The sequence below is a fragment of the Prionailurus bengalensis genome, chromosome E2 (genome assembly GCF_016509475.1).
Source record: "Prionailurus bengalensis isolate Pbe53 chromosome E2, Fcat_Pben_1.1_paternal_pri, whole genome shotgun sequence".
Lineage (NCBI taxonomy): Eukaryota > Metazoa > Chordata > Mammalia > Carnivora > Felidae > Prionailurus > Prionailurus bengalensis.
In genome coordinates, this window is record NC_057352.1 from 15,418,483 (window position 1) to 15,554,105 (window position 135,623).

Here is a 135,623-nt window from a genome sequence, read left to right on the forward strand (position 1 = left end):
CGATCTCGCGGTCCGTGAGTTTGAGCCCCGCATCAGGCTCTGGGCTGCTGGCTCAGAGCCTGGAGCCTGCTTCCGATTCTGTGTCTCCCTCTCCCTCTGCCCCTCCCCCGTTCATGCTCTTTCTCTGTCTCAAAAATAAACGTTAAAAAAAAAAAAATTAAAAAAAAAAAGAACAAAAACAAAAAATGGCTGCTCACATGCATTACTGGTCGGGAATGGGTAATTTTGCAGCAGCTAACAATATTTTATGCACATACTGTAAGTATCACTTTTTTTATTGAGATATAATTCACATAGCAAAAAAAATGTCATCATCTAAAAGTGTATGACTCAGGGCACTTGGGTGGCTCAGTCAGTTGAGCATCGGACTCTTGATCTCAGCTTGGGTCACAATCCCAGGGTTGTGGGATCCAGCCCCGCGTCAGGCTCTGTGCTGAGTATGGAGCCTGCTTAAAATTCTCTCTCTCTCCCTCTGTCCCTCTACCCTGCTCTCTCTCTCTCTCTCTCAATAAAAAAAGGAAGAAAGAAAGAAAAAGAATAAAAGGGGATGACCTACTGGTTTCTAGTACCCTGACCACGTTGGGTAATTACCACCACCAGTTCCAGAACATTCTATCACCTCATGCTCGCCAATCCCCCAGCCCCTGGCAACCACTAATCTACTTTCTGTGTCCATGAATTTGCCTCTTCTGGTCATTCCACATAAAAAGAATCGATACAACACGTGGTCTTTTGCGTCTGGCCCCTTTCACTTGCCATGTGCTTTCAAGGTTCATCCATGTTGTAGCATGGATCGGTACTGCCTTCCCTGTTACGGGCGAATAATCCACTCTGGTGACTCCACCGTGTGGCTCCCCCACATTATACTTCTTCATTCTGCCAGGACGTTGTGGCAACGTTATGGGCGTGGCGGTTGTTTCCACCTTGGGCCATTATGAACGGAGGTTTTCCACTCTCTTCAGTATATACCTAGGAGGAGAATTGCAGGTCACATGGCAATTCTGCGTTCAACTTTTTGAGGGACTACCAGACTGTTCTTCAAAGCATCCCTACCATTTTACATTCCCACCAGCCTGATTAGCGTATGAGGGTTTCCGTTTCTCCACAACCTCAGCAACTCTGCTATTGGGCCTTTAAAAACGTTTTTTAATGTTTATTTATTTTTGAGAGAGAGAGAGAGAGAGAGTGAGTAGGGGAGGGGCAGAGAGAGGGAGACACAGAATCCAGAGCAGGTCCCAGGCTCCGAGCTATTAGCACAGAGCCCGATGCGGGGATCGAAGTCTCGAACTGGGAGATGATGACCTGAGCCGAAGTCAGACACTTAACTGGCTGAACCACCCAGGCGCCCCTGGAAATGTTCTATTTCTTGACTTGGGTGGTTGGTTACACGGGGCTCGAACTCACGAATCATGAGTCATGACCTGAGCTGAAGTCAGATGCTTAACTGACTGAGCCACCCAGGCCCCCCTATTTGTGCCTTTTAAAAATTATAGCCTTGGGGCACTGAGTGGCTCAGTTGGTTGAGGGTCTGACTTCGGCTCAGGTCATGATCTCACAGCTCATGTGAGTTCCAGCCCCACATGGGGCTCTCTGCTGTCAGCCCAGAGCCTGCTTCAGATTCTCTGTCTCCCTCTCCCTCTCTCTCTCTGCCCCTCCCCTGCTCTCGAACACACACACACACTCTCTCTTTCAAAAATCAACAAAAAATAAATAAAATAAAATGAATAAGGCCACCCGTGTGGCTTAGTCTGTGAAGCATCCGACCTCGGCTCACATAATGATCTTGCGGTTGGTGAGTTCGAGCCCTGCGTCAGGCTCTGTGCTGACGGCTCAGAGCCTGGAGCCTGTTTGGGATTCTGTGTCTCCCTCTCTCTGTCCCTCCCCCGCTCACGCTCTGTCCCTGTCTCTCTCTCTCTCTCAAAATTAAATAAAACATTAAAAAACATTAATAAACAAATAAAATACAAATTATAACCATGCACATACCTCCTGATCTGGCGGTTCTATTTCTAGAAATGTATACTGTTTGATATAGTAGAATTGATCATAAAGATATTGGATGGCACACACTGGGTTTGGTAGCACTGTTTGTAATAATGAAATATTGGAAACGCCCTATATTTCTGTCAATAAGGGACAAGAGAAAAATATCAGGTACATCCATACAATGGAGATCTATGTGGCTGTTACCAAAAACAAAAAAAGGATGCTCTCTACACAGTGATATTGAAAGACCACAAAACTGTTCAATGATAAATGCAAAGTGTCGGAGTATACGGTATGTTGTTGTTTGTTTACAGGGTGTGTATATGAAATTCCTTGCATATGTATAGAAAAAAATCTCTGCATGAGAATCTCAGAATCCAGGGGAAAACTGGGGGTAGCTGAGGGCAGTGGCAGAAGAGAAATTAGCACTGGAAACCTCTTTAATACATTTAAAATTTTATACAACGCAAATATATCATCCTGATCAAAACGAATACAACGAGAAGCTTAAAAACACTGGAGCTGAACGAAACCTACTCGCAGGCCTGATGCCCCCAGAGCTGCCCGTCTGTGACTCCCGCCTTGTCCATTTCGACCCTCACCCACAAGGGAACTGACCATACGGTGAGACCACGAAGTGACGCCCTCGGATCACTCAGTAATCAGATGCTTAACACACCCTCATTTGTATAAAGTAAGTGCATAAAAAGGGAAATCAACCGACAATGGCGATGGGCTTGGGCTTGAAAGCTGTATTCATTTCCCGCAGCCTCTGCAAGAAATCGCCAATAGCTTTAGTGGCTTAAAACTAGGAAATTTCTTCTTGTACATTTCCGGGGGTTGGAAGTCCGACACCACTTTCACCGGGCTAAAGTCAAGGCGTTGGCAGGGCTGGTCCCTTCCGGAGGCACTGGGTCTGGAGAGCCGCGTCCTTGCCTTTTCCAGCTTCTAGAGGCCACCTTCACTCCTGGGCTTTACTCCCAGCCAGGTAACCCAGGGCCACCTCCCCATCTCAGGATCCTCAGCTCAATCACATCTGCAAAATCCCTTGTGCCTGGAAGGTGACGTTCACAAGTCCCAAGGACTAGGGCATGATTAGGTCTTTAGGGGGTCATTATTCGGCCCCACAGACACCATCCACACACGACAGATCCTAACACATTCCTGGTAGGCAGATCAGGTAGAGGCTTGGGGACATGAATGGCGTGAGGAGGTCACTGCATTCAGGAAAGGGCTGCAGGGGAGAGGGAGCCCGGCGCCACCAGGGTAATAGGGAGCAGACGAGAGTGAGAAAACGTAGCTAAGACAGGCTCAGATGACAGTCTGTCCATGCGTTCTGTACCCCGTCTTGCCCCCTTCTACCCGACTACTGACATTCACATGCAGGGAAATCAGAACCAGAGGGCGGTTCCCCAAAGAGGTCCAGCTCTCTGACAGCCCGAGATGCTAACTAGGGGGGGTGCTGGCTTCTGAAAAAAGCCGGTCCTATTCTGGTGCTCGTGGAGGGTGGGAGGGGCAACCAGAAGTGGGGCTCCTGGCCTCTCGCCCCCACACGTGGGGCCAGCCCGAACGCAAGGCCCACACGCAGACACAAAGCTTCCATTCATGTTCCAACTCAGGGCAGAGGCCTGGAGGGAAACGGGCCAGCATTTATAGCAGGAACCCCCCCCCCCCCCCATCACCTACAGACACGGGCCTTGTCCCTCTTCTGAGATTGACAAGGAACAAGCAAGCCTCACCAGACAGGATCCAGTCAGGGGGCACACACCGTGTTCGGGTGATGTCTCTCTGGTGTCTTTTTTGGTTTGTCATGTTGACTTTTTTGAAACGTACGCACCAGTTACCTGGTATATATTCCCCGTTTTCCATGTCTGGTTGTTTCCTTGTTATTAAACGCAGGGTTAACTTATTATTTTTTTTTCCACAAGAATTCTGCATGGATAATTTTGTGTGCTTTCTTTTTTTTTTTCTTTTAAGTTTATTTGTTTATTTTTGAGGGGGGGGCGCTCAAACAGGGGAGGGGCAGAGAGAGAGAGAGAGGGAGAGAAAGAATCCCAAGCAGTCTCTGAGCTGTCAGTGCAGTGCCTGACAAAGGCCTGGAACCCATAAACCGTGAGATCATGACCTGAGCCAAAATCAAGAGTGGAAAGCTTAAGTGACTGAGCCCCCCAGGAGCCCCAATTTTGTGTATTTCCTATAGCGCCACATCAAGAGATACTTGATGTCGGGGCGCCTGGGGGGTCAGCCGGTTAAGCGTCTGACTTCGGCTCAGGTCATGATCTCGACTTTGGCTCAGGTCATGATCTAGAGGTTCATGAGTTCGAGCTCCTCGTTGGGCTCTGTGCTGACAGCTCAGAGCCTGGAGCCTGCTTTGGAATCTATGTCTCCCTCTCTCCCTGCCCCTCCCTGCTCATGCTCTGTCTCTCTCTCTTTCTCAAAAATAAATAAGCATTTAAAAAATGAAAAACCAAAAAGAGATACTTGATGTCTTACTGTCCCACTGCTGCAGATTTGTTTGATCATTTGGTTGAGGGTGGGTAGGTACGTTTTCCCCCTTTGTAGTGCATAAGTCATCTGTTGGGTAATAATTCTGGACTGTTCTGCAACATTTTACCAATGATTTTTAGCATCCTTTGATGATCCAATTATTTTACTGGGGACCCTCTGTGTTTTTTCTAATTTATCTGTAATAAACCGCATTCTTTGTTGAAATAAACTGTCCAGTGCCTGTGAACTTGCATAATCTATGTAGTCTGTACCTGGTTCACAGTAGGTGCTTAATAATGGTATCCATGTAAAAACTCACCACCACAATCTCTTATGCACAAACGAACCTTCTTCAGGAATTGGGCCCCCAAACTCTTCAAGCAGGAAGACGTGACTAAACTGACATCAGGTTATTTACAACTTCTATTCCACTTAGTGTGTCTTCCCCTCTCTATACGCTTTGAAACAGAAGTATCACGTGATGTGGAGCACCCACCAGCCCCTGCGGGGAATACCGCAGAACACCGGATAAGGTATAATCATTAAAAAAAAAAAGTCCGGACTCCAACCATAGCCTAAGCCCTTTAAGTAAGGGACTGTGTGTGGATCGATACTAAAAATGTTTGAGTACAGTAGAAATGCTTGGTGAGGCGGTTGGTACAATAAGAGGTCACATTTATTGAGCGCTACACGCGCAGGATCCGCGCCATCCTCACGATGGCGCTGTGGTGCCTCGCTGAGGCTTCTAGCAGAGGGGGCCTGGGAAACCCAAGCTCCAACCCTTGCCTGTTATGTGACCCCCAAACAAGGGACTTGCAACGCGTGCATAGACCACCTAACTCTGGGCCTCAGTTTCTCACGAGGGGAGTCTTTGGGGTCATGCATATAAAGCTTTTAGCACAGTGCTTGCTGTGAGCGAGCTCTGGGGGAACTGGGACCAGCAATGGTTTGCTAGCGGGAGGAAGGCCTGGCGTTCCGAAGTCTGGCTCTAGGATGTCTCAGGTCAGTCATTTGAGGTCCCTTGGGCGATCTAGGGCGATCGGAAGGAAAGTGACCGCCCAGGAGGTCAAGAGAGAAATGGGTCGTGGTCCCATCCTTGCTGCTACTGAACCTCGGATATTTCAGTGGTTTTCAGGGAAGGGGGCAGGTTTCCAAAGTGGGGGCACGCGGGCTGTCGTTGCCGCAGAGAAGTACGCGTGGCAGAGAGGTCCTCCTCAAGCACAAGCCGGGCTTCTGAGACTCTACGCTGGGGACGCAGTGTAAATGCGAGAGAATCCCTGGGGATAGGAACTTGATCCAATGTTTCAAAACCAGGCCCAGGGTCGGAGTCACAGCTAAGCCATTTACAGCACTGGCCAGATGGCGGGAGAGACGTTTTGAATGGCGGAGGCGGCTGTAGGCAAGGAGGCCGGAACGAGGAGGCAACAAGATTTGGGGGGGAGGAAGCAGCTGGAACCATTCCCGCGGCGGAGGCTCTTGGGGAGGTGGACCTCGCTGGGAGGAGGTGGCTGGGGGGGGGGGGGGACCGGGACCCGGTATCAGATCGCCGGGCGCTTGGCAGCAGGGACGCGCGTGGTGTGGGGAGGGGGGGGGGACGGGGAGTGTAAGCTCTCCAAGGGGCGGGCCCCCGGGTCCCCGAGCGCGGGGGCTGCGCGTCCTCCCCGCCCCGCCAGGCGGCAGCTGGGCCCTCCCCCGGCGCCTGCAGCCTCCCGGATCCCGCCCCTGCCTCGCTCCCGCCCGCCGCAGCCGCCCGCCCGCGGATCCCGGAGCCGCCGGCCCCCGCAGAGGACCGACTGCCCAGACTGCGGGTCCCGGGGCTCCCTGGGCGGGGCCGATCCCAGGGAGCCCCCCTGACTGCCTCCCAGAGCAGGGTGGGGAAAGGGATCTTAGCCCGCCGCCGCCTCCGAGCGGGCCGCCAGGTGAGCGTCGGGACAGGTAGGGACGCAGGTCGGGACGGGTGTCCCGTCCCCACTCGCCCCCGGGGCGCCCGGGGAAGGACTAACGCCCCCAGGCCCTCGCGGGAGGGGCGGGTCCCCCCGGAGTCCTTGTTCCCCAGCGCCCCTTCTCCTGCCCTGCCTGGGTCCTAGGCTGTCCCAGCCAGCTTCCGCCCCTTTAAGTCCAGAGTCGCACGGACGCACGTTTGAAAGCCCCAGGTCGTGCGGAAAGGGCTTAAAGCGGGTCCTCTGACGCCCACGCCTTCCACCCGGCCGCTCCCGGGCAGAGGCCACGGTGGAAGAAACTCCCCCTCCCCCCAAAACGTACCCGACCAACACGTGTACTCCGCAGCCGGCGAGAGGCCAGACCCCTTTTACCAGCTCTGGTTTCTTCTGTTTCTTCTGGCTGGCAGCCCCTTCGCCAAATCGGTGAATCAGAAGGCTCAGAGCCCCGTTTCTCGATTTAGCAACTTGGGCACAGTTTGTTTTTAGCTGCGGCCGCTCCTCCCGATTTAAATTTTGTTCTTCTAAGTTAACTTTTGCAGCGTTCAGTAATATTTCTTAACGCTCCATATCTTGTTCTTTCAGTCTGGATCCTTCAAGTTTAGAGAGCATCTGTTAACTAGCAATTTTGAAAGGCTGCAATATTAGGCACCTACTTTTAAAGTAAATACTTTTTTAAAGTGCCCCAGTACCACCCAAGAACAAAAGACAAATGAGGCAGACGAAGCTTTGCAGCAAAAACAGCCCCTTAAGCAACAGACCCCGGCCCCACGGCCAGTTAAAATTATTTGTAATTAATCGCTCATTGCTCGCAGTTTCCCTATTGGCTGCTTTCATAACGTCAAAAAAAGTGTTTTAAACGTCTTTCTTGTTCTATCAAATATTGATAGGATCTGTTTGACTCCCCATTTTGTGAGGCCTGGCTGATGAATCTATTTTAATAATTTTTTTTTCTTTTAATTTTAGAGAGAGCGCGAGCAGGGGAGAGGGTCAGAGGGAGAGAGACAGAATCTTAAGCAGGCTCCGGGCTTACATAGGGCCCTGGGATCCTGACCTGAGCCGAAATCAAGAGTCCAGGGTTCAACCACCCAGGCGCTCCTTCTTTAATAATATTTTGTAAGTTTATTTATTTATTTGAGAGAGAGAGAGAGAGAGCGCGCGCGTGCGCACACACACACACAAACGCACGCGCGCAAGTGGGGGAGGGGCAGAGAGAGGGAGAGAGAACCCCAAACAGGCTCTGCACTGTCAGCGCAGAGCCCCACGCAGGGCTCAATTTCACCATCAGTGAAATCATGACCTGAGCCAATACCAAGAGTCCAGTGCTCAACCCACTGAGCCACCCAGGCGCCCCAATATTTTTTAATAAAGTTTTTGTATTTATTTAAATACGAATTTTTTTCATCCAATCAAGTTATAGATGTGATTCACAAATCAAATAGAAATGAGTCTGCCTTTTTATTTCCTATATATATAAAAGCAATATCTTTAAGAGCACGGAAAGGGGGAAGCAGTGTTTGATCTTTTTTATTTTATTTGGGGGGGGCATTTTATCTTTTACTTTTTAAAATATTTTTTAAGTTTATTAATTTATTTTGAGAGAGAGAGCGAGCAGGGGAGGGGCAGAGAGAGAGGGATAGAGAGAATCCCAAGCAGGCTCTGCACCATTAGCATGGAGCCCAATGTGGGGCTCAAACCCACAAACCACGAGATCGTGACCTGAGCTGAGACCAAGAGTCAGGTTCAAAGCCCGGCTCTGCGGCTTTTGTGTCAGGTGACCTTGGGTCCATGGCTCCCCTTCTCCAAGGCTCAGTTTTCCCGGCTGAAAAATCGGCACCTCCCTCCTGGAGCTGTTCGTGAGGCTTCTGTGAGATTCGATAAAGCCCTTGCCATGTGCCGAGAGCAGTTACTGTGCGGTTAACCGTAGCTGGTAGTTTATGAAGGCCTTTTCTTTCTTTTTTTATTTTCTTGTTTCTTTTTTTAAATGTTTATTTTTGAGAGAGTGTGAGCAGGGGAGGGGCAGAGAGAGAGAGCTGGGGACAGAGGATACGAAGCAGGCTCAGCTCTATTAGAGCAGAGCCCGATGCGGGGCTGGAACTCACCACCCGTGAGATCGTGACCAATGTGTGACATACTCACCGGGATAGTCAAATCTCACACCAGTGTGACTCAGCCCTGCCACCAAATGGGTCTGGGAAAGACTTCCGGTTTTCCAGGCTTTTGGATTTGGGGACTGGGGAGAGGAGATGGGGACCTGCACGTTTCTCATTTTACGGAGAGGAAAATCCACTCAGAGAGGGAAGCCCGTTCCCCCAAGGTCATGAACAAGAGTTTGGGGTGGGGCTGGCCCAGGAGTGACTGACCATATAGAACCCGCGACACTCACCTTCCCCACAATGCCACTTTCTCTGCGGGCTGTCACCAGCAATTTCCGAAAGCAATGTCCCTTACTAGCCTGGTGATGCCTCCTCGCCCAGAAATATCACTGCTGCCTCCTGGGAATGAGATGATGCACAGAAAGAATTTTCCAGAGTGCCTTACCCAAAGAAAGCACTTGGCAAGTGTGAATTATAATTTGCGCAAAGATGCAGTGAGACAGTTTCCTTCCTGGGTTCAATAACATCAGTGGTGTTTATTGATAGCATTCATATTTTTTAAATGGTGAATTATAACATCCATACAGAGAAGTATATAAAACAGATGAACAGTTTAACAAATAATTGTAAAATACGGAACCAGGGCCCAGGTCAGCAGCAAGAACATCGTCAGCCCCCAGAAGCTTCCCTGTGGGCACCTGGTTAATAGCCCTCTCCCTCCCCACAGGGGAAACCAGCGCCCTGACTTTTACGATACTCACGTTCCTATTTTGCTCTTTTTATTTTTTTTTGGTTTTTTTATGTTTATTTTTTTTATTTTTGAGAGAGAGAGAGACACACAGAATCCGAAGCAGGCTCCAGGCTCTGAGCTGTCAGCACACAGCCCGACGCGGGGCTTGAACTCGCGAACCGTGCGATCGTGACCTGAGCCGAAGCCGGACGCTCAACCGGCGGAGCCACCCAGGCGCCCCTATTTTGTTCTTCTTTATATGGTTTTAGTACCCACGTGTGGGTATTAACGACACTTTATTAGTTTAGCCTGTTTGCGAACTTTCTAAGAGTAGCACCACGGGTGGGAGTATATAGTTTATCATCCAAGCAGGAAACTTTAGAAGTAGTGGAGGTCTGGAATTACCCCGGGGACCATATGTGTCGTAGACCAGGGCTGCCCCGCGCAATTCAAGCTGCCCGGGTGTCCCAGGACTCAACGTTCTAGGTGCCTTGCCGCCGTTCTGTGACCACCTTAATTTATTCCTACATCCTCCAGTGGATGGATGGGTCATTTCCAGACCGGAGCTGTTAGAGACAATTGTGTCATGAACATTCTAGTGTGTGTTTCCCGGCTCTGGGGTCAAATGGCTGGGTCCTGGGGCAGGCACACATTTTCAACTTCAGTAAAAAATGCCCATCTAGGGCGCCTAGGTGGCTCAGCCGGTTGAGCGTCCTACTCTTGATTTCGGCTCGGGTCATGATCTCGAGGTTTGTGAGTTCGAACTCCACCATCGGGCTCTGCGCTGACAGTGTGGAGTCTGCTTTAGGGGCACCTGCGCGGTTCAGTTGGTTTTGGCTCAGGTGGGGTTGAGCCCTGTGGCAGGCGGAGCCTGCTTGGGATTCTCTCTTCCTCTCTCTCTGCCCCTCCCCTGCTCTCCCTTGCGCGCTCTCTCTCAAAATAAATAAATATTGAAAAAAACCTCATAAAAAAATAATTGTACTTTTTAAAGATTATTCGCTATTGACCTTTGTAACTTCAAATGTTATGCTTCACTTCTTTTTCTGATTCTGGCAACTTTTGAGTCCCGTGACGTGAAGCAGGTGAGCCAAGCATCTTGGTTTCCCCTCCTCCCGCCTTGGTTTCCCATCTTTTGTTACTTGTACATTTATTTTCACAGTGTCAAGGTTGATAACATCTACAGTCTGTTCTGTTACCATATTTAAGTCTTAGATGCTTTCACTGTAGAGTTTCCAGGGTTTTCCTGACAGCTTCAGTGAGGTGTAATTTACATACCATAAAAGTCAGCCCTCTAAAGTGTGCAGTTCAGTGATTGTGTAGTGAATTTACAGAGTCGTGCAGCTATCACCAGTTTTAGAGCATTTCTGTCACCTCCAAAATATCCCCCGTGCCTATTTGTGGTCACTTCCCCGTTCCCCAGCCCCGCCCCAGGCAACGACTAATCTTTCTGTAACTTTAGATATGTCCTTTGGGGACATTTCATGTAAATATATCATACAGTATGTGGGGTTTGTGTGTGTGTGTGTGTGTGTGTGTGTCTGGCTTTTTTCACTTAGCATGCTGTTTGGGGGTTCATTCATATCGTAGTGTGTACCCATTCTTGGTTCTTCGTGCTGCCGATCAGCGTGCCGTTGTGCGGATAGACCACGTTTTGTTTATCCATTCACCAGCGGACGGACGTTCGGATCGTTTCCAAATAGATAATGTTGCTGTGAACGTTTGCAATCAAGCCTGTGCGTGGACACGTGTTTTTATGTCTCGTGGGCAGGTAGCCTCGTGATAGAATTGCTGTGTTTCGTGGAAAGTTTATGCTGAGCTGTTTTTGTTAATGTTCACCTTTCAAAGAAACTGCCTGTTTTCCCAAGTGGCTGTCCCATTTCACGTTCCCATCAGCAACATGCGGGGGTTCCAGTTTCTCCGGGTACTGGCCAGTCTTTTGAACAGTAGCCATTCCGGTGGGCCTGACATGGTGTCTCATCGTGATTTTAATTTGGAGTTCCTTAATGACTAATGATGTTGAGCATCTTTTCATGTGCTCGTTAGTCATACACATATCGTCTTTGGTGAAATGTCTCCTCAAATTTTGTGTCTATTTTTAAAGTGGTTTGTTTGTCATACTGTTGAATTTTAAGTGTTCTTTATATATTCTGGATACGAGTCCTTTATCAGATACATGATTTGCAGACATATTCTGCCAATCTATAGCTGGTCTTTTTCATTTTCTCACTGGTGTCTTTTAAGTGCAAAAGTTTTAAATTTTGAAGATGTTTAATTCATCCATTTTTTCCTTATACGAATCACACGTTTGGTGTCTTATCTACGAAGTCTTTGCTTGACCCAAGATCATTAGAGTTTTCTCCTATTTTCTTCTAAAAATTTTTGTGGTTGTAACTCTTACATTCAGGTGTATGGTTTATTTTGAGTTGATACTTGTGTGTGGTATGAGGTAAAGGCCTAAACTCATCTTTTTGCATGTAGATTTCCCATCACCGTTTGTTGAGAAGACAGTCTTTATGCTAAGAGACCAGATCTTAAATGTTCTCACCACAAAAAAGAAACGATAATTAAGTGACATGATTGGAGGTGCTAGCTAATGCTAAAGTGGTAATCATCTTGCAATACATAAATGTATCAAATCAACACATACACCTTAAATTTACACAATGTTATATGTGAGGTGTATATATATATTTATATGTATATACTCAGATATATATATACATATACATACATGTGTGTACATATATATATATATATATATTTTTTTTTTTTAAGAAGAATGTCCCTATTTTAGTGAGAATGTCTCTAGCCTCCAGGTCAAATTGATTCTTTTTTCTTGCATATTGTCAAATTGACATAACATGGATACAGTTAGTGTATATATTTGGACCACGATTTTCTTAAGCAGTTTTTTGTTTTTCCTGCAGTTTGTCAGAGCTTTAATTTTTCCCTTTTTTTCTGAGTTTTTTTTTTTTTAAGTGTATTTACTTATTCTGAGAGAGACAGAGGTAGTGCAAACAAGGGAGGGGCAGACAGAGAGGGAGACAGAAAATCCCAAGCCGACTCTGCACTGCCCGTGCAGGGCCCAATGCAGGGCTCGAACCCATGAAACCACGAGATCGTAACCTGAGCCAAAACCAAGAGTCGGATGCTCAACAGACTGAGCCACCCAGGAGTCTCTAGGATTTTATATTTTTTCCCAACGTTTATTTATTTTTGGGACAGAGAGAGACAGAGCATGAACGGGGGAGGGGCAGAGAGAGAGGGAGACACAGAATCGGAAACAGGCTCCAGGCTCCGAGCCATCAGCCCAGAGCCTGACGCGAGGCTCGAACTCACAGACCGCGAGATCGTGACCTGGCTGAAGTCGGACGCTTAACCGACTGCGCCACCCAGGCGCCCCAGGATTTTATATTTTTAAGTTTTTCTAAGCTATCTCTGCAAAAGAACGTGGAGCTCAAACTCAAAACCATGAGATCAAGTCACATGCTCCACTGACTGAGCCAGCCGGGTGCCCCTTTAATTTTTCCCTTTTGAGAGAGGTATTTTCTGGGTTCTAACTCATCCAATCTACTTTTGGGGAATTTTTTTTCTTCTAGAAAACATTCTTCCTTTTATAATATCCTGTTCTTACTGTGTTTTGAGTATCTTCTCTAATCTAAACGTACCCAGGGCAAATGTACCAATTTGCAGGGCCCAATGCAAAATGCGTGTATGGGCCCCTTGTTTAGAAAGGATTGAGAATTTCTGGGGCGCCTGGGTGGCTCAGTTGGTTAAGCGTCTGACTCCTGGTTTCGGCTCAGGTCATGATCTCGCAGTTCGAGGGTTCGAGTCCCGCACTGGGCTCTGTGCTGACGGCATGGAGTCTGCTTGGGATTCTGTCTCCCTGTCTCTCTGCCCCTCCCCCACTTGCGCTCTGTCTCTCAAAAATAAATAAACATTAAAAAAAATTTTTTTTTAATCAAAGTAACTGGTATGATGGGGCCGGCTCAGTCGGTAGAGCACATGCCTCTTGATCTCGGGGTCATGAATTCGAGCCCCACGTTGGGTGTAGAGATTACTTAAAAATAAAATCTTAAAAAATAAGTAACTGTTTTGAAATTTGGGGCTGTTATAAATATAGTCCTGCTTTCCCACTGGCTTCTTAGTCTAGTTGAAGGGATGACTGAGAACTGTGTTTGGGGACAGCACTTGGTGTTAGGAGGGAGAAGCCAGTCTTTGCTGGGAGTGAGCTCCCAGAGGCTTCATGCAGTTTCTTTATTTCTTTTTTTAACGTTTATTTATTTTCGAGGGAGAGGGAGAGACAGAGCGTGAGCAGGGGAGGGACACGCAGAGAGAAAGAGAGGGAGACAATCTGAAACAGGCTCCAGGCTCCAAGCTGTCAGCACAGCACCCGATGCGGGGCTCGAACTCACGAGCTGTGAGATCATGACCTGAGCCGAAGTCGGAGGCTTAACCACTCAACCGACTGAGCCACTCAGGCGCCCGGAGAGATCTGTTAAAGTAGAAATGAGCAGTCACCACTGAGGTCTCTCCAGCACATCCAGTCTGCCAATCGTCACGTATCTGAATAAGGCCTTTCCAGACCATTCCGTCCAACCGAGCTGGCTGAGAGCAGAAGAACCACCTTGCTGACATTAGAATGGTGAAAAATAGGAGCGCCTGGGTGGCTCAGTCAGTTAAGCGTCCGACTCTTGGTTTTAGCTCAGGTTGTGATTGATGGGGTTTTGGGGGTATGGATGGTGGTCGTGGGCTCCGGCCAAGAAAGAATTCTTGAAGACGTCTTTGGTGCAAAAAGGTGATTTTATTTATTTATTTATTTTTAAATTTTTTTTTCAACGTTTATTTTATTATTTTTGGGACAGAGAGAGACAGAGCATGAACCAGGGAGGGGCAGAGAGAGAGGGAGACACAGAATCGGAAACAGGCTCCAGGCTCCGAGCCGTCAGCCCAGAGCCCGACGCGGGGCTCGAACTCGCGGACCGCGAGATCGTGACCTGGCTGAAGTCGGACGCTTAACCGACTGCGCCACCCAGGCGCCCCCAAAAAGGCGATTTTATGAAAGCCCGGGGACAAGATCCGTGGGCGGGAAGAGCTGCCTTCATGCAGTTTCTTTAGAGAACAGTCCTCCAGTATGGTTTTGTTTTTCCCGTGGATGAATGTTGGGCAGCCGGAGGCCTGTGTGGCGAAGCACGTGGGGAGCAGGAGAGCGAGTGGGGAGCCCATAGGCGCAGTCATTGCGAAGACGGGCGACCTCTGTCCTCCCTGTGCTCTCTCACTCTCCACCTGCACACCTACCCCAGCCTGGCCCCCCTCGACCCCTGGCTCTGGGTCCAAAGCCTCTTGAGGTTAGGGTTAGCCTCCTTGAGGCTCCATTGTGCCCACTTTGAGTTTGACCCTGGCCCCTACACTTGGGTCTGCTTTCTGTCTTTCTGGAAAATAGTGGCATTCCTTTTTTGTGGACGGGCTTCCTCCTGTTTGCTTTGCATTTGCATTTCTTTGCCGTCAGCAGAGAGAGGACGCCCTTTGAGAGGGAGATCAGGCTGCCCAGATTCCAACCCCCGGTCCACGTCTGACTGCTGTGTGACCTTTGGGGAGTCATTTTGCCTCTCCGGGCCTCAGTTTCCTCCTGGTGTGATCAACTGGGATAATACAGAAGTCACAAATGGCCACACCCATTCAGTTCCTGGGTCTGCAGATCTGTCTGTTATCTGGCCCATACGGTGCCTTAATTTTTTTCTAATGCATTGCTAACCTTTAAAAATTGGGTGACTTCACATGGAAACTGGGGTTTCCAGTTTCTTTTGAACAAACTGGAAGATGTGGCCAAAGCAGACCAACCTTCCTACTTGGCGGTGAAGGAGCCAGAGTACAGATTGGCACAGACTTCAGGCTGGCTGTACCTTCTGGTTTGCCAATCCCCACCACTCCCTGTTTCCTCCTACCCAGAGGCCTCGTTTAAGATACTGCCCATCTCAGGGGCGCCTGGGTGGCTCCGTCGGTTGAGCGTCCGGCTTTGGCTCAGGTCATGATCTCACGGTTTGTGAGTTCGAGCCCCGCGTCGGGCTGTGTGCTCACAGCTCGGAGCCTGGAGCCTGTTTCAGATTCTGTGTCTCCCTCTCTCTCTGCTCCTCCCCTGCTCATGCGCTCTCTCTCTCTCTCTCAAAAATAAGTAAACATTAAAGAAAAATTTTTTAAAAAGGATACTGCCCGTCTGGGAGTGAAGCATCCTATTCTTGGTTTCAGCTCAGGAAGAGATCTCCCAGTTTGTGAGTTCGAGCCCCACTTTGGCTTTGTGCTCATGGGGCAGAACCTGTTTGGGATTCTCTCTCTCTCCCTCTCCCTTTCTCTCTGCCCCTCCCTCGCTCCCTGTCCCTCAAAATAAATAAACTTTAAAAAAAAGAAAAGGATACTGCCTGTCTGTTGGAGGCATTTGAACTTGGTTTTCCTGGGATACCGTTTCCAGGGCATCCAGCACAGGATCAGGCACATAGGACTGTTACTGTTAAGAGGCCAGCCAGGGGCAGCAGTGTGAGTGGGGGCCCAAACCCAGCCCTTGCTCTCATTGCCAGGCCAGGCTACCCCAGGGTTGGATTCACCCAGAAGGCATGGCTTTTTTTTAAAGCTTTATTTAGTATTATTTTTTTTAGTATTTTTAAAGTTTATTTATTTATTTTGAGAGAGAGAGAGAGCACATGTTGGGAAGGGGCAGAGAGAGAGGAAGAGAGAGAGAATCCCAAGCAGACTCTGCAATATCAGTGCAGAACCCAATGGGGGACTTGAACCCATGAACCTCGATCTCATGACCTGAGCCAAAGTCGGCCGCTTAACCGACTGAGCCAAGATTTTCTTTTTCTTTTCTTTTCTTTTTTTTTTTTAAGGCATCCCTTCCAGGGGTGCCTGGGTGGCTTGGTCAGTTGAGCATCTGACTTTGGCTCAGATCATGGTCTTGAGGTTTGTGAGTTCAAGCCCCACATCAGGCTCTGTGCTCACAGCTCAGAGCCTGGAGCCCGCTTCGGATTCTGTGTCTTCCTCTCTCTCTGCTCCTCCCCTGCTCACAATCTGTCTGTCTGTCTGTCTCTCTCTCTCTCAAAAATAAACAAACATAAAAACATTTTTTTAAAATAAATAAATAAAAATAAAAGGCATTCCTTCGGGGTGCCTGGGTGGCTCAATCAGTTGGGTGTCCAATCGGCTCAGGTCATGATCTCACGGTTTGTGGCTTTGAGCCCCATGTCTGGCTCTGTGCTGACAGCTCGGAGCCTGGAGCCTGCTTCGGATTCTGTGTCTCCTTCTCTCTCTGCCCCTCCCCTGCTCACACTCTATTTCTCTCAAAAATAAATAAGCATTAAAAAAAATGTTTTTTTTTAAATAAAAAGGCATCCTTTCTGGACGGCTCAGTTGGTTAAGCATCTGACTTTGGTTCAGGTCATGATCTCACAGTTCGTGGGTTTGAGCCCCACTTCCGGCTCTGTGCTGACAGCTTGGAGCCTGGAGCCTGCTTCAGATTCCGTGTCTCCTTCTCTCTCTGTCCCTCCCCCACTTGCTCTCTCTCTCTCAAAAATAAACACTAAAACAATCTTTTTTTGAAATCAACCCAAAGACTGCTAAAAGCCAGCATAGGCCCTGATTATCAGCAGCTCGTCTGACTTCTTGAAAGGGAAGCCACATCAAATCTTTGAACCTGCATGTAATTCTTAAGAGCAAAGAATTCTGATCTCGGCTTATTGAGAAACAACATCAGCGCTATGGTTCAAGAGCAAAGACTTAAAATTAATAAGGGAAGATGTCAGGTAGAGGAAACTCCCCCGAGGGCACGACAAACAAGCCATTCTGTCAAAGATTAAAAAGACAATTGACAACACCTGGTCCTGGCAATTGGAACTGGCCTGAGAACACATCGTTGAAGGGACTGAGAACGGCCCGTTGTTGCCAAGAAAACCTATTGGGTGTTTTCTTGTCAAGTGAAATATACACTTACTGTATGATCCCAGAATGTCCTTCCTAGGTATTTACTCATGAAAAATGAACATGTATGTCCATACAAACACTCGTACCTGAATGTTCATTGCAGCTTTATTCATAACAGCCCCAAACGGGAAAGAGCCCGATGTCCCATCATGGTGAGTGGATAAACAGATTGTGGTTTATCTGCTCCATGGAATACTCCTCAGCGATAAAAAGGATCCAAGTACCGATTGACGCATGCAACCACGTGGGCGGATCACAGAGAAGTTACCCTGAAGGAAAGCAGACACAGGGGAACATACTGTATGTATCAGCCAGAGTCCAATCGGGAGACAGAAACCAGGCAGTAAATTGAAGGGAGAACGTTTAATAGACAGAATTATTAATTATAGCAGGGAAAATAGCTACTAAGAAATGAAGAGAATGCTAAAGAATATAGAAATAGCAGAGATCAGGAGCAGTACCACCTCTGTGATCCAAGACTGAAAGCTTGAGGGCGCCTGGGTGGCGCAGTGGGTTAAGCGTCTGGCTTCTGCTCCGGTCGTGGTCTGGCGGTCCACAAGTTGGAGCCCCGCATCAGGCTCTCTGCTGTCAGCACGGAGCCGGCCTCAGATCTTCTCGCTCAGTCCTCCCCCACTTGCACGCTCTCTCTCAAAAATAAACATTAAAAAAAAAAAAAGACTGAGAGCTTGAGAAAGATGACAGTCCCAGACCCTAATCTCATTCGAGAACTCTTGGAGGAGGCTCACAAAGGGCATAGGGGCCGCCCCCCCCGCCCCGGCCCCGGTTGTGCTGCACCTTGAACTTGATGGAAAGGCCCCGCTCTGGAACTTGCCAGAAGTCTGTCCAGCGGGATGCTGGGGAATGCAGTTCGCAAGGAAGTGGGGCGCTCGAGGCAATTGGAAACCGCCTGAGGGGGGGGCGCCAGGGGACGGCGCTGGCCGCGGGGTGCTGGCAGGCACGGGAGAAGCTTGCACGCTGCAGGTGCCTGAGAAGCTGCCCTGGGGCGACGAAGCTGGAAGAGAAAAAAAAAAAAAAAAAAAAAAAAAAGCCTTCTTCCTGTCGTGTTCCTCTGGCGCCCTCTACTGGGGAAATTCAACCTGTCAGCCGGCACAGAAAAGTTTAAATGGCCAAACTCGAGTTTGGCCAAGGGGAACTATGAGGCAGTATATGCCTCTGTGGATTCGCCTTGGGGAGAGGGTACACAGGGGAGGGGAGTGGGCACATGTGAAGCTCCCTGCCCCCTCTGAGCTCTGCCAACTCCCCACAGCACCCGCGCTGAACGGGTATGTTATATGATTCCATTTGTATGGGATTCTAGGAAAGAATGTTAAGCATCTGATCATAAGGTCATGATCTCATGGTTCGTGGGCTCGAGCCCTGCTTGGGGTGAGCCCCGCTTCTCTCTCTCTCTCTCCTCTCTCTCTCTCTCTCTGCCCCTCAGTCACTAGTGCCCTCTCTCTCCCTCTCACAATAATGCTAAAATGCTAAAATTTTAGCCTGGGTGGCTCATCGGTTGAGCGCCTGACTCTTGACTTCAGCTCTGGTCATGATCTCGCAGTTTGTGGGTTCGAGCCCCAGGTCAGGCTCCAAGCTGGTGATGTGGAACCTGCTTGGGATTCTGTCTCCCTCTCTTTCTGCTCCTCCCCTACTTGCTCTCCATCTCTCTCAAAATAAATAAAAATTGAAAAAATTAAATAATCTTTAAAAATGATGCTAAAATTAATAAAGGTAAAATCAATACAAATTCAGTAATAAAATTAATGAAGGACGAACATCCTATAAAATGAAGACCACTTAATGAATCATGAGCCTTGAAAATGAAATTCTAGGAGCTCCCGGGTGGCTTAGTCAGTTAAGCGTCCAACTTCGGCTCAGGTCATGATCTCACAGTTCTTGAGTTCGAGCCCCACATCGGGCTCTGTGTTATCAGCACAGAGCCCCGTTCGGATCCTCTGTCCACCTCCCTCTCTCTGCACCCCCGCCCCCCACCGGTGCGCGCGCATTCTCTTTCTCTCTCTCTCTCTCAAAAATAAACATTTAGGAAAAAGAAAGAAAGAAAATGAAATTATATTATTTGGCCTTTGGCAAAAGTAGGCTCTAGCTGGAGAGACCGTATGGAGATAGACAAGAGCCTGCCAAGCCCCAGCTGTTCGAGTCTCCCCATCCCAGGCGCCAGGCAGGGGACTGAATAAGCCCTCAGATGACCCAGCCGCACCCCTGCCGGATGACAACTGCACTCCAGCCCCCGAGAACTGCCGACCTGCGCCCAGGCAACTCCCAGAGCCAGAAAAAAAAAATCATAAAATAATGGTTATTGTGAGTGGATTCCAGCAAACAAACCATGTCAATGGTGTCATCACTGAGTCATGGAGGAATTTTGGGGCAATATTTTCCAGTCACTATAAAAAGGCCACTGGCCCCACACAATTTGAGGAACTGCTGAGGAGAGAGATAAGCGAGCTTACTCGTTTCCAGGGACGCCTTCGCTTTAAATAGTCCCATATTTTGTTTGGCAAGTCCGGGGAGAGCTTCTCTGACATCTTTTTGTCCCTTTCCGTGGACTACCATCTCGGCTTATTGTTAGTGTTTCTCCTAAACCTTTTACAGAAAGGACTCAAGCCGTACAGCCTGATGAATATTTAACACACACATATAGCCAGGCCTCGGGTCAGGAAACGGAAACAAAATCCTTTCTAAATCCTTTCTAAATGAGTACATCTCTGCCTGGTTAGAATTTCTTTTTAATATATATGTATTTTGGGGGCGCCTGAGTGGCTCAGTCAGTTGAGCGTCTGACTTCGGCTCAGGTCATGATCTCACGGTTCGTGAGTTCGAGCCCCGCGTCGGGCTCTGTGCTGACAGCTCGGAGCCTGAAGTCTGCTTCGGATTCTGTGTCTCATTCTCTCTCTGCCCTTACCCCACTTGTGCTCTCTCTCTGCGTCTCAAAAAGTAAAAAATGTAAAAAAAAAAAAAAGAAAAAAGCATATATGTATTTTTAAGTTTATTTATTTATTTTGAGAAAGAACGCACAAGCAGGTGAGGGGCAGAGAGAAGGAGACACAGAATTCTGCGCCATCGGCACAGAGCCCGATGCGGGGCTCGAACTCACGAGCCCTGAGATCAGGACCTGTGCTGAGATCAAGAGTCGGATGCTCAACCGACTGAGCCACCCAGGTGCCCCTGCCCAGTTAGAATTTTTAATGCTGCCTGAAATTCTCTTAGCAGAGATTTTTTTTTCTTAAGATTTTATTTTCAGGTAATCTCTACACCCAACGCGGGGCTCAAACTCACAACCTCGGGATCAGGAGTCGCAGGCTCCACCGAAGGAGCCAGCCAGGCGCCCCAATGGCAGAGAATTTGTTGTTGCCGTTCAGCACATGTGGTCACCATGAAGTGGGCCATCGTGTCATCGACCGCAATCTCAAGGTGCAAACGACTCCGGATGGTTAAATAAAATGAAATAAAGGTATCACACCAACAAAAATACCTATCGTCAGAATAGCTAAAACGTGGAAGCGGCCCATGTCCAACAGCCGATGAATGGATCAGCAAAATGGAATATTAAGCAGCTTAAAAAGGAAGGGAATTCTGGGACGCCTGGGTGGCTCAGTCGGTTAAGCATCCAACTCTTGATTTTGGCTCAGGTCATGATCTCAGGGTCGTGGGATCAAGCCTCGAGTCGGGCTCCACGCGAGGCATGGAGCCTGCGGGAGACTCTCTCTGCCCCTGCCCCACTCTCTCATCAATTTTTTTTTTAAAAAGGAAAGGAATTCTGATTTATGCTACAACACGAGTGAACCTTGAGGATATTACGCTAAGTGAACAGGCCAATCACAAACCGGTGCTGTATGATTATTCCTCTTACGTGAGTTACTTAGAGTGGTCGAAATCATACAGACGAAAAGGACAGTGGTTAGCGGGGGCAAGAGGGAAGGGGGTGGTGGGGAATTACTGTTTTACAAGGTGAAAAGACTTTTCGAGATGGATGGCAGGGATGGTGACACGTTAATATATTTAATATCACTGAATTGTACACTTAAAAAGGGTTATGAACTCTGGGCTCTGCGCTGTCTGCAGGCTGACAGCCTGCTTGGCATTCTCCCTCTCTCTCTGCCCCTTCCCTGCTTGTCCTGCCTCTGTGTCTCCCAGCATAAATCAGTAAACTTAAAACAAAAAATCAAAGAGACCAAAAACACATGCTATTCCCGAATTACGTTTCCTAGGCTCAAAGGAGATAAATACGTTTCATAGGCAAGGAAGTGGGTAGTCGGGATTGGAACCCAGATTGGTCTGTGTCTGCACTCAGGGTGCCCCGCTGTTTCTTACCGGGCGGGGGCTCTTTTGGCTTTTGGGGCAGGACAGTTCTTTGTGGAAGGTACCCATCCCACACAGTGCAGGTCACTGAGCCTTGTCCTATTTAGTTAGTGCTGCATAACAGACTACTCAAAACATAGTGACCTAAAACGATAACCTTTATTTCACGGCTCTGGGGGTTGGCTGGGCTCAGCTAAGCTGTTCTTAGAGCCTCACACGCAGTGCCGTCTGACAGTGACTGGGGTTGGGTCACCTGAAGGCTTATTCGCCCCTGTGTCTAGCCCCCGGGACGTGACTCAAACAGCTGGGGCTCCCCAGACTTTTCTCCGCCTGAACTCACGGGGTCTCTCCAGTGCGATGACTTCAGGGCAGCCAGACTTAAGCAATGACTCGGGCAGGGGTGTCCTGGAGCCGGCTTGTGAGAGCAAGACTGTGGGCAGCTCTCCAGCCCCACAGTTCGGGGACTTCATGTTGGTAGCTTGCGATGAGCGGCGGCAGGTGCATTTACCCAGACGTCAGTAAATGCTATGGACCCAGACTCTTTTTCTCCTCCTTGTTAACCACTTAGCCCGCGCACCCACTGGAGTCAGGGCTCCCAAGGCACCTGTCCCAAGAGAGCCAGGCAGTGACCTGTATCTTTTACGACCCCGCCTTGGAAATCCCTTAGCGATGTCACATCTGTGGTGCTCTGAAAGTTGAAGCAGTCACAGAGGTCTGCCCGTGTCAAGGGGAGGGGTGTGGACTCTCAATGGAGGGCAGTCGAGTCCCAGAAAAGCATGTGATGTAGTATATGTTACTATAGCCATCGTGGTCTGCAGAGCGTCTCGGGTTCTGGAAACTGCCTTCCAGTAGCATCCCCTGGTCGCTGTGCCGGCCAGTAAAATAACCACACCCCTCCCCCCCCCAACATACGCAGCCCCAAAGACTCTGACAGCAGGGCATTGTTGTGCCTTACGTGTCCCATACTGGCTCAGCCAGTAGTTGGCATTCAGCCGTGTGGACATCATGGCCATAAGGCTCCTTATGGCCCTTTAAGCAATTTGTTTTGTTTTTAAATGTTTATTTATTTAGTTTTGAGAGAGAGAGTGCGCGCACGCGCGCGCGCGCACACACACGGGGGAGGCACATGGGGGAGGGGCAGAGAGCGAGGGAGTCACAGAATCCAAAGCAGGTTCCAGGCTCTGAGCTGTCAGCACAGAGTTGGGCACAGGGCTCGAACCCACAAACTGTGAGATCATGACCTGAGCCAAAGTCGGACGCTTAACCGACTGAGCCATCCAGGCGCCCCCCACTCCCCCCCCCCCCCCCAGACAAGCATTTTGTATACTCAGGGCTCGTAAGGTACATCACTTGAAGGTCCTTGCTCCTTGGCAAAGTCTGCCTGCACTCATCTTGTGAGGAGGCCACCCCAGCTCCAGAGATCCCTTGTTCGCCAATGTCCAGCACATTCTTTTTTTTTTTTTTTTTTTTTTTGATCAGCACATTCTTAAGGAGAACCAAGCCAGGAAACCACACTCTGATGAGTTTCACGTCCATGACAGGCAAATTGGTAAGCTTGGTATTAAATTGTTGCTAATTATTAATGCAACTAAGAACCACTTGGGGAAAAGCACACCCTGTCTCTTGAAGCCTGTCTTATAACCCATCACCGAATCAGGGTGAAGGGGGGGGTATCAGGACCCATGTGGGTGGATCACTAGCCCGACGCAGGCTTCTTAACAAAACCTTAATCAACTTATTTAAAAATAATAACAGCTGTCACGAGTTGAGCACCTCCCGACGTTAGACAACATAACAACATAACAAGCATTAGATCGTTGGAGCCTGTTAACCCGGGGCAACCTCCTGTGATCGGTTTGCCCATTACACAAGATGATGGGATTCGGTGAGATGACCCAGCTTAAATGCGCGGCACAGTCGCTTAATAAAGGCCCAATAAATGTCACCAGATGAAAAAAATCATAGCTAAATGGCTATTCGTCATTCTTTTATGATGGGTAATAATAATAGCAACTAACATAATTTGGCGTTCAATATTAATTTAATGTCACTCATTTCTGAGACACCAGCGGTTTTTAAGTGCTTTACAAACATGAACCCGTTTCGTCTTTACAACAATCCCGTGCAGTAGGTACTGTTACCATCCTCGTTCTCAGAGAAGGAAACGGCACTAAGAGGTTGAGTGATGTGACCTCGGTCACATAACCACCTAGCGGCAGAGCCAGAACTTGAACCCAGGCTGGCCAGGATCCAGCCACAAGGTGTTCATCGCTAGGCAGTTCTGCCCCGATGGAGAAAATGCAATGAGTTTCTCAGTAGGTCTTGAGCCCCATCACTGAGTTCTTGCTAAATAAAGGTGTTTCACCTGGCCATGCCTCAGTTTCCTCATCTGTGGAGTGGGTTTCTGATGTGACGATTCATTTGTTCATTCCATGAACATCTGTTCATTGAACACTTACTATGTGTCAGGCACTGGTGTGGATGGGGTGGTGTGTAATATACAAAAGAAACAATAACTCTTCCCCATGGTGATTATAATGCAGTTAGGGAGACAGGCAATAAACAAAGTAAAGTAGATTATATATGCTTGTGTGTGTGGTGTGTTAGGTGATAGGAGCTTTAGGACAAAGGAAGGGGGAGTAGGTGGTGGTCAGGAGGCCCTGAAATTGTAAACAAGGCGGCCAAGGATGGTCTCGTGGAGAAGTTGACATTTGAGCAAAGACTTGAAGTCTGGAGGTGAGCCTAGAAATCCTCTGGATCCGGGTGGCAGGAACAGCCCATGCGAAGGGCCTGGGGTGTGGGGGCTGGTGTCGCTGGGCAGAGGGGGTAAGGGGGAGATGAGGGCAAGGAGGTGATGGGGGCAGACTGTGTGGGAGCTTGTGGGCCACAGTGAGGACTCTGCCTTTATTCTGAGCGAGGTGGAGGCCGAGGCGGGGGGGGGGGGGGGGCGGGCCCTGAGCAGGACAGGGACAGGACCTGACTCAGGTGCTCACCCCGACCCGGCTACTAGTGAGGAACAGACACCTGGGGAAAGAAGCAGGGAGACAGTGATGAGCCAGGTGGGAGGTGTACGAATGGGCAAGATCCCCAAGGGAGTGAGTGGTGATGGAGGATACAGGAGGTTCAAATACCAGTCCCTGACGTTGCCAGATCAGAGGGAGGATGGACAGTCAAGGAGACTCAGCAGGAGCCACCAGGCAAACTCGGAGGGGTCCAGAGGTTGTGGGGCTTGGAGCCAAGTGAAGAGGGAATAACCCTCGGTGGCAAGTGCTGCTCAACAGGTCCAGCAAGGTGAGGACTGAACTCTGACTTTGATTTAGCACCGAGGGGGTCAATGGTGACCTTGGCATGTCAGGGGGGGCGAAGCCTGATGAGACAAGATTTAAGAGAGAACAGAAGTAGAAAATACGGAGGCAGAGACTGGAGACAGCTTTTTTTTGAGAAGTTTTACCATAAAGAGGGGTGCCTGGGTGATTCAGTCGGTTAAGCATCCTACTTCAGCTCAGGTCATGATCTCACGGTCCGTGGGTTCGAGGCCCACGTCGGGCTCTGGGCTGATGGCTCTGAGCCCGGAGCCTGCTTCGGATTCTGTGTCTCCTTCTCTCTCTCTGCCCCTCCCCTGCTCATGCTCTGTCTCTCTCTCTGTCTCTCAAAAGTAAATAAGTGTTAAAAAAAATTTTTTTAAAGAAAAACATTTAAAAATTAAATTTAAAAGAGAGAGAGAGAGAGAGAGAGAGGAGCAAAGAAATGGGGCCAGAGCTGACAGGGGAGGTGAAGTGAAGAGAGGGTTTGTTTTCAGACGAGAGGGATGACTGTGTGGACTGCCGAGAATGATCCAGCGCGAAGGGGGAATCCAAGGCGCGGCAGAGAGTGAGGAGAACTTGAGACTGAGGCCTGGAGTGAGCGGGGAGGGGTGGGAGCAGGCCGAGCCGGGGGCTGGGGGCGGGGGCTGACGTTTGCAGGGCAATCAGAGGGGAAAGCACAGAGGCCACGGGGCAGGGAGCTGGTAGATTGGGTGATGGGTACCTGTGAAAGTTCACTTCTCATTGCTTGTATTTTTTCTGCAAAATAAGAAAGCAAGGGGAAAGTGAAGAGGTGGAAGGCAGGGTGTGATAAGCTAGGCTAGCGCTGGGGGAGAAGGTGCGAAATAGTTATGTATAGAGAGGAGGAGCCTGTGGATAAGAGAAATGGCCTCTGCTTGCCGGGCTGGGCTGGGCTGGCCCGTGTGGGTCAAGTTCACAACCTTGAAGTGAGACCAGCCAGTGGAGTTGTGTGTTCTTTGGCGACCTTAAAGTGGGTAGGCAGGGGGCTGATCGAACCAAGGTCACGTGTCGGAGGAAGCCGGAGGCCAGGATGTATGCAAAGAATGTTTTTAAAGAGTATCTGAGCAGTTTAAACTGGATAAGGAAGACACGAGGACTTGAGGGGGTGAGGGGCAGTGAAAAGGAGGTAGACACAAAGGATGAGGGAATCACAGTGGGCTGGAAGGATTGTGGGGGTCTGGGGCCCTGGAAGGAAAGAGCTGGAGAGAGAAAGGGTGATGGTTGGCAAGGAGATTGAGGTCTTGAAGAATCTGTAGTTATTGAGACAAGGTCTAGGTGTGACCATAGAAGGGAGGGGCTGAGAAGAGAGCGGGTCAGAGAACAGAGAGGCCGGTGGCCCAGGATCCAGGATCATGTACCTGGATGTGGAAATGACCAGGGATGTTGAGAAGAGCAGCGTGAGTGGCAGTGAGCCTGAAGCTAAAGTCATGAAGTGAGGAGTGATCTGGGTCAGCAGATGGTGCACAAGGCGGCCTAATGAACCGCCTATTCTGATGACACAGGAATCATAGCTGGGGAGTTTGAGGGGGGGATAGGAGAATGGTCTGGAAGTAGCACCAAGGAGCAAGATTCACCCATTTGGAAGGGCCACAGGAGAGCTGAGTTTTGGTGAGAGCAAGATGACAAGAATGTTCAGCGAAGAGAGCGGGGAAATGGGTTTTGCTGACGACAGTTCAGAAGTGTCAAAGGCCCAAGGAGTTGGGAGCCGGCTGGGCGATGGGGGTGGAGATGGTTTCCTCCTCGGTGGGTTTTTGTGTGTGTTCGTGGTCATACACGTAAACTGACTAGCCTGACTCGAGTGCACCGGCCAGACATGGAAGCCGTGGTGAGCGGTAGTGGGGGTCATGGTCAGACCAGGGGTATTTTGCTTGAGGGGGAAAGGTGGGAAACCGATCGCCCCAGAGCCAATGAACGGTCAGGAAATAGGTACCCGGTTTTCACGGCCCTAGCAGCCCCTGGTCCTCCACCGGAGCTGGTGGGGTCATGGTCAAGCTGCAGGGACCTTGCGTCCTGGGAGAGATGAAGGGAGGCCAAATTGCCCTGACCTGCTGACCCCTCTCAACCCGCAGGATTCCGGCGGCCTGAGATGGGCGCCCGGCCTTCGCGGCGGCGGCTGCCCGCGGACCAGCCCGTAGCCTTGGACGCGCTGCCCCCGGAGCTGCTCGTGCAGGTGCTGAGCCACGTGCCGCCGCGCGCATTAGTGACGCGCTGCCGCGCAGTGTGCCGCGCCTGGCGCGACGTGGTGGACGGGCCCACCGTGTGGCTGCTGCAGCTAGCCCGCGACCGCAGCGCCGAGGGCCGCGCACTCTACGCTGTGGCCCAGCGTTGCCCGCCCAACAACGAGGACGAGGAGTTCCCGCTCTGCGCCCTGGCGCGTTACTGCCTGCGCGCACCCCTCGGCCGCAACCTCATCTTCAACTCCTGCGGAGAGCGTGCGTGCCGGGGGCGGGGCCAGGGGCGGGGCCGGGGAGACAGGAGTGTTGTGTGGGGTGGAGGAGCCGGGCGAGGATTAGTGTAGTGGAAGCGGTCAGGATAATGAGGCAGGGCGGGGCCGGGCAGGCAGCCAGGGGGCGTGGCCGAGGGAAGAGGAGACTGGGAAACTGGCCGGGGGCGGGGGAAAGAGATGGACTGGGGCGGGGGGGAGGGGGCAGGTGCTGTGGGCAGTGAAGGGAGACGAACTGGATGGGCGAGAAAGCTGGAGGAGCCAAGAGTCGGGCCCCGGCAGGAATGACACGTGCTCGGACTGTAGATACAGTGGGCGGGGTTAAGGGGGGAGGAGCCGGGGAGGACTCGGGGAAAGCCAATTGGGTGGCTGGCGGGGGCGGAGCTTGCATGGAAATATGAAGCCGCATTGAGAGCCTGTGGGGAGGGGGAACTGAGCGAGTGGGCGGGCCCAAGGCAGGGGGAGCCAGGAGGCTGCTGTAAGAGGGGATGGGACCTTGCTGGCAAGAGCCCGCAGTTAGGGAGAAGCCCAAGTGGGTAAATGAAGTAGATGAAGGGAGACAGAACTGGAGGCGGGGCCGAGTGGGGCTGAGGACTAGTTGAGTGGAAGGGCAGGGCTGAATGACGCGGTGGTAGGGTGGGAACAGGAATGCCCGCGTCTGGGAGGCGGGGCCAGAGTGGAAGAAACCGGGGGCGGAGCGCAGGAGGGAGGAGTCGATGGGCGGGGCAAGCTGAGCTGTGGCGGGCGGTCGGCTGGGCGAGCGGCAGGTGAATTCCTCGACTTCAAGGTTGTTGTATCCCACAGAGGGCTTCAGAGGCTGGGAGGTGGAGCACGGCGGGAATGGCTGGGCCGTGGAAAAGAACCTAATACTGGTGCCGGGGGCTCCTTCCCAGACCTGCTTCGTGACTTCTTTCCAGTGAGTGGCCCCTGATCCCTGGGGCAAGGGCCTTGAGTTGGGAAGGGGACCCTACCTACATCCTCTCTTTCCCTCATTGATTTACTCAGTCAAATATTTGTTGAGGGCCTGCCAGTACCAGGCCCTGTTTTATATGCCAGAGAGATACCAGGAAAATTCAGAAATGCAGCGGGGGAGACATTAAATACATAAAACAGTGAAATAATAATGACAACAAAACGACAAACATTTACATATAACTCTTTGAATCCTGGCAACAGCCCTGTGACACAGATAGTATGATTATGTCCACTTTATAACAGGCACAAAACGTAGCCAACATCTAGTAAATGGCGGAGCTGAGATCTGGGCCCAGGTGGTCTGGCGCCAGAGCTTCTGATGGTGATAAGTTCTATGAAGACATCAGAACAGTTGACTGGTTGATTCTCTCTATTCTCCTACCTCTTACCCATTTTCCTTGTTCCCTCCCCCCATATTCAACCATTCTCATGTGGCATCATCCAGCTCGCTAGTAGTTGCCAGTATATTGGGCATGAAGTGATGTCTCATTGACGTTTTAATTTGCATGTTTTGATTGACTAATAATTAAGCATCTCTCCAAGTGCTTGTTAGCCTTTTGGAATCCCTCTTTTGGAAATTGCCCATTCATCTTTTCTATTAGGGTTGATGTCTTATTCTTTTTTTTTTTAATTTTTTTTTTCAACGTTTATTTATTTTTGGGACAGAGAGAGACAGAGCATGAATGGGGGAGGGGCAGAGAGAGAAGGAGACACAGAATTGGAAACAGGCTCCAGGCTCCGAGCCATCAGCCCAGAGCCCGACGCGGGGCTCGAACTCACGGGCCGCGAGATCGTGACCTGGCTGAAGTCGGACGCTTAACCGACTGCGCCACCCAGGCGCCCCGATGTCTTATTCTTGTTATACGAGAATTCCTCGTATATTTTAGCCCCTTGTCCGTCCTGGCCATCTACTATCTGTATCAACTGTGTCCCTGGTGTTCTTGGTTGTTATTTTCACATATCAAATGCATCGCTTGTTTGCTTTAGAATGTGTTTTTGAAATTTGGGGTAAAAAAAACCAGTCCCTACCCAACAGTATTCTCTCATAGTCTCTTCTAGTAGCCTCATAGCTTTATCTTTCACATTTAGATCTTTAATCCACCTTTGAATACGGCGTGCCGCTTCTATCGCTAACGAAGTTGCCAAATATACCTAGGTCTGTCCCCGAGCACTCTGTTCTCTTCCACTACGCTATTTCTATTATGACGGCATGTTCAAATTAGGGGGGGGACTGTTTACAGAGGGGTAGGCAGACCACAGGGGAGACTGCGTGAACCTTAGGCTAGTAACAGTGAGGGAAGGGGCATTACCAGCCCTGGGCCTGACAAAGGTAAGGGGAGGACGCAGCTCCTAAAGAGAAGGCTGTGAGGAGAGGGTCCCGTGGAGCTGTATCCTTTCATGAAGAGACGTAGCAGTCCCACGGTGATCCATTGGGAGGGAGCCAGGAGGCCACATAACCTGATTTTACTCTCCTCTCTCCCTTCCCTCCTGCTAGACCTTCCCATCTGGGAGGTGGGACCCATCTGGGACCCAACGGGAAGGGGAGAGTAAGGGAGACCAGTCCACACAGGCAGTACACCCTCAGACTTGGGCCTCTGCACTTTAGGAGACTCCAGGATTGCCTGCTCAATGTTGAGCATCCATTTGTACTGCTGTCGCAGTCCCCACAAATGTTAGGGACATACAGGTCAGCCTGTATCCGGAGCCTAGAGCCTGGTGGAGAATGGTGGAGGGGATGTGAGAGGCCAACGGGATTGCCCAGCCCATCATATATCTTGTCTAGTAGAGCAAACCCCAAGGGAGGCTTCTTGGAGGAGGTGATTTCTGGGCTGTGACTTTCTGCCTCATCCCTTCACCATCTCCTCTTTCCAGATGGTGCTTCAAGAGGCAGCTTGTGGACTTGGTGATGGAGGGGGTGTGGCAGGAGCTGCTGGACAGCGCCCAGATCGAGATCTGTGTGGCCGACTGGTGAGGAAAGAATGGCAACCTGCCCCAAGCGTCACCCGTGGTGGCAGCAGTCGCGCAGAAGGGGTTCACCTGGGCCCCCATCAACCCCCCGGGCTGGCCACTGCTACTGTGCTCCAGGAGTGAGGCTGAGGGGGGGGGAAGTGATGCTCTCACAGTTGCAGAGGCAGGGAGGGGCAGGGTTTTGATGAGCCCAGAACCCCACTTTGCACTCTTCCCTGTCCCCCGTCAGCAGGCCCCAGGGTTGTTGACATGGGGGCCATTGGCTGGTGCCCCATCTCACCCACTCCTCCCTCATCGCCCACACTCAGTACGGACCCGAAGGGTTTGTGGACACCCAAGGCCCCAGGAAGGTTTGGAGCACTGTGCCCTGAGAACTGAGACTCAGGGGGGCAGAGTTGGGATGGAGGCAGTGGTTCCAGAGCCCTCGGGCTCTTTCTTCAAGCTCTCACTCCTCCATCAAAGTCTGGTTTCTTCCCTGGGGCTCTGGCTCCTCCCCAGAAATACCCAGGCTTCTCCTCCCCTGGGGGCGGTGGTTCCTCCCAGACACACACACACACACACACACACACACACACACCACAAAGCCTCTAGAATCCACCCCAGGGGCACCCAGGCTCTTCCCCGCAAATTCCCAGGACTTGATCTCTCCATGTGCAGGGTGGGTGTGTGCGACCCTCACCCAAGTGCAGGGAGGCTTAGCCCTCAGCCTCCCTCTCCCCGCCCCAGAGACCGGGTGGGTGGCAGGGACATCAAGGCTCACCACGACCTGGCAGGTGGGGTGCCCGCGAGAACTGTGGCTGCATCTACCGGCTCCGGGTTCGCCTCCTGGACGTGTACGAACACGAAGTGGTCAAGTTCTCGGCCTCCCCCAACCCGGTCCTTCAGTGGACTGAGAGAGGCTGCCGACAGGTGGGTCCAGACTGCCTTGTGCCAGGCACAAGAGGCCACATCTTGTAGGAGTGCAGTTATATGAAATGTCCAGAATAAGCAAATCCCTACAGAGAGAAAGCAGACAGACTAGCGATCGCCAAGGCTAGGGGAAGGGAGGGATTGGAAGTGACAGCTAACGGATATGAGGCTTCTTTCTGGGCTGATGGAAATGTTCCAGAATTAGAGAGTGGTGATAGTTACATAACATTGTGAATATAGGTAAAAGCCACTAAATTGTGCAGTTTAAATGGTGCATTTTGTTAGGTGAATATTATCTCCGTAAAAAAGTTTTGCAAAGGATAAGAAGCGCCAGAAGCTAAAGTTCTTCCGTGGCCCACAAGGCCCCACGTGATCTGCCCCTTACCTCGCTGACCCATCTCCTGTTCTCTCATTTGCTCCAGATACACTTCTACCCCAGGGCCTTTGCACTGAACGTTCCTCTGTTCCAAACACTCTTTGTCTCTGTCCTAATCCCCGCATGGCTCTCTCCCCTCCTTCGGGTTTCTGCCCTAGTGTTGCCTTAGTGATGCCTTTGCTCACTCACTTTACAACCCCACCCTCCTGCCTACCTTACCCTCTGCCTCTTACCCCCAGCTGTCTTCAGGGTCTGAGTCCCCGACTAGACTGTCAGGTTCACCAGGTTGTTCTTCGCTGCTGTAGCCCCAGCACCTAGAGCAGGGCCTGGTACCTACTTGATCCTTGGGGAGTGCCTGTTGAGGTGGAGGAAGACAGGGCCCCACAGCTCCTCAACCTCCCGCTCTCCTTCCCCATACAGGTGTCTCATGTCTTCACCAACTTTGGCAAGGGCATCCGATACGTGTCTTTCGAGCAGTATGGGAGGGACACGCGTTCCTGGGTAGGGCACTACGGCGCCCTCGTGACCCACTCCAGTGTGAGGGTCAGGGTCCGCCTGTCCTAGCCGACCAGCCTGAGCCAGCCTTCCAGAGTGTACTGCCGTCTGCCAGACGTCATCAGTCAAAGACAGCTTTGCAGTCGGGAGCCGGATGCCTGTGGACAGTGAGGGTCCCGTGTGGCCCATTCCTGGCACACCTCCAGTGAACCCCACTTGCTGCTGCTTCAGCACGGTATCACACATGCTGTGCAAGAAACCAGGGATCTAGGGCGTCTGGGTGGCTCAGTAGGTTGAGTGTCTGCCTCTCGATCTCAGCTCAAGACGTGACCTCGTGGTTTGTGAGATCGAACCCTGTGTCGGGTTCCGCGCGGACAGTGCAGAGCCTGCTTGGGATTCTCTCTCCCTCTCTCTGCCCTCCCCTCGCTCATGCTCTCTCTCTCAAAATAAATAAAGAAACCAGAGATCCAACAAGACTGTTCACAGCTTTCTGGGATAGAGGGTGGGGAGTCAGGGGGTAATCAGAGAGGTTTCCTTTGCAAATTATTTGCGTAGATACGTGGACATCAGTTGGTAGCCGGGGTCAAAAAACAGGCCAAACCAGGATTTCTAATCGTAGGGAAAGCTGCTGACCGTCTGGGGTAAGCCAATCGCTGGCAGGGAGTTGGGAGTCAGGGTGGTCTGTCCTTGAGGTGACCAACAGGGACATCAAAAGGAACCCTTTCTGTAGTTTTGGGAGCCTCTGGGGTTCAGCTGTGGGGCCCTGGGCAACCTCTGTGGGCACCACCCATCGGCACCTGCCCTTTGGACCAGGCTGGTGCCACTCCTTTCAGAATTCCTGTGTCCCCGCGGGTCCCCAAACCACGTGCCCCACCCCGCCTCCTACCTCAGGCGCAGCTCCCCTCCTGCGGGGCAACATACCGCTGGAGCCAGCGTGCCACAAGGGAAAGCGCTCCTGCCAGCCTCCCCTCGTGTCTCCTGCCACCTCCCCGGCTGGGCACAGCCAACACACTGGCTCCATAAAATTGGTGCGAAACGTGAAGTGATGGGGGACCGTTGTCTGTAGTCAATGCCCCGTCTGCCCCCAGCCCTGATCCTAAGAGGCCTTGTGGGATATTGCCAGCCGTGAGAACTTCAGGAGGTATGCTAAGCTCCATGCAGGCTCTGTTCTTTTAGTCCAGGAGGAAACAGGCTCAGAGCTTATATGACCTGCCCAAGGTCACCTGGGCAGTAAGCAGGGAAGGCAGGACTTGCGCAGAGCCGTGAGAAGGACGACTCCCAAATCTTAAAGTCGAACACGGTCAAGCGCGTGATCAGGTGAGGTCAGTATCACTCCCCGTGCCATTTGCTGAGGGAGGAAACTGAGGCCCAGCGCGGGAACAGCGCGAAGTCACAGAACAAGGAGGGAGAGGCAGGATTCGGATCCAGGTGGGTGTGGAGTCTGAAAATAACCTAGGAGAGCAGCTCCCGTGTGGGCAGCAGCGCATCCCGACCGATCCTTTCAATGCCCCTTCCACAGATGGGGAAGCTCGAGGGCCGGGCTCTCTTTGCACAGATCCTGGGCCTGCGGGGAAGGGAACAGGGTGGACCCAGCGCTGCCTACCAGCAGCTTAAAGTAGGGGGGCATGTGTTATGCACTTAGAGCATTGAATTTATACCAAGAAGGGGGATATGTGAGTGGAGCTATTTTCTGGAGGAAATCGAGGCCCACGGGGGATGTCACAGGCTAATACCACGCAGAGGGTAAATACCGTGCAGGAGGGTTCACATCACAACCATGGGGGTAGGGGCGTTTATTGCCATTCCTCCCCAGCAGATGGCAGCACAGAGCCAGGGCCTTATCCCAACAGAAGAGGCCCCCCGGAGCCACCGCTCTACAGGGAAGGCAAGGGTGTGGCCAGGGGGTGCCTCTTCCCAATTCACACCCAGAACCCCCACAGGCAAGCAGCGCTCCAGATGGAAGAGGCGAGGCCAGGATTTGAATCAAGGACCAGGTACTTCCAGGGCTGGGATAGCTTCCCAAGGACTCCACAGGCACCGGGAGCGGAAGGTTCTCGTTCTGGGGGAAGCCCCGGCCGCCGGCGGCCCTGGCGGTCACTTCTTCTTCTGCACGTGGCCACAGTCGTACTTGCCGCGCACGATGGTGAGCTTCACGCCGGGCAGGTCCTGGGTGCGGCCGCCCTTCACGAGCACGACGTGGTGCTCCTGCAGGCTGTGGCCCTCTCCGGGGATGAAGCACACGGCCTCTCGGCCGGTGCTGAGCCGCACGCGGCAGCATTTGCGATTGGCCGAGTTGGGTTTCTTGGGCTTCCGGATGAACGTGCGCAGAACCACGCCCTTCAGCTGCGGCCGGCCCTCCGTGGGGCCCGGAGGGGCAGGCGGCCGCTTCGGAAGCCCCCGGCGGTGCATCTGGTTCAGGGTGGCCATGGGGCGGGCGGCCCCGAGCTGCGGGACCAGGGCTAGGCCTGGAGACACACAACCGGGAGGGCGGAGGGGGGTTATCATCCCAATGAAGGCAACGCATAAGACTTCTAGGCCCTGTTGCGAGCACTTTACAAGGACGGATTTGTTTACGTCCAGAGGTGGTTGCTAATATTAGCAATAACGTCTACTGAGCAACCGCCACAGGTCAGGTTCTATCTTAAACGTTTAACGTGAATTAACTCATTTTATTCGCAAGGAAGATACTGACCTTAATGCTGCTTAAAAACAGTAACAAACACAAACAGACTCAGGGGCGCCTGGGTGGCTCAGTCGGTGGGGTGTCCGACTTCAGCTCAGGTCATGATCTCGTGGGTTGATGGGCTGGAGCCCTGAGTCGGGCTCTGGAGCCTGGAGCCTGCTTCGGATTCGGTGTCTCCCTCTCTCTCTCTCTCTGCCCTTCCCCTGCTCATGCTCTGTCTCTCTCTCAAAAATAAATGAAGATTTAAAAAAAAAAAAAAAAAAAAAAGCAAACAGATTCACACCATGTCATGTACTGTTCTATGCATCGTACCTATATTAACTTGTGCCCGCCCCACAGCAACCCAGTGGGGTGTTTCCGGGAGGTGTCCCTCCTCCTCCCTGGCACACTCATTTCACACACAAACTTTATGCTCCCTCCACATCCAGGGAAGGCCCTGGCTCATGTTCTGTGTCTCACATTACAGCAGAATCCTCAGAGGGGCTGAGACGTTCCTAGGAGTCTCTTCCTAGTGGCGTGCCCTTGAGTAAGACTGCCGCTCAGTGGCCTCACTGTATCACAAACACCATGATCGAATCTCCCTCCTGAGTATGGTGTGTAAAGGCTGCCACGAGGGACGCATATCGAGTCAGCTTGGGAGAACGAATATTGCTAAAATGTCAATACTACCCAAAGCAATCTACATATTCGATGCAATCCCTATCGAAATAACACCAGCATTCTTCACAGAGCTAGAACAATCTTAAAATTTTCTTTGTATTATTATTATTTTTTTAATGTTTATTTATTTTTGAGAGAGACACAGTGAGAGCAGGGGAGGGGCAGAGCGAGAGGGAGACACAGAATCCGAAGCAGGCTCCAGGCTCTGAGCTGTCAGCACAGAGCCCCACACGGGACTCGAACTCAGAAGGGGGAGATCATGACCTGAGCCGGTTGGACGCTTAACAGACTGAGCCATCCAGGCACCCCAAACGATCTTAAAATTTGTATGGACCCACAAAAGACCCCGAATAGCCAAGGTGATGTTGAAAAAGAAAACCAAAGCAGGAGGCATCACAGTCCCGGACTTCAAGCTGTATTGCAAAGCTGTAATCATCAAGACAGTATGGTACTGGCACAAAAACAGACACTCAGATCAATGGAACAGACTAGAGAACCCAGAAATGGACCCACAAACGGATGGCCAACTAGTCTTTGACAAAGCAGGAAAGAATATCCAATGGAAAAAAGACAGTCTCTTCAGGAAATGGTGCTGGGAAAACTGGACAGCGACATACAGAAGAATGAACCTGGACCACTTTCTTAGACCATACACGAAAATAAATTCAAAATGGGTGAAAGACCTAAACGTATGAAAGGAACCATCGAAATCCTAGAGGAGAAAACAGGCAACAACCTCTTTGACCTTGGTCACAGCAACTTCTTACTTGACATGTCTCCAGTGGTAAGGGACACAAAAGCAAAAATGAACTATTGGGCCTTCATCAAGATAAGAAGCTTCTGCACAGCGAAGGAAACAATCAGCAAAACTAAAAGGCAACCGACAGAATGGGAGAAGATATTTGCAAATGACACATCAGATGAAGGGTTAGTATCCAAAATCTATAAAGAACTTATCAAACTCAACACCCAAAAGACAATACAGTGAAGAAATGGGCAAAAATCATGAATAGACACTTCTCCAAAGAAGACATCCGGATGGCCAACAGATACAATGAGAGGATAGATGCTCATCATCAGGGAATGCAAATTGGTGCAGCCACTCTGGAAAACAGTATGGAGGTTCCTCAAAAAATTAAAAATAGAACTACCCTATGACCCAATAATTGCACTACTAGGTGTTTATGCAAAGGATACATAAACGCTGATTCGAAGGGGCATATGCCCCCCAATGTTTATAGCAGCGCTATCGACAACAGCCAAAGTATGGAAAGAGCCCAAATGTCCATCGACGGATGAATGGATAAAGAAGGGGCACCTGAGTGGCTCTGTCGGTTAAGTGTCCAACTTCAGCTCAGGTCATGATCCCTTGGTTTTTGAGTTAGAGCCCCATGTCGGGCTCTGTGCTGACTGACCGCTCAGAATCTGGAGCCTGCTTCAGATTCGGTGTCTCCCCGCCACCGCCCCCCCCCCCGCCCCCCCGGTCATGCTCTCTCAAAAATAAACATTAAAGAAAAATTTTTTAAAAAGATGTGGTATATACACATACACACAACGGAATATTACTCAGCGATCAAAAAGAACGGAATCTTGCCATGTGCAACAACATAGATGGAACTAGAGTGTATTATGCTAAGCAAAATAAGTCAGCCACAAAAAGACAAACATCATACGATGTCACTCATACGTGGAATTTAAGAAACAAAACATACGAAGATAGAGGAAGGGAAGCAAAACTAAGATAAAAACAGAAAGCGAGACAAACTATTAGAGACCCTTAAATACAGAGAACTCAGGGCTGCTGGAGGGGGTGTAGGGTGGGGAGGATGGGCTAAATGGGGGCGAGGGGCATTAAGGAGGGCACTTGTTGGGATGAGTACTGGGTGTTATATGTAAGTAATAAAGCACTAAATTCCACTTCTGACATCATTATTACATTATATGTTAACTAACTTGGATTTAAACTTTAAAAAAATTAAAAATCAAGAATTAAAAAAAATACATATCAGCTGAATGAATGAGCCAAGCGCTTTGCTTGGCTGTCCCACCCACGGAATTTAATAAGTACCTGCTGAAGAAATCAGCAACTGACCCAAACTCCTGATGCCCCCTGACGACGCATAGTAGCCCCCAAGGCAACCACTTCCCACCTCTTGCCCCCGCAGCCCGAGCTCTGCTAAAACCCACCGTGTATTCATCCATCCCTAATTTAACCCCTGATTCCCCCGGGGCTGCGGCAGAGGCACACAAGTCCCGGCGGGGATAGCCCTTATCCTGCTGCGTCTCTACAGCTCAAGCCCCTAACTTACCATAATTTAGGGACGTGTTGAGGCCACGGAGAAGACCGGACCAGGACATCCCACCGCCTGCAGGGTCCCTGTGTGAGGGGATACGAGCATCAGGAAGGAAAAAGTGGCCGTAGCCGGACAAGGGCCCAAATTCTCCCCACCACGCCCTCAGAGCCTTCTGATTAAATCCAAGGAATTTCCTCGACGGTCTAACTGCAACCCCACACGTTGCTGACAGAAATTCCCTCGGTAAATTTAGTTTCGCTCTGAGTGGGCACCCAACAACCTCTCCCGCTCCCCGCACACAGAAGCAGAAGGGAAACTGAGGAGAGGGCCGGGGAAACTGGTAGAATCCAATGATTTCCATCAACTTCACCGACCCTTGCAGGGTCCGCAGGCACGCTGAATCTGCCTCTTGCCCCTTCCGGAGGTCACCCCGGCAGGGATTGGCTGGTTCTGCCTCCCGTGTACGCTGAAGGGGCGGGGCACAGATGACGATTGGTCAACGACAGAGTCAATCACAGTCGATATTTCTCATCGAACTGTATTTGAGGCTCGAGAGGCGCTCACCCCATCCAGGGTCTGATTGGCAGGACGGCTGCTTTGCAATTGGTCTAAACGCGGAGGGGGCGGGACGAAGGGTGCGTGACTCCTTGTCCCCTGTCCAAGATGGCGGCGTCCATGGCGCGGCGCTTGTGGCCTTTGGTGGCTGGTCGGGGTCTTCGTTCCCGGAGAGGCTGCATCGGCAGCCATAGCCCAAAAAGAACTTTTGCCACGGAGAGACGAGACCGGAACCTCCTGTACGAGCACGCGCGCGAGGGCTACAGCGCGCTCCCTCATCTGGACATGGAACCTCTGTGCGCATGCCCGGAAGAGGCCGCGCGCGCCCTGCAGCTCCGCAAGGGGGAGCTGCGGCCCGAAGACCTGCCCGCGATCGTGAGTGCGCTTGCGCCGGCCGTCAGCTGCGGGGCGGAACGGGGCTTGCGAGATGCTGTCCAGCAGGAGGCGAAACTACTGCAGGAATTTCCGTTTCTTCCCAAGTTTAGCCAGTATGTTGTGCTTGGCACCCATAGATGTGCCAGTTATCCACGGAGTGCTAGGGCCCTACTGTGTACCCACCCACCATGCGCCTGTTCCGTAAAGCGTACTGAGTACCTACTTTGCGCTTAGGAACTTAACTACGTGCCGATGTTCTCTGTGCTCCAGCCTCCTGCCAGGCTTCCTGAAGACCACAAAAGAAAATAGGGGAGGGGGAAGAAATTGAGGGACAGGGATGTGAATTAGACGAGGGTGGAGAGGGGGTTGCCTCTGGAGAGTAAGAACCCTGCACCTGCCCCACAGGTAGCAAGCATTTAAATAATTATTTAATTAATGGTTCTGCCGAACAGCTGCTTAGGGAGCATCTAATATGTCCCAGGCTTTGATAATGAGGTGGTGAATAATATAATACTACGTGCCAGGGAACAAGAAGCAGAGTCACCATTATTACTAGACCTTGGGAGCAACCCAAGTGCCCACCGACGGACGAATAGATAAAATGGCCTACGGTACACACAGTGGGATATGATTCAGCCTTCCAAAGGGAAGGAAATCCTGACACATGCTAGAACATGAATGAACCTTGAGGACATGACGCTAAGTGAACTAAGGCTGTCACAAAAAGACAAAAGCTGGATAATTCCATTCACGCAAGGTACCTAGAGTGGTCAAATGCACAGAGACAGGAAATAGAATGACGGTTGCCAGGGGCTGGGGAGAGGGGAGCAGGGAGATAGTGTTTAATGGGTATAGCATTTCAGTTTGTGAAGATAAAGTTCTGGAGATGGATGGTGGGGATGGCTGCACAACAGTGTGAATATACTTAGTGCCATTGAACTGTACTCTTAAAAATGGTTGAAATGCTACACTTTATATATTTTTAAAAAATTTTTTATGTTTAGTTTTGGGAGAGAGACAGAGCATGAGCAGGGGAGGGGCAGAGAGAGCGGGAGGCACAGAATCGGAAGCAGGCTCCAGGCTCTGAGTTGTCAGCACAGAGTTCGTGGGGCTTGAACTCACTAACTGCAAAATCATGTCCTGAGCTGAAGTGGGACGCTCAACCGACTGAGCCACCCCGGCGCCCAACTTTATGTATTTTTTTTTTAATGTTTATGTATTTATTTTGAGAGAGAGAGAGAGAGAGTGAGCAGGAGAGAGGCAGAATCCCAAGCTGCCTCCGCCCTGTTAGCACAGAGCCCAATGTAGAGCTTGAACCCACAAACTATAAGATCATGACCTGAGCTGAAACCAAGAGTCGGGCACTTAACCGACTGATTCACCCAGGCGCCCCATAAAATGCTAAACTTTATATTTTACCACAATTTCTTAAAGTGCTGGTTTAGCAGTCTTGAATTATTTATAACCCGCTAATGGATCACATCCCAAAGCTCGAAAAACACTTCTTTAGGGCATGAAACGTGAAGAGGAAAATGGCATGTGGCTTTATGGGCAATGACAAGGCATGTGAATTGTTCCTAGGGGCACTGGGGGGCTATGGGTGCCTCCAGGCAGGAGAGGGATTGTGTAAGAGCTCTGGCTGGATTGGAGGAGGTGAGCCTGAAGGCTGGGAGGATAGCACAGCGGTCCTCGTGGCAGATGACAGGATCTGGAGCAGAGAGGGGCAGGAGTCAGGGGATGGGAGCAGGACAGACGCGATGGACATTCAGGAGGCAGAAACGTCGGGACATGGAACCTGGCCACAGGGCTGGGGTGGCATCCGGCAGGAGGCTCAGGGTCCTGCGGCCGGGGATGGGAGTTTGTGGGGCTGTCCCTGGAGGAGGAGCACATTCGGGAGGAGGGTGTTTTTCCTAGAGTTACTCTTGCGCGTAGTGAGTGTCCAGGGGACATCCGGGGGAGCCACCCAGTGGGCAGCAAACCACCTTATGGCCTGCTCCCCCTCCCAGTTGCCAGCCCCGGGGAGGTAGGACAGTGCTGTTTGCACCATTTTATCACAGGGAAAACTGCAGGCAGAGAGGACAGAGGGGTTTGCCCAGGGCTGCGGGCTCACAGAGGCACCTCACGGCAGTAGGTGTGCCCGTGAACCAGAGCTGAGCCTGCTTTGTTGGAGGGGACGGGTTGAGCACGGCAGCCCCATAGGACAGAGGCTGCCTCTTTCTTCTCTGAGACTCAGAGGTGAGTGCTGGCGGGGCCTCAGCTCTGTGCCCCTCAGCGCCTGGGTCCTTTCACCCTCCTGCTCCGCATCCCTTAGGATGCTGTCCGGTTTGGCTGTGCTTCAGAGCCTGTCATCCAGTCCAAGGGGAGTGAGAGAAAGCCCAGCATGGGGGCTTGTCTTCAAGGAGGTGACCCAAGAGTCACACTCTCCCCTTCCACTCACGTCCATCGGTTGATCTTGGACACGTGAGCACAAGTAGCTGCAAAGGAGGCTGGGAAATGTGTCTTACGTTCTGGGCAGCCGTGTGCTTTACATCAGGAAGCCTAGTACAGAAGGGAACGAGGAGAGCCTGGCTGCTGGGCTCCAGGTGGCCAGCAGGGGGAGGCTCCAGCGAGAAGGGGCAGGAGACAGTGGCCCCTTCACCCCTTTCCCTCCTGTGTCCTCCCCCAGATCTCAGCATGGCAGGAGCTGAGGCAGCTGCGGGAGCAGATCCGGAGTCTGGAGGAAGAGAAGGGGGCCGTGGCTGAGGCAGTACGGGCCCTGATGGTGAGCGGCAGGGGAAGGGAGGGGGTCCTAGGTGGGTGAGGCTTCGCTATGTTGATTTGACCTCAGTTTCCCCGCTCACAGCCCAAGATGGCCGCGTAGTACCATGTCTCTTCACATGACTGCCAGAGGCAGAAAACAGGACTTCTGTGGCTTGAGTAGTCTTGGGCTAGACAGCCAAGAGCATCTGCCTCAGGGGGCCTAAAAGAGTAGTCATAAAAATAATAGCAGCTGTTTATATAGCAATCACTGTGTGCCAGGCCCTGTTCTAGATGCTTTCCTCCTCTGAACCCTCCCAACTCTGTGAGACAGGAACAATACAAACCCAATTTACAACCAGGCTCCCAAGAGGTTAGCATGTGCCTGAGCGTCGCAGCCGGAAAGTGGGCGAGGCAGGATTCGCACCCAGGCACCCGGGCTGCTTTTCGCCAGTCCGCTCAAAGGCCAACTGCAAAACTAGTTACACCTCCCAGTGACCCTCCTACGTAAGTGCCAGGCCCCAGACTACGTGCATCACGGGCAGGCAGCCAGTGACCACAACAAAATTGGTCACAGTTCACGTTCCATGAGTGCCAACTCATCTGCTCGGGGAAGCATTTCAACAGCCCTGCTGGGGAGGTCCTGTTATCCCATTTCACAGGTGGGAATACCGAGGCTCGGAGCAGGAGAGAGATTTGCCCGAGGGACACGGAGCGGGTAGGCACCCGACATTCAGACCCCGGTCTGCCTGATTCCGCCTGCCGCTCTGGCTCGAGGAAGGTTCAGGTTCACCAGCTTTACCGCTCCTAGCCTCGATTTTCTTATCTACGAAACGGGAAGCACGCCGATGCCAACTTCACGGAGCAGGTTGTGAAGAGATAGGACCGCGTGAGAGCCGTGTGAGAGCAGGGACGGGCTCAATGAACAGAGCTGCGGGTGTGGCTACTCTTCCATGATCTTGCCTCCTCCCGGCTTTACTGAGAAACTGAGGCACGGAGGGGAGGAAGGTCTGTCCAGCCAGGCACCCACAGAGCAAGGAATTCACCCCACCCCACCCGGCCCTGTTTGACCTTTCACCCCTCCTTTCTTCCCTCCTCCCCGGCCCCAGCTTTACGAACCTGATCACCCCCTCCGTCTCTCTTCTACCAGGTCAACCGGGACAACACTCAAGTGCAGCAGGTACTCCCGAGGGCCGGGGTCCTGCCCCTGGGGGGAGTGGGCAGGTGCCACGGGGGTCGTGATTCCTACCTTGTGACCGAAGACAACAAACAGGATTATTGATCCAAGTGAATCTATTGGTTCCTGAAACCTAAGAGGCTGGCTTATATCTGGTTCTAGTTCCCCCTTGGTCCCAGACCGGCTTTCTGCCCTTAGAGAAAGGGGAGGCGGGGTGGGGCCCGAAGGGGACCGCTTCCCTGATTGCTGCACCCCTGGTCCTGGGGCTCGGATCACGTGCCTGTCTTCGAGCCAATCGCTGTGGCCCAGGCGATAGAATGTTCTGGTAGGCCAGGCCTGAGTCACGGCCCCCTGGACTTGCCATGTGGTGGTGAGATGAGGTGAGGGAATTTCCCAAACAGAAATTCAGGATGTTGGGCCAAAGAGAGAGTGGGTGCCGACCACAGGGGCTGTGCCGGCAAGGCCCAAGGTCAGACTGGTTGAGGGACCCCCCCCGCCCTCTCCTGGACTGACCCGGCTTGTCCCCCTGCCCAGGACCCCCAGTATCAGAGTCTGCGGGCCCACGGCCGAGAGATCCGCGAGCAGCTCATGGTCCTGTACCCCAAGGAGACTCAGCTTGAAGAGGAGTTCTACCTGCGGGCGCTGAGGCTGCCCAACCAGACCCACCCGGATGTGGTGAGCGCGGTGCTGGGTGGCGGGGGAGCCCAGGGGCCCGCCTGGGACCACCCTCCCCGTGACTCCCGCTGTGTCCCTGCAGCCCGTCGGGGACGAGAGCCAGGCCCGGGTGCTCCACGTGGTCGGAGACAAGCCAGGTGGGCCAGCCCCCAGGCCCGGAGCCGAGGCTGGGTGGTGTCCCTGGGGTGTGGGACGTGGCCGGTGCTCCCCTCCTCCTGCCTTCTGCCCTGTGTGTGTATGGCAGTCCGTCCCTGGCTCGCTTTGGCTGTTTCCCTTGGGTTTTCCTCCCTGACTCCGGTGTCTCTCTCTCTCTGGCTCTGACTCTCTGTACCCACCCACCTCTTTCTCACCTCCTCCTAACGTTCTCTTCCCTTTCCCTTTTCTCTCCTTTCCCGCCTCGGCTCCGCGTCTCTCGCCATCTCTCCCTTTGCCAGTCCCGCCTCTGCCGCCCTCTCCTCTCTCTCTCTCCCTCTCTCTCTTCTCTCTCCCCTCTCCCTTTCCCTCTGTCTCCCTCGCTCCCTCTTACTGCCTCTCCCTCCCGCTGGCTCTCTCATCCTGTCTGTGTCCCTGTTCTGTGTCTCTCTCCCGACTCCTTATTCCACCGCTTCTCATCCGGATCCAGCATTCTCCTTCCAACCCCGGGGCCACCTGGAAATCGCGGAGAAACTTGACATCATCCGGCAGAAGTGAGCTCCGCCCGCTCGCGCCCCCTCCGCCCTCCCCGCCCCAGCAGCTGGCTCAGCACCAGGTGTGGAGCCGCCCGGGCCTCACCCCGCATGAATGTTTGATGCCCGGTCCCCCGCCTGGCACCTGGCTTCTGCCTCAGGGTGCTCGGGTCCCCCTCCTCCCCCACCAGCCCCGGCCCACACACACCCGCCTGTCTGCCCGTCTGTCTCCCAGGCGCCTGTCCCACGTGTCCGGCCACCGCTCCTATTATCTCCGTGGGGCTGGGGCCCTCCTGCAGCACGGCCTGGTCAACTTCACCCTCAACAAGCTCATCCAGCGGGTATGGGTCGGGATGGGAGGGCTGCCTGGAGGGGGTGACGTCGACAGTGACTCAGAGGGCCCAAGACAGGGAGGAGGGCGTTCCCTGTGCTCCAGCCATGATTTCAGAGCTTTGCGTGTATTACCGACGCATTTAATTCTTATAGCAACGTTATGAGGTAGATGCTCTTATCCCCACTTCAGGGATGGAGAAATTAAGGCCCGGAGAGGGCGTAACTAGCCCAAGATCTCACGGCTGCTGCTTGGAGCCGGCCCTAGGGCCTGTGCCTGGGACCTCACCACCTGCCGTAGTGTAAAGGAGGTGTTGCTGGAATGGGAGCGGTTGGCGGGGGCTGAAGGCATGGGCTGTTGACCGTGGCCTCAGGCCATTTCCTGAGGGCACTGGGGAGCCACAGAAAGCTCTAACTACACCACCCGCTACCCTGTGTGAGATGCAGTGAGAGGAAACCGCAAAGCACCGGCAGAGAGGGCCCCGGCGGCAGGGACACCAGGGTCCCGAAGCCAGCTCCAAGCCTACTGGCTCCAAGCCAGTTGAAGCCTCCCTCAATCTCCTCTGAGGCGGAATGGGTTTTGAAGGACAAGCGGGAGTCACTGGCCCACTCTGCAGTGTCCCTGGTCTGGTGGGGGTCCTGGCCGTGCCCTCACCCCGCCCCCTTCCCGTTCACAGGGCTTCACTCCCATGACAGTGCCAGACCTTCTCCGGGGAGCTGTGTTTGTGAGTGCCCCCTGCACCCAGCTGCGTGCCAGGCCCTGTTCCGGGGACCCCAGGGGTGAAGAACAGCCTGTCTCCCCTGCAGAGACGGCCCTGGGACTGGGTTGAGGGTGGGCAACTCCAGGTGCTTCCTGGGGAGGAGCGGGGCTTGTTCCTGCAAAAGGAGGCTGAGGTTATCTGTCCCCTGACCTCTGTGGCTTGGCCTCCTCCCCAGGAAGGCTGTGGGATGACACCAAATGCCAACCCGTCCCAAATTTACAATATCGACCCATCCCGCTTCGAAGACCTCAACCTGGCTGGGACAGCAGAGGTGGGGCTCGCTGGTAAGCACCTGCTTGGGGGCAGCAGCAGGGGTGAGGTTACCTCCAGTGTCCTCAGAGCAGGAGGGATTGTAGGGGGATAACCAGGAGCATCCTGGGGGTGACAGCTGCCTGCCTAGGATGTCTCAGTGACCCCCAGGGCCAGCCTGTACAGTTGTGTAGGTTGTTTACTGCACAACAGTACAGTGAGGATCCAGCCCCATGCCCTGACGGGAGGTCATGTCTACCAGAGAGGACACCTTTTCTAATTGTCACAGAGATTTCCTGTGGATGGTGGTGACCCATCCTGGCTGACACATTCTGTTCCTCTCTCCTCCCAGGCTACTTCATGGACCACTCTGTGGCCTTCAGGGACCTGCCAATCAGGTGACGTCCAGTTCCTTTATTTATTTATTATTATTATTTTTTAATTTTTTTTAATGTTTATTTATTTTTGAGACAGAGAGAGACAGGGCATGAACGGGGGAGGGTCAGAGAGAGAGAGGGAGACACAGAATCCGAAACAGGCTCCAGGCTCTGAGCGGTCAGCCCAGAGCCCGATGCGGGGCTCGAACTCACGGACCGCGAGATCATGACCTGAGCTGAAGTCGGCCGCTCAACCGACTGAGCCACCCGGGCACCCCGATGTCCGGTTCCTTTAGATCTTGTCCCCCACTGTGACATTCCCTCTCCCCTCCCTGACTCTACCTCCCCTGCCCCCTCCCCCCGGCCCAGGATGGTTTGTTCCAGTACCTGCTACCGGGCTGAGACAGACACAGGGAAGGAACCATGGGGACTGTATCGAGTGCATCATTTCACCAAGGTTGGTGTAGCCACGACCTGGGGAGGAGGGCTCACTCCAGTGGCCGGGGGCCTTCTGACTCCTGTGCCCGCTGCACTGCCCCAGGTGGAGATGTTTGGGGTGACAGGCCCTGGGCTGGAGCAGAGCTCACAGCTGCTGGAGGAGTTCCTGTCCCTGCAGATGGAGATCTTGACGGAGCTGGGCCTGCACTTCCGGTGCGGAGAAGGGTGGGGGTGAGGGAGGAGGGACGGGCTGGCTAGGTGCTCCCCACCTTACACGCCCTCATCACCTCCTCTCCCTCCGCCCCCTTGCCCCTTGTCAGGAATACATGCGGGATACGTATCTGTCAGTCTGTAACCTCCCGTGTGGGACCATAGGACGGTGACGGCAGCCTGAGTGGCACAGGGCGTCCCGGGGATGGGGACCCGGGCCCCTTCCCTCTCGTGGCTCCCATCCCTCGGTGTTGCCTCATCGGCACTTCACCCCAAGGGGCTCCTCACTGCCTGGGCTCGGCGGGGAGGGCGGGGCGCCCCCTTCCCTTTCAGGCAGGACCTGGTGGGTGGCCCCATGCCCTCCCGTCCTATCCGTCACACCTGGCTTCCAGAGAGGCCGGGCGATGTGGGCTTTTCCTCTCGGTGACCCGTTACAGACCCAGGGTGCCGAGAGTGGCCACGTGCCCACTCTCCTCCCCGTCCTCCCCCACCATCCGCTCCCCTTCCGCCTTCTCCACTGCCCCGTGCCTCGCCTCTGTGCCCTCGTCGCCACCAGCTCAGCCTCCTTTTTCACTTCCGTTTTCCTCTTTTTTGGCTATCTTCTCTTCCATCACCCCCCCCCCCCGTGCCTTCTCCCTCCTCCCCCTCCTCCTCCACCACTGCCGCCACCTCCTCTTGCCTCGCACTGACCTTCGCCACGACTTTCTCTTCCGCCGCAGCGTCCTGGACATGCCCACCCAGGAACTGGGCCTCCCCGCCTACCGCAAGTTCGATATCGAGGCCTGGATGCCGGGCCGCGGCCGCTTTGGCGAGGTGAGCCCCCGCCACGGTGGGGACGCAGTGGGGGACCGGGACCGGACCCCCCACAGGTGATCCTCTCAGCCCACCCCTCCCCGCACCCAGGTCACCAGTGCTTCCAACTGCACGGACTTCCAGAGCCGCCGGCTGCACATCATGTTCCAGAAGGAGGCCGGGGAGCTGCAGTTTGCCCACACAGTAAGCGCCCGCCCCCCCTCGCCTAGCCTCCCGAGAGCCTCCGCTCCCTGAGGCCCACACCCCCTCGGCCTCTCCGGGGCAGGAGAGGTCGTCGCGGACGCGAGCACGCCTCTCCCCCAGGTGAACGCCACAGCCTGTGCCGTCCCTCGCCTGCTCATCGCCCTCCTGGAGAGCAACCAGCGGGAGGTGAGCGGTGGAAGGATCCCACCCAGGGAGGCCGAGGGTGGAGGCCCGGGTCAGTGGCAGCATCCTGAGGCCTGCTCTGTCCCCAGGACGGCTCGGTCCTCGTGCCCCCTGCCCTCCAGCCCTACCTTGGCACCGATCGGATCACGGCCCCCACCCACGTGCCTCTCCAGTACATCGGCCCCAACCAGCCCCAGAAGCCCAGGCTCCCGGGCCGGCCCGCTTCGAGCTGAGAGCTCACCGCCATCGGTCAGCAGGGCTGTTGCCGCTTCCTGGAGCTCAGGGGACCCTGGAGACCTGGGACCCGTTTTCCTAAGCCCGTCCTGACATCTGCATTCCTCACACCGGCTCCGTGCCCGGGCGCCTTTCCTACTTCCGTACTTCCTCAGAATCAGCCGGTGACCCTGTTGTCACTGGTGGTCCCAGCCTGCACCGGAAAGCAGGACGCCTGGGGATTTAAAGGTTGTAGGGATGGGGGAAGGAGAGGAAGAGGCCTCCAAGCGTCCTTCCTTCTTCCCTCCCCCAGTACTTAGCAGAAGAGTCCCCAATAAATGGTCAGAACCAAGGCCTTTGTGGATCTGTGAGCAAGGGAGATGACCCTGGCTGACCTGCGGGGGGGCTGGGCAGTTGGTCAGAGGTACTAAACCATCACAGGGTCTGTGGCCACAGGGACCATGGCCAAGAGTGTCCAGCAGCCCCCAGAGCACGCGGAGGGCAACTTGGGGGCCACCTCAGGAACTGAGAGGGTGCGAGGCCTCTCCCTTGCTCTAGGACGAGGGGCACCTTGCACTGACCCCAGTTTCAACCTCACTCCCCCATCTCCACTGCAGGGGGTTGGGGGGGGTGGGGTCCAGTAGGCAGCACAAACTCCACGAATTAGAACTCGTTCCTCCCCTCGCTGTGCCTGTCTCGGTACATGGAACTGCCTTCCCAGTTCTTCGGGCCACAGCCCTTCGGTCACTCTCTGCTCCCCTCGTGCCCACGTAGGTCAGTCCCTGGCGGCTCCTTCTCCAAACCATTACCAGAATCCGCCCTTACTCTCTTCCTCCCCGGTCCCTCCCTGGTCCCTCCCCGGTCCTGTCCACTGTTTTCTCCCCATCTGGAGAGTCACGACAGCCCCTCCACCATCTCCTCGCTCCCCCGCCCCCACGCAGCCAGAGCGACCCTGCGGACACCTGTGTCTGGTCACATCCCTCCCCCGCTTGGAGCCCTCGTGTAGCTCCATCTCAGGGGAAAGGACAGAGCTGTCCCCGTGATCCACAGAGCCCCGCGTGGTCTGCCCCCTGCCTTCCGTTTCAACCTACCTCCTCTCTCTCGTGCTCTGATCTTGCACGAGATCCTAACTCTGCAGACTCATTTTTTTTTAAATTAATCTTTATTTATTTTTGAGAGAGAGAGAGAGAATGTGAGCGTGGGGGAACAGGGAGAGAGAGGGAGACACAGAATCTGAAGCAGGCTCCAGGCTCTGAGCTGTCAGCACAGAGCCCGACGTGAGGCTCAAACTCACAAACGAGATCATGACCTGAGCTGAAGTCAGACACTTAACTGACTGAGCCGCCCAGGCGCCCCAGTCTGCAGACTCATTCTTGACTCCGACCTTTGGGCTGGCTAGTCCCTTCTGTGGCCTACTCTTCCCCTCAATCTTGTGTGATTGCCTCCATTTTATGACTCAGGCCTTAGCCCACATATCACCTCCTCAGAGAGGACTTCCCTGGCCGGCCAAAGGAAAAGCCGCTCGCACTGTGTGATGCAGGAGTCTGCGGTCATTTCCTCCTTCCTTATAGGCGCGGAGTTGAGCGTTGTGTCTTCCCCTTCTCAAATGTCGGCCCCAAGAGGACGGGGAAGTTTGCCTGCTTGTTCACTGCTGTCACCCGGGCTTTCTGAGAGGGCTGGGCATATAGTAGGTGCTCAACAAAAGCTACTGGACTGAGGGTGCTGGGACGGGTGTAGTTCCCAGGGCCAGACACTGTCTAAATGACCTTACGCCCCCGTTATGCATTTACCCCTCACCTGTGGGGCAGGTGGCCACCCGCGCTATCTCACAAAGCATAAAACCAATCCTAGAGAGGTCTGGCAGTTTTCCCAGGCTGCACAGCCGGCCGTGGTGGAGCTGGGATTCAGGCGGAACCCAGCCACCACCTCTGCGGAAGTAGGTTTAGGACCCCCAAATCTCCAGATGAGGAAAAGGCCAAAGAAGGGAAGGAGTTGCCTGAGGTCTATCTGTGAATGGCTGCCGCTGGATTCGAACTCGGGTCGCCCTCCCCGTGCAGCCTTAAGCTCAACAGACCGTGTCTCTCGTGTCTCTCTGGGGGAAGCACCCTCCCTCCATGCTGACGCTCCGGGACCTTTAGCTGGAAGAGGAGCGGGTGCGGGACGTGGGTCTCCATGAATAATTGAGGGTCTCCGGCGGGTGGCCGCCCGGCAGCTGTCACCCCAGCGCGGGCGGGGAAGGGGCGGTGATGACGTCACTTCCTCCCCCGCGGGGCCACTGGCGCGGGTTATAAGGAGCTGCCGCGCCGTCCCGCGCGGCGCCGAGCACCCTGGTCCCGACGCCCCACCATGCAGAGCCGCGGGCCCGCCTCCGCGCTGCTGTTGCTGCCGCTGCCCCTGCTTCTGGCGCTGCTGCCGGGGGCCGGTGAGTGCCAGGAACTGGAGAGGACACCTCTGCGGCCAGCTCAGGGACCAGGGACTGGGGGTGCGGGGGGCGGGAACGGTGCACCCACTGGGGTTGGACTAGAGACTTCACGGGCTGAGCTTCCAGGTAGGGACGGTGCACCTGGCAGGTAGGCTGGGGAGAGGATCAGCACCGAGGGAGAGGATCAGCTCGGTGGATCAGCACCGAGGACAGTGCCCGCGGGGTACCGAGGGTACCAGCACCCACCTCCTTCTTCCACAGCCACCGCTGCTCCCTTGGCGCCAAGACCTTCCAAGGAAGAGGTGAGAAGTGCAGACCCCTTGCCCTGCCTCATCTTCCCCAGACCCTGGCCCTCCCTGACCGGCCTCCATGATCATCTCCCTCCCAAACTTCCCACTGCTCTCATTCCTCCCGTCTGCCCTACCCTCAACCTCCCCTCTGACCCTTCACGCCCAGCTGACCCGCTGTCTGGCAGAAGTGGTCACAGAAGTGCTGACGCTGGGCCAGGCCCAGAGAAGCCCCTGCACAGCTCTCCTCCACAAAGGTAAGGAGGGCCCAGGCCCCAGAGCCTCTCGGGGGCCCCCACCCCACCCGCGGTTCCGGCCGGGGCTGCCTGGAGGAAAGGTGGTCTCATCCCAGGGCCCCCTTGCCTGGGCTGGCACGGCACGCCCAGTGTCCCGTCCGGCCTCCAGCCCCACCCTGGGGGGTCCCTACAGAGGTACGGGATGGGAGCAGAGAACATCCCCCAGACCTGACCCTCCTCTCCCGGTTTTGGGCAGCCCCCCTGTGGGGCCTCGGGCAGGCCCCAGAACTCCTCCAGGTCCGGTTCCCGATTCTGCTGCACAGAGAGCATCCTCTCTCTTTCCACCAGAGATGTGTGAGACAGAGCCCTACGGCTGTGTGTCCACCAAAGAGAAAGGCCTACTGGTTGGGGATTTCAAGAAGCAAGAGGCTGGGAAGATGAGGTCCAGCCAGGAAGCGAGGGATGAGGAAGAGGCAGCCGAGAGGGCCCACAAGTCTGAGGTGCGGGAACAGACCATCCGCGAGCAGCTCCATAGCCGGCTCCACCAGGAGGAGGAGGAGGAGCAGGAGCGGGAGGAGGAGGAGGAGGAGAGGAAGAAGAGGGGGCCCGTGGAACCCTTCGAAGGCCCGTGGAAGCGGCGCCCAGAGGGTGGAGGGGGGCCCCACAAGCGAGTGGCAGAGCAGGCCAGTGACGAGGAGACAGCCCAGTTTGAGGCCGAGGAGAAGGGTGTGCAGGTGCTGGGCACGGGCCACGGCCTGTGGCAGGGGGCCGAGGCGGGTGGAGGAGAAAGGCACGAGGACTCGCCGCATCACCACCGCCTCCGCCAGCCAGAAGCCGGGCCCAAGCAGGAGGAGAAGGAAGAGGCTTCCGAGAGGGAGGTGAGTGGAGGCCACGGGCAAGCGGGGTAGGCCAAACGGCCAGTGGAGTCAACTACCAAATGGGTACCAGTTGGGCCGTAAACGGCCACTGTCCACCACAAATGGACCATGGTGACCGGAACGGACACCAGGACTAGGCAGCGACATCCGAGCAAGGCCCCTGCTTGGCCAAGATGGCTTCCACACCAAGAGTACAGTAACCAAGATGGCCACCAGAATCGCGCGGAAGCTTCCGAGTTAGCCGCCACCGTAGTCAGTAACGTGCCGTCTGGCCACGTGAAAAGTGGCTGCCGTGCTCGGTTCGCTGGACCACAGGTGGACACCACTGCTGGGCCGTGGAAAGAAAGACGTCCCCATGACTGGCGGCAGCAGCCTAACCGGCCAGCACCTCACAAATGGGTCAGGGCCCCTTTACTAGCCCCACCTGCTGTCGTTGGCCGTGGCGGTCCACACAGACTGCACCGCTGGCCACGTCGGCCAGTCTACCTCTTCCACTGCGGTCACCACCGTGGTCCGTCTGGGGACCAGAGAGAGGACCGCTGCCGGCTGCCGGCATGCAAACTGACATGGCCCACATTCATGGGTGACTCCTGAGGGGGCCTGCCCTTGAAGGTGGGTGGGCTGATCAACCCGTTTCTGATGCCCCCAGGAGCATGACACGGTGCGGCTGGAGCACGTGCGAGATGAGCTGAAGAAGGCAACGGAGCTTCTCGGGGAGGAGATCAGGAGGGAGGGATGACCCCCGACCTCGCGTCCTCCTTCCTGACACACCCTATGGCTTATGACTGTTGCCCCCCAAAGCTCGCCTAACACCCCACTCCGTTCCCCAGCCTGAAGGAATGGGGGGACAGGTGTGCCACGCGACCAGGCCCGAGGGGCCGAGTCTGAGCTGGGTAGAGGGGCTGGGCTCCAACCGACTCGGGAAACACCCGGCCACCCATGTAACCCACTCCAACCCTGCCGAGTGAATAAAGCACAAAGAAAAGGCTCGTGTGGCACTTGATGTTAGACAGACAGGGACCCGGGAACGGTCTCTGGTTGTCAGAACTGGGATTTTATTAAATTGGAAATCCTATTAACAATGAGGTCAGACGGGGTCATCAGGGAGAGGTTTCGAGGCTGGGGTGGGAGGTAGCCGGTTTTGGCCGCGGCCACTGTGGACCACGATGTCGTCGTATTCATCCTGGGGACAAAGGGGGCAGGCACAGGGGCTCAGGCGGCTGTCACCCCGCCTGCTGTCCAGCTGCTTCCACCCACCCCGACAGCTGGGTCTTGTCTCGAAGCCCCAGCTCGCCCAGTCATCCTTCAACTTCCCTGCTCTTAGTTTTCCACACACCACGTTCAAGGTCACCTGTGTTCTCCCACCACCACTGCCCGGGCTCCGGCCCCACTGCTTTGCCAGTACTTAGGCAGCCACAGCCACTGGGGTCTCCCTCCTCCGCCCCCTCCCTCTGCCTCTACCCAGATTCCTCGCCGTCCCCCCAACATCGTCCCTGCCCAGAGTGGGGTCTCTGCCACCTGGGTTCTCCAATGCAACCTCCTCACCGGCGGTCTCTCCCCACTGCCGCCAGGGTTGGAATCAGTGCTTCCCGGAGCCTGAGTTCTCCGACTCCTGCCCTGTGAGATCACTCCCTACGCTGTCAGCCACCATTGCCAACCAGTACCATTATCAGTCACCACGATCGAGGTCTTTTCTGTAACTCTGCCCGAGTTCCACCTCTGCCCTTGCCTTCGGTTCCCCACCACCACTACCCGTGTGCTCCCCACCACCCCTGCCCAGGTCTCCCCGCACAGCTGCCCGAGTTCTCGAATCACAGCAGCCCGAGGTCAGTCTCAACGTGCTGCCTAATGTCTCTTCTCCCCCTTCCCGTCTGCCCGTTTACCCTGACCCCCCCGGCTGGGCCGCCCGGTCCCGCCTCCCCACTCACGCCCTCGTCCCCGCTGTCACTGTCGCTACTGCTGCTGCAGGGGCCGGGTCTGTCGTCCTCGTCCTCGGGCTCAGCGGCTCCATGTGCACGGAGAAGGCGGGCGAGGACGGGGTTGGGCCGGAGCGTGGCACTACCCAGTGGGGTGCGGCCACCGTACATGCGGGCGGCGGGGTCGGCCCCTGCCCTCAGGAGAAGCTCCAGCACGTCGGCTGCTTGGGCCTCCACTGCCAAGTGCAGGGGGCTCCGGCCGCACGTGGGCTCCTGCGAGGCGCAACAGAGGGGTCAGGGAGGCCCTGCCCCACTCTGGGGGCCAAGCCTTCCTGCCACATCCTCTCCCCAGGGCAGCTCACCGGTTTGTTGAGGTCAGCTCCAGCCTCCCGGAGCAGCCGGACCATCTCTGCGTCTTTGTGGATGACGGCCACGTGAAGCGGGGTATGGCCTGTGGATAGGGCGACAGGTGTCGGACGATGGGACTGAGGGGCCTGGGCCTCAAATGCCAAGGTCCCAGGGGACGGCTTTGTGGCCTGAGGACACTGAGTTTGGGGTACAGCTCCTGATTTCCTGGGTATGTCAAACAGGCTTCTGCAGCCCAAATGCTTACGTCTCGGTGGTCTGGAACTTACTGGGGGTGCCAATGCCCGGCTTGTGGCATGTCTGGGGCTTATGGATGAAGAGCCTGGGGGCTTTGGACAGGAGGCCTGGATCTTGGGACCAGGAGACCGAGTCTCTGGTCTTTACTTCACAAAGGGCCTGGATCCCAAATTCCTGGGTCCCGAGTAGTTGAAGGGCCTGCGACCTTGGAAGGTGGAGTGGGCCCTAGACACGGGGTCCTGGGTGATCTCAGTCCCTTTGTGGAAGGGGCTTAGGTCCAGGCAGTCGGGCTTAGAGGTGGGGGAGCCGAGACTCAGATGCCTTTTTTCTCATGAGGCCTGGCTGAGGGCTGTCCTTGAACCCAGTGTCAATCTCTGGGAACCTGGGCCTTGAGTTCCCTTGTCCCGGGCGGGCTGAAACCTGTGGCTGGTGAGAGGGTGGGAGCTGTGCCTTCAGGCTGGGCAAGCTGGACCCAACAACTGGATCTTAGTGGCTCCAGGCCTGTGGGTGACAGGTCTGGGTCCCAAGTGGTCCGGGTTCCGAGTTCGACATGACCAAGTCTCAGTAATCTGGGGCTCGAGCGGGGACCCTTCCCAATGCCTGGGCTCCTGAAGCCTCGGGATTATTCCCCAAGGGGCTGGGTCTTGAGTCAGGAGAACCGAGCCCAGAGCCAGGAATTCTCGCTCCGCCTGGGAGCCCAAGCCCTGCCCGGTGCCTGAGAACCCCTCACCCTCATAGTTTTCAGCCTCCAGCTGCAGCTTCCAATCCTCCTCGCTCTCGTCATCTTCCTTCTCCGAGTCGGGGTCGGGGTACGAGGTGACAGGCAGGCGGTCGGCGTCAGAGGTGCGGTCGGGGCCCTGAGCGAGGTAGGTGTTGGGGGCTCCCCTGGCGCACCGGGGACGGGGCTGGAGTAGCACACGGGCGCAGGCGTGTGCCCTCATGCGACAGGCCAGGTGCAGTGCCGTGTGGCCCCCGCGCTCCGCCACACGCAACCCGGCACCCGCCGCGTACAACTTCTCCACTGTGGAGGCCTCCCCCAGGATGGCTGCCAGGTGAAGGGCTGTCTGCGGGAGCAGAGGGCAGGGATCAGGGGGTGCACGGAGAACCCAGTCCCAAGCCCTAAACTGTCCCCCGGGGGGGCTCACCTGGCCCAGGTCATTCTGCAAGTCCAGGTACTCGGTGCCAGCCGCGAAGCCTAGGAGGAAATCCAGGAAGGGCTCATGCTGATGAATCACTGCCAAGTGCAATGCCCTGAAGACAAAAACAGGGAGCAGAGCATAGAAGTCTGGAACCAACTGTCAGGAATCTAGGAGGGTCAGGTCAGTTAAGTCAGCATATTTGTTTAGTCAGTGCTTTGGTTTTTAAAAATTTTTTTAAGTTTATTTATTTACTTAGAGAGAGAGAGAGAAAAAGTGAGAGTGGGGGAAGGGCAGAGAGAGGGAGAGAGAGAGAGAATCCCAAGCAAGCTTCCGCACTGTGGGCGTGGAGCCCGATGCGGGGCTCGAACCCACGAACTGCGAGATCATGACCTGAGCTAAAGTCGGATGCTTAACCAACTGAGCCATCCAGGAGCCCCTCATCGGTGTGTATCAAGTAGGACTTCTACTGCCTCCCAAGACGAAATAACAGGGACCAGATTTCCCTCCCATCTGAATCAACCAAAAAAATCTGACAAACTATGGTATAGGAAGCAACAGTTTTCCAGATACTAGTCCTCATGCAATGAATGACCATGATCCCTAAAGAGGAAACAAAATGAGGTGAGCCCTTCAACTGATTGCCAAGTTTACCGTCTTGAGAGTAGACACCGCACAGAGAGGGGCCTCGCAGATTGCATACGAGGCAAGAAGGAGGGGAGGCTGGGGAAGGCAGGCAGCTAAAGTCAGAGGACAGAGAACCCAAGAGGAGAGGGCTGAACAGGGAGAGACCCTGGGGGGTCTACAGAGGGGCCTCTCGAGTATTTGGGAGAGGGCTGATTAATGGACGGGTGTGAAGAAACCATCCAAAAAGATTAGGGAAACATGCCCATCGCTCACAGGAGACCAGGAATAATGCCTGTTCCCACCAATCAGACTAGGAAAAACCCAAGGACCTTGGGTAGAATACTCTGGAAGGCTCTTACCTCAGTTGTGGGGAATAATAAGTCCTAGATGAGGGCTGCTCAGGACCCACCCAACAAATCATGAAAGCAAAACCCCAAAGGATCAATCCGCTTACAAGTAGTTGGTTTTTTTTTTTTAATGTTTATCTACTTTTGAGAGAGAGAGAGAAAGAGAGAGACAGACAGACAGACAGAAGGCAAGTGAGGAAGGGGGGCAGAGAGAGAGAGGGAGACACAGAATCCCAAGCAGGCTCCAGGTTCTAAGCTATCAGTACCGAGCCCGATGTGGGGCTCAAACTCACTAACCGTGAGATCGTGACCTGAGCAGAAGTCAGACACTCAACCAACTAAGCCACCCAGATAGCCCAAACTGCTTACAAGTAGTTTAACTGCATCCCCAAACAACACTCAACAATATTTATAGGAATCCACAACTTGCTGGCCTAACAAGGTAAAATTCACAATATTTGGCATCTAATCAAAGATTACCAGGGAGGCAAATAAGCAGGAAAGCATGATCCACAATGAGAATGATCAATCCGTTGAAATTGACCCAGAAATGACCCAGATGTTGGAATTAACGAACAAAAACATTAAAAGAGTTCATTATAAGTGAATCTCAAACATTCAAAAAGTTAAGTAGAGACATGGATGATAAAAAAAAAAAAAAAAAAAAGACTCAAACCAAACTCCTAGGGATAAAAACTATAGCATCTGAAATGAAAAATACACTGGATGGGATTAGTAGCAGATTAAACACGGCAGGAAAAAAAGACTAGCAAACTTGAAGACTTCACCATAAGAGCTATTCTTAATGAAACACAAGAGAACATTTTTTTTAACGTTTATTTATTTTTGAAAGAGAGAGAAAGAGACAGACTGCAAGCAGGTAGGGGCGGAGAGAGACGGAGACACAGAATCCAAAGCCGGCTCCAGGCTCTGAGCTGTTGGCACCGAGCTAGTTGCGGGGCTTGAACTCAGAAACTGCGAGATCGTGACCTGAGCCGAAGTCAGACACTGAATTTAATTTTCCAAATCCACAGATCCAAGAAGCTCAATGACTCCCAAGAACAAGAAATACGGAAAAAAAACAAAAAGACAAAAAAACTATGCAAAGGCCCAACATAAAAGTCCTGTTCAAAACCAATGATGAAAACAAAAATTTCACCCGAGCCAGAGGCAAAACTACTTTAAGTACAGAAAAATAAAAATAAGGCAAGGGAACACAATGGAGCACCACTTTCAAGTATTCAAAGACAGTCAACCCAGAATTCTTTAACCCAGCGAAAACGCCTTTCAAACATGAAGACAAAATAATGACGCCGAGAAAACTCATCAGCAGCAGACCCATATCGCCAAAGCAACATTAAAGGAAATCTGCGAGCAAAAGGAAAATGACATCAGACCACAATACGAACTGACTGAGAAGAATAACGAAAACTGAAAATAGTAACTATGTGGGTAAATATGGAAGATTTTTTTTCTCTTGTTACTGTAAGGCTCTTCGGAAGGTAATTTGGAAAAATAGCTGACTGTTTAAACAAAAATACTAACAAAGTATGGGGGAGTTTAGGACACACGTGTAAGTGGAATGTATGGCAACAATAACGTTGAGGCCAGGAGGGGACAGATGGAAATATATTCTCTTCTGAAGTTCTTTCATCTTTTACCCTAGGTGAAATGACATATCAGCCAAAAAAAGCAGAAGTCAGCAAACTTTCTCTATAAAGGCCAGTTAAAGATTTTAGGCTTTGTGGATCCAACCGTGTCTCTTTTCACCTACTCAGCTCTGCACTTGTGATACAAAAGCAGCCACTGGCAATAGATAAATGACCCCGCATGGCTGTATTCCAACATAACTTTCTTTGTGCAGTCTGAAATGTGAATTTCACGTAACTTTCACTTGCGGCAAACTATTCTTCTTCTCTTCTGATTTTTTTCAACCATTGAAAATGTAAAAAGCATTCTTAGCTCACAGCCTTATGAAAGCAGATGGCTGGCCAGATTTTGCCTGGAGGCCACAGTTGGCCAACCATTTAAATAACAGAACAAAGGGGCGCCTGGGTGGCGCAGTCGGTTAAGCGTCCGACTTCAGCCAGGTCACGATCTCGCGGTCTGCGAGTTCGAGCCCCGCGTCAGGCTCTGGGCTGATGGCTCGGAGCCTGGAGCCTGTTTCCGATTCTGTGTCTCCCTCTCTCTCTGCCCCTCCCCCGTTCATGCTCTGTCTCTCTCTGTCCCAAAAATAAATAAACTTTGAAAAAAAAAATTGAAAAAAAAAAAATAACAGAACAAAGAGAAAGTTAGTAAAGCCAGAGGGCCTGGCTGGCTCAGTCAGTAAAGCACGGTTTTGAGTTCTAGGTTGTCAGTTTGAGCCGCACGTTGGGAGTAGAGATTACTTAAAAATTTTAGTCGGTTAAGCATCTGACTTCAGCTCAGGTCATGATCTCATGGCTCTTGAGTTCGAGCCCCGCGTCGGGCACTGTGCTGACAGCTCGGAGCCTGGAGCCTGCTTTGGATTCTGTATCTCCCCCTCTCTCTGCTTCTCCCCTGCTGGCACTCTCTCTGTCTCTGTCTCTCTCTCAAAAATAAATAAACATTAAAAAGTTTTTTTAAAAAAATAGAGAACACTGTACCCAACAACAGAATATCCATTCAAGTGCACACATAATGTTCTCCACCATAAAACAATTCTCAATAAGTTTAAGAGGATTCAAGTCACATAAAGTATGTTCTCAATCTACAATGGAATTAAATTGAAAAGCAATTAAAAAAAAAAAAAGAGGGAGGGGCGCCTGGGTGGCTCAGTCGGTTAAACGTCCAACTTCAGCTCAGGTCATGATCTCGCGGTCCATGAGTTCGAGCCCCGCGTCGAGCTCTGTGCTGACAGCTCAGAGCCTGGAGCCTGTTTCGGATTCTGGGTCTCTCTCTCTCTCTCTGACCCTCCCCCATTCATACTCTGTCTCTCTCTGTCTCAAAAATAAACATTAAAAAAAATTATTTTAAAAAAAAAAAAAAAAAAAAGAGGGCACCTGGCTGGCTCAGTCAGAAGATCATGTGACTCCTGATCCTGGGGTCATGAGTTCAAGCCCCGCATGGGGTGTAGAGATTACTTAAATAAATAAAACTTTTTAAAAAATCAATTTAAAAAGGGACATTTGGAAGACCTTCCAAATACCTTGAAACTAAATAACATACTTCTAAATATTCCACTGGCCAAAGAAGGAATCAAAAGAGAAATTAGAAAGTATATTGAATTAAATGAAAATGAAAACACAGTATATCAGAATTTGTGAGACTGCTAAAGCAGTCCTACGGGAAATTTATAGCATGAAACACCTATATTAGAAAAGAAAGGTCTCAAATGGATAAGCTCAGCTGCCGCCTTAAGAACCAAAAAGAAAGAAAGAAAGAAAAAGAACAAATTAAACCCAAAGTAAGCAAAAGAAGGGCAAGAATGAAAGTCAGAACAGAGATCAATGAAATAGAAAGCAAAAATCCAATAAAGAAAATTAATGAAACCTAAGCTGGCTCTTCAAAAAGATCACTATTTCCTGAGTGCGTATTATGGGTCAAGCACTGTTCGGTCACTGAGGACAGAAGAGTGAACACAATGAACAAAAAACCCAGTACAATCCGTCACAGGGGCCTTTACAACCATTGTCCCTTCTACATGGAGTGCTCCCCCCCGCCCCCAAATAATTCACTGGTCTCATTTTCCTGCTTTATTTTTTCCCAAAGACCTTACTACCTTCAGACATACCGTTTCCCTGCCTTTCTTTTATATTGTTTTTCATTTTTCTGTCTTTCTTCCTTTCCTCTCTCTTTCGCTCATTCTCACTTTGTGTCTTTCTTTCCTTCTCTGACTCTTTCTTTCCTTCTTTCTCCTTTTTTCCCTCGGCGTTTCCTTCCTGTCTTCCTGTCAGTCCATCTGTCCTATCGATATACCCACCCTTGGAACGCAAACTCCCACAAGGGTTTAAGCTTTTGTCTGTTTTCTTCACGGCTTTATCACAGCACCTAAAACAGGCCCTGGAACCTGGTAGTGTTCAATAAATATTTCACACGTGAACCCTGCTATAATGGAGCTTACGTTTTCTCTTTGAATGTAAGATTTTAAGATCAGTGCTCAGAAGGCAGAATCTTGGAGTCAAGGCCAAGTATTAATTTTGGAAATCTAAGTCCCAGGCTCATAAAGCAGGAGCTAAGGATCAAAGATCATGTTTGGAGGTAGGAGGTCAGGAGGGGGCTGTCTGAACTACAGCTCTAACAAAGGTCTCAGGAATAAGGTCAGGAAGATCAATAGAGTTTTGGGATCAATGGATAGGGATGTGGAGCTCTCTATGAACCAGAGTTCAAGAAAGGAAGATCAGAAATTAAGGCGCTAAGATCAAAGTTGGACAGTAAATTGCTTTTACTGAGGTTAGGGCTTGGCGGTTAGGGATCAGAAAGTCAAGCATCACAAGTTAGATTCAGGAGTGAAAGGTTAGGAAGCCGGGTTCAGAGACTAATAAGGAATCAGACGTCGGATCCTTGGGCCCGGTTTGGCAGCCTAAGGTTCACTCACGTGTCCCCATCCTCAGTGACGTAGCCGAAGACGAGGGGCGCCCACGACAGACCCGGGCCCAGCTCGGCGCCCAGCCCCGGTCCTCCGGGGGCTGCTGCGTCCGGACCCAGAGAGCCCAGTCCACTGTCGCACCATTCGTCGGCCTCCGCAACTTTCCCCAAGCACGCGACCCCCGCCATAGCCCCCGACGCCTCAGGGGTCCCAGCGGCCGCCCGCCTATAACTAAGCTCTGCCTGAGGTCCTGGCGCTTCCGCCCTGCGGGGAATTCCCCAACACTCCCCCTGATTTATCCAATCAGAGTGAGGTAAAGAGTACGCGCCCCGCCCCCTTACCACACCATGACCAATCAGAGTATTCAGATGGACCGCGACTCTCTACCCATTCCCACATTTTCCGGGCGCCCTTTACCAACATGGCTGCCGGCGCGGAGCCCTCTGGGACTCGTAGTCCTCCTGTCCGCAAGTCTTTTTAACCTAAGAGCCGCTCCCCGGACGTTGTGTGAAAGCCTGTATGCATCCGCGATGGTTGCCGGGAGTTGTAGTTCTCTGCCTGGTCTCTGCCCCTCCTGTTTCCGGTGCCGTCACGGGACAGAGCAGTCGGTGACAGCACCGAGGGCCCCCGCCCCGCGCCCATGGCCGAGCCGGACCGTGAGTCGGGGGCCCCGGTGGGAGGGTCGGGCCGCGCCGGGGCCTGGCTGAGGGCTGCAGGCCCCGGGGCCCGAGAATGGGCATGGTGGGGCTGGAGGTTGGGACTGCATGGCGGAGAGTGGGATTGGGGGTACGGGAGGTCGTTGCCAAGTGATCCATCCTGCTAGACTGTTGGGTTTCTGGGTCGCGAGATTTTGAGGGTCCGTTTGCCACGTCCCCCAAGTTACTAACGATCGCTGTTTCTCGCACCTTGGTTGCTGGGGACCCTCGTTGCTAAGGATTTAGATTGCCGCAGACCCGGTTGCTAAGGGTACCTACCTGGTTGTTAGGGGGAACTGTAGGATGCTAGGGGACCCCTGGCGTCCCTCCCTATCTCTTCCCTCTAGTTCCTGCGTTCCCCCTAAACATACCATCCCCACTGAACCTCCCTTTCTAAATTCGTCTCTAGTCAGAGTATCTCTTCTTATCTCTTGTCTTCCTTTTCAAACTTCCCTCTGTTTGTAAACCTAACCCTCCCTGGATTCGCGCGCGCTCACACACACACACACACACACACACTCACTCACTCACTGTTTCCTAACTCACTTCTCCTAAGTCCTCATCCCTGCCCTGTATGCCTTACTTTCTCCTCCCTCTCCTAAACCTTCCTGCCCCAGGCTCTTTGTCCCTCACTAACCACCTCTCCTGCCAGTACTGTCCACTGTAATATCTGCTTCCCCCCCTCCGTCCCTTCCCTCCCTCTGCTCCATTTTTGCCACCACCTCCCACCCCAGTATAATTAGGTTGGTGGGTCTTCTTGCCCCCTGCCCTTCTGCTTTGAAGCCCTTCATTCCCCCTTAACTGTGCCCCGCACTGTAACCACGTCTGCTCCCCCTCCTCCCCCAGCCTCTGACCCTCTGGAGACCCAGGCAGGGAAGGTGCAGGAGGCTCAGGTGAGATTTGGGGAAGGGTGGAGGGAAGGAGAGAGATGGACTTGTTCCCGCACCCCACACTGGGGGGGAGGTGGCAGAGGGGAGACAGTTACCCCAGGGCCCTCAGCTCACTGCCCCAGTCCCTTGCCCCAACTCCCGGTTCAGCCTCCTGGGGAATGGTGGATTCTGGGAATTGTCAGAGAGGGGTGTGCCCCCTTAACTCCAGGCCTGCCCTCCCAAACTTTTCTCTTTCCTTGCCCCCTACCCCTGTCCTTTCTGAACTTCATTTATGCTGGGCATGGAAGAGACAGGTATCCAGTTTGATCACAGAACTCACAGATCTCATGGACAAGTGACTAGAAAATGGCCCTACAGGGTGATTCTGAAAGTAGCTCAAGGAAGAGTAAACTTTGTGGGGCCACAGGGATTCCAGCCAGTCCCTTCCCAGGAGGAATCCACAGGCTGGGCTAGGAGTCAGACTGAGATACAGACACATCACAGTGAGCGAAGCGTGACTTAGAATTTTCTTAGGCAGAGTGACAAATGGCACTCCACGCAGAGGATACAGCTTGTGCAAAGCCTGGGGGACACGAAGGGTGTAATGTGGTCAGCAGTCAGGTGGCTGGGAGTGGTTAGCTTGTTATATTCGAGGTTAGCATTTATTGAGTCCTTATGCCAGCCAGGTCCTCTGCTCAGTGCTCTGTGTACATCATCTCATTTCATCTTCCCAGAATCCCCGGGGGGAACAAGGCCTATTGTGGCCATTTTACAGATGAGGAGTCCGAGGCAGAGCTGTTAAGCGACTTGTCCTCTGTCCCCCAGCTAGAAGAGCAGGGACTGGTTTGCAACCTACAGCACCCGGCACGTTGCCTTCCGGACACCTCAGGGAGAGGTAGACAGGACCCCTCACAGAGGCTTGAAGGCCCCACCAGCACCTCCGGCTCCCCCTTAGGCCAAGTGGCTCCCACACGCGGGGCAGGGCCCTCGAGTCCTTCCACAGAGCCTCACTGTCCGCTGCTGAAAGAATACCCGGCCACCCACAGACGCGAGATCACTGTTCAGATGTAGGGCAGCGCCGAAGCTGGAATGCTTAAAGCCCCTGACAGATGCGGGGCAGGGCCACGCTGAGGGGGTAAAAGCCTCCTGCCAGGCCAGGGCTTCTCCCTCGCCTGGCTCCTAGGGCTCAACCACTGTCACAGCAAAAGCTTTAATGCTCAAAAGGGATCCTCAGTCCCAGAAAGAGAGATCCGAGGATGTAAATTGCAGCATTGTCTGTGACAGGCCAAAACTGGAAACAGCCCAAATGGCTGTCAGCAGACGGGTTAAATGAAGTATAGTGCGTCCTTACAATGCAACACTATGTAGCTTTTTTAAAGGAGGAGCTGGATCTATAGTGTATTGTTCTGCGGAAACCGCGAGGTGCAGCATCGTACTATGGTAGGACCCATTTCTGGAAAAATAGTGAGTTTTATAGGCAGAGAAAAAAATCTAGAGCGATTGCCATTCTGCTGTTAATAGTGGTTATATTGACCCGGGGTGGGTGAGGGAACTCGAGGCAAGCGCCTCAAGTCGTACATTGTCTAATGGCCAGAGTTTTTGCAAAGCTTATGTAATCTTAGAAAGCAATAATAATAAAACAAAAAATGTAAATACGTTTGGAAGGGCAGTTCCTATTCAAAAAGGCTTGGAACCAGAGCAGAGAATGATGGGGGAGGGGCTGGTCGGAGGGGTTTTAAGCAGGAGAATGAGTTGGTCAGAACTGTGGTTTTTGCGAGGTCCATTGCAGGACCCAGCCCTGCGCACAGCAGGTATCCGTTCGTTCAGTGGTGGATGGTTCTGGAGCAACTGCCAGGGGCCAGACCCTGTTGTTGGTTGGTGCTGGGCATCCGGCGGTGAACACGAAAAGTCCCTGCCATCTTGGAGCTAACATCATGGCAGACTCCATACGCGGGGGTGATTGGACGGTTAGACTGGAGAAGCCAGCAAGAGGGGCCCTTGGAGCCGAGGGGGGGGTGGCCTGACACAGCCAGGCCGTCACCCCGAGGGCCGTCGAGTAGATCGGAGGTGAAGGCTGAGGCTGGGAGCTCAGGGAGGAGGCCAGGACAGGGACCCCGGAGGGGGAACAGGCTGGACCCAGGTGGAGCCCTGGGCAGGGGGACACATCATGGCAGGAGGGCAGGAGAAGGAAACAAAGACTCGGGGACAGAAGCCACACTGAGCTAGGACCTAGGAGGAAGAGCAGGTTTAGGAGAGATGCTAAGGCCAGTTTGGAACACAGTGGGAAAGAGAGGGCAGGGGTCACTTCGGGGGAGGCATCCAGGAGGCTGCGGGAACCCCATATCTGGGGACAAAGAGGTAGCATCGTCAATGCCCGGGCCGAGGCCATGAGGCAGCTAGCCCAGGAAAGGTGGAGAGAGGAAGTAGGGAAGGCCCAGGACAGAGTCTCAGACCCTCCATCTGGGGGTCTGATCGAGGGGAGGAGTATACAATGAGATGGATGTGTCGGAAAGGTGGTGTCCGGGGCTTGGAGCAGAAGAGCCCAGGGCCCCAGGGTGAGGACCGAGGCGTTTCCACTGGCATCATTCACAGGAGAAGACTGGAGTGAGGAGGGCTGCAGGGGTGCCGGAACCCCGCCGGCTGCTGCTTGGAGCACCTCTCGTAGGTTAACCACTTCATCTCAGGTGGCCCTCCGAGGCAGTGCCCTCCGAGCTCCATTCCCGAGATACAGAGCGTCAGGCTCAGAACAGCCGAGAACGCACAGGCCGCTGCGCGCTCCTCGGGAGTAGCAGGACCAGGTTTCCAGCCCAGGCAGCCCACCCCAGAGCCCGCACGCCGGCCCCCCACCGCACCTCACTTCCTTGGGCCCACCCCCAGCCGGAGGCTTTTCCCCCAGACCCGGGTGCCACCCTCCCCTCTCCTCCCTCCCTCACCCCACTTCTGGGGCCTGCTCACCCCACCCCCACCCCTTCCAGGACTCAGATTCAGACACTGAGGGAGGAGCGGCTGGCGGAGAGGCCGAGAGTGAGTATCTTCCCGGGAACGGGGTCCCGGGGGAGCCGCCTCGGGCAGGGATCCCATTTCTGCCCCTCGCCGCCACCGAAGGTGACGTTCAAAGTATGTCATAATGGGTGCGGAGCCAGCGCCCAAGGTTCCTGGTTGCGGGAGGGTGGGTGGGGGATCCCGGGGCGGGGCCCCTGAGCACCCGGACCGAACGCCCACCCTGCTGTTCTCTCTCTGCTTTTTGGCCAGTGGACTTCCTGCGGCATTTCTTCTCCCAGACGCTGGGCCTGGGCACCCAGAAGGAGCGGCTGCTGGACGAGCTGACCCTGGAAGGGGTGACCCGCTACATGCAGAGCGAGCGCTGTAAGACCCGGGCCTGCTTTGCCCCTGACTTGCTTTTGCCCCGGCCACTTGAGCCATTCGCCATTCACACCTTTTGTTGGCAAGTAACACAAGGAGCCCAACGCACATGGCTTATTACACCGGAAAGAGGGTGCCGCCCCTCTAACTAAAACCCAGCACTGAGGACTGCTGGATTCAGAGGCTTCCATGATGTCAGAAACCTTAATAACCCCGTCCGGGGTTCATGTTGAGGTAGAGGTGGCACCTGGCAGTCCCGAAGGCCAGGACTAGCCCCTCCCACCGAAGAGGGCATCTTTCTTCCAGTGGTTCGAGCAAAATGGTTCAGGCCAAAGAGCAGAGAGTGGCTCCAGTTGGGGCCACGTTGGGTCAGACTCTTATCCCAAAACCCATCTCCGTGTCTCTGATTGGCCAGACCCGGGTCACACATCCATTGCTGATCGGCCGGGCCTGTTTGATAGAATGAAGGCGATGCCAATAAGAATACCTCGTAGGGTCCTTAGGATGCCATAAATTAACAGAGATGGAAATGCCTGGAAGAGGGCCCAGAACAGAGCAAGATCCGCGGACCCTATGACAAGTATTATAGGAAGCGTGTTTCAGGGCTGGTACGTGGGTCCCTCTCTACTAGGTCACCGTGTCAGTGTCATTTATATTTCTCGCAAGTTGAGGTCACCAGAGTCTGGGAAACCGGGCCCTCGGCAGTCCTCAACTAGAACAATCGACCCTTTGAGGGTCCTGAACAGCCTTTTGTTGAGGACGTCTTCTCCCGTTTCCCTGTCCTCGGGCTGCTGCCTGCTCCCTGCTCAGGCGTCCAGGCTTCGTGCCCTGAGCCTCCCTCTCCCGGGGCAGGCCGGCCAGCCGTCTGCAGGGCTCCTCCTGGCCAGGGTGTGCCCCATAGAGAACACAGGCAATGGCCACAAAGCTTTTGTTCCTTCCGTCCTCCTGCACCTGGGTTTTAGGACAGTTGTCTATAAGGCCGCCTATGAGGGGCAACAGTAAAGGACAGCAGTTAACCGAGCCCTCACCATATGCCAGCAACCGAGCGAAGCACTTGATAGGCGCCCTGTCATTTGGTCTTCACATTGTACCTGTGAGGTCATCACAAGGGTGATCTGGACAGAGCAGGAAGCAGGGGCCCAGAGAGGCCGTGACTGGCTGCAGGGTCACACAGCTGGCAAGAGGCAGTCGGACTCGACCCCAGGCCCCCTGAATCCAGGCCACGTGCTCCCTCCCGTGTGGCCCCAGCTGGCCCCAGCTGTGCCTGGCCCGAGGGCATCCCGGAGCAGAGGGCCTCGTCACCCTTGCCGTCCTCTTTTGCACAGGACACGCCGGAGGTAGCCGGTTCAGGGGCCTCACACTTGTGTCTGTCCATCAGCGATGGGCAGGTGCCAGGGTACCGCGTGGCAGGGCTGTCCGCCGGCCAGCAGCTGACGAGGCGATAGGACTATTTCTGCACAGCCCCAAGTATTTTTGAAATGATTTAACTCCTACCGTGTCTTCCCGTTTTCTTTTCTTTTCTTTTTATAATTTTTTTTTTAGTTTATTTATTTATCTTGAGAGGGGGAGGAGCAGAGAGAGAGAGAGAGAGAGAATCCCAAGCAGGCTCCATGCTGTCAGCACAGAGCCCAATGCGGGGCTCGATCTCACGAACAGTGGAGATCATGACCTGAACCGAGATCAAGAGTCAGGCAGTCGAGAGTCAGGCGCTCAACTGACTGAGCCGCCCAGGCCCCCCTTCCTATCTTCTTTTCTGGAAGCTGGGTAAAATGGCAGAACAAAGTGCCTACATGTGTACAAATCCTGGGTCTCAGGAAGTACAATTGACTCAAAAGAATAACAGAAACACGTATCTGGTGTTTGCTCAGTGCCGGGCACTGATCTAAGCTTTACATGAATGAATTCATTCTCTCGACGGCCCCGTGAAGTCAGTACTGTAAGGATGCCCATTTTATAGAGCAGGAAGCTGAAGCCCAGAGGGGAGATCTGAACTAAGACACCTCCCTCCTCACCGGTGAGCAGGAAAGAATGTGTATGATATGCTAGAAATAGATGGTCATCCAAGACTGTGTCCAAACGGTGAGGCGTGGGGGCGCCGGGGTGGCTCAGTTGGTTAAGTGTCCAACTTCGGCTCAGGTCACGATCTCACGGTTCGCGGGCTGGAGCCCCCCATCGGGCTCTGTGCAGACAGCTCAGAGCCTGGAGCCTGCTTCGGATTCTGTGTCTCCCCTGCTCTCTGCCCCTCCCCCGCTTGTGTTTTGTCTTTCTCAAAAACAAACAAACAGTTAAGGGGGAAAGAAGGTGAGGTGTGGCCAGAGGTTTTTTTTACAACAAGCCGTAGCTCTTCGCCAGGACACCTGTGCCCCCAGCCTTCTCACTAAGATCTCGTGCGCTTTCTCTAGAACTAGTCAGAAGGAGAGACTTCCCTCCGAGTGGCCTTTTCTCGAATCTAAGTTGGCATCATTTCAACCCGTAGATTCCTTGTCCCCACGCTGGCTCTTCCTTCAGTTGACTGTGTGACCCTTGCTCTCCCCGAGCCCTGGTTTCCTCATCTGTATAATGGACACGTTAACTCCCCCTGCCTCGAGGTGATTGGGAAGGCCATCCATGCATCTGAAATGTTGGCCCCAAGGCCTGGCACTGAGTAAACAGTCTCGGGGGCTAGGACGTTGTCATTGGGGGGCTGAGCACACTGTCACATGATGCATAAACTCCTTTCCTCCAGGTCGCAGGGTCATCTGTTTGGTGGGAGCTGGGATCTCCACGTGTAAGTGCCTCCCTTCCCCCAGTAGCCATTCCCACGCTGGGGGCCCCCCTTTCAGAGGCTGGGGGAGCCACGTCTGGGCCCTTGACAGAGGAGGATGTGGTATAGATGGGGCCGAGGTCCCTGACCCATTGCTCCCTGGCCCTCCTCCCCCAGCCGCGGGCATCCCTGACTTCCGCTCCCCATCCACGGGCCTCTACGCCAACCTGGAGAAATACCGTCTTCCCTACCCAGAGGCCATCTTTGAGATTGGCTACTTCAAGGTGTGTGTTGCCCGGGGAGGAACGTCTGTAATGGTGGGGGGAAGGGATCCCCTGACCGCAGGGCTCAGCTCACCATCAGGATTCCGGTTCTCTCTCCCACAGAAACATCCAGAGCCCTTCTTTGCTCTTGCCAAGGAACTCTACCCTGGACAGTTCAAGGTGAGCTCTCTTTTCCCTGGTGGACAGGAAAGCTTGGGGGAACAGCAAGGCATGGGAAGGCTTCCCCTGGGGCCTCTCAGACAAATGTCGCATGGGCTCTAGGCTGCCTGGGTCCAACTCCTGGTCGCTCACTTCCTGCCCTTGTGACCTTGAGCCTCAGTTTTCTCATCTGTAAAATGAAGCTGATGATAGCCTATGAAACCTCTTGGAAGGCTTACCTGAATTAACAGTACACGTAAGACCCCAGACGGGAGCCAGGCCGATTGTGTACGGATCCCAACTCTGCACCTGTGCGATCTGGCAAACTGTGCCTCAGTTTCCTCGTCTGTGAAATGGGGCTGGTGTCGGTCCGTGCCCCCCCGCCCAACCCCCGCCCCCCCCCCCAGACCGACGTGTGATGGTTCCAGGAGGTAAAACAGCCAGAGCGCCTAGAACAGTTCCTGGCTCATGCCGAACGTGCTGTGTCATTATCACGATGTTCCCGTTGCTCCCCCGCAGCCGACCGTCTGTCACTACTTCATCCGCCTGCTGAAGGAGAAAGGGCTGCTTCTGCGCTGCTACACGCAGGTAGGCGGTCGTGGGCGACCTGGGAGGAGGGCTGGCCGGGTGGTCCTGGAGCCTCAGTGCCCCGCCCCCTGGCCCGCAGTGCGCCCCTTACCCCCTCTCAGCCTCGGTTTCCCCTTCTGCGAAGCAGAGGCCAGGACAGCTTCACCCTTCGGGTCCGTGGTGGCGCGACAGCGAGCTCCTCTGGGAGCCATCCCGTGCGTAGTGAGACAGGACCTCACGTCTGGGGGCTGCCACGGGCACTGTAGATCTCGTGTTTGGTCAGGGGTTTCCGCACCCGGCCACGGAGTGACTCGGTCTAACCGGATCTGTGCATTATGACCGTTTTCCAACTGCTGGACACGGAGCCGTTAGGAAGGGGCACCTTTGAATAATGTGCCCTAAGGCGTTGTACGTGCCACGGGCCATGGCTCACGCGTGTCAGGTGCTTAGCCGAGGCCTCGCCCTGGGGTTCTCTGGCAAGGAAGCCTCACCTTGTTTGGGGGTCTCGCACCCCTAACGGTAAAAACTGCGCCTCTACCTTCGTTTTATGAATACGTGTTTTATGAGTGCCTGTGGATACGCATTGAAGTTACTCGATGTGGGGCGCCTGGGTGGCTCAGGCGGGTAAGCATCCGACTTTGGCTTAGGTCATGATCTCCCGGCTCGTGGGGTTGAGCCCTGCGTCCAGCCCTGCGTCGGGCTCGGTGCTGAGGCCTACTTTAGATTCCGTGTCTCCCTCTCTCTCTGTCCCTCCCCGGTCTGCTTTCCCTCCGTCTCTCTCTTTCAAATATAAAGACATTAAGACAATTATTTTTAATCCATTACGTAATGTAGCAGTGATATCACGCTCTACGTGAGACCTCAGAACCCAAAATCATAAAAGAGAGAGAGAATACGTGAGCGTGAACGGGAGTCCTAATACTTCTCCCCGCACCTGGCTGCGTGGAGCCTGCAGCCCGCGAGGCTGCCACCAGGGGGAGGATGAATTTTGAAGTCCAGATTTCTCAGATGGGGTCAGGCGCTCCTGCCTAGCTGCCCAGGGCTGGTGGTGGCAGCCAGGGAAGGGACAGCCGCCTCCTTCCAGGAGGACACCACCCCCCCCCTCCCCCAGCTCAGCAAAAACCCGACCTCTCTTCCCAGAGTCAGTTTTATCCACGGGACGTGGCTCAGACGTAATACAAAACGCTCACTCGAAGCCCAGTGCCTTCCGGGCACGATTGCCTGAAATCTGCAGCACGGCCCTCATAGTCCTCTTCCGCCACGAGTGTTTACAGAGCGCAGGCCCCGTGCCAGGCCCTGCTGGCAGCGACATCCCCGCCCCCCCCGCCCCCCCCAGAGCTGCTCATCTCATGTGGGGAGAGAGACACTGGGCAAGATGGATAAGGAGGACATCTTGTCAACAGGGTGTCAGGGAAGGCCTCACTGAGAAGGGGCCATTTAGACAAAGACCTGGAGGGGAGAGTGTGTTCCAGCTGAAGGGAACAGCCAGGGCAAAGGTCCCGAGGTGAGACCGTATTCGGCGTGTTCGAGACGCTGGATCTGAATGAGCAGAGAGGACGGCAGTAGAGAATGGAGGAGGCGAGCTCAGTGAGGTGACAGGGACAGACCGCGGGGGATCTGGGGGCCGCAGGGAGGACTTTGTCCTTTACGCCGCTGAGTAGGACGGTGCCGCAGGACAGGGGACGTGACCTGGGCCAGGTGTCCCTCCGGCTGCATATAGGGGACAGACCAGGGAGGAAGCTGCTGCGACGGTCCAAGCAGGAGAATATGGAGGCTGGCCCAGGGTGGGGGCCAAGGAGGGGAGAAGTGTGCGGGTTACCAGTCTGTTTTGAAGGTGGAGCCGGCAGGCCGCCCTGAGCGCTCACTGCCCGGCTGTGCCTGAGGCAGAACCCCGTGAGCCCTCCCTGGGAAGCAAGCGGACTGCAGGCTGTGTGCGCGCGGAAACCGGCATAAATCCGTGCCGGGGTCCGGGGGAGGGCGCGGGCGGTTCTCCCCTACTCGCGGTATTTCGTGCACGGATTTAACTGCACCTGCCGCTCCAGAAGGGCCTGTTACAGAAAACAGATAAACGTGGAGAACCATGTCCCCTCTCGTGTGTCACGAAACCGTTCTTTGCCTTTCTTTCACACTTGTCACCCTCTGCGTCAACCTCGGCCGCTTTTTGAGTCACTGACCCAGTTTTCTGGAACACATTGTCTTCACTTCTTTCTGAATTGCGATGACACAGCGCTTTTGGAGCTCCGCATGACGCTATTTTTATCTCAAGATACAAGGATCCGTTCAAACATGAGAACGCTCGCCCTGTTGGCTCAAGCCACTGTGAGCGCCACAGCAAGGCAGCTTCTGGTCCTTTAAATATATACGTGGCACCTACACTCCACACAGGGCTTGTACTTGGCTTTCTTTAGCTTCTTGCGTGGAAGACCCTTCCATAGCCACTTCTTTCTTTCTCTTTTTCTTTCTCTCTTTCTTTCTCTTTTTCTTTCTTTCTTTCTTTCTTTCTTTCTTTCTTTCTTTCTTTCTTTCTTTCTATTTTATTTTTAAGTAATCTCTACACCCAGCGTGAGAACTCGAACTCACAACCCCGAGCTCAAGACTTGCACGCTCCACCAGCCGAGCCAGCCAGGCGCCCCAGCTTTTTCAAAGCTGCCATTGCCTTCGTGTCCATCAGGGGGGGACACGGTGTTTTGAAACAAAAAGTGAGCCAAGGTTTAAAAAGCAAGAGATTCCAGATGAAAATCCAGACTTCAGAGGCGCCTGCGTGGCTCAGTCGGTTAAGCGTCCGACTTCGGCTCGGGTCACGATCTCACGGTTCGTGGGTTCGAGCCCCGTGTCGGGCTCTACGCTGGCAGTGCGGAGCCTGCTTGGGATTCTCTCTCTCCCTCTCTCTGCCCCTCCCCTGCTCCCTCTCTCTCTCTCTCTCTCAAAAAAAAAAAAAAAAATTCCATACGTAGGCAAACAAATAGACACATTCATATATAGTTTTCCCGTAGCCTTTGTTCTTCTGTGCCTTTTAACATCTTGGAGAGATCATTTGAATATCGGAACACACAGGTCAGCCTTGTCGTTTTCTTGTTTGTGGTGTCTCTATCAAAAGTGGCCTGAGAGAATAACAGAGGCATTTAAGTAGTTCTTTTACAGGCCCTTTATTTATTTGCGCGCACACTGCTGGCTCACGAGCGAGCGAGGCAGTAGACTGAGTCAAGTAACAAAGGGAAAACGAATGTAGGGGGAGGGGACAGGCTGCAGAGAGTCTGGGAACAGTGGCTCTTGTCTGTGCATTTAGGGAACAGGCTGATCGCTGGCAGGGAGCAGAGAGAGCGGCTGGGGCCGTCTGCCCTTGAAAGAGAATCCTTTTGGCTGCTCGCGGAGTCTCAGCTGCGGGCCGCACGTGACCGGCCGTCTCTGTGTGGCGTCTGCGGGTGTGCTGTGTCACCACCTGCCTCTACAGCATTCCTCGCGGGCAAACAAAAGCTGCTCCCAAGGGGCTGCGTGCTCGAGGCAAAATGAGAGCACATATGTCTCTGTGGAAGAGAAGAATAGCCTTGCTGGATCTGACACGGAGAATACCTGTGTCTTAAAAGAACGCAAGTTAATATGACATCTCCGAAACAGCCCCCGGCGAGAAAGCCGACTGCTAAGTAGGAAGACGGTGATGGCAAAGAACCAAATAAACCGTCCTGATTCCTTTATGTTGCTGCTTGGCCAGGCCTGCCACATACAGCTGTGCAGGTTGCGCACTGCACAAGGATGCCACATCTGAGGGGGCTCTATTTACAACGGAGGCATTGTAGGTTTGTACGTTACTTTCGACAAATTTCTGGCAGGTGGCACTAACGCTGTGCGGCCCTGACGAAACAAATTTCCGGAAAGAGGTTAGGAGAGGTGTCTGAGTGTGCAGAAGAACCCCACGCGGGCTGACGGTGGCCGTGGGCCTGGGCTCACAGACAGAGGAGTTTGGGCCCCACCTTGAGTCATCTGCGACTTCCACACTTTCAGTGGCACTGTCGGGGCGGCCGGAGGAGTTTACGGGCACACCCCGCCCCTTGCGGGCTTCTCCTGGCAACGCCCCGCTCCGCCTGCTGCCCCGGAGGGATGTGTCTCCTTGCTGAGCCTCTTCCCGCTGCCTCCTCTCCCCTGCAGAACATAGACACCCTGGAGCGGGTGGCGGGGCTGGAGCCCGAGGACCTGGTGGAGGCCCACGGCACCTTCTACACGTCACACTGCACCAGCGCCCTCTGCCGACGGGAGTACACGCTAAGCTGGATGAAAGGTGAGGCGCCCCGGGCGCTCCTCGAGGGCAGGCCCCCTGCCCAGCAGCCACCCACCGACCGAGCCTCCACGCCCCACCCCCACCCCCGGGCACCCGTTCTGTCCTGCTCTGTGGCTCTTCTTAGCAGACAGTGGCCGCCCCCCAAGATGGGAGGGGGCAGCGGGGTTTCATCGCTCCCAGCGCCAGCTCACAACCAGGCTATAAGGGAAGCGAGCTCCGGACCGAATTCAGCCACCCGCACAGATGCGCGTTGGCACAGAGGCCCCCAGTTGGTCTGTTCTCTGCGGTCATGACACCCTCGCTCTTTGCCCTTTGAGGGGCTCTGATCTGACCGTACACGAGGGGCTCCTGGAGGCAAACGCAGCTACATTCTGCAAAGAGCAGAACCGTCTGATAGAACTTTCTGAGAGTGAGAGGAGGGAAATATTCCCCCGATCTGCGCTCTCCGGTATGGCAGCCAAGGTGACCACGGAACTGAATTTTTCATCTTTCTTGTCGTCTTTATGAGTTGAGACGTTGAAAGCCAGGGCCGCGACCACCACGTTGGACAGCCCTGTGCTAGAGGCACAGGACCCGATAGCCCGTGAGTCGGATTCGGGCAAACAGATTCCATGGAGTGTGAGGCTCGGTCAGGGATGAAGGCGGAGGGCTGGCCCTAGAGGCACAGGCTACGGGGCTTGCTAAAGTCCGAGTCCCTGTTCGTGGAAGGGCAGCGTGTCAAAAAAAAAAGGGGGGGGGGGAGGAGGCGGCAAAAAATTCGGCCAGTCCACATTTCTCGAATGCCAGTGAGAGCCTTTGCCTGACGTCCATTGTGCGGCTGAGAAGTCACGCATTTCACCCAGGGAAAGCCCTTTATGCTGGTTTCACAAAGCCCCTGGTGTCCGTGTGAGACGGGACAGCTGCAGCATTTGTAGCGGGGCCTCCGGAGTGTGGCCTTTCTGCTAAAACGCCAGCTGACCACCCCTGGGGCGACGATTCTTGAATAGCTCCGGCGCGCGCGCGGGGGGCGGGGGGGCGACGCACGCGACCCCGTCCCGTGTCGCTGGCGGCAGCGGCCCACGCGCCGCCCGCACAATCTCCTGCTGTCAGTGCCGACATCCCTCAGAAAATGACAGGCAGTAAAACCGTGCTCTGTCAATACGTGTCGAAGGAAGGAACCAATAGTGGGACAAATCAGCTAGGGCTCTGTGGATTGCCTGTGACAGCGTGTCCCAGCTCGTCCCAGCGTCCTTAATCAATAAGCAGTAAGGAGCGTGGTTGTCATAAGGCTGGTGTGTGTGTGTGTGTGTGTGTGTGTGTGGAGGTGTCTGTCACAGAGCCAGGGGACAGGAAGCAGCTGGGCCTAAGGAAGTGTCCCCACCCCAGGGTCATCTGCATATTCCTGCCTCTCTGGCACCAGGCCTGGGACGCACTAGGCCTCTCACCCAGGAGAAAATAGGGCTCCCCTCCCAGACCCACCGGGACAGCTTTTTCGCCCAGGTGGGGATGGGCGGGCTCCTTTGCCCCTTCTGAGGACAAGTTTCTGCTCGTTCATCTGTTCTTGTGTTTATTCTTAGTTCAATAGCTGTAGCCTGGTGCCCGGAGACACCCCGGGAATCCTGGGGTTGAGGGAGGTGGGGGCGGCTCTCTAAGAGGGGAGCAGGGCAGACACCCTGGAGGCCCCCCAGGGCCTGGGGCGTGTTTGCTGACCACGAAGGAGGCGGGCAGGCTGCAGCCCCACACCCCGGGGCCCGGAGTGGCTCACGTCGTCCTCTCCCTTCCCCTTCCCCACGCCCAGAGAAGATCTTCTCCGAGGTGACTCCCAAGTGTGAGAAATGTCAGAGCGTGGTGAAGCCTGGTGAGACCGGCCCCCCCCCCGCCCCCGCCACGAGCCCCGTCCGCCCCACCCCTGGCCACCCTCTGTCCCTGACCAGTGCCCTGAATCTGCCCCCACGGAGAAGGGGTTCCGTAGCCCCTGCCCCCGCTGCCCTCGGGTCTGCCTCCTGCTCCTGCCTGTTTTCTCTCTCTCTCTGTCTCTCTGTCTCGATGTGCCTGTCTCTGCCTCCCGTTTCACCTTCTCCTTCTGTGTCTGTGTCCGTGTGTCCATCCAACTCTGCCTCAGACATCGTGTTCTTCGGTGAGAACCTCCCGGCGAGGTTCTTCTCCTGCATGCAGTCAGTAAGTGCCCCACTCCCGGCCCGCCCCACGCTCCCCGCTCCCCCGAAGCAGGGGCAGCCGGGGCCGTGCCGGGGGCAGGTGGCTTCCCCAACTAGCTGCGGGTGGGCAAGCAGGGGGAGGCGGCGCAGCCTCAGTCGGTTGAGCCTCGGGAACCCTCACCGGCCCCCCCCTTCGTAGGACTTCCTGAAGGTGGACCTTCTCCTCATCATGGGCACCTCGCTGCAGGTGCAGCCCTTTGCATCCCTCATCGGCAAGTAGGTTGGGAGTGGGGACCGCGGGGGGGCCTGGGGGGGGGGGAGCCGGGACAGGTCCTTACCACTCGGCTCGCCACCCCCCAGGGCACCCCTGTCTACCCCGCGCCTGCTCATCAACAAGGAGAAGACCGGGCAGGTGAGTTGGCTCTTGTTGGAGCCCCCCCCCTCCCCTCCCCCTCCCCACCCGGGTCCCACTTTCTCTTTCGCTGCCTTCCTGGAGACCTGGGACCCCTCAGCTCAGGCCAGGGGTTCCAGAACCCGGAGGGTCAGAGGCCAGGCCACCTCGACTCGGAGATTCTACAGGCCTCGGGTCACTTGGGACTCTTCTGAACCAAGCGACAGACCCCAACTCAGAGTAACCCGAGCCAGAACAGGAGCTCTGTGCCTCCTGCAGGGAAGAGTCAGGGCGAGTTGGTCGGGAGGCGCCCCCTCCCTCTTTTGGCTCTTTTCCTGAGGTGGCCTCCCTCCCTCATCCCTGGGGAGGGCTGCTTCCTCCAACAGGCCAAACATGCCGTGTGCCAGATGCTGTCCTAAGCACTTTCCTTTTTGTATTTATTTTTTATCTTTAAAAATTTTATCTTGGGGCGCCTGGGTGGCCCAGTCGGTTATGCGTCCGACTCTGGCTCAGGTCCATGATCTCACGGTTTGTGAGTTCGAGCCCTGCGTCGGGCTCTGTGCTGACAGCTCGGAGCCCGGAGTCTGCTTCGGATTCTGTGTCTCCCTCTCTCTGCCCCTCCCCTACTCACACTCTGTCTTTCTCTGTCTCTCAAAAGTAAACAAATGTAAAAACAACATTTTTTAAACATTTTTATCTTAAGCCGGCTCCACACCCAACATGGGGCTTGAACTCACGACCCTGAGATTAAGAGTTGTGTGCTCTAGGGGCGCCTGGGTGGCTCAGTCGGTTAAGCGTCCGACTTCAGCTCAGGCCATGATCTCACGGTTCCTGGGCTTGAGCCCCACGTCCGGCTCTATGCTGACAGCTCAGAGCCCGGAGCCTGTGTCGGATTCTGTGTCTCCCTCTCTCCCTGCCGCTCCCCTGCTTGTGCTCTATCTCTCCTTCAAAAATAAATAAACATCAAAAAATAAAAAAATAAAAGACAGTTGTGTGCTCTACCGACTGAGCCAGCCAGACGCCCCCTAAGTACTTTCTAAGTATTAACCCGCCGATGGTCCGGGGCTAGGAGTGGTTTGGTAGTTGTCCTACTCTACAGATAAGGAAACTGAGGTTCAGAGAGGCCAAGTCACTTGAACAAAGTCACAGAGCAGGGAACAAACTCAGGCCACCTGGATCCAGGGTCTGTGCTCTGAGCTCCGCCCCCCTCCCCCCCCCCCCCAGACTGACCCTTTCCTGGGGATGATGATGGCCTGGGAGGAGGCATGGACTTCGACTCCAAGAAGGCCTACCGGTGAGTCCTGGGCCTGTGAGGGTCAGGGCCAAGGTGAGAGGGAGGGTGTGAAGATACACGGACCGGGAAGAGCGGGCAGGGGCCTGGGACAAGCCTGGGAGCTCTGACTGTCCCACCCACAGGGACGTGGCCTGGCTGGGTGACTGTGACCAGGGCTGCCTGGCCCTTGCTGACCTCCTTGGATGGAAGGTAAGGAGTTGGGCCACCTCGGCCCACCCTGAGCCCAGTCCCTAGTCCCCTGCCCCGCAGGTTCTCTGACCCCAGGATGCACAGTGACCTCTGACCTCGGTGAACTTTGCCCCCCGCAGAAGGAGCTGGAGGACCTCGTCCGGAAGGAGCATGCCAGCATAGATGCCCAGCAGGCGGGGTCGGGGAGCCCTAACCCCAACCCTTCAACTTCGCCCAGGAAGTCCCCACCTCCTGCCAAGGAGGAGGCCAGAACCTCGGAGGGAGAGAAACCCCAGTGACAGCCACGTCCCCCGGGGAAGGATGCCCAGCAAATCTGGGACAGCAGAGCCCCAGCCAGCCCTGGCCCCCTCTAACTTGCGGCTCTCATCTGGGGAGCTCAGAACCTCGTCCCAGTCTCTTAACCACTTCCTCTCAAAACTGGGTTCCCAGCCCCCTGACCCTGGCAGATCTCTAACACCTCCCAGGGGCCGAGGCCTGGGCAGCCCGGCTGTAACAGCCCATGGTCTCTAACCACCCGCAGGGCCGAGGGTCAACCTCCCCTCATCTCTAACTGCTCCCCGGGCCAGGGCCGCCTCTAAACTCCTAACTATTCCGCCCCGGGCCCCAGGGCTCCCAGGGCTCCCAGGGCTCCCCATGCCCTCCACTGCTCCTCGGGGCCTGTGGCCAAGTAGGGCCAGTCCAACCTACCCTGGGAGGGCCCCTCAAACATCACTCCCACTCAGTGGGGGGAGCTGAGCCTGAAGGCCTCCCTGGTCTGTGCCTCCGACGCCCGAAGCGGGTGCCGGTCCCCTTCCCTTGGGACCCACTTCCCATGCGGGGAGGGGCAGATAATGTTGCTTATTGGAGACAAATTAAAAACGGAAACAACTAACGATCAGCTCTCCAGCCTCCCAGTTCCTTTCTGCGGGCACACGGGGAAGCAGCCGGAGGGCGGGCGGCAGAGAGACTAGAACACCTGCAGGCTCTTACGAGAAACAGCAGAGGGTGTTGACGGGACTCCGGGGCCTGCGACAGCCCCGTGGCTCTTCCCTGTGGGCCCCCAGACGGCCAGAGCCCCTTCCTCCAAAGCCTAGTCACCTAAGGTCTGAGCCCCCAAAAGAGGGCAAGGTTGGTTTCAGATACCCCCCCCCCAGCCCCGCCTCTTCCCCCACCCGCTCAGCTTCCTCTCTCTGTGAGGAACGCTTTCACTTCCTGCTACTCCAGGCCTCCCCTCGAAGAACAGGTAGGGGTCCCCAGGGACCGAGCAGCTGGCGATGTCACCCCCCACTGCCTCCCTTCGGTATCAGGTTGCTGCCCCCATGCTGCCCTGGCCAGCGCCACCGGCCTCCTCCCCGTCCTCCCCCTCCCCCTCCCCGTCCTCCTCCTCCTCCTCCACGTCTTCTCCTCTGTGGGACCCAGGCGAGCATCTGCCGCCCTGCCCCTACCCCTCCTGCCTGCTCTCCCCTGGACTGAGCACCTGCTCACTGTCCCCACCCTTCCCCAAACCCTGGGTTTCTGGTCAGCAAGCTATTTATTAACCTCCTCCTATACCACCCCAAGCAAGAATGGAAGCCCCTGAGAGCAGGGGCCCGTCCTGGCTATCACCTTCCCCCCGGGGCTGGCACCTCAGTCTGGGCCTGTACTTCTTAAGTGTTTGTTGGGTGCACAGATGAATGGCCGCAGATGTCTCACTCCTGGGACTGCCGCAGGGAAAATAGTCAAAAATGTCCATCTTGAGTCATAACCCACTGTAGCTAGGATTGTGTATTGGCTTTAAGACTTGAGGCCCAGGGGCTCCTGGGTGGCTGTCGGTGGAGCGTCCGACTTCGGCTCAGGTCGTGACCTCACGGTCCATGAGTTTGAGCCCCGCGTCGGGCTCTGTGTTGACAGCTCAGATCCTGGAGTCTGCTTTGGATTCTACGTTTCCCTCTCTTTCTGCCCATTCCCCGTTCATGCTCTGTCTCTGTCTCAAAAATAAAATAAAACATTAAAAAAAAAAAAAAAAAAGAGTTGAGGCCTGATAGGGGCACCTGGCTGGCCCAGCCATAGAGCATACGACTCTTGATCTCAGGGCTGTGAGTTCAAACCCCATGTTGGGCATGGAGCCCACTTAAAAAAATCTTAAAAAAAAATTTTTTTTTAACATTTATTCATTTTTCAGAGATGGAGAGAGACAGAGCATGAGTGGGGGAGGGGCAGAGATACAGAGAGACACAGAATCCGAAGCAGGCTCCGGGCTCTGAGTTGTCAGCACAGAGCCCCATGCGGGGCTCGAACCCATGGACCATGAGATCATGACCCCAGCCGAAGTTGGACGCTTAACCGACTGAGCCACCCAGGCGCCCAGAAAAAACCTTTTTTAAAAATTAAGAGTTGAGGTCCAGTGGATAGAGGGGACAGATGTGTCACAAAGCAAAAAGCAAACAGCAAAGTGGTTACAATAAAATCTAGGTAGTGAGTATATGGATGTTCCCTGTAAAATTCTCTCCTTTTTTCTGAACGTTTGAAAACTTTCACAGTAGAATGTTGGTGGGGGCGGGAATATCCGAGAGCCCTTCTGTGGTCTGGGAAGGGAGGAAGAGAGGACGTCTGTAACACGATGGCACGTTTACAGAGTGCCTACCAGGGGCGGAGCACTTGTCCAGACACGGGGTTGTTACTCAACTGGTCCGCGTCTGTATTATGGCAGCACCGGTTGTCAAAATCTGAAGTGTTTCTGTACCACTTGGTAAATAGCTGTCGGTTTGGGTCCTCCCCTTGTCCCCTCCCCACCAGGACACACGGGCCTTCCTTCTGGGATCCCCACATCTCCCCACCAGCCAGCTGCTAAAGAACTGACACCTGGCACAGCGAGGGGCCTTGGGCCCATTCTGATCGGTCAGGGTCTCTGCTATATCGTGAATATTACCCCTGGATTGGAGCAGCCTTGAACTTTACCTTCCTCCCTGCCAGAGGCCAGACCATGGCTTGCTGGCCTCCCGCATCCTGAGGATGGCCCAGCCGGAGGACAAGGCCTCTGCAGGCCTCATCGACGGGGAGAGGTGAGAGCTGCGGGGGCTGGGGTCTCCAACTCCTGCCCCCGGATTCAGAAGGCCCTTCCAGCCATCCAATGCCCACACCCCCCATAGGACCCTGAATCTCATCTCGCCCCTGGGCTGCCCCTTGCCCCCTGCACCTTGGACCCCACCTTAGTGTCCAACTGCCCACCTCTAACCTCTGGTCTCCTGGGCCCTGCATGTCCCAGGATGGTTCCACCACAGGTGAATGGAGCAGGTGAGACCCCCTTAGGGGTCCTCGGGACCCCAGAGCCACTCCTTCGCCTGCAGAGGACACGGGGGGTGTGGCAGATCCCAGAGCTGGCTACTCAGGATGCGGGAACCCTTCTTGAGCTGTGGCCACCTGGGGTGAGTACTCACAGCCGGGGACCCTCTCTAACCCTCCCCATGACACCGTGGGTCAGTCAGGACTCCGCTGCTTGCTGGTGACAAACAGCACAAACCGGGAAAACCAAAAAAGGCCACTTACTGAAAAGTAAGTGGGCTGAAAACCCCAGAAGAAAGGGAATTTCAGCAATGTCTGGATCCTGAGCATCAGACGACTTATAAAGTTCTCTTCATCCCATGTCTTGGCTTGGCTTAAAAAAAATTTTTTTTAATGTTTACTTATTTCTGAGACAGAGAGACAGCATGAGTGGAGGAGGGGCAGAGAGAGCCGTCAGCCCAGAGGCTGACGCGGGGCTCGAACTCACAAACCGTGAGATCGTGACCCAAGCCGAAGTCGGTCGCTCAACCAACTGAGCCACCCAGGCGCCCCTTGGCTTTGCTTTAAACTGTGGGGAAAGCGGGCCGTTTGGGGTTTCGAGGAACAAACACTAGATCCACACAGTAGCTTAGGCAAATAGGCACTGCTCTTTGTCTCAGAAAGGCAGCTGCAGGCTCTAGTTTAGCAGCTCGGGGACATCAAGGCCAGCTTTTGCAATTCTCTTGGACTTCCTCTGTGGTTGCCCAGTGGCTGCCCCGGGTCCAAGCACGTGTGTGAGCTCCAGGCAGGAGGAAGACGAGAAAGGAAGCGCCGGTTAAAAGAAACAGGAAAACCAAAAGCCTTCACAATTGATTCAGAACATATGGAAGGGGGCCCGGGTAGCAATACATTGTTTAAAGCTCCCCTGGGAGTTATAAAACCCGAGGTGAGAAACACCACCTACGTCATTATCCATCTTCTATGGCTGGGCAGATGAGGCCCTCACAACCCTGCGGTTCTGCAAGGGACAGGGAACGGATTAGGATAAGGCAACTAGGGTCTACACAGCTTCCTTCTCGAGGGGGCTCCCTCCTTGTGGTGGCAGAGATGGCTGTCCCCAGCTCAGGGCCACATCTCACAAGCTTAGCAATCCCGGTGTGAAAAAGAGTCCTTGTGTCGAAGAGCTCCAGCAAAAACCTCGTGGAAGATTTCCATTGGCTGGGCCTGATTCACATGCCCATCTCTGAACCAATCACAGTGGTTAGAAAGCACTGTCATCCTATTGGCTAGATCAGGTCACAGACCACCCCTAGGGCTTGGACAGAGTTAGTCCCACCCACGGGCATTAAGGGAGGAAGTGGGTTTCTCTAAAGGAAATTTGGCCAGTGGAACCCAACATAAGGGAAACGGGATGCTGGGCAGGCAAAAGTAACAGACATCTGCACAAATCCTCTCCAAGATGACCTTTGCCTCCACCCCCACCCCCGAACCAGAGTTTCCTGGTCACAGGACACAACTCCAGCCAGGTCCTGGTGTTGAGGACGGGAGCTTCACCAGGAGAAGTCTGCACCTACCAGATCCAGAAGCTTCCTGGAGGTAAGGAGCCTACTCCTGAGTTTCCAGTCCACAGCAAATTTGGTGAGCTTTGCTTCCAAAATAATCTCCCAAATCCTATTTGGTGGCATAAGTGGGATGCAAGCCTAAAGACACAGGAAAAGATGGGGACTTCAAGGGGTAGAAATTTCCCTGTTTTGAAGGGCTGTTGGGGGACTGCAGAACTGAGGAAGAGAGAGTCCCAGGGAAGATGAGGCTGCCACCCTTCAACTTTTCTTCCTTGCCCTTTGTTGCCCCCAACTCTCAGGTGTTTCTCTGGAATACTCTAACCTCTGTATGCCGGACCTGCCCCATCTCCTGGCTTTCCTATCAGCCAGCAGGTACAGGTTACCCGTCAAAAGGGCTAAGGGGGATCCAACTCTAAGGCATCCCACCCACTGCAGCTCCCCATTATCTTTTCTCAGGGATGTTTTGCCCAGGACACTGCTCTTGCCCCCTCCCACTCTAAGGCCAGGAGACCAACAAACAGGTGAGAGGCCACCTTCCAGCCTCCTTGGTCCAGAAGGATGGCACTCCAGGAACCAGACTTCTGTGTTTGAGGGAGGATAGGATGGGGGTCTGAGAGAGCTGTGGGAGGCTCGACTCCTGGGCCTGAATGACAAGGGACCAGGGACGAAGCCTCAGCTCCTTCAGTAATGAGGCTGGGAATTAATTCTCCTGGTACCCTGAAGGAACCAGGGCTGGCGCCTGGGACATCTGGGACACCTCGGTTGTGCTGGCTCCCAGGTCTTGCACAGACTGGCGGCGTCCAACTCAACATCTCGGAGAAGGTGCTCCCCGTGGTGAACAAGCTGTACCTGGAGACCCACGGAGGGTGGGGTTTGGAGCAGATCACCGCAGAGACATCTCCAGGGACTGCAGAAAGACACAGTTCAGGTTAGCTGGGTGGGGCAGGGCCCTGGGCCCTTGAAGGATGAGGGAGCTATTACCGGTGTTCTGCGGGACCCGACCCTCTCCTCACATCCAGCCCCCAGGAACCCTGCCCCTCACCGGGTCTCCTGGGTCGAAGGCCCGCTCAGCCCAGAAGGATACCATCCGGGGCCAGCCCTAGCCAGCCTGGTGGAGGAGAAAGAGAAGGAGGACGAGGACGAGGACGAGGACAGCTACAAAGATGAAGAGAAAGGACCTGACGATGTTCTCACCCATCACATCCAGGCTCTGGCCAGGGCCCGGAGCAACTACGTGGGCAGGCAGTTCCAGGGCCTTCGAGCCCGCCTCACCTCAAATGCTGGAGGGCCCCACAGACCCGGGGACCCAGCCACAGAGCTGCTTCAGGATGTGCGGCACCTCCTTACCGACCTCCAGGATCACTTGTCAAAGGACCCCGACGTCAGGGCTGTCTTTGGGAGCCGGGGGCCTGGGGTCCCCCAGAAGGAGGAGGATCTTGGTAATAAGGAGGACTGGGAGGGAATTTATGGCCAACGCCCCGACCCACTCGGGTTCTCGTTTGCCATCTCCGGGCCTTACGTGTGTGTTTCACACCCAACGGCTTTCTCTCCATCCGTGTGCACCTGTTTGCTTTTCCACTCACGTGCTTTTCCCTCCCTACGGGAACATCTCTCACATGGGCGACAGCCATACTCCACACCCAGGCTCCCTCTTGCACACGTGTTCCCACCCATGTCTACACTTGTGGGCGGCCAGAAGCCAGGGAGGGCTGGGGGGGGGGGGGGGGAGGCGGAGGGTACGGTCAAGTGGAGCGAGAGGGTGGACGTGGGTCAGCCTGGCGGCCCTTCGCTCACCGACCTCAACCCCTCACAGGCGCCGCGTTGGAGGCCGCCCTGTGCCGGGCGGTGCTGGAGCCCCTGAAGCCCGCCCTGTGGACGCGACTCCGGACGCTGCGAGCCCGGGAGCTGCGGCGACTGCGGCAGCGACAAACAGCCCTGCGGGCGGGGGCGGGGCCTGAGGGGCAGGGCCCCGCCCCCGCCCTGCGGAGCCGCATCCACGCGCGCCTGGAGCACCTCCACGCCGCCTGCGCCCCACGCCGCAAGGTGGCGCTGCTGCTGGAGGTGTGCAGTGAGGTTTACGCGGGCCTGGCTCAGGGCGAGGACCAAGGTAAAGAAGGTTTACCCGCGTCTACCCGGATGTGCGGTGGCTGGAGGATTGGGGAAGCGCGGTGGGAGGCGCCAGTGTGCACGTCGAGGGGAGAGGGTGACCCGCTCTAGCAGGGGGCGCCTACGCGGGCCTGGGGATCCGCCGAGAGGCGTTTGCCGGCCCAGCGAGGTGGAAGGGCAGCCCGCACTCGTGTTCTGGGGATCGGACGGAGGGGTCTGCACGCCCGCCGTCCACCTCGGAGCCCGTCCTGCTCCGCCAGAGCCCCTGGGGGCCGACGCCTTCCTGCCCGCGCTGACGGAAGAACTGATCTGGAGTCCGCACATTGGGGAGACGCAGCTGGACGTGGAGTTTCTTATGGAGCTCTTGGATCCGGACGAGCTGCGGGGAGAAGGTGAGCCCCCACCCCGGAACGCCGGGACCCCACAGGGGGCGCCCTGGGGCCAAACAGCCTGGCCCTGCAGCAAGGGTTAAACTGCAGGGGGACCTCGGGCCACCAGCGTAGCCCCAGAGCTGCGCTGACCACCCCTTCCTGCCCCTAGCCGGGTACTACCTGACCACGTGGTTTGGGGCGCTGCATCACATTGCTCACTACCAGCCCGATGTGGGCCGCGCACCCCAGGGGCTCAGCTCTGAGGCCCGAGCCTCCCTGCGCCAGTGGCACAGCCGGCGAACGCTGCACAGACAGGACAGACAGGACCGCGGAGCCCAGGTGATCGCCCCTCCGGACTGCGGGTGGAGGGGACCGCTGGACCCACTGCCCTTCTGACCCAGGCTCCTGCCTCTCCCCACAGGTCCAACTGCCCTTTGAGGAGCCATGGGCAAGAGACACTGTGCCCAGAGACGGACTATGATGAGGGGTCCCACATCCTCCTGTTCCTCAGGCAAGATTCGGGAGGCGCCAGGACAGACCGATTTCTGACCCCTGTTGGTTTAGGTGCCAGGAGGCGGCGAGGTTCCCCGGAACAGACCCACCTCTGGGCCTTTGCATTGGCTACTCTATTCTCTAGTATTTATATCGCTCCGTTCCTTCAGGTCTTTAGGTGGCTGTCACCTTCTCGGGGAGGCTCTCCCAGACACCCTGTGTAAAATTGCACCTCCTCTGGCTTGACCCTTCCTGCGGCAGGCAGAATAATTCCCCCCCCCAAGACATCCACCTCCTGATCCCCCAAATCTGTGAATATGTTACCTTACATGGTCAAAGGGACCTGGCATATGTGACCAAATGAATGATCTTGACATGGGGAGATTATTCTGGATCATCCTGGTGGACCGGTAACATCACAGGAGTCCTCTTAGGAGGGAGGCGGGAGGGTCAGAGTCAGAGAAGGAGATGTGATTTTGTAAGCAGAGGTCAGAGTGATGTGGCCAGGAGCCAAAGACTTGTCTAGAAGCTGAAAAAGACGGGGAATGGATTCCCCCCTGGAACCTCCAGAAAGAATTCGGCCTTTGATTTAGGCCCTATGACCCGTTTTGGACTTCTGACCTTTAGAACTGCAAGATAATACATTTGTGGTTTTTTGAGCCACTACATTTGTGGTAATTTGTTACAGCAGCAACAGGAAGCTGATATACTCTCTTACCCCAATCTTTATTTTTCTTCCATAGAAATGATCACTTCCTAACATACCATAAAATGTACATATTTATTGTGTTAATTGTCCATAGGCTCCCGTCCCTTAGAACAGCACAGCACCATCCAAGAGAAATACAATGCAAGCTAGGTATGCAATTCTAAATATTCTAGTAGCTACATTACAGAAAAGTAAAAACTCAAGTGAAATTAACTTTAATAACCTATTGGATTTAACTCAGTGTATCCCAAAGGTTATCACTCGTAACATGTGATCAATATCCAAAAATTAGGGGCTCCTGGCTGGCTCAGTCAGAGGAGCGTGTGACTCTTGATCTCAGGGTCGTGGGCTCAAGCCCCACGTTAGGTGTAGAGATTACTTAAAAATTAAAATAATATATCGGGATGCCTGGGAGCCTCAGTCGGTTAAACGTCCAGCTTTGGCTCAGGTCATGATCTCACCGTCCATGAGTTTGAGCCCCGAGTCAGGCTCTGTGCTGACAGCTCAGAGCCTGGAGCCTGCTTCAGATTCCGTGTCTCCCTCTCTCTCTGCCCTTCCCCTGCTCACGCTCTGTCTCTCTCTAAAAAATAAACATTAAAAAAATTTTTTTGAATAAAAAAAATCTTTAAAAAAATATATCCAAAAATTATCGTGCTATTTCACATTCTTTTTGTGTGCGTGCTAAATATTCAAACTTCAGTGTGTACTTTTTTCATGTTTTTCTTTTTTTTCTCTCTTTGGTTTTTGGAGGAGAGAGAGTGTGCAAGCAGAGGGGCAGAGGGAGAGGGAAAGAGTCTCAAGCAGGTTCCACGCCCTCCCACCATAGAGTCTGAGGTGGGGTTCGATCTCACGACCATGAGGTCGTGACCTGAGCCAAAATCAAGAGTCAGATGCTTAAGTGAACCACCCAAGTGCCCCTCCAGTGTGTATTTTACATTTCAGCACATCTCCGTTGGGACCAGTCACATTTTTTTATTTTTTTATTTAAAAAAAAAAATTTTTTTTTCAACGTTTTTATTTATTTTTGGGACAGAGAGAGACAGAGCATGAACGGGGGAGGGGCAGAGAGAGAGGGAGACACAGAATCGGAAACAGGCTCCAGGCTCTGAGCCATCAGCCCAGAGCCTGACGCGGGGCTCGAACTCACGGACCGCGAGATCGTGACCTGGCTGAAGTCGGACGCTCAACCGACTGCGCCACCCAGGCGCCCCAAGGGACCAGTCACATTTCAAGTGCTCAATAGCCACACGGGGCTGAGAGCTACCATTTTGGACAGTGTGGCCTTAGACTGGCTTAGGGAGGCTAGGGATCTCTGTCTTGTTCACAGCTGTATTCTCCGTGCCTAGACAAATGCCTGGCACACAGTAGGTGTGCAGTAAATACAGAGTTTCTGTGGTACACTGAAAATGACTCCCCAAAAGACACCCATGTCCTAACCTCTGGAATCCATGAGTGTTACCTATTTGGAACAGGGTCTTTGCAGATTTTTTAAAAATTATTTTTAATGCTTATTGTCGAGCGAGAAAGAGAGACAGAGCATGAGTGGGAGAGGGGCAGAGAGAGGGAGACACAGAATCCGAAGCAGGCTCCAGGCTCTGAGCTGTCAGCACGGAGCGGAACGCAGGGGCTCGAACTCACAGACGGTGAGATCGTGACCTGAGCCGAAGTCAGACGCTTAACTGAGCCACCCGGGTGCCCCCATGCAGATGTTTTAAGTCAAGGATCTTAAAATGGGAAGGCTATTCTGGATTGTCTGGGGGAGGGCTCCAAATGCAATCCCACGTGTCCCTGTGAGAGGCAGAGGGAGATTTGAAGACGTGGCCTTGAAGGGTGGAGGGTGGGCGGTCACAAGCCCAGGAAAGGCGTCAGCCACAGATGCCGGGAGATGCGCCCACCTGATTCTCTCTTAGCGCCTCCAGAAGGAGTGAGGCCCTGTCAACACCTTGATTTCAATCTGGGGGTACTGATTGCAGACTCCTGGGCTCCGGAATTGTAGGAAAAGAAATTTCTGTTGTCGTCAGCCACCGAGGTTGTAGTCATTTCTTACAGCAGCTGCGGGAAACTTACCAGTGACTCAGCACTTCATATAAAAGAGACAAATTGGGATGCCTGAGTGGCTCAGTCCATTAAGCCTCCGACTTCAGCTCAAGTCATGATCTCATGGTTTGTGGGTTCGAGCCCCAACGGTGTAGAGCCTGCTTGGGATTCTCTCTCTCTCCCTCTCTCTCTGCTCCTCCCCGACTCGTGCTTTTTCTCTCTCAAAATAAATAAATAATTTTTTTTTAAAGAGAGAAAAAAAGGGAGTAGAATGAATATCCAGCCCAGTCCTGTTCTAGCGACAAAGGACATGCGTCTACCGATAACAGGAATTAACTAGAAAAATAGGAAAATCCCTCTCAGTCCATTCCATGAAGAGATGTATTGCCATTAAAATTTTACGTGTCACATTTTGCATTTCATAATCAAACTTCTGTCATTTTAGACATCAAGTAAAAAAAAAAAAAAAAAAAAAAAACGTGCCAGGGAGGAGTTCTTTGCAATTGTTTTTAAAAGCCAGAAAGCTTAAAATGGCTACACTGGGGAGTGGGGCAGGAAGCAGTGATGGGGGGGGGGGGGGGGTGATGAGCTACAGGATGTGGCCTCTGATCTTACGATTCAGACACAACTCAGTGGGGTAGCTGCATCCCAAGAGACCCAAGAGATGTGAGGGGACCATCTCCTTTTTCCAGAACCTCCAGGGCAAGCAGGACACTGAGAATTGTATTGTGTTTATTTATTATGCGCTTATGTACATGTGTATATATTTCTTATCACTGTAGTAAAAATCATACAAGATTTACCCTCTAAAGTGTTTTTAGGTGTGCAGTTCCGTAGCGTTAACTGTATTCACATTGTTGTGTGACCGATTTTTATTTTATTTTATTTTATTTTTTTAATTTTTTTTCAACATTTATTTATTTTTGGGACAGAGAGAAACAGAGCATGAACAGGGGAGGGGCAGAGAGAGAGGGAGACACAGATTCGGAAACAGGCTCTAGACTCCGAGCCATCAGCCCAGAGCCTGACGCAGGGCTCGAACTCACGGACCGCGAGATCGTGACCTGGCTGAAGTCGGACACCCAACCGACTGCGCCACCCAGGCGCCCCACGATTTTTATTTTTGAGAGAGCGAGGGAGCAGGGGAGGGGCAGAGAGAGAGAGAGGGGGGTACAAAGGATCTGAAACAGCCTCTGCACTGACAGCAGACAGCCCGATGTGGGGCTCGAACTCATGAACCGTGAGATCATGACCCGAGCGGAAGGCAGACACTTAACCAACTGAACCATCCAGGAGCCCCAGGATTTCTTTCTAAACACCAAATAATAGCGGTCTTTAAACTGGCTGGCTCAGTCGGTAGGGCACGCATGCAACTCTTGATCTCAGGGTCGAGAGTTCAAGCCCCATGTTGGGCATGGAACCAACTTAAAGAAAAAAATAAAAATAGGAGCACCTGGGTGGCCCAGTCGGTTGAGCTTCTGACTTTTTGGCTCAAGTCATGATCTCGCTGTCGGTGAGTTCGAGCCCCGCGTCGGGCTCTGTGCTGACAGCTCAGAGCCTGGAGCCTGCTTCCGATTCTGTGTCTCCCTCTCTCCCCCGCTGCTCTGTCTCAATAATAAATAAGCATTAAACTAATAATAATAATAACTAATAATAATAATACTGGCACCTGGGTTGCTCAGTTAATCGTCCTACTTTGGCTCAGGTCATGATGTCACAGTTTGTGAGTTCGAGCCCCACGTGGGGCTCTGTGCTGACAGCTCGGAGCCTGGAGCCTGCTTTGGATTCGGTGTCTCCCCCCCCCCCCTCTCTCTCTCTGCCCCTCCCCCACTCACACTGTCTCTGTCTCTCTCAAAATAAACAAACAAACTTTATCTTTTTTTTTTTTAATTTTTTTTAACGTTTTATTCGTTTTTGAGACAGAGAGCGACAGAGCATGAACGGGGGAGGGGCAGAGAGAGAGGGAGACACAGAATCGGAAACAGGCTCCAGGCTCCGAGCCGTCGGCCCAGAGCCCGACGCGGGGCTCGAACTCACGGACGGCGAGATCGTGACCTGAGCTGAAGTCGGACGCTTAACCGACTGCGCCACCCAGGCGCCCCATTATTTTTTAAAGGAACCTCTAAACTTTTTTCCATAGGAACCGTGCCATTTTACATTCCCACCAGCAAAGCACAAGAGGGTGGGGTTTTTTTTTGTTGGTTTTTTTGTTTTGTTTTGTTTTGTTTTTGTTTTTTAGTGACAGAGTGCAAGCAGGGGAGAGGGGCAGAGGGAGAGAGAGAGGAGAGAAAATCCCAGGCAGCCTCCGTGCTCAGCATGGAGCCACATGCCGGGCTCGATCCCATAACCCCGGGATGACACCCTGAGCTGAAATCAAGCGTCAGACGCTCAACTGACTGAGCCACCCAGGCGTCCCCAAAACACAAGAGTTCTGATTCCTCCACATGCTTCCCAACATCTACTTTCCATGATCATTTTTGTTTCTTTTGTAGAGTAGCCATCGTAATGAGCACGAAGGGGTGTCTCATTGTAGTTCTGATTTGCATTAGTGATGTTGAGCATCTTTTCATATGTTTGCTGGCCATCCGTACATCGCCTTTGGAGAAATATCTATTCAAACCCTTTGCCTAGTTTTAAATTGGGTTATTTGGGTTTTTGTTGTTGCTGAGCTGTAGAAGTTCTTTGTATTCCGGGTGAGTATGTGTCGTGGGCCATCCCACCTTCTGGATTTGTCTGGTCCTTATTAGATGCCAGTCCCGCAGTTCAGAGAAGCGTACTCTGTGGGGGGACACTGTGTCCCTCTCAGTGCAGCCCGTCAGGGGCCCCCCGATCAGTGATGCTAACTGTGCCCGTGGAGTTAGAATATTGGGGAGTTAGGAGAATATTGGTTTGATCAAGGTGACATAGTAGCAAACCACGGATGGGGTGGTTAAAGATTCTCGAGGCTGGAAGTCCAAGATCAGGGTCCTCTGAGGCTTCTCCCTGTGGCTTGTGGATGGCCATTTTCTCCCTTCGTCTTCACATGCACGGCTTTCCCTTTACGTGTGTCTGTGTCCTGATCTCTTCTCCTTTTTAAAACATTTACTTTGTTTATTACATTGAAGTGTAGTTGATACACAATGTTACATTAGTTCCCAGTCTCTTTTTTTTTTTTTTTAATTTTTAATGTTTATTTTTGAGAGACAGAGGGAGAGACATGAGGCGGGGGGGGGGGGGGGGGGGGGACGGAGAGAGGGAGACACAGAATCGGAAGCAGGCTCCAGGCTCCGAGCTGTCAGCACAGAGCCCGACGCGGGGCTCGAACTCACAAACTGTGACATCATGACCTGAGCCTAAGTAGGACGATTAACTGACTGAGCAACCCAGACGCCCTGTCCGTGTCTTCTTATAAGGACACCATTCATAGCGCATTACGGCCACCCGTGTGACTTCATTTTAACTTAATTAACTCTTCAGATCCTTGCTCCAAATACAGTCACATTCTGAGGAACTGAGGGTTTGGACTCCAACATATATATAGGAATTTCCTGGGCGCTTTGGTGGCTCCATCAGTTAAGCATCCGATGCTGGATCTCGGCTCAGGTCACGATCTCATGGCTTGTGAGTTGGAGCCCCGCAGCCGGCTCTGTGCTGGCGGTGCAGAGCCTGCTTGGGATTGTCTCTCTCTCTCCCTCTCTCTCTGTCCTTCCCTCACTTGTGCTCTCTCTCTCTCTCTCAAAATAAACTTAAAAAATTAAAAAAAAAAAAAAACGAATGGGGGGGGCATAATTCTGCCCACAACAGGAAGTGACTGCCAGATCTCCCCCCCCCTTTGAATGATGTCACCTGTGGGTGATACTTTGAGACCCTGTGACGAACCTATCCCCAGCAGCCCTTCACCCAATGCTTTCGGTACCTCTTTTTGGTCCTTGCTGAGTCACTGGGGTATTTGTGCTGCCATATTCTATTTATGACAGATGATACTGGCTTTGCACCTCCTAGATTTAAATGACATTTCCTGCATTTCCTGCTTATTGTATTTTATTTTATTTATTTTTCTAAATCTTATTTTTTTTTTAATTTTTTTTAACGTTTATTTATTTTTGAGACAGAGAGAGACAGAGCATGAACGGGGGAGGGTCAGAGAGAGGGAGACACAGAATCTGAAATAGGCTCCAGGCTCTGAGCTGTCAGCACGGAGACCGACGCAGGGCTTGAACTCAGAACCGCGAGATCATGATCTGAGCTGAAGTCGGCCGCTTAACCGACTGAGCCACCCAGGCGCCCCATCTAAATCTTATTTTTAAGTAACCTCCATACCCGACGTGGGGCTCAAACTCACAACCCTGAGATCAAGAGTCACGTGTTGTCCCAACTGAGCCCGCCAGGCGCCCCCTGACATTTCCCGTTTAAATAAATGTGTTGAATTCACAACAACAAAAAATCTGAGCTGATTTCAAGAAAATTACCCGGTAACGAAGTCCGTGGGTGATGCGTGGATACGTGGCAGCGTTTGCGAACGTGAAACACAAGTGGTGGATGTTTGGGGTACCCCTGCTGGAGGGCTGTGGAGGCACACCCCGCGACTGGTTCATTCTGGAGCTCTGGGCTTTGGGCTGGATGCCTCCTCTTGGGGTTCCACTCCCACGATGTCCCAAACCGGCCACAGCATCTCCCCCAAAACAGCTCCTCCTTCTAGTCCCCATTACAGGGGGCCCTCATGATCCCCCAGTCCCTAGACTAGAGCCCGGATCCTCATCCTGGACACCTCCCTCTCCCCCTCCCGTGCACCCCATCCTCCCCTTCCATGGCCCCCCCATCCTGGTCTAGCCCAGCCTCCACTGTCTCCGGGCTCCTAGTCCAGAGGATCCCCTCCGATTCCCACCCACATGGCAGCCAGAAGGAAATTTTAAAAATAAATCACAGGTTCACCTCTCAAGCCAAAATTTAGGTTTGTGAGAGACACAGCTTTTTATTTTTTTAATCTTTTTATTTTTTTGATATCTAACTGGAGCCCACATCTGACCATGGTGGGAGGAAATTTTAACCTGGGAGGAAAACGTAACTCCTTGTAATAGGCCTCCTCGCTGTTCCCCGCACCTGCCAGGCACGCACCCACCCCAGGACCTTTGCGCGGCTATCTTCTCTGCCTGGAACATCTTCCCCAGATGCGAGCCTCTGACTCTCTTGCTTCTGGCAAAGTTTTGTTGAGGGGTCACCCTGTCTGTGACTTCTCAAGAAGTATAACCTCCCTTCCTGTTTTACTTTTAATCTGATACTATATATGCATATCAGCGGTTCTCCGGCAGCAACTTGTTAAAAGCACAAATTCTAAAAATACACCCTTGCATATAAAGTCAAACGATTTTTGACAAGGGTGCCCAGCTCATTTGATGGGAAAAGAACAGCCTTTTCCCATGAGAAGGTGTGAAGGAGGCCCCTTAGCTAACACCACAAACAAAAATGAACCTAAAATGGGGGTGCCTGGGTGGCTCGGTCGGTTAAGCATCCGACTTCGGCTCAGGTCATGATCTCACGGTCTGTGAGTTCGAGCCCCGCGTCGGGCTCTGTGCTGACCGCTCAGAGTCTGGAGCCTGTTTCGGATTCTGTGTCTCCCTCTCTCTCTGCCCCTCCCCTGTTCATGCTCTGTCTCTCTCTGTCTCAAAAATAAATAAATGTTAAAAAAAAAAATTAAAAAAAAAAATGAACCTAAAATGAACCAAAGACCTAAATGTAAGAACTCAAGCTAGAAGACCCTGAGAAGAACAAAATAGGGGGAAAGCTTCATGACAAAGGATTTGGCAATGATTTCTTGGATATGACACCAAAAGACCAGGCAACAAAAGAAAAACAAAATTGGACGACAGCAAAGTGAAAAGCGTGGGGAGCCTGGCTGGCTCAGTCCGGGGAAGCATGCAGCTCCGGATCCCGGGGTGGTGAGTTCGAACCCCACGCTGGGGGTAGAGATTACTTAAAAAAAAAAAAAAGAAATTAAAACAAAACAAAGAATGTAATATTAGAAACATCTGTGCGTCCAAAGAAACAATCAACAGAGTGAAAAGGCAGCCCATTGTATGGGGGAAGATATTTGCAAATCACACGGGGTTAATATCCAGAATATACACAGAATCCCTAAAAGTCGGCAACAGACACTCCATTTTAAATGGACGGGCAAAGGACTTAAATAGATATTTTTCCAAAGAAGATACCCGAATGGCTAATAGGCACACGAGGAAATGCTGTTTCTCACCAATCGTTCGGGGAATGCAAATCAAAATCACAATGAGCCACCGCATCACGCCCCGTTGAGGAACATCCTGTGCTCTGCCTATAGATTCTCTGGCTGCCCCAACATGATCGTGGCTAATGCTTCGTGGCTTGCAGGCCTGTTCCAGGATGTCATCAAGAGGACACGACCGCTGGTTGACCCACGATCTGGACTCAGCCAATCAGAGGCTCCTCCCTCCCATCCCCCCCCCCCCCCCCAGCCACGGAATGTACTTCTGTCCGCTGTTCCCGCAGTGGGAGCTGTTCCAAGGACGTAGCCTTGACAGAGTAAGGTGTTGTTGAGACCATGTGGATGGTATACGTGACTGAGTCCAGTTTAAGATGCTGGGTGGGTGGGTGGGGAGACCCACTCCTCTTGGGGCGCCCAAGACAAGCCTCGTAAGTGAGTTCCCTTGCTTATTAAACCTGCCACCTACCCATCTGGACTGGTCCGCCTCTTTCTTTGGTCTCCCCTTGTCCTCTGTGTACGGGGCCAGTTCGCAAACCAACAATGAACGAGGGGCGCCTGCGTGGCTCAGTCGGTCGAGCGTCCGGCTTCGGCTCAGGTCATGATCTCACGGTTTGTGAGTTTGAGCCCTGCATGGGGCTCTGTGCTGAGAGCTCGGAGCCTGGAGCCCGCTTCGGATTCTGTGTCTCCCTCTCTCTCTGCCCCTTCCCCACTCACACTCTGTGTCTCTCAAAAATAAATAAACATTAAAAAAAAAAAAAAAGACGTCATCAGTGCAGAAAGGTGGTTTTATTAAAGTACGGGGACCTGGGGGCACCTGGGTGGCTCGGTTGGTTGAGTGTTCACCTTTGGCTCTCACAGCTCCTGAGTTCAAGCCCCGGGTCGGGCTCTGTGCTGATAGCTCAGAGCCTGGAGCCTGCTTGGGATTCTATGTCTCTGTCTCTCTCTGCCCCTTCCCCACTCACGATCTCTCTCTCTTTCTCTCTCTCTCTCAAAAATAAACATTAAAAAAAGTACAGGGACTGGACCCCTGGGCAGGAAGAGCTGCACCGGGTTTGTGACTGGTGACTGATAACATACCTTTGGGTTGGGAGGAGGTTAGGGACAGGGTATGCCTCTAAAGAATTTTGGAAGCGAGGTTTCCAGGACCTTGAGGGGGCTAGCTGTTGTTAGGAAAAGGTCATTTATCACTGTTTAATAAAACCTGAGTCATATGACCCTTCAGATGTATATCAGTGGGCCCTAAGCTTGGGACGGGGTGAGATAAGGGAAGTTTCCAAAGGAATTTTTTTATGTGTTAAAGTAGCTTTACAGGTTTTGGGGGGGGGGGGATGGGAGGGGTACTGGGCTAAAATCGCCTTTTGCCCTTAGCAAAGTATCAACTTCATAGAGGCAGCTGAGATCCTAGAAGAAGGTCACCCTGCCTGTCTCAAGGACTTGCCAATGGACTGTAAATTGCAAGGACATTTAATTTCTTTTTCTTTTGCCTTTGTTCCCCACATCACACAGCGCACGGAGCTGCCGCAGTGGACCGGCCGCTACTCTGGGCAGTGCGCACCAGAGGCTGAAGCTCGGGTTAGAAAGTTGGAAGAGCTGAAGTTAGGAAGGCGGTTGTCCATGACTCTGCTGGCTTCGGGGCTCACAGCACGGTAGGAAAACAAAGTAATAATAAGTTGCAGACTTAGAATAAGTAGCGTGCCGCTGGGCAAAGCTAGGAGGGCGCAAGCCGCCCCAGATTAAGATCTGAGCACTTGTGCAAAGCCTGATTAGGACGCTAAGAGGCACAATTCCAGGGCGCCTGGGTGGCTCCGTCAGTTAATTGTCTGACCTCAGCTCAGGTCAGATCTCACAGTGTGCGGGTTCGAGCCCCGCATGGGGCTCTGTGCTGACAGCTCGGAGCCTGGAGCCTGCTTTGGATTCTGTGTCTCCCTCTCTCTCTGCCCTTTCCCCGCTCACGCTCTGGCTCTCTCTTTCTCTCTGTCTCAAAAATGAATAAACATTAAAAAAAAAATTTTAAGAGCTACAATCCCTGGGAAAGTGACGAGAGGAAAGGGGAGGATGTTGTGGCGCCTGACAATGAGATGGACCCCGTGCCCCATACCGTTGGAGCCTTAAAACAAAGGAAAATGTTAAATAGTGATTCCCCTAGACTGCTGATACTAGAGAAATGTGTCCCAAAACTACTAGCAATTCTTTCCCAGTCCCTTGATGATGTAAATCTTATCATGCCTTTGCCATGTAAGCACTGCCCAGAATTGCGTAAGACTGAGGGGAAAAGTGGAGGAAAAGGCTTTTTAAAACACAGTCCGCTGGGGGGTGCCTGGCTGGCTTGGTTGGTGGAGCACACGACTCTTGCTCTCTGGGTTATAGGTTCAAGCCCCACCTTGGGTGTAGAGATGATCTAAAAATAAAATCTTTAAGGGGTACATGGGTGGCTCAGTCCGTTGAGTGACTTTGGCTCAGGTCATGATCTCATGGTTTGTGAGTTCGAGCCCTGAGTCGGGCTCTGTGCTGACAGTTCAGACCCTGGAGCCTGCTTTGGATTCTGTGTCTCCTCTCTCTGTCCCTCCCCAACTTGTGCTCTGTCTCTCTCTGTCTCTCAAAAATAAATAAATGTAAAAAAAAATTTTTTTAGGGGCGCCTGGGTGGCTCCGTCGGTTAAGTGGCCGACTTCGGCTCAGGTCATGATCTCACAGACTGTGAGTTCGAGCCCCGCGTCGGGCTCTGTGCTGACAGCTCAGAGCCTGGAGCTTGTTTCAGATTCTGTGTCTCCCTCTTTCTGACCCTCCCTCGTTCATGCTCTGTCTCTCTCTGTCTCAAAAATAAATAAACATTAAAAAAAATTAAAAAAAAATTTTAGATAAAAATAAAATCTTGAAAAATAAATAAAATACGGGCTGCCACAGAAGCTCCCTCGCTAGTCCACAGCCTCCAGAAGATTACTCGTCAAGGGCTGAGGTTCTGGAATGGTAGACAGAATGGGGTCTCTGTCTACACGTTTATGCACATCTATAGATGTATGCTATGTAAATGTGGCTTTCCTCCCTCCACGGGTTTCCTTTTGGCCACGGGTGGTGCCAAAATTAATTTGTAAAAGAGCTCTATTTAATTGGCTTAAAGAAAAATAAGCTTCAGTATCAACGGTGTGCTTACGTAAAAGCAAAATGTAATTTTCTCTCTGCTAAAGGGACAGTTTTCTTGGACCAGTGCTCTGTTCTCGATGGGATTATGAACGTTTTGTTTTGTTTTGTTTTGTTTTTACCTAGGTAATCTGCCTGGAAAACAGATTCCAAGTCTTATCAAAATAATCTCCGGTGCCTCTTGCTGTCTTTTTCAGGTCTTTGATGAGTTAAGAAAGCGGATTCTTCTCTATTGAAAGAACTAAGTGTTTTTACAATTATGTAACTTACTCTCATTGTCAGTCTGGTTAAATGAATAACTAAGGATCGTTTCACAGTGACCTATGATCCTCTTTAATCATGTGTTTTAGAACCTTTTGATATTTTTCACAAACTTCCCCCAAATCATATCTAAATCCAAGGCTTGTTAACCTTCAACTAACTCTGGGATTTTCCAGATGGTCCCTGGACCATCTCAAAAGGTGTGTTCGGTCTCCTTATAAAAGAGAGATATTAAACTAATTAGGATTCTTTTTATGTTTTAAATTACATGGGAGGGGCGCCTGTTTGGCTCAGTCTGTAGGGCATGTGACTCTTGACCTCAGGGTTGTGGGTGTAGAGATTACTTAAAAATAAAACCTTTAAAAAATAAAAATAAATTACATGGGAAATAGTGCAGCTAGGAAGTGATGCTAAACTCTCTTTGTATTTGTATGAAATTCCTAAAACTCTGATAGGTCCTGGTCTAGTGTTATCAGTCATAATTTTAAAATGTATGTCACAGGGTGACAGTCGGGTGGCTCAGCCGGTTAAGCATCTGACTTCGTGGGTTTGAGCCCCAAGTCGGACTCTGTGCTGACAGCTCAGAGCCTGAAGCCTGCTTTTGGCTTCTGTGTCTCCCTCTCTCTCTGCCCCTCCTCTACTCGTGTTCTGTCTCTATCTATCTCTCTCTCTTTCTCAAAAATAAATAAACATTAAAAAAACCCAGCAGATTAAATTACTAACAGGTAAAACCACCCTGGCTGGGTGAACTAAATACTCTCCCCAGGCGTTAATACATTTGAATGACCAACCAGTAGGACTTGTTGCCTCATATGCCAGACTAGACACCCCTGCTGAGACATGCGACACCACAAAGGCATGGAAGTCATGGGAAACAGCCATTGTCCCAATTCTCACTGCAGGTCGACATGCTTGGCTGCTGAGAACACCGAACCCTATCACACCGGAAAGAGGCGTCCTCCGTGTTCTCCACTGGAACGTGCGATGAGACATCCGCCGGGATGGGGAGGTTAGTTCGAATCCCTGAATGAGGGGGGGATCCCCTCAATCTCCACTGGGTCCCACCAACCCGCTGCAAGCGGGACCTGTGGAAATGTGTTATACCCGGAATGGAGCACGCCCCCTTGAGAGAAGGTGGGGGTCCTGGTCTGGCCCACCCAGCCCCCGGTCCATCTGTTCACACCTGACAGTGCTGCCTCTCCTGGCCAAACGCGTAGGGTATGTACAACCAGGTCAAGTTCCTAAAACCGCCAGCCTCCCTCTCCTCAAGGCCAGGTGGTCATGTCTTTCCACTGGTACCATTGTTTGGCGGCCATCTTTGTTCCCTCGGTTGGGCAGGAGGACGTTATTTTGTTTTTATTTTTTTAATGCCTATTTTAATTTTTTTGAGAGAGAGACGGAGCGCTAATAAGAGAGGGGCAGAGAGAGAGGGAGACACAGAATCCGAAACAGGCTCCAAGCTCTGAGCTGTCAGCCCAGAGCCTGATGTGGGGCTCGAACCCATGAGCCACGAGATCATGACCTGAGCCGATGTCGGACGCTCAACCTACTGAATCACCCAGGCGCCCCTGGTCAGGAGGACATTATAGCACACACAGAAGCCCTTACTAAAGTCACCCAGCAAATCCTGAACGAGAGCCAACAAAGCCTGTCTTTACTGAACCCTAAAATCTTTCTAATGAGGAAAGCTGTCCGCCAAAACAGAATGGCCTTGGACATGATCACTGCTTGGCAAGGAGACACCTGTGTCATTTTCCAAACAGAACATTGTGTGTTCCCATCCGATAAGGCAGCTAGCACATCGTCTTTATTAAATCACATGGGGACACAGGTGAACACCTTCAGCAATCTGACCCCTGGCCTGGGAGACTTTATAAATCAGTGGGGGGTGGGGGGGTATGTGTAAGATTGTAAGAGTCGGTCATGAGGGGTGGAGGATGGGGGGACGTCACACAGGACAGGACTGCTGGTTGACCCATGATCTGGACTCAGCCAATCAGAGGCTCCTCCCTCCCTCCCCCGACCACGGAATGTACCTCTGCTCACTGTTCCCACCGGAGCTGTTCCAAGGACGTAGCCTTGACAGAATAAGGCGTTGAGACCATGTGGATGGTATACGTGACTGAGTCCAGTTAAGGTCTCTGTATAAACTTGAAGATTCTGGGGGTGCCTGGGTGGCTCAGGCAGTTGCGTGGCCGACTTCAGCTCAGGTCATGATCTCGCAGCTCGTGAGTTCGAGCCCCGCGTCGGGCTCCGTGCTGACAGCTCGGAGCCTGGAGCCCGCTTCGGATTCTGTGTCTCCCTCTCTCTCTGCCCCTAACCCACTCGCAGTCTGTCTGTCTGTCTCAAAAGTAAATAAACATTGAAAAAAAAAATTTAAAAGCCAACTTTAAGATTCTGGAGGGTGGGTGGGGAGACCCACTCCTCTTGTGGCGCCCAAGACAAGCCTCGTAAGTGAGTTCCCTTGCTTATTAAACCTGCCACCTACCCATCTGGAGTGGTCCGCCTCTTTCTTTGGTGTCCCCTTGTCCTCTGCGTGTAGGGGCCAGTTTGGCGAACCAACAATGCCACAACCTCAGGTGGTGAAGACCGCACGATCCCCATTCCCTTTTTTCTCAGAGATAAGAGGCTTTGCCCGAGGCCAACGCAGCTAGGAAATGGCAGAGCCGGGATTCGGACCCAGGTCATCTATCTCCTGAGCACCTGTGTGCTCCGAACCTCTACACCATGTCACCTGTGCTGAGAGAGCATCTAAGTCAACCGTCGTCTCCCCCCCCCCCCCCCCCGGGGACAGGAATTTTGTGTGCCTTCTGCGCAGCTGAATTCCCAGTGCTTAGGACAGGGCGAGGCACGGAGCAGTACCCGATAGATACCCATTAAAGGAAGGAATGAACAAATTCAGAAAGAGACTCATTTTCACCGGTTGTTGATGATGGTGGGGGTGGTGGCGGTGATGAAGAAATAAATGACATGGGGTACAATGACTTGGGGAAAATCGCTCGGCAGCTTCCTAAAAAGTTAGATGCGTAACTCCCATATACGACCCGGGCATCCACTCCTAGGGGTACACGCTGGAGAAATGACAGCCGACGTTCACACAAAGACTTGTACACCAGTGTTCAAAGCACTCCTATTTGTAATGGCCCCAAACTGGAAGCAACCCCAATGTCCAACCAACAGGTGACTCAATAAACCAACTGGGGTGACTTAACCTGTTCCACGCAATGGCCTCTAGTTCCACACGCACGGATCTCAAAACAATGATGCTGGGTGGGAAAAACAACAACAACAACAGAAAAAGCCAGACGTGGGAATACATACTACATAAATTGCATTCCAGAAAATGCAAACTAACCAATGGTGACAGCAAGCGGATCTGTCTTCGTGCGGGGCGGAGTGTGTGCGGAGGAGGGCTGTGGGTGGAGGGTTTACCGAGAGGCATGAAGACATTCGGGAACGATGGATGTGTTCATTCTCACCATCATGATCTTTTCTTTTTTATTTTTTTTTTAACATTTCATATTATTTTTTAAGAGACAGCGAGCAGGGGAGAGGCAGAGAGAGAGAGAGCAGGGGAGGGACAGAGAGAGAGAGAGAGGGAGAGAGAGAGAGAATCCCAAGCAGGCTCCATGCTGTCAGCGCACAGCCAGACAGAGGACTCGATCCCGCGGACTGTGAGATCACGACCCGAGCCAAAATCAAGAGACGGATGCTTAAGCAACTGAGCCACCCAGGTGCCCCTCACAGGTTTATATATAACCCAACATTCATCAACTTGTATGCTTTAAATATATGTGCTTGCTTGTGTGTCACTTATAAGTGGGGGGGGGGGGGGGGGAGTGTCACAACTGTTTAATGTAACTGAGAACTTTTCCTCTACTGGGCTGGCTTCACTCATTAGCCCCTGAGGGCACCTGAACTTTCTATCTGAAACCCAACAGACCGTGAAGCTACTTCCGCTCAGAGCCCTGAAGAGGCTTTAAAGAAAAGAAAAGAAAAGAAAAGAAAAGAAAAGAAAAGAGAGCTGACCTATTTCTGCTCTCGGGCCTGTCACATTTCTCTCTGGAGCCCTGGAGCCCCCAGGGGACCCATTTCTTGAATGGGGGGAAGAGAAAAAGGAGAATATGCACGGGACGGGGGGAGGGGGGGTCCAGCAGATGGGAATATGGTTGGCTCTGCCCCCGCTTCAGGCACAGAGAAGGTGGAATGGGGGGGGGTGAAGATTCAGGAGGGGGGGACGCCGTGGGAAGGTGGCTGTGGTTCTCTCGGGAAGCAAGAAGGAAGTCACTGCTGAGAGCAAGGATGAGAAAGGTCTTGCGGGGTGGAGGAGAAGTCATCTGGGAGAGTCAGGGGAACCGGGACACAGACCAACCTGCTGAGCAGCACTGTGGGTCCGCTCCAAGCGGGTGAGCATGAGTCTAAGGCAAGGCTATGGGGCGCCTGGAAGGCTCGGTCGGTTAAGCATCCGACTTCGGCTCAGGTCGTGATCTCACAGCTTGTGGGTTCGAGCCCCGCCTCGGGCTCTGTGCTGACAGCTCGGAGCCTGGAGTCCGCTTCGGATTTTGTGTCTCCCTCTCTCTCGGCCCCTCCCTCGCTCATGCTGTCTCTCTCAAAAATAAACATTCAAGGGGCGCCTGGGTGGCGCAGTTGGTTAAGCGTCCGACTTCAGCCAGGTCACGATCTCGCGGTCCGGGAGTTCGAGCCCCGCGTCGGGCTCTGGGCTGATGGCTTGGAGCCTGTTTCCGATTCTGTGTCTCCCTCTCTCTCTGACCCTCCCCCGTTCATGCTCTGTCTCTCTCTGTCCCAAAAATAAATAAAAAACGTTGAAAAAAATTAAAAAAAAAAAAAAAACATTCAAAAAAAAAAAATATGTTAAGGCAAGGCCAGTTACCACGGTTGTGTATTTTTCTCCACCCACATTCAGCCGCACAGGTGGAGCCTTAGATCTAATAAGGAATGTAGTTTCAACAGATGAATATGGTGAGGCAGAGAGGGGTGCAGAGAGTGTGTGTGAGGGGGTGATCATCATCTGTTGGTCAAGGAATTTGATCTCCGTAAAGATATGAGGGAGCTGAGGGATAGAGGAAAATTGGGAGGGTCAGCGAACTGTTGGAGTTGAGGTTTTGGAGGGAATGAGCTAGAAAGACGGGCTACGATGGGCGGTGAGTGAGATGCGTGAAGCTGAAGTTCTCAGAGGCTGCGGTTACAGAGACAAGGTGTAGGGGTGCCCATGGGAGGGAGGGGCTGGGGGGGAGGACAAGGTCCCTGGGGAAGAGGAGGTCTTGGAACCAAGAGGCCAGGATGGTTCGAGGGTCACCTACCTGGGTGCGGAAATCACAGAGAATGATGAGAGGCAGCATGGAAGCCAGTGAACTGGGAGCCGAAGTCATGGAGAATTTGCATTCAACTGATGAATACAAATGTGGTACGTCCCTACAGCGGAATATTATTTGGCCACCAAAAGGGATGATGGACATCCCATAACATGGGTGAGCCTTGAGCGCAACAGGTCACGTATTTTGTGATTCCATCTATACGGCAAATCCATAGAGACAGAAAGTAGGTTCGTGGTTGCTATGGGTTGAAGGCAGGTGATTGCTAAAGGATGTGGAGTTTCTCTGGGGAGTGATCAAAAAAGTTCTGGAATTAGACAGTGGTGATCTTCGCCCAACCTCGTGCATAAAAACCACGAAGTTGTATTCTCTAAAAGAGCGGCTGTATCTCAATAAAAACGCTTTTTTTTTTTCAATCTGATCTGGTTTTGTTTTTCATTCTTCATCACAACACTTTCGCTTACAACGTTAAGGTGAATCTGAAGTTTGTAATTTCTGGAAATTCTCACCTGGCTCTCGGAAAGAGTTGGGTCTACACTTTCGGTCTTCGTCAGCAGGAAGGGTACCTAATGCTGCAGCTATCCGCTGGAAAGGACCTGGGTACAGAAGGGCCCCAGCACAGCCTCTGAGTCCTGCCCAAAGCACCAGAGAATCCAGAATGACACAGTTGTGCCGAAGAACGCGGCCTGATCACCTGGGATCGGGTCGCCTGGGGAAACCGCACAGGGGCTGGATGTGCACCGCTCCAGGCAGGACAGACCACTGCCTCCAGCCACCTATGCGCCGTGTCCTCTGACCAAGCGGCCACCAATGGGAACTCAAGGCACCAGCCACGTCAGGGTCAACATCAACAGGCCAGCCCCTTGTCACTCTTGTGGTTCTTTTTTCCAGGCCAGCGTCCGCATCCCCACCATGTCCCGCGGGAGGCCGCACACCTGTCCCCATCACCTCTCCGAACTCACCTCCTCTCACACGCGCCACCACTGTTCTACCGGGTGACACTTCAGTTCTCACTTCAGGGCTTCTGTGTTTGCGGTTCCCCTCTGCCTGGAACGTGTCTTCCCCCAGCAATTCCGATGGCACGTGAACACGCACGCGCGCGCTCACGCACACCCAACAGACTCACTTTCAACAAGATAAAGTAAACGTAGGGGCGCCTGGGTGGCTCAGTCGGTTGAGCGTCCGACTTCAGCTCCGGTCATGATCTTGCAGTTCGTGGGTTCAAGCCCCGCATCGGGCTCTGTGCTGACAGCTCGGAGCTCGGAGCCTGCTTGGGATTCTGTGTCTCCCCCTCTCTCTGCCCCCTCCCCACTCATGCTCTGTCTCTGTCTCTCAAAATTAACGTTAAAAAAAATTTTTTTTTTAGGGGCGCCTGGGTGGCGCAGTCGGTGAAGCGTCCGACTTCAGCCAGGTCACGATCTCGCGGTCGGTCCGTGAGTTCGAGCCCCGCGTCAGGCTCTGGGCTGATGGCTCGGAGCCTGGAGCCTGTTTCCGATTCTGTGTCTCCCTCTCTCTCTGACCCTCCCCCGTTCACGCTCTGTCTCTCTCTGTCCCAAAAATAAAATAAACGTTGAAAAAAAAAATTTAAAAAAAAATTTTTTTTTTAACTGGAGGAGGCAGCTAAGTCAGCATGGAGAGGGAAAGTCACAGCCTTGATGAGGTTTTGGGGTGATGGTGGGGGGGGGGTCCGGAGCCAACGACCAAGAAATAATTCTTAAACGCATCTTTGGTACAAAAACGTGGTTTTATTAAAGGACCCATGGGCCGAACGAGCTGCACTGGGGTTATGAAGAGTGACTGCTTATATACTAAGGAGTTGGGGGAGGTAAAGGCAAAGGGAGGCTTCCAGAAGGACTTTGCTCTGCTAAAGAGGACTCCTAAGATACCTGCAGCCTCGCTATTGTCCAGCTAAGGTTGTTTCCCTCTACTAAGGCATTAACTTTAGGACAGGACGGTACGGGGTCCCTGGAGAAACGTTCTAGTCTGTATTTGCCTCCAGTATTTGTCAATGGGCTACAGGTAATGAGGAAATTTAATTTTACCTGCCATTTCCTCCTTGCCTTCATTCCCCACATCACTATGGAGGGGTGATGCTGGGGCTTGAGGAAACTGAGTCTGTAGGTTTCTGGAGATTAAGCTATTGATAAGATTGCCTTCTTCTTGTAATTTACCAAGACGTTTGTAAACTGATGTCCTGTAAGACGGTGATGTCTATCAGTTAGTCATTTGTTTTCTTTCCTTGCCTTTGTCCTGGGACAGCCAAGAGTGCCTGAGGAATATCACACACCTCCCACCTGGGGGGAGAGGGGTGCGCTAGCTTTCCCACTGTCCTCAGCCCGCCCCTCGCTCTCTCATCATCCTCAAATGCTCGTACTGGAAAGGAAGAAAATGCTTTGAATTAACGCGTTTTCCCAACAGAAGGAGTGTTGAGAGAGAACAGCAGAAGAAACCCAAAGCAAGAAGGAAATAATGTGATAATGAAGAGTCATCAATACAATACAATGTACATTCTCTCTGAGACCGCACTTCTAGGCATGTACCTGAGAGACACTGGCCTCTGTGGAAAGTAACGTTTGCCCCAGGCTGGTCGTTACAGCACCGCTGGTGGTCGCCAGAAGCCTGGGAGCAAATTCAGTGGCTACTCGTTAGACCCAAGGAAAACTACCCAGACGTCAGAAAGAATGAGACCCTCTCCTTTACTACTGCCAGTGGGAATAGATATCGCCGTTTGGAAAACAATTTGACATTCTCCAATAATGTTGACGGGAGATGAACATGTGAACCTGCGACCCCCCCCCATATGCCCTGGAAACTCTTACCCAGGTGCAGAAGACAATACTAGAAAGCGAAAGCAGCGTTTTCTTGTTCGTTTGTTTGTTTCTTCACAGGACTCCTCGCCCACCATACTTTATTTACCAAACAAATGGCCCCACCATCGAGGAAGACTATCATGCTTACAATAGCAAATACGGAGGTGGGAGTAGGGGTGGAAGGCTAGCTTTAAGACATCTGAAAAAAATCACGGCTTGGGCGAAAATACTACTTCTGGGCACCTCGTCCGTCAGAAAGGTCTCAACGTTGACACCATCTCTCTACATTTTCTAAGTGTATCCCTGTGTAGTTTTAACAGCGCTAACAGCCCTTAACATCACCGATTTTTAGGGGCGCCTGGGTGGCTCAGTCGGTTAGGCGGCCGACTTCGGCTCAGGTCATGATCTCACGGTCCGTGAGTTCGAGCCCCGCGTCGGGCTCCAACTCACGGTCCGTGAGTTCGAGCCCCGCGTCGGGCTCCGTGCTGACAGCTCGGAGCCTGGAGCCTGTTTCAGATTCTGTGTCTCCCTCTCTCTCTGACCCTCCCCCGTTCACGCTCTGTCTCTCCCTGTCTCAAAAATAAATAAACGTTAAAAAAAATGTATTAAAAAAAGATCACTGATTTTTACCAAGGAGGTGGGTCAAGAAGCTCAGTCAGCCAAAATCAGAAAAGACTTAGGTCTTGGAGGGAGCCAAGTTCTAGGAAAATGTGTCACATTCAATCCTTGTTTTCGGTTCTTTTACTATTTATGTTAAAGCGGAAGAGACAACCAACGCAAGAAAGGGGGATCCATCCTGAATGTCCTCCTAGCGGCTAGATTATGACTTCAAAGTGGGTCGAGTTTGTGAGAAATCAACACAGTGACAAGTCAGAACCAAAAAGAAGGCCCTTCCTGGGCCATCACAGTCCCCCTACCTCATGATGGGTTGAAATTGCTTCTAGGGGAGCAGCGCTGGTTGCCAACGGCAACAGTCCTTCTCAACTTTGGTCATGGCCGACCTCTGTCCCAAATCCCACTCCGCCTTTATCTTGAAGTATCTAGGAGAGACCAAGCCTTTCTTCCCTAGAACCAAATATCGAGGAACCACCCAAACGCCCGCTATCAGTAGAATTGATAAATTGTGGTACATCATACGACGGAACGTTACATAGCACTGAATTAACTAAGACGTATTTGGGGGGTGCCTGGGTGGCTCAGTTGGTTCAGCGTCCAACTCCTGATCTCGGCTCAGGTCGTGATCCCGGGGTTGTGGGATTGAGCCCCGAACCAGGCTCTGCACTGATCGTGGAACCTGCTTAAAATTCTCTCTCTCTCCCTCTTCCCCTCTCCCCAACTCACGCTCTCTCTCTCTCTCTCTTTCTCTAAAACAAACAAACAAACAAACAAAGACCATCAGAGATGAGTCTCAAAAACATAATACAAACAATATGATTTCATTTTTATTAGGGCTCCAAACTGGGAAAACAAACCATAGACTGTTCTGGAGTACATAAAACCATAAACAAAAGCGAGAACACTATAGAGACAAAATTCAGGATAGCAATTATGTCTGAGTGCAGAGATGGTGGATGTGGTCGAACAGGGACATGGAGAGCACCCCAAGATGCCGCTAATGTTTTATTTGTTAAGCTGAGTGCTCACCATCTGGGTGTTTCGTTACAATTTTTAAGCAAGGCTTTGGTTCCATATAGTGTCTCATAAAACTTCTAGGAGCAAAACCAGAAAACAATGAAGCAACTCTTTATATATATGAATAGTAAATGACCTTCATAAAAAGGTTAAGCATCCGACTTCGGCTCAGGTCACCATCTCGCAGTTGGTGAGTTCGAGCCCCGCGTCGGGCTCTGTGCTGACAGCTCAGAGCCTGGAGCCTGCTTCGGATTCCGTGTCTCCCTCTCTCTCTCTCTCTCTCTCTCTCTGCCCCTCCCCTGCTGGCACTCTGTCTCTCTCTTTCTCTCAGAAATAAATAAACATTAAAAAATTTTTTAAAAAGGAAATTTTAACATATGAAGGAGTTTTGATTAGGTGACGATCCCTCGACTCAGAATACTTAATGTATTTTGCTCAGGACACCACTAAACAAACATGTTACCACTAAACTATCAACTACACAACATTATGCAATAAAGTGTGCTTTTTGCTGAAGTCACCCAACTTTTTCCACTTACATACCACTATCTTTTTAAAAAATTTTTTAAAAACATTTATTTTTGAGAGGTAGAGAGAGACAGAGCACAAGTGAGGGAGGGGCAGAGAGACAGGAAGCGGGCTCCAGGCTCTGAGCTGTCAGCACGGAGCCGACCCGGGGCCCGAACCCTCGAACCACGAGATCATGACCTGAGCGGAAGTCGGACGCCTACCTGACCGAACCACCCAGGCACCCCAGGTGTGTGTCAATGGTGTTTTGGGCTTGATTTGATTTCTCATTTAAATTATTGGTGAAATAATTGATTACTAGATGTAAAACCAGTATGGACTTTGGTTATACAATAAAGTGGCAATTCATTGGTAATCTCAATTATTTCAGGTATACCTTACTAACAAAAATATTAGTAGACTCAGCATAAAATTTTGTAGTACTGCCCAGCCTGTGAATTTTGTTCTGCATCTTGAGTAAATTTATGATAATGTTCTTGTGAGCTATCGACAAAATACGTGTACTTTTGTGAACTATGAACTTTCTAATTAAACTTTATTTTTTTTAATGTTTATTTATTTTTGAGAGAAACAGAGAGAGAGAGAGAGAGAGAGAGAGAGAGAGAGAGAGAGGCAGAGAATCCTAAGCAGGCTCCGAGCCGCTAGCACAGAGCCCGACGTAGGGCTCGAACTCACAACCCATGAGATCATGGCTCGAGTGGAAATCAAGTCAGACGCTTAACTGACTGAGCCACTCAGGTGCCCCCTAATGAAATTTTACATGCGATGTGATATTTACAGGAATGATACTTTGTGTAAACTATCAAATGTCAGTATTTTATTACAATTTTATTATCAAATGTATATTATCACTAAATGAACTTTGATTTTAAAAATCAAATTAGCTTTAGTTGTATGGGATGTTTTACAAATAGATTTGTATAAAAGCTAAAAAAAAAAAAGACATTTTGGCGGCTGAGAAAAAAGGTTACAGGCCAGGGGAACCCTCCCCCCCAGCCCCACCGCCAGCCGCAGGTGTTTGAGAGCAGGTACGCGTGTCCCCAACTATCACTGATGTGGACGACTGGTTCTGGGAGGCCATGGGACAGGTCTGCGTCAAAGGGAGAGAAAGGATTCTCTTTCCAAAAGCGGCATCTCACAGTGGAGAGAGCACCAAAAGGAGCTGGGGCCCTTGGCCGTCACTGTGAGCTCTGCAGTGGGGATGATTTAAAAAAAATTTTTTTTTTCAACATTTATTTATTTTTGCGACAGAGAGAGACAGAGCATGAATGGGGGAGGGGCAGAGAGAGAGGGAGACACAGAATCGGAAACAGGCTCCAGGCTCTGAGCCATCAGCCCAGAGCCCGATGCAGGGCTCGAACTCATGGACCGTGAGATCGTGACCTGGCTGAAGTCGGACGCTTAACCGACTGTGCCACCCAGGCGGCCCTGCAGTGGGGATGATTTTGAATCACAGGGAGATGTGACCCCTCAGCCTGTTCTGTGGGCTCTATTTTCTTTTTAAAAAAATTTTTTAACGTTTTATTTTTGAGACAGGGAGAGACAGAGCATGAACAGGGGAGGGTCAGAGAGAGGGAGACACAGAATCTAAAACAGGCTCCAGGCTCTGAGCTGTCAGCACGGAGCCCGACGCGGGGCTCAAACTCACGGAGCGCAAGATCATGACCTGAGCCGAAGTCGGCTGCTTAACCGACTGAGCCACCCAGGCGCCCCTGTGGGCTCTATTTTCAAACCAGATCCACAACTGGCCCACTTCAGCCCCTCCACGACCCCACCCGGATCCCATCCACCTTCTTCTCCAGACTGTTCCACTGAACCAGCCCCCTCCCTGTCTTCCTGGCTCCTGCCGCACCTCCTGCGGTGTGTTTCCCACGCCCACACCATGCAGCCAGAGGGCTCTTGTGAAGGCCTGAGCCAGGTCAGGGTCCTCCCCTGCTGGGAAGCCTCAAGTGGCCCCACCTGAGAGTAAAAGTCAAAGTCCTCCCCAAGCCCATGGGGCCCCTCAGTCCTCTCTAGGACTGTCCCCTTCTCTCACCTCTCTGGCAACATCGCTTATCATGTCCCCCCCCCCTCCCCCCCCCCGCCCATTCTACTCCAGCCACAAAGCCGATTCCTGGAACACACCAGGCACATTTTCACCTCAGGGCCTTTGCACTGTTCCCTCTGCTCGGAATGCTAATTCCCTGCTTCAGGCCTTTGCCAGAATGTTGCCTTCTTGGTGAGGCTTTCTCTTAATACCCTTTCGAGCAAACTGCCCTCATATACTCCTCATCCTCCTTCCCTGTTTTAATTTCTGAATAATAGTTATCATCATGTGATATAATGTCTTACTTAAGTATTTCACTAGAATGTAACCCCCAGGAGGGGTGCCTGGGTAGCTCAGTCAGTTGAGCCTCTGACTCTTGGTTTTGGCTCAGGTCATGATCTCGGGGAGACAGAGCCCCATGTTGGGCTCCATGTCAGCGCCTGCTTGAGATTCTCCCTCTCTCCTCTGTCTGTCCGTCCCCTTCCCCCATGTGCTCTCTCTCAAAGTAACTGACAAACGTTAAAAAGAAAAAAAAAAAAGAGGGGTGCCTGGGTGGCTCAGTGGGTTGAGCATCCGACTCTGGATTTCGGCTCAGGTCATGATCTCATGGTTTGTGGGTTTGAGCATCACGGCAAGCTCCACGCTGACAGTGCAGAGCCTGCTTGGGATTCTCTCTCTCCCTCTCTCTCTCTGCCCCTTCCTTGCTCACAGGCGCATTCTCTCTCTCAAAATAAATCAACTTAAAAACAAATAAAATTTTAGGGGCACCTGGGTGGCGCAGTCGGTTAAGCGTCCGACTTCAGCCAGGTCACGATCTCGCGGTCCGTGAGTTCGAGCCCCGCGTCGGGCTCTGGGCTGATGGCTCAGAGCCTGGAGCCTGTTTCCGATTCTGTGTCTCCCTCTCTCTCTCTGCCCCTCCCCCGTTCATGCTCTGTCTCTCTCTGTCCCAAAAATAAATAAACGTTGAAAATAAAATAAAATAAAATAAAGCAAATAAAATTTTAAAAAGAATGTAATCAACAAAGCCAAACTATATAGTCAACTATAGCCAAATTATGGAAAGAGCCCAAATTTCCATCAACCGATGAACGGATAAAGAAAATGTTACACAGGGCACCTGGGTGGCTCAGTCGGTTGAGCATCTGCCTTTGGCTCAGGTCATGATCTTGCGGTTGACGAGTTTGAGCCCCGCGTCAGGCTCTGTGCTGATGGCCCGGAGCCTGGAGCCTGCCTTGGATTCTGTGTCTCCCTCTCTCTCTGCCCCTCCCCCGCTCATGCTCTGTCTCTCTCTGTCTCAAAAATAAATAAACATTAAAAAAATTAAAAAAAGAAGATGTTACACACACACAATGGAATGTTACTCAGTGATCAAAAAGAATGGAAGCTTACCATTTGCAACAACATGGCTGCGACTAGAATGTATTATGCTAAGCAAAATAAGTCAGAGAAAGACAAATATACGATTTCGCTCATGTGTGGAATTTAAGAAACAAGACAGATGAACATAGGGGAAGGAAAGGAAAAATAAGAGAAAAACAGAGAGGGAGGCAAACCCATGAGAGACTGTGAAGTACAAATAACAAACTGAAGGTTGCTGGAGGGGAGCTGGGTGGGGGATGGGCTGATGGGTGATGGGCATTAAGGAGGGCACTTGTGATGAGCACTGGGTGTTATATATAAGTGATGAATCATTAGATTCTACTTCTGAAACCATTATTACACTATACATTAACTACCTTGGATTAAAAAAAAAAAAAAAGAACGTAACCCCAGGACAGAGGGAGTTTTCCGTACCTTGTAGAGCATTTTATCCCAGGTGCCCCCCAATAGTGTTGGCTCAATAAACACCCCTGGGATGAATGAATGAATGAATGAATGACCCTAGGGTAGATTCTTAGAATGATTAAAACATACCCACTTCTAGCCCCCATAGAGCCCAGATTTAGTGAAGGGACAGAAATAACTAGACGTCCTCACATGGCAATAAGAACAAACAGGGAAAGGGGTGCTTGGGCGGCTCAGTGGGTTAAGCATCGCCTTCGGCTCAGGTCATGATCTCACAGTTTCTGAGTTCAAGCCCCGCAACTAGCTCAGTGCTGACAGCTTTGGAGCTTGGAGCCTGGAGCCTCAAGCCTGCCTCGGATTCTGTGTCTCCCTCTCTCTCTGCCCTTCCCCAGCTCACACTCTGTCTCCCAAAAATAAAAAAAATAAACATTAAAAAAAAAAAAGAACAAAGAGGGAGAGATAAATGGGGAGCCATGGTATGGCTGCTAACTATGCTGGATGGTGAGGAAGTGACATTTGAGCTACGAGCTGTCTGATGAGGAGCAAAGATCGGGGAGAATATTCTAGGCAGAGAGAGGAGCCGGTGCAAAGCCAGAAATGAGCTCTGAGCATTTGATGAACAGAAGGAAAGCCACTGTTTGTGCCCCATCAAGAACAGGTGGAAAAGGGTTAGGCACGGATGGGCCTACAAGGGTCAGATTACTTCTTGTGGGTTTGTTAAGGAAGGGAGCGACTAGGTCTCCTTGTGTATGTCAACTGGTCTTTCCCTTCTCTGGGCCTCATTTTGCCTCATCTGTGAAATGGGGGTAGGCCTGAGGCCCCTCTGCTTCCAGACATTCTCACCATCCCTCAAGACCACCCTAGAAGGCAGGCGCTATTACCATTGGATCAGGAAAGAGGCCCCAAAAGGCTAAACCACTTTCCCAAGGCCACAAGAGTTGTAAGAGCAGCCTCCATTATTTGGAGCTGGCGGCCCCAGAGCCTTCGCCCTTAAACTCCACTGCCTATTGCAGCCCCCATAACCACAACAGGTTCTGCAGGGCGGTGGTCGTTACTCGTCTTCAGCGGCAGGCAGAGCCCTCTATGGCCACTTATAAGCGGGGGGTCCTGGATTAGTCGCTTGCGTCCCCTGAGCTCATTTCTTCATCTGTACGGGGTGCGCCCCAACATTAACCTCAACTAACACAACACTTGGCTGACCAGGAGGAATGAGGCCTCACTGCCAAACAACGGCGTGACTTTCCGAGATGGAAAGTGTGTGTGGGGTGGGGGGGGGGGGCGGGTGTTGAGGGGTTTGGGTGTTTGGGGAAAAGGGACCCGGATCCCTAACGTGTAACATGTGAGGGCTCATAAGTCTTTCCGTTCCTTTCTGGCGTTATTCCCTCCATTCAACCGCGGAGCAACTCTCGATCTCTCCCCCCACCCCCACCCCGTATTTTTTTTCCAGGCTGAAAAGAGGTCGTGGTCCCTTTAAGGCCCGCCCCTCCCTCCCCCAAAACTTCCCAGTGTCTGCTCTCTTTTCGATCCCGGACGGCCGGCCAGGCTCGCCGCCGAGCTGGTAGGGGCTGGGGGCGAGGGGTCGGGGAGGGGTGCAGGGGGATGGGTGGGAGGCGCCGCCCGCCGCCCGCCGCCGGAGCGCAAGGGGTGGGGGAGGGGCGGAGGCCGGGAGCGAGGCGGTGCAGATAACGCGGCCGCCGGGTCGCCCGCCGTGGGCGCGGGCCCGCTGGCGAGCGACCCGGAACGTGTGGCGCCGAGAACGGTTCCGCCGCGTCCCGGCCGCGCGCGACGGCGCGAGGGGCGTACGGGCCGGGCGCGGGGGCGGGGAGGGGAGGGGCCCCTCTCCCCCCTCCCCCCACCGCATTCCTCTGACGTCGGGACCTCGCGACCCCGCCCTTCAGTGGGACCCGCCCCGCCTCGCTTCCCTCGCGCGGATCACGTGTTGAAGGAGCTGCGCCGCCCCTCGGTGCGTTCGGTTTGCCTTTTCGGGTCTTCCCAGTGTGACTGGGAACTGATTTAGGTCCTCATCGGCCCGCTCGCAACTTTCTTATCTTCCCAAACCCGCAGACCCACCAGTCCTGTCTCACTCGCTTAGTGCCACTGACCCCATTTCGAACTTAGTTTCCATGAGGACTCCTGTTTCGGGAACCCTCTTTCACCCACTGGGAATGTTCCGAATCATCTTTGGGGCGGTCGCCCGTACTTCCACGACTCGATCCTCTGCAAGCGCAGCGTCTCCCACCTCCAGCAGTCAGCCCCATAACATTAGAGCCCTTAGGCGGGATCCTGGCTCAGCCTCCGGCCCTGCCCCTAAGTTCTGGCTGTTGGGCGTCGTTGGACCCTAGAGACTCTGAGAAAGGGCATTATCTTCGTGATGTCCCTACCCCGTCTCCACGGAAGGAAGACCCGCCCCCGCTGGACGAGTAGAACACCAGGACTCCCCTTTGCAGAGCGCGAAAGCGCTGTGCCGCGTGCGGGACTTGTCTCTCCCTTACCCACGCGGGACTTCCACGCAGTAGACTTCCCCAGTCTGGTTTCCCCAGACTGTGGCAAGCCAGAGAGGTCAGGGCTGTCGCGTGGAAACCACTGGCCTGAGTGGTCAGGAGTTATCACAGGGCAGGCCTGGGGTCAGGACTGGTATGGACTAGGAACGCTTTTCAGAGCGGAGACTGCTGCACGGACTACTCCTCCGGCAGGAGGGACAGTGGGCAAAGTGTTCCACATGGAAGAATCTGCACGGGCAAAGGTCAAATGGTGCGTGGAAGGTCCTTCCCTGTGTGCAAACTGAAAGGCACTATTGTGGCTGAATTTAGAGGTGGAGCCGTGAAATGACCCCCGGGAACGTGACAGGGTCCTAAGACAATCAGCACTAGCAAATGGTTTTATACCGAAAGGGTTAAGTTTGGGTTATTGAAATTCCTCCGGCATGTAAAGGCCCGAGGTGGAGAGGAATAAGGTATAGTGGTGGGGACAGAGCTGCACTGGCAGCTGCCCCTCTGTCTAGGTCTAGCCTTCGGGCGCAACCCACAGCATGTTAATAAATACTTGGGGTACTGCAGGCCTTCGCCCGTTTAGAGGGTCGCCCCGCCTCCAGAGACGCCTGAAAGCCTGTTCGCGCCTGCGCTCTCGCTTCCGATCCTTTCCTTGACTGCGCCAAAGAGCGCCTCCCGGCCTGGGGAGGGCTTCGCCTTTTCACCCAATCAAAACCCACCGGTGGTCCTACTGTCTAGTGAGGGGACCCTTTCCACTCTTCATTGACTAATCGAGTAGAGACGAAGAAGACGGGCATCTGCAGTAGCCACTGGAGAGTGGCAAAAGGGAGGGGTTTCCTTTTCTCCTCGCCGAGTGGCGCGGGAAGGTAGTCGCTGTGACTGGAAGACTAAGAAGTTTCGGCTTGAGGGATTAGTGAGGAAGCCAATGAAAGTGGAAAGAAGGCGGCGCTGTTCGGGCGAGTGGGGAGCGCCGTTCCTATCAGGTGCTCCAAAGGAGGCGAGGCCGTGCCAGAAACCCGACCTATCAGATTGGAGTTTATTTTAAGGCGGTGGGATTGGCGAAATGACTGGCAGAAAACACTCGCCTATAAGGAGTGTTCCAGACAAACGAGGGCGGGCCGTCCTGCAGAACGGCGTGGGCTGTATCCAATAGGTGCGCAAGGCGTGCGGAGGCTTCCCCTCCCCCCTTGGCGGGACCAGTGGCTCCCCCTATCGGGTGGGGGCGGCGGGTGACAGGCGTGTCCCTCCCCCAATGAGAGGCGGGGGGAGGCGGGTTCTGCGCCGCCATGTCGCGGAGGCTGCTGCCCCGGGCGGAGAAGCGGCGTCGGCGGTTGGAGCAGAGGCAGCAGCCGGACGAGCAGCGGAGGCGGTCGGGAGCGATGGTGAAGATGGCGGCGGCGGGCGGCGGAGGCGGCGGTGGCCGCTACTACGGCGGCGGCAGTGAGGGAGGCCGAGCCCCTAAGCGGCTCAAGACGGACAACGCTGGCGACCAGCACGGAGGCGGTGGCGGCGGCGGTGGAGGAGCCGGGGCGGCGGGCGGCGGCGGCGGGGTGAGGCTAGGGTCTTAGGCTCCAGGGACGGCCGAGAAGGGAGGGAAAATTTTCCACCTTGAGGGTATTCATTTGGTGGGGGGGCCTCTGCGCACGCGCCCAGGCCCTCGCGCTGTGACGGGGTGGGGGAGGGGCAGGCGTTGGGCAAACGGCGGGGTTTGCGCGAGGACAGACGCTTGCGCGTGCGCGCTACTCTGAGCGGGGGTGTGGGAGGCGGAGGAAGTAGCTCGCGCTGCGGGAGGCGCAGTGCGCAGGCGCCGCGGGCTGGGGTGTGGGGGCCAGGCACGCGGCCGGGCCGTTTTTTTTTTTCCTTTATCGTTTAATTCACGGCCCTCCTGCGCAAGCGCACTTCTTGTCCTCGGGCCTCGTGGGCGGTTGTGAGGGCGGGGGTGGCACCGCGTGAGCGGGGAATGGGTGGGCGGTGGCCTTTTCCGCGCTTGGGTGGGGAATTCTGCCCGATCTCTGTTTAATCCATATAGTGTCATAGTTTCTCTCAATAGAGAAGTTGATCTTATTTGAGGCTGTTCCCCCAGAACGGAATGTGTCCCCATTTTTGTGGGCAGTGAACACCGGAAGGAAGGCTTGTGGAAGGTCCTTTTAGCCGTTTGGGAATTGAACTAACTTTGGAACGGCCACAAGTTTGCTTACAATTTCCGGGAGTTAACTGGATGCAGTTGGTTTGCTGAACTAAAATGTTCCCTGAGGGTGAGAGTGAACGTTTTTGGTCTCCTAGTCGGAAAGGACCACCATTTGTTCCTCCTGGCTCGGAGCCCATTTCCTCCTCATGAAGTCCTCTCCCGTTCAGCCATTTGCAGGGTTTTCCAGGGTTTCGTGGTGATCGGTAGCTGTGATTTACTAGTGGTTTAATCTGTGCCAGGCCCTGTTGCCCACTATTAAAAAAATACCCTAACCAGATCTTTAAGAGTTCTTTCTGTGTGAGTACAGGGTGGTATTAACAATTCTGGACTTGTAAAGATGAAGTAAACTTGTTTAGATCTTGTAGCTAGTGAGCGGGGGAGGGGACAGGATTAGAATTTATGGGCAATGGAACTGCTAAACCGCTGAGCTGGTAACCATCATCAGGCGGGTGTGCCTCCTGTGGTTTGTGTGGTTCATTCCTGAAATAGGATCCAATTCTGCCCCTGTTCCACGGGCTTCTGCTTGGTGGCTCTCAGACAGGAGGTTGGGCCCAGAGCCCAGCAGACACTAGAAAGTTACTTTTGTCCTGATTTCGGAAGACTGCTGTGTGTGTGTGTGTGTGTGTGTGTGTGTGGAAAGATGCTTCTTGCAAGGGAATGATCTTGGTTTTTAGCTGCTGTGGGTTCGAGTTTCTTTTCTTTCTGAAGGACCTTTTTTGTCTTTTTCTTCAGGCTGGCCTAGGCAGTATTTTCCAACACAAATTTTGGTGGGTTATTAAAGACTAGAAGCAGTCAAGACTGCCCTGGCTTTCACAGCTTCTGGGTCACAGGCTGTTTTACCATGACTGGACGTGGGGAACAGTAATACTTGGCTGACTGATGTTGGCAACTTGTTTCACTGGGGGGGGGGGGGGGGGGAAGGGTAAAGAGACTGTTGGATGCAGCAGGAGTGTTCTGATTCAGATTGCAGCAGGGTGCTGTTTGAGCCCTTCTTGCAAACTGCTGTCGCCTCTCCATCCCAGCCTTTCCCAGGGTTTCCTTGATGGGTGGAAAGAGAAAAGTTCTAGGAGGAATGTAAGGTGTGGGACATGCTTTGTTCTCCATTCTGCCTTCCTCAGAAGCTGCTGCAGGAACCATAGGGATAGTAGCCACCCACTCAGGGCCTGTGCTTAGCTGGCCCCAAACCCTTTTAGGCTGATTGGTTTGTATGGCCATCCTTTGTTGTCTGCCCTGTGTGACACTTAAGTGTCTCATCTGATGAGGTCCCCAACAGCACAGAGGGCAGTGGGCCACCATCTTGTACAGCAGGAAATGAAGTGATGTTGTTTTCCTTTCTCAGGAGAACTACGATGACCCACACAAAACCCCTGCCTCCCCAGTTGTCCACATCAGGGGCCTGATCGACGGAGTGGTGGAAGCTGACCTTGTGGAGGCCTTGCAGGAATTTGGACCCATCAGGTACTCCTATCAGAGCCCCGGGGTTGGACATAAAGAAGTCACCTCCTTAGTGTTCTATGCATTCTTAATTTCTGGTTGGAAGTGAGGTGGCCGGTTTGGCCCAGGGTCCTTTGGCTATGTCCTGGGACTCCTCCACTCTTGGTTTTGGCTGTCATACTTGGGATCAGGTTTTAGCAAGTTCCATGTCTTTGTTGTTGCCTTTTTTTTTTCTCCTGCCTGTAGTTTCTAGGCAGCAGTCTCGCATTCATCGAGTAGTCACTAAGTGCATTTGTCACGCTGTAGGTGCTGGAAATAGAGTAGCAGATGAGATCGTCTTGGGCCCCTCCCAGACAGCTGCCTACCCAGAGTGGTCAGCACTGTGATAGGAAAGTCCAGGAGCCCGTAGAAGGCATGTGACTCAGGGGAGGAGGGTTCCGGAAGGAAGGCTTCTCAGAGGAGGTGGTACCATCTCTTTTGTCTGTTGTGCCACTTAGGTGCAGGGTGTGGAGGTCAGGAAACCATGATGAAGGTGTAGAGGGGTCAAGAGACAGGAGTCAGTTCACGGAAAGTGGAACGTCTTCCTCTTGCCTGTGTTCTGGGAGGACTGAAACCTGTGTTCTCTCTGCCAGCTATGTGGTAGTAATGCCTAAAAAGAGACAAGCGTTGGTGGAGTTTGAAGATGTGCTGGGGGCCTGCAACGCTGTGAACTACGCAGCCGACAACCAAATCTACATTGCTGGCCACCCAGCTTTCGTCAATTACTCTACCAGCCAGAAGATCTCCCGCCCCGGGGACTCGGACGACTCCCGGAGCGTCAACAGCGTGCTTCTCTTTACCATCCTGAACCCGATCTATTCAATTACCACGGTGCGTGCCAGCGAGCCTTGTTTTAGATGCTTCTGTGAGATCTTCCTTCTTCCCTTCCTGTCCCCTCATCTGAGCCAGATTGACCTGCCAGTGCCCTTTCATCTTGCCCGTGTGCTTTTATAGGATGTTCTTTATACTATCTGCAATCCTTGTGGCCCCGTCCAGAGAATTGTTATTTTCCGGAAGAATGGCGTCCAGGCCATGGTGGAATATCCTTTGTTGGGGGAGGGGTGTTCTTTGAGGTGGGGGGCTCTTACAAGGCTCCGCAGCGTTCTGTCCTTTCAACCAGTGTGGAACTTCCTGAGTGCCTGCCAGATGCCTTCATGGAGTCCCCAGTCTGATGGGAGAGGTCGTTAATAAACAGTCTGCAATACAGTGTGGAAAGCTCAGGGTCAGAAGTGCGGTAGGGGTAGAAATGGGGTGCCGGCAGTGACCAAGAGACCTGACAGGGTGGATCTATTTCTGTGAGGAGGTAGGAGCTGGTGTTCAAGACAGGTACTGGTTTCTGCCAAGGTCCTCAGGTGGGCGGGAGCTTAGCCTTCGGAGGAAGCAGAAGGCCTGCCGCCTGACGGGGTGAGGGTTCACTGCAGGCGCTGGAGGAAGTCAGTAGGGCGTCTTGCGTAGTGCTCTAAAGCATGAGTCAGGGTGCGGTGGGAAGCTGCTGACAGAGCTCCGAGGCAGGAGCATCCTCTGGTTGATGTTTCAGAGGTTGTCCAGCTTTGGTCAAAGCACGTGGCACGAGTAGGAGAGGACTGGGCTAAAGAAGAAAGTGGCTAAGCCTGGGGTGGTGGCAGAGGGGGCCGGCTGCCACTCTGGGCCGGGAGTGCAGATGACAGGAACTCTGGGCAGTGGCTGCCCACCCACGCAGCCCTCCAGCTCACCTCCGTGCAGGCGGCTGGTGACTGGGCAGTGAACTGATCCCAGAGCACATCTGCAGTATGGTCTTCGGGTGCTCTCTTGTCCTCCCTTTCTGGGACGACTTAAAGCCCTGCCCAGAGAGCACCCATCCCACGGTTTTCCTTAACTGTACTCACATTTGATTCTGTGCAGAGTGCCCAGCGGGCCAAAGCCTCGCTCAACGGGGCTGACATTTATTCGGGCTGTTGCACTCTGAAGATCGAATATGCAAAGGTAGGTCTGGGAAATGACTGCCCCTAGTCAACTTCCAGAGGAGCTGGGGCCTGGCTAATTTCAAGCTGTGTCTCGTTCTGCAGCCTACACGCTTGAATGTGTTCAAGAACGATCAGGATACTTGGGACTACACAAACCCCAATCTCAGTGGACAAGGTAATCCTGACGGCCACTTTGTTCTAAACACACCCGCCTTGCCTTCACTTGACTAGTGCACTTCATAGACCCGGGCTCAGGGTTATGTAATGCCATTGGGCTCCCTGTGGACATGGGAGGGCCTGGGGGGGCGGTCAGTTCTTGGAAAAGACACCCCAGTGGGAGATGGTGAATGAAGGGGCCTCTGTAGCTTCTAGTTGCTGCTGGGGGCCCTTTGATGTGGCGGAGGGTGTAGAGCCAAGGCAGAGGCTCGGACGGGGTGGGGAGCAGGCCCTCACTGAGCACAGGGCATGGCGATGGCTTATAAACCATAGCGGCTCCCAGGTGGATTCTGCTGCTTCCCTTCTAGGACCCTGCTTAGGGTCACTGACTCCATTCTCACCGGGCCAGGAATGGTCCTCTTGCTCTCCACTACTGAGAGGGTCTGCTGGGGGGGGGGTGGGGGGGGGGAGGGGCGGGGAGCAGCCGGGGGAGGCGGTGAGGGCTCCTGGGCCCTCGGAGCAGAGCCTTTGAGCAAGTTGACCTTGTGGAGGTGAGACACCCCGGATTGGAGCAGGGCGGACACGCCTCACCTCACTTGTAGAGGGGACTCAGCATCTCTGCGGGGGGCCCAAATGGACAACCCCCTTCCTAGAATCTGTCAAGAATGGTCTGCCTTGGATAGGAGGGAGAGGTGGAGGATTGCCTTTGAACACCAGCCGCACCCCCTCAGCGGGACCGTCCATCTCTGTCTTGGTCTGCTACGTCGGACTAGGCCGCGGGCTGAGGGAGGAGGCTGGTCGCTGACCTCTCACAGGCTCTGGGAGGCCAGAGGCCCCCGTTCCCAGGCAGGCCCGTCTTGCTCGCCCTTGCAGCTGGGAAGCAGTGGGCAGGGTGGGCTAGACTCTTCCCCAGGACCCTCACAATGGGCGCTGTGGGCATGGCCGCCCCTCCAGAGATCAGAGGCAAATTGGTGACCGAGTGAATGTACCAGAGCGGGCAATGGCATTACATGACCGCTAACAGAAACATGGCAACCAACCATTTCTTCTCCAAGGAACACAAATAGAAGATGTGCAGACCGGCAGGGGCTAGTGGCAGGGGCCGGCTGTGCATTGGTTTCGATGCCTCTCAGCTTTGGCCGCCCCGAGGCTGGGGGTCAAACACAAGAGCTGATGAGGTGACCTGGAGTGAGGCGGTGCTTCGCCACCCCTCGGGGACCGTACTTCAGCGGCTCTGCCTCTGCACATTGCTCACCAACACACAGGGTAGAAACCACTAGCTCTTCCTGGAGAGAACAGAACATGCAGCCTCCACCACGTCCCCAGAAACAGCCGCAGACTTGAGCTCACTACATCAAGAACACCACACCGTGCTCCAAGGAACAGCTACAAGCACAGAGACAGAGGCAGACAGAGACAAAGAGAGAAAGAGACGCAACATGGCAGCAGACACTGCTTTTTTATTAAACATTAAAAAGCCAAAATCCAAGCAAACTTGAACCCGAGAATGTACACAGAAGTAGGAAACACAGAGAACAGAGCTCTCCCAGCCAGCCAGCGGCGCTCTTTTCGGAGAACGTTTCATAGACTGAAGTAGATTCCATGGGCCTCCAAGACAATAGGATCCTCTCTCCATTCCTCGCCATATGGGTTGGTTTTTGGTTTTTGCTTTTGTTTTTAAGTCCTTTGGTTTGGGGAGGGCCTTTTTTTTTCTTTTCTGTTTTGATATTTTTATTTTTTCCGCAGTCATCGGCTGCCAACATAATCTGCACCAACCGGAGATCAGAAACCAAAAAAAAAAAAAAAACTTAAACCACAACAACAACAAAAAAAAAAATCAAAAAAAAAAAAAAAAAACCAGATCTAAAACCAGACAGCCAAACAGCTCAGAGGTACACAGTTACCTGCTGGCGGGTAACCGGGCGCGCTCCCAAGGCCAAAAGCGCGGGCATAGTGGGGCCACTGGCACACTTCACAACCAGGAGACACGCACACGGAGCGCTACACAGCCAGAAGCACCGCACCACCGCACTGCAGCACACAATGTGAGGAGGTGACAACATGGAGGGACACTACCCACTTCATACACCTTTATTTTCCACTTTTCTGGTATCTTCTGAGGACAGAACATCTGTGAGCCATTTTTGATTTAATCAAAGCATTGACTTTTAAAAAACAATTCTTAAAAAAAAAATTGTAGCGGATGTGTACCGTAACTTGTATTTATGACTGTAAAACCATGTGATGCAGGGTCGCAGTGTATGTTTGATGGGACGCCATCTTTCAGAACTGTGCTAACTCACTGTTGAAGCGTCCAATGGTAAGAGAAAATACAGATTTGTTTTTTGTGACAAATGGACATTGTACTCTGTACTTCTGCTGTAAGTAGCCCTTTTCCATCTTTGTAATGACTGATTGTTGAAAACAAAAACTCAGGCTGGGTGGCAGGAAAGGGCAGTTGGTCTCGAGCCGTGGGGTTTGGAGTCTGCCAGACCTGGGTTCAAATCCCGGCTCAGCCGCTAACTTGCTTTGTGACCTTGGGCCAACACGTCTCTTAACTGCTCAGTTGAAAGTTAAGTGCTCAGGTTCCTTATCTGTAAAACGGGGCTGAAATAGTACCTACCTCATAGGGTTGTTGTGAGGAATTTCAGAAGCGGTGATGTCTGTAAAGCACTTAGCACAGTGTCTGGCGCTGAAGCGTTAAATTCATGTAGCGACTATGAATCGCACCTGGGGTCTGGGGTGGATCTGCGCCATCGTCCGGGTCTGAGAATGTCGATGCCTTGTATACGACTGCTCAACTGAACTGGTTCTTATGTTGCCCTGCTCGTCCTTTCCTATGGTCCCTCTCCTTGGGTCTGATGTGACGGGGAGGGATTCGGGTGGGGGGAGGACCAGAGTTGAGGAAGAAGGGGCCCAGAGAGCTGGGTGGGCCTAGAGCCCCTAGAACCTTGGGACTTCCGGGGCCAGATTTGATCTTCTGTCTGTCCTGCCCTCCCTTGGTTGTCCGCCTGCTCTTCGCTCCTCTCCCTTCACTGGGAGTTACTTTAGAAATCTGTTGTCGGCCTCCGTGACGTGACAGCTTCCGTAGCATTCTGCAGGCTTCCCAGAGGGCCCCAGAGCCGGGCCTCCCATTTGGGCCCGGGCAGGGGAGAGAGCCCACAGGCAGGCCTCATCCTTCTCAGAGAAAGGAAACCAGCTGCTCCGTATGGGCCGAGGAAGGGAAGTCTGGGCTCCAGCCTTGAGGCTCGGGCTTCATGCCCACCCGGGATCAGGCCACAGGAAGGAGGCCCCAGCAGCTCGGGTGAGGAAGGGAGGGTTTGCCTAAGGCCTGCAGGAACCAAAGGACTTTGAGGTTAGCCCCTAGTCAGGAGGGAAGATCCCTTTTTTCCAAGTTAGGCTCTGACTGTCTTTTCTGTCCACAGGTGACCCTGGCAGCAACCCTAACAAACGCCAGAGACAGCCCCCTCTCCTGGGAGATCACCCCGCAGAATATGGTGAGGGCAGGGGGTTCCCCTCCGTGGACTCCCGTGGCTCATGTGCCCCTGCCCGCCGCCCGCCGCGCAAATTCTCACCCGTCCTCCCTCTCTTTCCTTCCCACCCCCCAGGAGGGCCCCACGGTGGGTACCACAGCCATTACCATGATGAGGGCTACGGGCCCCCCCCACCTCACTACGAAGGGAGAAGGATGGGCCCACCAGTGGGGGGTCACCGCCGGGGCCCAAGTCGCTACGGCCCCCAGTATGGGCACCCCCCACCCCCTCCCCCACCACCCGAGTATGGCCCCCACGCCGACAGCCCTGTGCTCATGGTCTATGGCTTGGATCAATCTAAGATGAACTGTGATCGGGTCTTCAATGTCTTCTGCTTGTATGGCAACGTGGAGAAGGTGAGCTCCTGTGCGGTGCGTCGTTTTCCTCGTAGACCTGGCAGGCCCGAGCCTCATGCTCTTCCCATGGGAGAGGGAGCCTGGCTAGGGGCGAGCTGGTAAAGAGAGGGAAATCACTTAAGCAGGGGACCGGCTGCAGGCATTTTGTTTGGCCCTCACCGTGTGGGTGTTTGGTTATTTCATGCATTGGGGGTGTTAACCAGAACGTTTTAAGACAAAAGCGCTGATACTTAATACTACAAGGATGTGGTTTATACAACTTCATATGGCTAAAGATCGTCGAGTGAGGATTTTCTCCAGAAAACTTAAGATGATCTGGCAACACCGGGCCTTCCTGCCTTGCCTGTGTGACAGGTGGCCGTTCACCTCTGACCAGGTGGCCTCTTTCCTCTCTGTCAGACCCTTCTGAGTCCTGGAGGCGTCTGAGCCTGCGGCCCCTGGCCTAGCCTTAGCGGCCAAGTGCAGGTTGAGCATTCCCTTGTGTGTCTGGCACTATTAAAAGTGCTTGGCGTGTAGTAACTTGCATTGCACTAGAATCCTTAATTAGACAAACAGTGGAATGAAGGCACGGAGGGTGATAACTTGCCCAGGTTCACAGGCTTTTATGTGGGAGCGGGACTCCGAGCCAGAGAACTGGGCTTTTAGTGCCTCTGTTACCAGTTTTTACTGTCTTTAATGCTATCACCCACAGAGAGACTTTTTTGTTTTTAATGTATTTTTGAGAGAGCAAGCGCACACCTGAGCAGGGGACGGGGAGGGGCAGAGAAGGGGACGGACAGGAGCCAAGAGAGCCGGATGCTTTATTTTCTTGCCATGCCCCCTGGCTTTTGTTGTGCTTGTTAAGTGGTGCACGTTCCCGGGGTCACGGCCTGAGGTTAGAGAAACACGGTTGAGCTGAGCACTCACGGTGGGTCAGACGCGCTTCTCCGTTCTCTTGAAACATCACTCATGAGCGAGGAGGTGGAAGCCTCGCTCCAGAGCCAGGAGTTCTTGCTTCGAACTCGCTCCGAACGGGTGGCGCAGGGTCCCTGGAGGTCGGGCGATGGCGCTGATCACGGGTGCCGTCCTCCAGGTGAAATTCATGAAAAGCAAGCCGGGGGCCGCCATGGTGGAAATGGCTGACGGCTATGCTGTGGACCGAGCCATCACTCACCTCAATAACAACTTCATGTTCGGGCAGAAGCTGAACGTCTGGTAGGTACTTCGTCTCTTCAGGCGTGGGAATGTCGGCGAGGAACTGTGAAAGAAGGGACGTGGGAAGTGGCTGCTCTGGAAAGGGCCTGGCAGAGGAGCACGGCGAGGCTGGCTGCTTGTCCGGGCAGGAGTGGGGTGTGGTGGGAACACTCCCCAGGGTTCAGCTGAAGCAGTGGGAAAAAGTGTGTGGGCCTCGCCTCTGCTGTGGAGCGATGCCCCCTGGGGCACATGGCGTCTGCAGACTGGAACGAGGCCCCGGTGGAGGGCCTGGGGTCTGACAAAGAGCTCCCCTTCCCCGGTACAGTGTCTCCAAGCAACCAGCCATCATGCCCGGGCAGTCATACGGGCTGGAAGACGGGTCCTGCAGTTACAAAGACTTCAGCGAGTCCAGGAACAATCGGTTCTCTACTCCAGAGCAGGCAGCCAAGAACCGCATCCAGCACCCGAGCAACGTGCTACACTTCTTCAATGCCCCTCTGGAGGTGACCGAGGAGAATTTCTTCGAGGTGGGTGCTGTGGAGTTGGTCCTTCACTACAGCCATCTGAATAGGCTGTTTGTTCTAGCCTTCCAGCAAATCTCTGTGGAGCCCCTGCTCTCTGCCAGGCCCTGGGTTGGGTCCCAGGGTTGCAGCAGGGACCAGGATAGACGGGCTGAGACTGACACCAGACTTAGTTTGCATTTCTCACAAGCTAGGATGGGCGGCGGCTTTGCTGGAAAGGATTTCTCCTCCCCTGGTGATACAGAGCGGTGGTCAGAGTCCAGTCTCAAACATCCACGTTGTCAGGCCCTTCGGGGGCTAGATAACATCAGAGGGGAGGTGCCTGTGAAGGCCTAGTTTGAGGAAACCAGGGCAGTGAGGGGCTGAGGGCTGAATGGCACGGATGGACTTCAGACCTTGTCATGGCCTCAGACGTTGCTGTTCAGTTCAGCAACACAAGTGGCTGGAGACGGGAATTTTAAAAAGCAGGTTCTCCGTTGTTGGCAACGTAACAGTAATAGTTACTGCTATGACGATGATAGTTAACTTTAGTAAAAACATAGTAAGAGGAGTGTGTCTAAACATGTCTTGGGTCGTGGGGCCACCTTAGAGTATGTTGTGTGATCAAAGCTTAGAAATGCTCCAGGAAAATTGTAAGTGCTCCCGGTCCCGGGCTGCTTGAATCCTGCGACGCGGTACTCCTGTTTCTGAACGTGTTTTCTATCTCTTGCAGATCTGCGATGAGCTGGGAGTGAAACGGCCGTCTTCTGTGAAAGTATTCTCAGGCAAAAGTGAGTAAACGGCCCTTGCCTTTGTTCCCCACCCCTTGGTTGCGCATGGGCGGCCCCCTGCCTCCTGCTCAGGTCGGCCTGAGACCTCTGCGTTGTGACCAGGTGAGCGCAGCTCCTCGGGGCTGCTGGAGTGGGAATCCAAGAGCGACGCCCTGGAGACTTTGGGCTTCCTGAATCATTACCAGATGAAAAACCCAAGTGAGTATCTGTGTGTCCTGCACCCGTTCCCTTCGTGGCCTGATGGTAGGCTGGCTTCGGGCCAGAGCCGACCTTCGTGCCACCAAGGTAGGGCCCCCAGAGATCTCTTCACCATTCGTGACACGGGCAGGGGGACCTGGTCGCCAGGAGATTAGACCGATGGTCCCCATGGGAGGACCAGGCCGGCTGTTGGCTGCCACCCACTCTGCCAGCCTGAGACTTACTCAGACTTGTCCTCTTGGGACTGGCGTTCTGTGCGTCAGAAGCTGCCAGTAAACACCCAGTAGTGTCTGTCACGGAGGCTGGCTCAGTACCCAGGAAAGGGGCTATTCTGGCCAGCAGGTAAAAGGAGTCCGCTAAGGGGCTGGGACTAGGATTCTCCATGGAATCGAAGGAAGGAGAGAGGAAAGCGCCTTCAGTATTGGGCTTGTTTTTTAAGTCTGACGTTGGGCAGTGACCAGGTAGATTCCCTGCAGTCAGTCTGCAGAAATGGAGAGATGGGCAGAAAGGGGGGGGTTCTGGGTGGTTAGAGCCTCTGGAGAGGGGCCCAGACGAATCTTTCTTTTTTCTGTCTCGCAGATGGTCCGTACCCTTACACCCTGAAGTTGTGTTTCTCCACCGCTCAGCACGCCTCCTAATAGGTGCCTAGGAAGAGCCCCATCTGAGCAGGAAAACATTTCTCTTTCCTTTATGCTGTTTGTTTTGGGTTTTTTTGTTGTTTTTTTGGGTTTTTTGTTTTTGTTTTTTGGTTTTTTTTTTTGCAAAAGTTCCTGTATTCCTTTTTTTAAATGCTAGGTTAGTAGGCTTAACCATAATGGAAACGCTGGAAGTCTGGAGGGGGAGGGGAAGGGGAACTGATATCTCCCAAGATTAACCTTCACTTTTTAAAAAATTACTGTACATGTGATTTTTTTTTTTTTTTTTTTCCTGTTCATACATTTGTGCTGCCCGTGTACTCTTGGCACATTTCAATAAAATTGTTTGGAAAATACACTGCGTGCTTACTGGCATTCGAGGGTGTTCCGCATCTCTCCCACCTGGTCCTCTGCTGCCCCAGAGAGAAGCTTGGGGGTCCAGGCCCACAGCCCCAGGAGGCTGCTGGCAGGAGGCGGGTCTGTTGAGGAAACTGGGAGGGCCGGAGGTGGTCTTAATGGTCCCTGCCCAGCCCAATCTAGTTGGGAGAGTCACTTTAAAAGTAAATGTTGCTGAAATTTAAAACGTTGAGAGAGCAAACTACAAGCCTTAATCCTGCCGAGTCACCACGTGTTTTTATAAGGTTGGAAATTAAGACCTCAGATGAAGGTGAAAGTCTCCCCAATCCCTTTAACAATTTTTGGTGATTTATTTTTCCCCTTAAAAGTTCTATCTGGATGGGGGTTTTTGTTTGTTTTCAGAGCAGGAGTTGGGGAGGGGCAGAGATGGGGCAGAGGATCAGAAGCGGTCTCTGGTAACAGCACAGAGCCCGGTTCCGGGCTCGCCACTCGAGCCGTGAGATCATGACCTGAGCCCAAGTCAGACCCTTCATGGACTGAGCTGCCCAGGCGCCCTGAGGGTTTCTTTTAACAAAATGCCCCATGCTGAACAGTGGTGTGTGTCATACCTCACAGCTTCCTCCTCTGCCCCTTGCACAGTATCTCCTGGGGACAGGCCCTAATTTACCTGATTCTGAAGGTAAAATCTAATCTTTAGCTTCTGTAAGCATTGCAATGTGAGGGGTGCTCTCCCAATCCTTGTAGAGGAACCTGTGGGGGGTGGGGGGTGGGGCCTGGCAGGCGGTAGGGTGGGAGGAGCCTACTTGAAGGACCTTGACTCACGCTGGAGGGATGTCTTCCTAGAAGAACAAGTGAAAAGCACAGTTAATTGTGCCTTGTCTGGCACGTGCGCTTGAAAAAGAACCCACGGGCGGTGGGCTGGCTCAGTTGGAAGTGCACGTGACCCAGTCTTAGGTTTGTAAGTTTGAGGCCCACGTTTGGTGTAGAAATTATTTAAAAATAAAATCTTAGCGGGGTGCCTGGGTGGCTCAGTCAGTTAAGCGTCCGGCTTCAGCTCAGGTCATGATCTAGCGGTGCGTGAGTTGGAGCCCCGCATCAGGCTCTATGCTGACAGCTTTCAGAACCTGGAGGCTGCTTCGGATTCTGCGTCTCCCTCTCTGTCCCTCCCCCGTTCACATTCTGTCTCTCTGTTTCTCATAAATGAATAAACATTAAACAAAATAATAAAGTCTTAGCTGGGGCACTTGGGTGGTTCATTTGGTTAAGTGTCCAACTCTTGATTTCAGTTCAGGTCATGATCTCCCAGTTTGTGGGATCGAGTCCCATTTTGGGCTCTGCCCTGACAGCACCAGGCCTGCTTGGGATTCTCTCTTCCTCTTTACCCCTGCCTTGCACGTGCGTGCGCACACACGCACGCGCTCTCTCTTTCCCAGAGTAAAAAATATCTAAGGAAAAACCAGTTAGGGAGTTTTCTGTGATTTTGTTTTTTAAGTTTCTTTTGAGACCACAAGAGCTGGGGTGGGGGGAGGGACAAGGGATGAGGGAGAGAGAATCCCAAGCAGGCTCCATGCTATCAGCATCGGGCTCGATCCCTTGGATCCTGTGCCAAGATCCAAAGTCTGAGGGGCACCAGGGTGGCTCAGTAGGTTGAGCAGCTGGCTTCGGCTCAGGTCATGATCTCGTGGTTTGTGAATTCAAGCCCCACGTTGGGCTCCAAGTTGGATGCTTCACTGACTTGAACCACCCAGGCGCCCCAGGGATTTACTGTGAAGTTTTTGTTTTGTTTTTGAGAGAGAAAGAGGGCACAAGTGAGTGAGGGGCAGAGAAAGAGAAGCAGGGCTCACTCAAAGCAGAGCTTGTGTTTACTTGAAGCAGGGCTCATGCTCACCTGATGCAGGGCTTGAAGACTTGAACTCACGAACCATGAGATCATGATCTGAGCTGAAGTCAGATACTTAACTGACTGAGCTGCCGAGGCACCTGCCCCCCCCCCCCCCCCCCCCCGCCGTGAGGTTTTAAAACAGATTAACATCTGAAGTCACATGGCATTTATGGGATAAATTGCTTCACCAGGGTGTTGCAGACAGCATCTGGAAAGGAGAAACTACAGTCTCCTTGCAGCCATAAACTTTTTTATTTCTTTTTAATGTTTATTTTAGAGAGAGAGAGAGAGAGACAGAGTATGAGCGGGGAAGGGGCAGAGAGAAAGGGAGACACAGAATTCGAAGCAGGGTCCAGGCTCCCAAGCTGCCAGCACAGAGCACAACGCTGGGCTCAAACTCACAAACCGGGAGATCATGACCTGAACCAAATTCGGCTGCTCAACCAGTTGAGCTACCTAGACGCCCCGGTTTCATTTTTAAAGAAATTATTTTAAGAACACGAACTTCAAAGCCACATTAATCCCCTCTTTACTCCTAAAGCCCAGATAACCTTGAACTAGCGACTTTCCTTCCCCAAGCTCCGGTTTCCTTTGCATACAGTGAAAAATGGTGCGACCTGTTGTTGGTGTGAGAGCTCAAACAGATTACACAGCCCATTGTTGGCTCGTCTGTTGTCTATCTTTTCATTCCCTTATGTGGGTTATACTCAGTACTAGACAATTTTTTTCTTTTCAGTTAACATGGTACAAGGGCATGATTACAAAGTTGCAGCGCTGCAGTTATTCTGCCATTACGTCCTTGAACATTTCAGCTGTTTCCAATTTTTCCGTCAGTATAAGTCAGTCCCCTGATGAATTATCCGGCAGCAACAGGCCAGGTTCCTACTGGGGCAAAGGTCTCATTTCTAAGCTGTAATCGGCGAGCTCAGAAAACTATTTCCGGTTGCCCTTAGTAAAGATGGCGGAAATACTGGCGTCACCGCCAGTCAGGCCGCGGCATCAATGCCCTCGCCAAACATGGTGGCCTCGCGCCCGCCCCCTTGACTTCCTTCTGTCTGGTCACTCGCGACTACAACTCAGTGGCGGAGGTGGCAGAGATGGCGGTTTCTCTCAGGTTCCGAGATCTGCTGATACGGCGTGAGTCACCTCGGCCTCTGGGAGTCCCTAGCTCTGTCGTGCTGTCGTAGCCACCGTAGGGTGGGGAAGCCTGTCCCGGGTCACGGTCTGAGCGCTTTCAACACAGGGGTGCACGTGCTTCCAGCCAAAGAGCTCCCTAATTCTGCAGGCCTGTGTCTTACAATAGGGTGACTGACAGCTTGGTATTCCCAGTCTGGGGTCCCTCCTTCCCATGCTAAAGGGCCCGAAGTAGTGCAGGCACTGGGGCCACTGACAAGTGCACTCCTAATCTTCAAGTTGTTTTTGTTTTTTAAGTTTATTTATTTTGAGAGAAACAGAGAGTGAGTGGGGGTGAGGTGGCACAGCGCGGGGGGGGGGGGGGGGGGGGAGCAAGGAGAGAAAGAATCCTAAGCAGGCTCTGCGCTGTGAGCGCATAGCCCAGTTTGGGGCTCGAACTCACGAATAGTGAGATCATGACCTGAGCCAAAACCAAGAGCCCAAGGCTTAGCCGACTGAGCCACCCAGGCGCCCCTGCCTTGAGGTTTCTTAGGGGCCTGTGTTCCCCAATCTGACATCACTGAGAAGTAATGTGTGCCGTCTGCCCTTGATGGCTCTGTGACCCCAATCTGGGGTCATCAAAGTCTCTTCTTTCCTTTGTCTCCCCAGGCCTGATGGCTCCCACTCCTCAGGGTCTCAGCCTTAGCCTTCGCCCCATGAGCTCCAACGCACAAGAAGAGGCCCCCAAAGAAGCGCCAGACCACAGCTATGAGTCCCTTCGAGTGACCGCTGCTCAGAAACACATTCTCCACGTGCAGCTCAACCGGCCTGAGAAGAGAAATGCCATCAACAGGGCCTGCTGGAGGTAGGGCCTGCAGATCACCGAGGGAGGCCTGCCTGCAGGAGGAGGCAGGGGCTGAGGGAGTGGGCAGGGGTGGGGCGTGGGGGTCAGGTGACCTGAGGGCAGGGGATACGCAGCCCTTCCCTCCTTGCCCCTCCACAGAGAGATGGTGGAGTGCTTCAGCAAGATAGCGCAAGACCCTGACTGCCGGGCTGTGGTGATCTCTGGTGCAGGAAAACTGTTCACTTCAGGTACCGGGTGCTCTCCACCCCCACCCCTGCCACTGCTCCTGGAAATGGACCAATGTTTTGTTTTGTTTTTTTTAATGTTTATTTATTTTTGAGAGAGACACGCACAGGACGCAACTGGGGGAAGGGCAGAGAGAGAGGGAGACACAATCCAAAACAGGCTCCAAGCTGTCGGCACGGAGCTCAACACAGGGTTTGAACCCATGACCCGTGAGATCGTGACCTGAGCCGAAGTCGGATGCTTAACTGACTTAGCCACTCGGGTGCCCCAAACAATGCTTCTTAATTAAGGTTTTAACCAGCTTCTAACTTCCACTTTTATCTTTTTTTTTTTTTCTCTTTAATTTAAAGCATTCAAATCTCAAAGTTAGTCCAACAGAATATGGACAGGATGATGGGCTTTGAAGTCTGATCTTGACCAAGGCCCTTAACCTCTCGGTTGTTGTTTTTTTTCATGTCACTGAAGTGTATTATAATAAGATGCTTTCATATAATTATTTAACACACACGAACTGATTTCCAATTACATGTCTGTTCGAAGTTTTATTGTGCCACGGGACTGTTCTTCAGACAGGATCATTTCCCCTGACCACATTCACTGACTCCTTTGTCATCGCTGTTCTGCTTGTGAAGCCCATCCAGTGATCTTTTTTTTTTAAATTTCAGATACTGTAGTTTTCGGTTCTCAAATTTCCATTTGGTTCTTTTTTATATTTCGCCATTTCTCTACTGAAGTTGCGTATCTCGTTATTTGCTGCAAGCATGTTTTTCTTTGCACTGTTGATCATAGTTATAACCACTGTTTTAAAACTCTTTAAAGCTTACCCATTTATTTTGAGAAAGCAGGAGCAAAAGAGAACGAACAGGGGAGGGGCAGAGAGAGAGGGGGAGAGAGAGGATCCCAAGTAGGCTCCGCGTTGTCAGCACAGAGCCCGATGCGGGTTCTCGATCTCATAGACCGTGAGATCATGAGCGGAGCCAAAATCAAGAGTTGGCACTTGGCTGAGCCACCCAGGTGCCTGTTTCCCGATTCCAACATCTGGGTGACTTTGGGGTCAATCCCTGTTCATCGTCTTTTCTCTTGAACAACTGGGTCTCATTCTTCTTTTTGTTTGCATTTGGAATAAGTTTGGATTATACCCTGGATATTGGACTATGGAAGGACGTGGGAAGTTGGATGCTATCCTGGACCCGGCAGAGAGGGTGGAGGTTCCTGTGTTGGCGGCCGAGTTGGAATCAGTTTTTAAATCTCTTGCTGGGCTGCATGCATGGTTCATGGGTCAGGAAGAGATTTGGGCAGAGTTTATCCACAGAATTTGGGGCTCCCCTCTCTGGCTCTCTCTTCTTTTCTGGAATTTCCCCTCACACTTTCCAGCAGCTACGGTCACCCTGGACTCTGTTTTCTGGTTCTTCAAGCACCACTTGCAACCTCGCCGCAGTCTAGAAACTTTAACAACCCCCGCCTCACTTGGTGCCAGTCCCTTCTTTTAAGTGCTAACTTCCTAGGGCGCCTGGGTGGCTCCGTCGGTTGAGCGTCCTGACTCTTGGTCTTGAACTCAGGGTCATGAGTTCAAGCCCTGCGTTGGGCTCTGCGCTGGGTGTGAAGCCTGCTTTAAAAAAAAAAAAAAAAAAAAGAGGGGCGCCTGGGTGGCTCAGTCAGTTGGGCGTCTGACTTCGGCTCAGGTCATGATCTCGCGGTCCATGAGTTCGAGCCCCGCATCGGGCTCTGGGCTGACAGCTCAGAGCCTGGAACCTGTTTCAGATTCTGTGTCTCCCTCTCTCTCTGACCCTCTCCTGCGCATCCTCTGTCTCTCTCTGTCCCAAAAATAAATAAATGCTAAAAAAAAAAAAATTAAAAAAAAAAAAGAAAGAAAGAAATTAAGTGATGACGTCCTCCGTCCTCCAGAATCTGCCCCATGCTGTCGGGCAGTGGTTTATATCTTGTCCACCCACACCACGCGTGCAGTTGTCATAGGTGGGCAGGTCCGTACCATATTACGCATATATAATATATGTATATACACATATACAGGTCCGTACATATATTATATGTATTATAATATGTATATTATTATGTATATTTTTAAGAACTCGAGGGAGTGAGGGGCAGAGAGAAAGGGAGAGAGAGAGCGCGCGGAGCTGACGAAGGGGCCCGATTTCACGAAACTCAAGATCGTGACCTGAGCCAAAGTCAGACGCTTCACCGACGGAGCCACCCAGGCACTCCGAGTAGTTCGTACCTTAGAGGGGGACACCTGATCCCATGGTCTGGGGTCCTTTACTGCGAGGGGTTGGAAAAGCCAGGGTGTGCGCGTCCCGGTGGTGCAGGGAAGCCAGAAAAGCCACTGAAAGGAGGTGTCCCAAGTGCCAAGCTGGGCTTGCTCTGGGAGTCAGCATGGGTTCTGCGGAGTCGCCCAGGCCTCACAGACGTGGGCGCAGAAGCCAGCAGGTGCCGAAATGGTAACCGTGATGCCATTAGTGGGGTGTGAAGGGCCTCTGGGGCTGTCTCTCGCCTTTAATTGTTGCCATCTCTCCATCAGCTCTCAGGAGGGTGTTACCCCCATTTTGTGCAGGAGAAACCCAAGGCCCAGAGGAGGAAGTGGCCTGGCCAAGGCTGGAGGCGGCGGCGTGATCCTGTCTGTCTTCCGTGTATTCAACATGCACCAAGTTAGCCCTACCCCTCAGCCCCCAATTCTCAGGTCTCACTTATTTCAACCAGCTGTGGAGGCAGTGAAGCCCCAGAGGATTGGGGGTGTAGCCAGATGTGGGAATGGTTTTCCTGGTTTGTCAGATAGCATCGTTCAGAGGCAAAGGAACGAGAAGGATGAACCCCAGGAAGAAAAAAGTGAAGGATGATTCTGCTCAGAATCATCTCCTGGCAAGGCCTCCCTCAGAGAAAAAGCCAGAGTTTGCCCCCTGGCCGGTGAGGCCCCATACCCTCTGCCCCATAAAGCTCTCCAACCTTGGCTCTTCCCACTTTCCCCTTCACTCACTGCACTACAGCGATGCTGACCGCCCCCGTGCTCCTCATACAGCCCAGGGGCATTCCTACCACAGGACCTTTGCGCTGGCCCTTCCTGACATTTGGAACTCTCTGATCCCAGCTAGCCCCATAGCTCCCTCCCTCTCCTTCCTCAGATCTTCACTCAAAAGTCACTTTGTCAATGAGAGGGTCCACGACCACCCCACTTAATACTGCAACAGCCCTCACTGCACACACACACACACACACACACACACACACACATTCCATTCCACTTCCCTGCTGAAGTTTTCTTTTAGCACTGTCACCACCCGACAAAATGTATTTTCTTATTCGTTTGTCTTCCCCCCACTGAAGGGCAGCTCAGTGAGGGCAGGGACTGTTGTCTATACTGTTTGCTTACTGAACACCTCCTGTGCCCTGGGCTCATTTCAGGCACTGGGGATGCGGGAGTGGGCAAAAAGACAAAACTCCTCCGCTCATAGACCTCACGTCCTGGAAAAGGAGATGGGCCCTCGAAATAAGCACGTAATTCTGTGGTCACAAGAAGGCAGCGTAGGAGATGAGACAGAGAAAATGAGATAGAGGATGACGGGGCTGCTGTTTAGCCCGCGTGGCTGAGGTGGGCTTCTCTGAGGAGATGACTTTCGGGCTGTGGCCTGGACAGAATGATGGGGTCAGTCTTCTTCTTCTTCTTTTTTTTTTTTTTTTAAAGTGTATCTGTTTATTTAGAGAGATAGAGAGCAGAGGAGGGACAGAGAGAGAGAGGGAGAGAGAGAATCCCAAGCAGGCTCTGCACAGTCAGTGTGGAGCCTGACACGGGGCTCGAACTCAACGAGCCACACGAGATCGTGCCCTGAGCTGAAACCAAGAGTCACATGCTTCACCGACGGAGCCACCCAGGCGGCCCTGGAACGGTTGGAGGCCTCTGTGCCCAAAGGAATGGGCTAGGGACAGTGTTGAGGAGGGCTGGTAAGGTCCCGGCACATACCTTGTATTTTCTTCTAAGTAAG

The 135,623-nt window shown here is 53.2% G+C and overlaps 9 protein-coding genes across 18 annotated transcripts in view; 7 read left to right on the top strand and 2 right to left on the bottom strand.

The window, feature by feature from the left end:
• Positions 1 to 6,170: 6,170 nt before the first annotated feature.
• On the top strand, positions 6,171 to 32,481 carry FBXO17 (F-box protein 17). Its single transcript, XM_043598973.1, has 6 exons — positions 6,171 to 6,392; positions 26,914 to 27,276; positions 28,092 to 28,203; positions 30,135 to 30,230; positions 31,004 to 31,139; positions 31,936 to 32,481. The coding sequence occupies exons 2-6, from the start codon at positions 26,931 to 26,933 to the stop codon at positions 32,077 to 32,079; spliced, it is 834 nt and encodes a 277-aa protein (XP_043454908.1). The 5' UTR covers positions 6,171 to 6,392; positions 26,914 to 26,930; the 3' UTR covers positions 32,080 to 32,481.
• A 1,305-nt stretch (positions 32,482 to 33,786) lies between these two features.
• MRPS12 (mitochondrial ribosomal protein S12) lies at positions 33,787 to 38,147 on the bottom strand. 2 transcript variants are annotated; one of them, XM_043598975.1, is made up of 3 exons: positions 38,022 to 38,147; positions 37,663 to 37,730; positions 33,787 to 34,475 (listed from the first exon to the last, which is right to left on the bottom strand). In XM_043598975.1, the coding sequence occupies exons 2-3, from the start codon at positions 37,709 to 37,711 to the stop codon at positions 34,105 to 34,107; spliced, it is 420 nt and encodes a 139-aa protein (XP_043454910.1). In that variant the 5' UTR covers positions 37,712 to 37,730; positions 38,022 to 38,147; the 3' UTR covers positions 33,787 to 34,104. The 2 variants fall into 2 exon arrangements, with proteins under 2 accessions (XP_043454910.1, XP_043454909.1); XM_043598974.1 differs by having other exon boundaries at positions 37,663 to 38,068.
• Positions 38,148 to 38,272: 125 nt separating this feature from the next.
• Positions 38,273 to 47,939, top strand: SARS2 (seryl-tRNA synthetase 2, mitochondrial). The gene is made up of 16 exons (XM_043598972.1): positions 38,273 to 38,577; positions 41,243 to 41,338; positions 42,464 to 42,493; positions 43,025 to 43,165; positions 43,248 to 43,302; positions 43,788 to 43,851; positions 44,066 to 44,171; positions 44,838 to 44,885; positions 45,097 to 45,205; positions 45,523 to 45,568; positions 45,917 to 46,004; positions 46,089 to 46,198; positions 46,915 to 47,008; positions 47,099 to 47,191; positions 47,312 to 47,377; positions 47,464 to 47,939. Exons 1-16 carry the CDS (start codon positions 38,311 to 38,313, stop codon positions 47,605 to 47,607), a joined length of 1,557 nt encoding a protein of 518 aa, XP_043454907.1. The 5' UTR covers positions 38,273 to 38,310; the 3' UTR covers positions 47,608 to 47,939.
• A 910-nt stretch (positions 47,940 to 48,849) lies between these two features.
• Positions 48,850 to 52,395, top strand: CCER2 (coiled-coil glutamate rich protein 2). The gene is made up of 5 exons (XM_043598982.1): positions 48,850 to 50,009; positions 50,271 to 50,311; positions 50,466 to 50,553; positions 50,881 to 51,410; positions 52,060 to 52,395. The coding sequence occupies exons 1-5, from the start codon at positions 49,934 to 49,936 to the stop codon at positions 52,147 to 52,149; spliced, it is 825 nt and encodes a 274-aa protein (XP_043454917.1). The 5' UTR covers positions 48,850 to 49,933; the 3' UTR covers positions 52,150 to 52,395.
• Positions 52,396 to 52,443: 48 nt separating this feature from the next.
• NFKBIB (NFKB inhibitor beta) lies at positions 52,444 to 60,879 on the bottom strand. 3 transcript variants are annotated; one of them, XM_043598981.1, is made up of 6 exons: positions 60,595 to 60,872; positions 55,075 to 55,180; positions 54,660 to 54,786; positions 53,689 to 53,777; positions 53,339 to 53,599; positions 52,444 to 52,593 (listed from the first exon to the last, which is right to left on the bottom strand). In XM_043598981.1, the coding sequence occupies exons 1-6, from the start codon at positions 60,771 to 60,773 to the stop codon at positions 52,498 to 52,500; spliced, it is 858 nt and encodes a 285-aa protein (XP_043454916.1). In that variant the 5' UTR covers positions 60,774 to 60,872; the 3' UTR covers positions 52,444 to 52,497. The 3 variants fall into 3 exon arrangements, with proteins under 3 accessions (XP_043454916.1, XP_043454915.1, XP_043454914.1); XM_043598980.1 differs by having other exon boundaries at positions 54,660 to 54,993; positions 60,595 to 60,871; XM_043598979.1 differs by having other exon boundaries at positions 54,660 to 55,180; positions 60,595 to 60,879.
• Positions 60,880 to 61,114: 235 nt separating this feature from the next.
• On the top strand, positions 61,115 to 78,398 carry SIRT2 (sirtuin 2). The gene is given in 18 exon segments (XM_043598977.1): positions 61,115 to 61,241; positions 62,127 to 62,173; positions 64,742 to 64,810; positions 65,125 to 65,173; positions 65,402 to 65,515; positions 68,238 to 68,279; positions 68,433 to 68,539; positions 68,642 to 68,698; positions 69,197 to 69,265; positions 73,388 to 73,517; positions 75,295 to 75,354; positions 75,619 to 75,674; positions 75,852 to 75,928; positions 76,013 to 76,064; positions 77,268 to 77,289; positions 77,292 to 77,337; positions 77,460 to 77,526; positions 77,646 to 78,398. Coding segments are annotated over 18 exon segments (1,239 nt in total). The 5' UTR covers positions 61,115 to 61,225; the 3' UTR covers positions 77,805 to 78,398.
• Positions 78,399 to 79,781: 1,383 nt separating this feature from the next.
• Positions 79,782 to 85,939, top strand: RINL (Ras and Rab interactor like). The gene is made up of 11 exons (XM_043598976.1): positions 79,782 to 80,546; positions 80,750 to 80,909; positions 82,239 to 82,341; positions 82,607 to 82,679; positions 82,764 to 82,828; positions 83,086 to 83,235; positions 83,327 to 83,746; positions 84,121 to 84,414; positions 84,674 to 84,805; positions 84,954 to 85,123; positions 85,206 to 85,939. Exons 1-11 carry the CDS (start codon positions 80,497 to 80,499, stop codon positions 85,263 to 85,265), a joined length of 1,677 nt encoding a protein of 558 aa, XP_043454911.1. The 5' UTR covers positions 79,782 to 80,496; the 3' UTR covers positions 85,266 to 85,939.
• Positions 85,940 to 113,195: 27,256 nt separating this feature from the next.
• Positions 113,196 to 127,542, top strand: HNRNPL (heterogeneous nuclear ribonucleoprotein L). 7 transcript variants are annotated; one of them, XM_043598991.1, is made up of 13 exons: positions 113,198 to 113,309; positions 117,768 to 117,886; positions 118,495 to 118,732; positions 118,856 to 118,941; positions 119,767 to 119,863; positions 119,947 to 120,019; positions 123,426 to 123,497; positions 123,609 to 123,889; positions 124,962 to 125,083; positions 125,388 to 125,589; positions 126,296 to 126,353; positions 126,456 to 126,551; positions 127,131 to 127,542. In XM_043598991.1, the coding sequence occupies exons 3-13, from the start codon at positions 118,508 to 118,510 to the stop codon at positions 127,187 to 127,189; spliced, it is 1,371 nt and encodes a 456-aa protein (XP_043454926.1). In that variant the 5' UTR covers positions 113,198 to 113,309; positions 117,768 to 117,886; positions 118,495 to 118,507; the 3' UTR covers positions 127,190 to 127,542. The 7 variants fall into 7 exon arrangements, with proteins under 7 accessions (XP_043454924.1, XP_043454926.1, XP_043454920.1 ...); XM_043598985.1 differs by lacking the exon at positions 113,198 to 113,309 and adding an exon at positions 115,347 to 115,790; XM_043598987.1 differs by lacking the exon at positions 113,198 to 113,309 and adding an exon at positions 115,507 to 115,622.
• A 2,888-nt stretch (positions 127,543 to 130,430) lies between these two features.
• Positions 130,431 to 135,623, top strand: part of ECH1 (enoyl-CoA hydratase 1) — an 8,117-nt gene continuing 2,924 nt past the window's right edge. The window contains exons 1-3 of the mRNA XM_043598992.1: positions 130,431 to 130,562; positions 131,208 to 131,403; positions 131,542 to 131,630. Of these exons, the coding sequence (XP_043454927.1) occupies positions 130,523 to 130,562; positions 131,208 to 131,403; positions 131,542 to 131,630 (325 nt within the window). The 5' untranslated portion in view covers positions 130,431 to 130,522. The remainder of the gene's footprint in view (positions 130,563 to 131,207; positions 131,404 to 131,541; positions 131,631 to 135,623) is intronic.

What these genes read in the sequence shown, in the direction of transcription:
- RINL (XM_043598976.1), top strand. Translation starts at nt 80,497, where the DNA reads ATGGCCCAGCCGGAGGACAAGGCCTCTGCAGGCCTCATCGACGGGGAG. An exon ending in TGCAGAAAGACACAGTTCAG is followed by an intron (nt 83,236 to 83,326) that starts GTTAGCTGGGTG and finishes CCTCACATCCAG; the next exon opens with CCCCCAGGAACCCTGCCCCT. An exon ending in GGCTCAGGGCGAGGACCAAG is followed by an intron (nt 84,415 to 84,673) that starts GTAAAGAAGGTT and finishes CTGCTCCGCCAG; the next exon opens with AGCCCCTGGGGGCCGACGCC.
- MRPS12 (XM_043598974.1), bottom strand. Translation starts at nt 38,008, where the DNA reads ATGGAAATCATTGGATTCTACCAGTTTCCCCGGCCCTCTCCTCAGTTT. An exon ending in CAACACGTCCCTAAATTATG is followed by an intron (nt 34,476 to 37,662) that starts GTAAGTTAGGGG and finishes GTGTGTCTCCAG; the next exon opens with GCCTAGCCCTGGTCCCGCAG.
- FBXO17 (XM_043598973.1), top strand. Translation starts at nt 26,931, where the DNA reads ATGGGCGCCCGGCCTTCGCGGCGGCGGCTGCCCGCGGACCAGCCCGTA. An exon ending in TGCTTCGTGACTTCTTTCCA is followed by an intron (nt 28,204 to 30,134) that starts GTGAGTGGCCCC and finishes TCCTCTTTCCAG; the next exon opens with ATGGTGCTTCAAGAGGCAGC. An exon ending in GAGATCTGTGTGGCCGACTG is followed by an intron (nt 30,231 to 31,003) that starts GTGAGGAAAGAA and finishes ACGACCTGGCAG; the next exon opens with GTGGGGTGCCCGCGAGAACT.
- SARS2 (XM_043598972.1), top strand. Translation starts at nt 38,311, where the DNA reads ATGGCGGCGTCCATGGCGCGGCGCTTGTGGCCTTTGGTGGCTGGTCGG. An exon ending in TCAACAAGCTCATCCAGCGG is followed by an intron (nt 44,172 to 44,837) that starts GTATGGGTCGGG and finishes TCCCGTTCACAG; the next exon opens with GGCTTCACTCCCATGACAGT. An exon ending in AGCAGAGGTGGGGCTCGCTG is followed by an intron (nt 45,206 to 45,522) that starts GTAAGCACCTGC and finishes CTCTCCTCCCAG; the next exon opens with GCTACTTCATGGACCACTCT.
- HNRNPL (XM_043598984.1), top strand. Translation starts at nt 115,527, where the DNA reads ATGTCGCGGAGGCTGCTGCCCCGGGCGGAGAAGCGGCGTCGGCGGTTG. An exon ending in CAGGAATTTGGACCCATCAG is followed by an intron (nt 117,887 to 118,494) that starts GTACTCCTATCA and finishes TCTCTCTGCCAG; the next exon opens with CTATGTGGTAGTAATGCCTA. An exon ending in CGATCTATTCAATTACCACG is followed by an intron (nt 118,733 to 118,855) that starts GTGCGTGCCAGC and finishes GTGCTTTTATAG; the next exon opens with GATGTTCTTTATACTATCTG.
- CCER2 (XM_043598982.1), top strand. Translation starts at nt 49,934, where the DNA reads ATGCAGAGCCGCGGGCCCGCCTCCGCGCTGCTGTTGCTGCCGCTGCCC. An exon ending in CACAGCTCTCCTCCACAAAG is followed by an intron (nt 50,554 to 50,880) that starts GTAAGGAGGGCC and finishes TCTTTCCACCAG; the next exon opens with AGATGTGTGAGACAGAGCCC. An exon ending in AAGAGGCTTCCGAGAGGGAG is followed by an intron (nt 51,411 to 52,059) that starts GTGAGTGGAGGC and finishes TGATGCCCCCAG; the next exon opens with GAGCATGACACGGTGCGGCT.
- NFKBIB (XM_043598979.1), bottom strand. Translation starts at nt 60,773, where the DNA reads ATGGCGGGGGTCGCGTGCTTGGGGAAAGTTGCGGAGGCCGACGAATGG. An exon ending in GAGCTGACCTCAACAAACCG is followed by an intron (nt 53,600 to 53,688) that starts GTGAGCTGCCCT and finishes TGCGCCTCGCAG; the next exon opens with GAGCCCACGTGCGGCCGGAG. An exon ending in GTGACAGCGGGGACGAGGGC is followed by an intron (nt 52,594 to 53,338) that starts GTGAGTGGGGAG and finishes CTTTGTCCCCAG; the next exon opens with GATGAATACGACGACATCGT.